Source organism: Pyrus communis, chromosome 6 (genome assembly GCF_963583255.1).
Source record: "Pyrus communis chromosome 6, drPyrComm1.1, whole genome shotgun sequence".
Taxonomy (NCBI): domain Eukaryota; kingdom Viridiplantae; phylum Streptophyta; class Magnoliopsida; order Rosales; family Rosaceae; genus Pyrus; species Pyrus communis.
In genome coordinates, this window is record NC_084808.1 from 24,874,027 (window position 1) to 25,013,078 (window position 139,052).

Genomic DNA, 139,052 nt, shown 5'->3' on the forward strand with positions numbered 1-139,052 from the left:
ACAGAATTCAGAATCACAGAAGCTGCAAAAAAGAACAGCAATAAGTTGAACTGATTTTTTAAGGTACGTACAAAATTCAAAAAGAAATACTACCAATTAAGTCTGGAAATAAATATTTTCGTCTTTTTTTAATCCAAAATATTCTAGTCTATGAGCAATGATTTTTTTTTTTATCTAATGTGCAATGAAATGAATTATATCAAACATTGAACGCCATGCCCGGATGTATGGAGTGGTGGCCAGCTCAGATGACCCACGATTAGGGCAGAATGTCAAAGTGATGGGGGATGTGGGGGCATGTCTTTTTTTCTTTTTTTGTATGGAAACGAAACTTATGTCCAACGAACCGTTGAGAGTGTAAATTCAATGTTTGAGATGCTAGAGATCTTGACATGTGTTTATATAGAGTTGCATTATTCTCGATATTAATAATTACATTCAAATTAAACATGATATTCTTTCTGAAAAACCGCTATCAATGACGTCTCATCCCACAAAAACCCTTCTCCTGTATTCGATTCCACGTACGGTCTGATGAAATGTATATAAAAGAAATTGAAATAAAAGGGAGAGAGAGAAAAGAGCTTTGCTTGCTTGCCTGCCCCCAAGTTTTGTGGAGGAGGAAGATTTTCTACCCTCTTAATCTCTCTACTATTCTATGTCTTCCTATTTGAACGTTACAGTTAAACCACATCAACATCTTATATTGATTTTTTTTATAGATATAATAAAATAAAAAATAATGTGTAAAAGGAGTGAATGGAAGAGGATGAGAATAGGAGTGTAGAGAATCATCCTCCAAAATTTGTATTGTGAAGGAGAAGGACCACTGCTGCAGAGTGATACCGAGGTGAAGAAGATGAGAGAGTGACAAGACATATTTTGCTTCAAAGCACCGTCGAAGGAACCAAAGCAAAGGGTTATTGATAGCTCTATTTTTATTTTTTTTTACCGGATTCTTGATAAACAAGTAGAAATGAAGTACAAGAAATGAGATTCCAGTTCAAAGAAATTTACTACTGAAATATCTTGGACTAGGATGCCTGATTATGTAACATGTCCAACCATCCAATATCAATACATGTTACCAACATATCATTTATATATACGATTACTCAGTGTAACAACACTTCAATTACATAAATTGTTAATATGCTTGTCATTTAAAGTCTTAAGTAGAATGTAAACGACCCAAAATCTATTGCTTCGTACAAGTATCATTTATCCCATAAAAGACATGAATGAATTTGAGTAAAGCTAGTGGTTAGGGCAGACTTTCGCCATCTTCTACCATCATTTGTATTATCTCTCTAATAAAGATAAAGTATTTTCTTAAAACCAATTTTTAGTTGAGTATTTTGGTAAATTTAACATTGGATAAAATGGTGTTTGAAATAAGAAAAATTGGTTGGTGACTTGGTGTCCATGGATAAAAAGTGTACAAAGACCCACTGTAATTACCAAAAAAAAACAAAGAAAAAAGACCCACTGTAAAGCTAATGTTTTGCATTGGATCACAAATATTTGGGCCAAGTGCAAGCCCACCTTGGATCAGGAGCCCACTAAAATATTAGGAGCAACGAAATTAACTAGGGCTTGTGTATCACAAAATCAGAACTCCAATCTGGGGAAAAATAAGGCATGGCCATGGATGGCGGCTTCACAGAGGAGTTGGCCATCGGGTGCTTGGTCTCCATCAAGACCACGCTAAGCGACGAGTTCCAAGGCCAAGTCATCACCTTCGATCGCCCCTCCAACATCGTCGTCATTCATATCCTTTCACCGTTCGCAATTTATTAATTCAGTCAGTAATTTCGTTTCAAATTTTTCTTAAAACCCTAGAAAAAATGTGATCTTTCTTGCAATTCTTCTTTAACTTTTGGGATCACAAGAGGGTTCGAAAGGCGGAGCGCGGCGGAACATACGGCTGCTGAAGGCCAACTATATAAAGGAGCTGTTGTACTTGGGTCAGGCGGAAGACCCACTTGATATCAAAAAGTGTTACCTTGATCTCAATAGTCTGCGAGCCAGGGAGGAACTGGCGATTAGGTAATTGATTTGATGATCCAATTGGGAAATGTCTTTGAGTGATGATTGCTGAAGTGTTGGGTTTTGTGTTGGGTTGCAGACAAGCGGAGGCAGAGTCGGAGAGGATAGGCGTTGGGGTCACTGGCCAGGCGCAGAACATTTTCGATGCCTTGTCTAAGACGTGAGTTGTTTTTACTCAGTTCTTGCTGATTTAAGTTGCAACTAAAATTATGAGGATTGCTGTTTCTGCATCATGATATCAGCAAAAACAACCCATTTTACTGTAAAGTGCAAATGTTGTTGCATGAAGCTGATTGTATTGGAGCTTCTAATAAGAATTGGACTTTTGTGTAGCTTAAAGATTAGGAATTTATGAGGTTTTCGGTCAGAACATCTGAGGAGAGACGATCATTTTTATGGCATTTTCATTTGTTTAGAGAACTTTTGAATGATTATGAGTCTTGCATGAGAACGGATGAAAAATATAATATTTTATAGCATTAGTTGCAATGTAAATCAGTCCTAGGTTTGGTAAGAAGTTTATATTTTAAAAGTTTGGAAATTTACATTTTGTGGACTGAGTGCCGTTGATGATGATGATGATCACTGGGTGCCATTGATGATGGTGATGATCAGGCTTCCAGTGCGCTGGGACAAGACTGTCATAGTTGTGATGAATGAGGTCCGTGTAAGCAGTCCATATACTCCCGAGTCTGTCAGTGGAGGAACTCCTGCTGCCAATGAGCGGGTGAAGAAAGTGGTAAGATACTTGAAAAATACCACTATATTTTAGATTTATTTTTCATAAGGGAAACATAGGCATGAGCACACTGTGTTCCTTTGCTAATATATTTTATTTTTGTTTTAGCTTGAGCTGGAGAGGAGGAGGTTGCAAACTCGTGGTGGTGGTCAATGATGGTTTCATGTTTGCACCTGATTGCCTGATAGGAAAAGACTTTTCCCTCGAGGGATAACTCATGATGGGTATGTTTGTATACTTGGCCTTCTCTTCGGGGAACTTGTTATTTGTTCTCTTGACACAGTCGAACGCATGAATCAAAGAATCAATCTAAATTCTTGCATATCATTAGATCTGTTGCTATTTTTTGGTCTTTCCAACAATAGGTTTGTCTTCTGTGTTTGCTAGTGCTGTTCATTTGACTTTGAGACAGTTTGTTGTGCTCACATTGAGTTATATACCAATATCGTTACACTTTTACCTATTGAATGTTTGGGGACATGCTATCTAATTGTGCATATCTCACAATTGTTAAAAATAGGAACAACCGAATAAATAATCTGATAGGACTTGGAAAACTAGAATGAGTTTGGATTATTTGGCTTTTATGTTCTGTTGAAATAAAGATAACCGCATGCCGCAGTCTAACCAGAATACCTTTCAACCTTATGGCTCTTCCACACACAACTTCAAGATTAGCAAAGTGCGGTATAAATTTAACTAGAGAAAATGGCAAAAACCCAACAAAAGTGATTTGAAAGGAAAGAAAGAAAGAAGTCAATTTAGTCTATTCCCGAAGGCAGGTTGAACTTCTTCTCTGTTCTAGATTGATGTAAAATTTGCATTTTGGTTTAGTGGTTCTGTTTGTTGGTTATATTCAATGTTTTAAAAGGCTTGCCTCAGGGGCGTGAGGGTTGCTGCCTCTGTTTTGAGGGAGTGGGCGGAAGGCGACAGAAGGCGTCGTTGGAGCCGCCTAGGCGGTGGAGGTGCGCCTCAGGACTTCGAGGCGTCTCTGTTTGGCTGCTTTTATTTTATTTTATTTTATTTTTTTATTTTTTTATTTTTTATTTTTTAACTCCCAAACCCAAATTTTGGGTAGGGTTTTAACTGCCACATATATCTTCCTTGCACTATTGTCTCTCTCCCCTTTTTTCTTTTCTTTTTTTATTTTTTTTTACTTTTTATTTTTTATTTTTTATAATGGATGTATGTGTTGTCTGCGTGCATTGTTGTATGTGTGTTCATTGTGCTTTTTATCCTCTATTTAATATATATATATATATAATAATATAATATATGTATATATATGTGATGATTATTGATGAATAATCTTCTTTTTTTAATATAATATATGTGTACGTTCAATGTGTATGTTAAAAAATTTAGGTCCTGTGAGGCGGCCTAGGTCGGGCTATCCCTCGGACGCCTCGCCCACGCCTCACGCTTTTAATACACTGGTTATATTCTCCTTTGGTGTTAGTCAAACAGCACTTTTGTTCAAATGGGGTTGAGGTGGTGAGAAGTGTACCAAAGTTGAATATGTAAAGGGTTTTATAGCTGGATGTCAACCGGCTTGTGGGATTTGATCGTTTAGTTGAGTCTAAAGAAAATTAGTGTTGCTACTTTTGAGGGTCGACCTTTTGGATATCTCGATTCGATTCGACGGAAGAATCCAACGTCGTGGATGCAACAAATTAACCAAATAAATACTCCATTCTTATTTTGGGCTTGAAATTGTGGTCACTCCATCCTATTTTGGGTTTCTTATGGACTAGGTAGACAAATGCGGTGATGGGTCATATTCCAACACAATGCAAAGAAATGACATGTAATTTGTCGACACAAACGAATATATTTTTACGTATGAAGAGCCAAGTTTTTTTTTTTTTAAAAAGAGAACGCGTTCCAATTGGTATTCCATATGAGACGGGACGAGGTATGGATGAGCTTGAACATGAAGGGGAGGGGCTATTAGGAAATGAGTTAATAGGAGCCGTTGAATTTTAATCGAGTGGTTCAAATTTTCAGGTGTGTCGACTTCGGAATGGAAATCCAGAGAAAATTTCAATTCCTTAGGAATGCTCTGATAGGTGTTTGTATGGAATTGATGTGCCTGCATCTCCGTAGTAAGATTGATTTACTATCTAAAATGCAAATTTGTGTGCCAAAGGTCAAAGCAGGAGGTGACCATTGTCAGAATTACGTGTTGCCGAAAGACAAGTGTAAAGTTTCCTTTAGGCTTTAGCAAAATATTGGAATTATGATGAACACTTAAACACGTGTCCATCTGTAATTGGAGGTAAGCAGAACCTAACATTTCAGCAGGGAAGTCTTATTCTATGATGAATTGTGCTTATGCAACTGTTTCTGACGGCCACCGCTCAGGCTACAGCTTTTAAGGACAAGGAGGTTTTCATTCATTCAATTATCTCCTAAGCAACGGAGAGTTAGGAGAAATTTAAGTGCAATCAGATTTATATATTTTTATCACTGAGAAGAGAAATATACATAAAAATATATACACACAATTACATTTATAATTTTAATTATAATTCGTAAAAAAATAAATTTTTAAGTGCGTCTGTTTAGACAATTTTATCATTTGACCGTACTCACAAACCGTCATATCCCATGTATTTTGGGCCACAACCCATCCTGTGGTCCCACTCAATTGTGTCTGGTGCCCTAAATATGTGATCGAACTTAAGAATGATTATAGGATTATGATGTTGATTTGAGACTTAAAATCTTTCCAGAGGAGATGATTACAGAATTATGGTGTGAATTTAACTAAGCAAATCTTAGCAATCAATCATTCTTCTTCAAACTATGACGAGTCAATTTTACTTGTTGGTGGAGTCATAGCAGATAGGACACTCAGTTACATGAGAATCAATTGCCATCCCTCACATTTTATATGGCTGATGAGCAAGCTTTTCTTGTTTATTACGGCTATTTCTCTTTTCTCTTTTATCTTTTCTTCTTTTGTAAAGTTGATTACTTAATCTATTTATATAATGTTTTTGGGGTTAGGGAAAAGAAGGTAAAGATGGGGCCTTTTGTGGGGGCTTTGGGAATAAAACTTTTTCCCATGTTGCTATGTTTTTAATGGCGTTTCGAAATATGAAAAATGCCAGGGGAATTCTTTCATAAGTTGTAAATTTATCAGTGTGTTGGAAATACAATTCGGTATATCAAGTGTAATAATATAATTGATTGAGATATTTTCTTTCAAGAGTCTTACTGATTATATTATTACACGTGGTATACCGAATCGTGTTCACGACACATTGAAAATCTCTCATCAGAAGTGGGACTCTCTATCCCCTCAATTTTTTTAACAATATTTTACAATGTTAACACGAAAATTAATATTAAACTATGAAGTAATAGAGTAATCATGAAAATTCTCACTTTTAGAGAAAATTCTTAGCATTTATCAAAATATAAAATACCTTGAATTTTTTAGCAGTTATATTTTAATTGTTATGTTTTTGACATAAAGTCTCACGGTTAAAATTTTAAAATATTCGATATTTCAAACGATGTCTTTGTGTTTTCCTTTATCTACTTGGAAAGAAGGTCAGAATCATGAAAAGTTGTAGCCGAGTGCCAATACTCCTCATCAATTCATGAATTGACACGAGCTAGATCCAAACTTAATAAAAAACAATTTCAATCTTTTTATCCAGTGGAAATTATGGGAAGCTTCACATCAAGAAATAATTTAATTATATCTAAGTGGAACTGTTCAATGGTTTGGAGTTCTGGATATATTCCCATGCAAACTCCACGAACAAAAGTTAGGGATAACTACGACATCCTATAGGCTTATTAGGGTCGCTAATGGAGCATTTTCTTTGGCATCTTGTTCTTAAAAACTTGGGCATCCTTCAACCCAACTATCACCAATCCGTGGCCCACTTGGTCCCAAAGTTGATACATTAAACACAGTTTCTCATCTGGTGAGGACTATGGAGAAAGAATCTGTCTTGCGGTTTTAGTTTCTTACTCATCACGTGATGAGAGATAAATACAACGAGATAGAATCAGGAATGCAAAAGTCTAAAATGTTCATCAGGTGAACCTAAGTCTAGTTAGAACTTGGATCCAATGTGAAATTAATTTGTACAAACTTGTGTACAAAAGTAGTTTCATTTACAAATTTGTATTTTTTATCAACGGAGAAGATCATCAAATTTACATTCGATCGAGATATCAAGTTATAGTATTTGATAAGTATTATGCATTTTCGTGTTTTCTGACTTTCTAACTTCTCGTAATTGGTTTGGATTAACAATTTTGGTGTTCAAATAATCGAATTACATGTAGATTCTTGTACACGCTATGATAAAAGATTTTGTGAAAGCAAATTTTGCGTTGGAGTTCATACGTGAGAGAAAAACAAGGTGGCAGTGTCTCTCTACGGACAGCTCAGAACTTGACTGTCCAAGTGTCATGTATGCCAAAGCCCTGAATCAAAAGTACACTCAGAGACAAATCGAAGGAGACTTCGATCTGTCTATGCAGTTTGACAAATACTTGAAGAAAAACAAAGGGACTGAAAGTTACTGATCATTCATCACTCTCAGAAGCTCCTGCAAAAACTAAGGTATGGAAAATAAAAAATTTGACCTCGCTTCTCTGCTCTGCAAATTGCAATATTGTAATCTGCATACTCTGCAAAAAAAGAAACTTCTTTTACCAACGAAATTAGAAAAGAAAAAAAAAAGAACAGGGAATTTCTTTTACTTCCCAAAGAGCTTTAATGGCAGTAAATAACGGTAAAGGTGACGGTGGAGAAGCTGCTTTTACACAAAGCTTCATTCTTACGTATTCGAGGAAAAAGAAAGACGACCGACGTTACAAAAGTTAAAGATTATGCATTTGAAGAGATTCGATTTGGGTCGGAGAAGTGTTTTTTTTTTTGAAGGGGGAAGGCTCTCAATTTCTCTCCTGCTTTTGCTTTTCTCCACTTCTTCACACTCACTTTAATGTTTTCTTGGAGTCCAAGTGGGACTCCTTTGGGTTGTAAATCTCTCTCCCTCTCTCATGCCACCTTTCATCAGTCTCTCTCTTCCTCGTTTAAGCTTGAGCAGCAGAATTTCTGAGACCAGAGTTTTGGAGTTCTTCTCAATACAAGAACTTGCCTTCTGAATTTTCGATTTAGTTCTTCAAAAAGTAATAATCTTTTTATTTTTTCTTCCTCTTGTAGAAATAATCATTGTTTTCTCTTTTTCTTTTTTTTTTTTAAATTTTCAGTCTTGGTGTTTATTTCAGTGGGATTCAAGTTGGTTTTTGGTGCTTTGAGAATTTGGTTTTTTTTTTTTTTTTTTTTCTTTTCCCCTCTGGAATTTTGGTTGGCATGCTGAGTGATAAACCGATAATTAACTGAACTTTTTGGATGTCTTGTAGAGAGGAGAAGGAAACAGGAGAGAAAAATGGCAGGAGGTGGACATGCACCGCCACCGAAACAGGAGGAGCTACAGCCTCATCTGGTCAAAGATCAGCTGCCTAACGTTTCCTACTGCATTACCAGTCCTCCTCCTTGGCGTGAGTGCCTAATTCTCTTTCCACATTGTTGACATTTTCTCTTTATAAGGATTTGCTCTGCCAATTTGGAGTCGTTTTATTTCGTTGATACTTTGTTATGTGGCGCTAATGGTGATGATCATTTTCGCGTCTAGTATTCCCTCGTTGAGTTTTATGAATCTCAGTTAGGTTTCTGCTTTTGTATGTATGCTTATGTTCTATTTGTTGGGAGTCTTGGGACACATTTGGAGTCTCAGTTAGGTTTCATCGGTTTTTATTTATTTATACTGTAACCAGCATTTGTATACCGATGTGATTATTGTGTGTGATTGTGGAATTATTTCTCAATGCAGCTGAAGCCATCCTACTTGGTTTCCAACATTACTTGGTGATGCTTGGCACAACGGTTCTGATTCCCACCTCTCTCGTTCCTCAGATGGGAGGAGGAAACGTAAGGCTTTTACAATGATAGTAGCAATCAACCATTTTCGATCATTCTTCTCTCTGACACGCTGATCTGTTCCTGGATCATGACTCTTAGGTGTCTAACTAATTTTTTCACCATCTTATAGGAGGAGAAAGCAAAAATGATTCAAACTATACTCTTTGTTGCTGGATTAAACACACTGCTTCAAACATTCTTTGGGACTCGTTTACCTGCAGTGATCGGAGCATCCTATACCTATGTGCCAACAACCATTTCGATTATCTTGGCTGGTCGGTATAATGACATTGTGAACCCCCAGGAGGTTGTTCCATTGGAATCTCACTAGTGCTTTTCAATTACTATTGTCCTTTATGACAGCATAACAGCGTCTGACATGTTCCATGATGGATATGCAGAAATTTGAGAAGATAATGCGTGGAACGCAGGGTGCACTTATTATTGCCTCAACTCTGCAGATTGTAGTTGGCTTCAGCGGTCTTTGGCGCAATGTGGCGAGGTTTGTTAAGACTCTGCCATATTATTAGTGTTAATAAATTCTTTTCAGTTGCGTTGTGGTATTTTGGCCAGGCTAATATTTACTTCAGGGTGTTTTTAATATGTTCATTAGTGAGCACCTATGTCGATTGCATCTCTTTCAATTTTTGCGTGTTCATTGCAAACACCAAGTTACTTTACAATTTAATGAAACATTCATGATGATATGGGTTGCGATTTAAATTTCATTTTTGTTTTATGATTCGCTAAGCCTCTTAAACATGTGTTGTCAATTAATTATCAATTCTTTCTACTTGTCCAGGTTCCTAAGTCCACTTTCTGCTGTTCCTTTGGTCGCTTTGTCAGGATTTGGGCTATACGAGTTTGGTTTTCCTGTGGTATGCGTTTACGTTTCCTTTGTTGGTTGCAAGATTACCTGTTAAAACGTTCATTTGTTTTCCCACCCTTCTTTTAAACTTTACTAGGTTATTAACTTTGGCTTTGGATGTGTAGTTTGCGAAGTGTGTGGAGATTGGGCTACCGCAATTGATCATGCTACTTATATTTTCACAGGTAAGCTTCGATCATTTGATATTTTTTTCCCTTCTTTCTTGGTAAACAACATCAACTGTGGATCACCTCAGTTGAAATATTCGTATGGAAGTGTATTGATCTAGTGAATTTTTCCAGTACATCCCTCATTTGTTGCGCAGTGAGACGCATGTCTTTGATCGCTTTGCTGTTCTATTTTCGGTGGCCATTGTGTGGATTTATGCTCATCTGCTTACTGTGGGTGGGGCCTATAAGAACACAGGACCCACAACTCAATTAACCTGTCGAACTGATCGTGCTGGTATCGTAGGTGCTGCTCCATGGTAATTCCCTTGTGGTGCTTCCTTCTCGTAACTTATGATGCTTTATACTACATCATTATGCATCTTTGATGCTGATTGTTCAACATTTTCTCAGGATAAGGATTCCATATCCCTTTCAATGGGGAGCTCCCACATTCGATGCTGGAGAAGCTTTTGCAATGATGGCTGTTTCATTTGTTGCTCTTGTAGAGGTTTGCATACCTGTATTCTTGTTCTCATTACTAAGATTTTTATAACTTCCCAGTAGTTATTGTCGATGTGTTAATATTTGGAAGATCGAATTGATGTATCATTCCTTTTTATTTGCTTATTGTAACGTAAGTTTTATGGTTGAACAGTCCACCGGTGCCTTTATTGCTGTGTCAAGGTATGCAAGTGCAACTCCGCTGCCACCTTCTGTTTTAAGCCGCGGTGTTGGTTGGCAGGTAATCACATATGATTTCATGTTTCATACTTAGAACTTCAAGATTAATCTTTATAAACTTAGCAAACATATTTATTCTTTATAACGTTATTTTGAGTTTAGGGAGTCGGAATTCTTTTCTGTGGTATATTTGGCACTGGGAATGGAGCTTCAGTATCTGTGTAAGCTTCTTTTGCACCCGTACATATCTAGAAATAACTTAAGAATAATTACCTGACTATCTTCCCAATTGTCCCGAAAACTGTTGTTGAATTTATCTCCAGTGAAAATGCCGGTTTGTTAGCATTGACACGGGTTGGTAGCCGAAGGGTGGTTCAAATTTCAGCCTGTTTCATGATCTTCTTTTCCATACTTGGTAAGTGACTTACGGTACAATTCCTGCGTTATATTTTAGCTTATATATGTGCTAAACAATCATTGGTTTTCAGGAAAATTTGGAGCTGTCTTTGCCTCAATTCCGGCACCCATCATTGCAGCATTGTATTGCTTTTTCTTCGCTTATGTCGGTATGCGTTGCCAACTGATGAATCCGCTTTTGATGGTAGACCTTGGTGGGAAGGTCACTTAATGTATTTCTCCATAATTGTGTATGAGCAGGTTCTGCAGGTCTTACCTTGCTTCAATTTTGCAACCTCAACAGTTTTCGGACGAAATTTATCTTAGGCTTCTCCATTTACATGGGCTTGTCGATTCCACAATATTTCAACGAATACACCCTTATTAGAGGCTACGGCCCCGTGCACACCGGAGCAAGATGGGTACGAAACAAAACCATTCCTGTCTTCTTCTAAACTCCTTAAAATTACTATCTTTTCTTGTTCGAGTCCCATACCTCATGCAAGAGATTGGTGACTCATTTTTCCCCATGTTTTTTTGCAGTTCAATGATATGATCAACGTTCCTTTCTCGTCCGAACCATTTGTGGCCGGTTTCTTGGCAGTATTCTTGGACATCACGCTACACCGCAAGGACAGCGCTACAAGGAAAGATCGCGGCATGCATTGGTGGGATAGATTCCGATCTTTCAAGACGGATACAAGAAGCGAGGAATTCTACTCCCTGCCTTTCAACCTCAACAAGTTTTTCCCCTCAGTGTGATGATATTCAAACCGTCTCAAATGCTCCGGCATGATCTCATTGTCTGTACCAAACTAGAACATGAATCTTGTTTTCCCTCCTTTTCTTCTATTTACCCTAAGGAAGGACACACCATATCACATATATGAAAATCTTTGTCCTACTCCTTCTAGCAGCCTCATCCAGACTGACTGAATTGTGTGGACGTAAAGAAGTAACATGGGCTTGCATTGGGCCTTAGGGTTTATAACGGCATAAGTCATTTAGTCAAAACAGTGTATTCAACTTTTGCATTTAGTTTGATTTCCTCTTTGTAAATTGAAATAGTTATGTATCTTCTTGTAAGAAAACATGAAAACAAAGACTCCTTTAAGGACTTGAATTTTTTTATCAGCTTTTAAATACTTAATTGAACAAAACAAAAACTCAAAAACTCAGGACGTACCCATATGGACATGGCAATGCCACATGGCTCCTACCACCACCAACAAGGACCTTACAGAAACTTTCATAAATTATAAACGACTTCTGAAATTTTAAGAGGGCGGTTTTATTTACACATATTTTTTTTACTTTTTATAAATTTCTTTTTAATTTTGGTTTTTTAATCTTCTTCGTTTCATTCAATTTGATGATCGTAGGAGGATGAAGGTAAAAAAAGATAAAGTGGATATTACCACCCTTTTAAAAGGGACAAGGAGTCCTGGATTTTAGTTCCATTCCACCATTATTTAGGGCAAATTAGGCAGAAAAATAAGGGACTGGGACACTACACACTCAATGGGGGCCTCCTGCATTGGTCATGCCGACAACCTCTCTTCGCAAACCTCTTTGGGTACTTCATGTCTCTAACAGCTCGGTCATGAGGCCTGGTAAGTGGGGGGAGATTCTTGGCCACCTCGCTCTTCCTATACATATTCTTGGCCGTCACACGATCACATATTTTCTTTTATATGTTAGAATGATAGAATATCTCATGAGTCACACATATTTTCGATTATATATTAGAATTTCTCTCGAGCCATACCTCTCGTCATACGACTACATATTTTCAATTATATGTTAGATCTAATCTTCCACGAGCTGAAATATAAACTGTAATAATCTTCGTCACATTCATGAAGTAAACTAAGAAATCCCAGTTGTATATTGCGCTTTGAGCTTACACTACCATGTACATACCTCTGTAGAATAAGCTTAGCAGGGTAGACAAACCCATTTTGTAAAAACCAGTTGTTCCTGTTAAGGGAAGGAATCAGCCTATTATGTTCATAATATGTCTCCAAAAACTAGGGCAGCCCCAGGTGTTGATGTGATTTAAGCAAAAGAATCACAAGGGTGACAAGCTGGCCACCACAAAATGGTTGTGTCAATTTCTAGTTTCTCAACACCATGGATGGTATCTTTCTGCCTAATCAAATAATTCAATTTGATCTCAACTGTTCTTTCCGACATGCAGATTTATACCAAGGAAAGGAACCATTTGCACTCATAAATCATAGAAAGAAAATAAGGAAAAAAGTATAAACATCAACAAAAGATGCATGCAGCAAGACTGTTTCTGATAAGTCTCAAGAGAACATAAATATGTTTATATCCATATTTATCCAATTATTCTTGGGAGTGTGACATAAAGAAGGAAAAAAAAGAAAGGTGGTCGAACATTGAGACCTCTTTCAGTAAGTAAAAACTGAATGTTGTTAAACTAACCGATCATGCGTGTTGATATAAAGTTTATTCTGCTAATTGGTGTATATTCTTGTAAGTGCATTTACAAATTAAAAACCTTCTTGAGCCGATCAACCATTGTTGACCAATTATGATTTTAGAATTAAAGTTGTCAAAATGACAATACTGATCTGATACATATCAAAATAAAAGCTTAGTGCTTAATTAACAATGTTGCTGCATCTTTAATAATTATTGGCTTGATATATATGGCCACCTTTGGAAGAAAAAAAATAATCTCATCTTCCGGTCCTCGTTGCTAATTAAGACCGAGTTAAAGTTATATCCACTAAGAAATTAAATAAGTTAAACTAGTAAATAAATGTAAGTTTAGGGGCTAGTTTAGAAGTACATGTAAAATGACTAAAAGAGATTTTAGAAAAAATGTTTATGGGTTCTAAAAACACTTAAAAGTGTTACCCAAGAAACACCACTTATACATTTTTTGTAAGAAGCACTTCAAATATTTTTCTAAAATTCACTTACATTTTTATTAAAGATTAGTTCAAAAAACATTTTAACAAAAAAACAATTTCTGCTATTTTAAAAGCAGTTCTAAATAACCCTTAGATCCGCTAGGTGGAGTGCAATGATGTTGCACTTACTCAATCTAGTTGAGAACCATTAGATGCTACACTACTAGATTAGACCATTAAAGGAGTGGAGAATATAGGATGATTGATTATTATAGGAGAACATTAGATGCTACACTACTAGCTAGGTTAGACCATTAAAGGAGTAGAGAATATAGGATGATTGATTATTATATCATATGCTTTTAATAATGTGTTCTTCAAGAGTCCTAGGAGAACATATGACAAACAAGCACTCAAGTTTGGATTATGTAGATAAAAGCATCTTATTCTAAGATTTTATTATAAAATTTGGTTACCACTTATAACGCCGTGAAAGTTGATATACTAAAGATACTCCGAAGCTTAAGTTAGTCAAATATAATTAGAAAAATTTATGTGTTTGGCTAAGTAAGATGAGATTACATTGTTAAGGCAATAGTGGAATGTTGTGATGTCGATGTGTGTCTTTGAACGTCAATAGGATGCAATTAGGGAAAGAATAAGCGTTGTATTTCTTATCTGGAGGGCAAATGTACGTCAACCCGTGGAGTAGCTCTTCACTTCATGGTGATTGGTAGGGTTGATCGTTGAACGATCGATGTTGATTTGGTGATCTTTTTGCTCATACGTCCATGCTATAAGGTCCCTTAACGATCGATCGCCAGAAACAGGTTGCTATGTTTCCATTTTTGTATATCAAGGGGACTTGGGCGGATCGACAAGGCGAAATGGCTGCCCACTCAAAGTGGTTTAATTCCTCCAACTTAATATTACTTGTATGAAAGTATTAAAACCCCCCAAGAAAATTGAGCGGGTTGACTATCGGTCAAGCAAGCGTGCCACCAACAACATGCAAGTGAATAACTAGCCCTCAATGTTGACCTTTGAACTCAAGGGCACCCAGGAAGAAAAGACCTTTCACATGGTCCTAAGTAGCATTGACATGCTTCCCTACGTGATCGTCAATGAACAATGTGCCGTACAATGCTTCTTCCACGAAATTCCCAAGTTTTTTTTTTTTTTTTTTCAAACTAGATAACTTTCATTAATTAAAATAGCTAGTACAAGATATGGAAAATCCAAAAGGCAATCTAAATACAAGCATATTTTGAAAAGAAAATACAATAAACATGCTCAAAAAGAGCAAACCACAAAAAGCCCCAGATCTGAAAGACTGCTGCCTCCACCACACCTGTTGCGTCACCATCGCAAATCCTCCACCACGACCAAGAAGAACCCACAAACAAAAAATATTAACAAAAAATGGGGATGAGCGAGTCACCCACGCAATAACCGCTTTATCATCTTACCAAACAATGCTAATATCATTTTAACCGTAGAGAATGAATCTCACATTGATGAGAGGAGAGACCTTTCATGGGCTTATAAGTAAGTTGGGCTACTTCCTATATTCCCAATTGGTTTTATGGTGAAATCTCAACTTTCTTCATGGTATTAGAGCAGTTTGTCTATGTGTGAAGCCAAACGGCACACGCACTCCACACCACCCATTGTGTTGTTCACGTGTTAGGCTTGAAAATTTCACCATACGTGAGGGGGCGTGTTGAGAATGAATCACACATTGATGAAAGGAGAGACCTTACATGGGCTTATAAGTAAGTTTGGCTAGTCTCTCCATATTACCAATTGGTTTTATGGTGGAATCTCAACTCTCTCCATTAACAACCACCCAACACTAAAGTGTGACGAGGAAGAGAAGCACCTGATAATTGACGACGTGAAGAACATCAGAGAAAGAGAAGAGCATAAAAACCTAGATCTAAAACAAGCTCAGAAAAGTTGAGACAAAAACTCAAACAACACTAGAAATTGTAAGGGCCAAAATGAAATAGAAATGGCAAATGAGATGAGAAAGAAGTGGTTGCGATTGGCAAGTAAGGGGAGTTGCCACTGACCCCATCCCAAAGTAGGAGCCAGGGGCAAGGGCCTTTTTTCTTTTTTTTTTTTGGTTTTTTTAGCTATATCGGCGCGAAATAGAAGCCATAGAGGATTAGGCTCGTTAGAGAGAAATATTTCAGTACGTTACGAAAACGATTCAATATACCAAGTGTCGTAATACAATTCACTTGTATTATGACACTTGGTGTACCAAACCGTGTTTCTAACATACTGAAAAATCTATGCGTCAAAGAGGGGGGGTTAGGGCCTTTTTTTTTTCGCTATCCGAAATAGAAGCCGTAGAGGATTAGGCTCGTTAGAGAGAAATGTTTCAGTATGTTAAGAAAATGATTCAGTATACTAAGTGTCGTAGTACAATTCACTTGTATTACGACACTTGGTGTACTAAACCATGTTTTTGGCATACTGAAAAATCTATGTGTCAAAGAGGGTGCACTTTCAATCACAAGCTCTTCCTAATTAAAATACAATTAATTATAGTTCCTCCGTAAAAATTGTACCGACTCCGTATTCGATCGAAGATGATCCTGATGCATGAACAAAAACGGAAACCAAGTGACATCAGTTACAGTTCCTCTTCTTTACTTAATTGTCCTTTTTTGTTACCCTAATGTCGTCGGGATCTTCGACACTTCGATTCGATCCATTGTTTAAAGAAAATAAATTAAAAAAATTAGTTAGAATGGATAGTTTGTGTTTAGTATTATGGTGGGGGGAAGAATGTGGTAAAACACACATTGAAACCCATTTGTCCATAACAAGAAGAAAAGAACAAGACGAACAAACCCTACACCAATTAAACAAGACCCTGTCAGAGTCCACTGGTTGTTGGCAAAGATTTAAACTTTAATTAGATTTCAAGAATGTATTATTTAATACAACGATATATATTTACAGTAAGCGGTGAGAGATATGGATTAGACCGCAAAATGAACAGTCTATAATAATTTAGTATCGAACTCGTCATTAACATAAATCAAATTTAAAACCTTCCACTTATACTAAAAAATAAAAAATAAAAATACTAGACGACATTTTTAAGTTCGTGATTTCAAGAACGTTTAAAGGCCAACGAAAGGAGGAACAGACATTCAGGACCTAATCTTTGCCTTGCCGCCCCCACAAGCTGCAATCTATGAACATCAATATTATTAATTATTATTGAAAATTTTGAAACCCATCCACTTCTTATATTTAAAGCTGTCCAAGATTATAAAAAGTGAAGGGATTTATAATTTAATAAAAACCAATTATTAAAAATTAATGACTGTCACACCCAACGCCATAAGAAGTTAAGGCCATTTTGCATTTAAAATTATTGGGGTGTCAACTCCTACATTGAACAAGAAATAGTCCATTTTTCATTTAATATTTGAGCAAAAAAAAAAAATCTCCCAACACCTCGCATGGCATATTACACACACTGACATTAGCCAAAAGGGATGTCTATTAATCTCATGTTTATATAGCTTAATTAAACCAGATTCACATTAATCGTCAAAGACTGTCAGAAAGATTACCACTTGTCTCTTAACTTGGTTAGGATTTTTGCTCACTATCCAAGGATAAATATTTTTAATATACAGACCAAAAAATTGTACAATTTTCGTTCTTCATTTGGTCAAATTTTACGTTTGGCTTGTGTAGCTGATTTAGGGTTCCAAATCGACTATGTGACAACAATTCTAAATTTGTTATGTCTTGTGTCAGAATTTGCTCCCAAAAATTTAAACATGATTTGATGTGGCAGTCGACTTCAGTAATCATCTTTTCTTGTGGGTAAGATGTGATATTTTCATCTTAATCCTTAATACAAAGAATTATAAATTTATTAGGGGATTGAAACGATTGTTTTTGTTGTACATGCATGTCGATGACCTAAGTTCTCATTCTTTGGAATAGTAACAATGACTAAACCATTAGAAGTCAAATTAGAAAATGGGTTACATATTTTGAATTATAAACGAAAACTTACAACTCATTTTTATGTTTAAGTAGTGAAAATATTTAGTACGACAGTTTGAACAGTCAATTACAATATTGAAAGATGTATTTGTATGGTGTCTATTATTACATGAATACAACCGAATTTATTTCTTTGTGAAAATGTTTGATCATTCGACTAATGAGGCTACTTTACCCAAATTTTTATTTTTAGATATCATCATCATGCAACGTGATATGAAAATAATCATCTAGATTTTCGTAATTCTAATTGTGAGAATATAATTTTTGAAATAGAACAAAAATTAAAGATGAGCAGGTAGATAATTTGATAAATAAAATGAAAGGTGCAAGTATGAACCCTCAAATCTCTGTTAAGTATTTTTAGATGTCACTGGTCCAATCCTACTCAAAATTGCGTTGGACACTGAAGCTTGTACGAAAAGTTGTGCATAGTGCTTAATAATATTTCCCGCACTAAACACACATTAGTGGGTTGCTTTATGCGCAGAACAGCTCCCATGTTGAATGAGTACTACTCTCCTCATACAGATTTTCAAAAATTAATTACACAAAATAAATCATGCATGATTGGCAGTGGACGCAACGTGTATAAAGAGCTCCGATCGCTCTGAATTTTTCACATTCCGGAATCCATCTTTCCTCCCATTTTCTTGGCAACCAAACACAAAGTTAGAACCTCACCAAGATATTGTGTGATGGGATGTCGTAGTCGACTGTCCATACTCAAAGCAAAAGAATCTTAGCACACGCACGCACTGCCCCATCTGCCGCCTTGGTCACATAATATTTTTCCTACATTATCTGTAGCTTCGGTTTTTCCTAAGTCCCTAAACCTTGACCCCGTCGATACCGCGGAGCGTGTTCTTCCAAACCACTACCATCTAACATCTCTCCACGTGGCAGTAAACTCGCTTCGTAATCACCAAGCCGGTGCCCCCTTACTCGTTGCTTAACTGAGCTCATAATCACTATTAGTACTAATTAAAATAATCGGCATTGTTGCTTGGGAGATATTTTTTATTGTGACGGGAATATAAGCAGTACACTATTTGTTTTTATGTAAGTGATGAAAAATTTTATATTTTAAGTTATTAACTTTTTAACATACATATCTCATTATTTATATAATAAAGTGTACCATCTTATGTGCTGATTACACTAAAAAATCTCTCATTGCGTGGACATGTTTCAGTGTTAATTAGGTTTTAAACTAAAGCACGCAGCATGAGTTAATTGGGGAAGTGAGAGGGAGAGGGAGAGGGAGAGTGAGGGAAACATGGTAAACCTTCGCTTATATCTTTGGGTTTGCGGGTTGTGAACTTATGGGAGGAGAGCTGTACAGAAAGTGACTTCTTTCTTCTTCCTCTTCTATTTCTTCTCTTCCTCTTCTATTTCTTCTTCTTCCTCCTTATCTCTCTATCTTCGTCGTCGTCGTCTTCTTTCGTAAGTTTCTAGAGAGAGAGAGATGGGGAACTGTCAAGCCATTGATGCAGCAGCTCTGGTGATACAGCATCCGAGTGGGAAGCTAGAGAGGATGTATTGGCCTATAAGTGCGAGTGAGGTGATGAGGTTGAACCCCGGTCACTACGTTTCCCTTATCATTCCATTGCCGGTTTCCGAACAAGATCACGAACAAGTAGCAGAGAATAACGAGGAGGAGCACGGCAAAGCGGTGCGCTTCACTCGCGTCAAGCTTCTTCGGCCAAACGAAACTCTCGCTCTCGGCCATGCCTACCGGCTGGTCACCACTCAAGGTATGGTCTTTGTGTTCATGTTTTTTGAGGTTGTTGTCGGGTTTTGAAAGTTTCTGTGTGTTGATGTTTGTGTTTTTTTGGGATGGTATTTGTAGAGGTTAAGAAGGTTTTGAAGGCGAAAAAGAAGAAACAGCAGCTCGAATTGCTCGAGAAGTTGCGAACGGGGCAAGGGAAGGAGAATTCGGGTTGCTCGGGTTGCGAAGAGGCAGCAGAAGTGAAATCTAATGACAAGGAGAATATCAAGCATGTATGTAGAATTTGAACAACCCTTCTAATCTTTTTGTATCGACAAACTTGTGTCATCGGTCGGTAATACTAATGCTTTAGCTGTGTCGTAATTCAGGCTTCAAAACGCGAAAGGCACCGATCAAGGACATCATCAGCGAATGCTGCTGCTGCTGCTGCAGCCGCACTGAGGTCCAAGTCTTGGCGCCCCTCGTTGCAGAGCATCTCCGAGGGCGTAAACTGATCAGCGGTTTCCAAACTTCAAACTTCGATAGCGAACAAATTGCAGAGTAGACAATAGAGTGCAAAAATGGATCGAAACCCCGAAATTAATGGAGTCGGGAAGGAGTTTTCTAATCCAATGTCAATCACATCCCCCCCCACCCCACCACAAAATTCATCCCATGTTGAAAGCAATAATCCATCTGTATAGCAACACACAGAAAAAAAGCACTGAATCTGACATTGTATTAGAAGTGTGAGTTTCCTGGTAGCCAATGGGTCCCTTCCCCATTTTTTTGTGTTTGAAATATAAATGATCTGGAGAAATACAAAACCAAAATATAAATTTGTGTGGATTACAAAAATGATACATCATTTCGGTGTTTTCGAGTTCCAAATTTCCCAGTCTCGATCGAGGTAGCTTTGAGCCCATAACAGAGATGTTCTTGCAGCCAAAGGTGCTCCAGGTAATTCCTTTTCTTTCAGAGCAACCAACATATCAGTGAAAGGCTCTACCAACAATGTCCCGGGTCCTCCATACTCCCTGTGCAAGAATTCACTGAATATCTGGTTTGAAACAATAGGTTAAATTAGTTAATTGAATTCTGAGTTATTCAAATAGTATGCAACTCCAACTTTGCAGATATGAGCGTAGCCAAATTGGCTATAACGAATATGTTCTACCCTATGCACCCGAGTTTTAATGCACCACATATTGATATTGTGGGTAGGAATAAGACAACATTTGCCAGAAGGTAAACGTGCAAAGATGGTATGAACTATTTGATGTAAGCTATCTGGAAAATAGTACAGGGGAGTGAGGTCAGATTTTTGTCCAAAAGGCTCAATTATTGTACTGTTTTACAGGTCAGGCAAAACTCATAGCCTCACAGGCTCACTCACGCACCATAGAAATTAGAAAAGAAAGGAAACATCTGATTCACATAAAGGGTTGGCTTGCACCAAAAAAGTTACAACTCTTTAGGCCCCCAGTATTAATCTTTATCATACAATTGGGTAAAAAAAATTAAAATTTGAAAAGGAATCCCTCAATCCTTTCCCCCTCCAGCCGGCCATGGCTTGAATTTGAAATTAAAACGGGGAGAGGGATTCCAGATCAACATTTTCTATGCCAATAGATCCATCATTCCCAAAGCCATCACAGCTTCAAAACTAGGGCTCGTCTGATAACCATCTCATACTTTGTCCATTACATTGTTGCCATACCTCTTCGAGGGAAACATTTTCCCCCACCACATTGATTGCCGGTAAATCACACTAACGACAATCAATACGCTGGTTATGCGGTGACCGAAAAAATGCACTCCTCTTAGAATGAAGGGTCAGTTTCAGATTACAGGTCCTTGTACATAGTTGTATATAATTATACACATTACTTGTGTAATCAAAGTAGACAGTTCTTCCAATCTTCACAAATCACATTGTCCCAGGGTTGGAAAAATTAGGTGACTAGACCTAGCCATAAGTGAGTCAGAAATCAAATCCAACACGCATATCACAGACCACAGATGCAATGAAGGCTAGGACCACATGTCAAATAGGTAATCAAAATCTATGTCTCCACCGGCCACCAGGAAGTCCAGAATAATAAATGTAAACCAAACATGAAGAAAAGAACCCACTTGCAATCGATCAGGTCTCTATGATGCAGAATCCGAATGTTCTCATTACCATATCATAATTATATTCTCTCATTAACTTCTCACTGGAATAGGCCGGAATCTGAAGTCCAAGCCCAGTAATTTTGCCCTAGAGAGTTTTGAATGCACCAGAAGTTCACAACCAAGGCCTATTTCTAGCACGAGATGGGCCAGCTACTGCTCATAGACTCATGTACATATTCACTGTTCATCAACCTTTTTATTATACAAGCAAAATTGGGTAAGGGATCCAAAATTTCGAACTCAGGTCTTTAGTTGCAGGTTGAATACTCTTATCCACTTGAACTACGAGAGAGCGGGTGCATCAATCATTTGCAACTCCAAATTGGTGAAACAATGGCATTCTATTAGCTACCCTCAAATTCATAAATACGAGCTAAATCATATTCTTCCTCGAAGCTAACGTGGCGGCATATGGTTTTGTTACGTTAGGACACAACTCCCTCAAATTACACAACTAAAGTTATCATTTTTATCAATCAACTGTTCAACACAGAAAACGGGAAAAGAAAACCCATTAGAGATATGAGTAACATGCCTCTGCACAGACGTCTACCACACTATGGAGGTCATGCCCAAAAGCCTCCTTCTCCTTAAGTAACCTCCTGGAAAGCTCTGCCCTGAACTTCTGAGTCTCCTGCAACAAACAAGTCGAGCTAATAACACAGCATAAACATGCATTCAGATCAACTCCACAAAAAAGGCATAAATTCTCAAGCATACTTACAGATTCTGCGAACTGGGGAATTGGGTCAGGATAAACAAACTTGTGGGGCGTCGCCGCCGTGGCTCTTGGCTGCTTTACGGCGGAGTTTCTGAATATGGGTTTTAGCGGCGGACGAAGAATATGAATAACGGTGGACATTGGGGTTTTGGAGGGAGGAGTGAGTGCTGGGCTCGAAACGAGAGGGCCACAGCCACAGGGTTTGTGGAGCGCCATTGTTAAGGAGTACACCACGACATTCAGAATGGCGGATATGATTCTAACGAAATCAAAACCACAGCAACATTCTTTGAATTGGGCCGGTTGGCTTTGTCGTAGAATTCTAATGGGCCAGCATTTTAAGATCGCTGGCTTACCCTTGGGTTTCAGATCTTATGGGTTTCTACGTAAGTTGAGTTATTCTTCATATTGCTAATTAGTTTTATGATAGAATCTCAGTATTATAACGGGTTGTCTCACGTGCGAAGCTCGATGATCTCACGCACTCCATGCCATCTCATTTGTGTTGCTCAAGTGTTTGAGATGAAAATTCGTGTGGGGCCACACATGAGGGGCGTGTTGAGAATGAATCCTAAATTAATGAGAGGATGGATCTTGCATGAATTTATAAGTAAGTTAAACTACTCCCTACATTACCAATTCATTTTATAGTAAACCTCAACTTTCTTCGTATTGAGAATAAGCCCCACTTTAATATTCCCTGCTTTTTTTAGAATTACTCTATCAATGACGTAGCCGGGGCCAACTACACAAGTTTTTCTACATGATAGCATAAAAGAAAATTTTTTAGGGAAATAAAACCAAAGAAAAGATGTGGTATTGTGCGTGCAAAATAAGTGGTAAAGTGAGTTTCCCAAAAATAAAAAAAAAGTGGTAAAGTGAGAGAAGTTTTGGATACAAATGGAAACTCAAAAAACTTAAAATAAAATGAAAATAACAAAGTTTTTTACCTTTAAAATAATAAAGTTTTGGATCCTACACGTTATTGTACTTTGCTTAAACCACAAAAGTTCTAAATTACTAGTTTACTACCACGTTGGGAGGAGACAGTCAAATGGGAAAAGGCAATTAACATAGAGAGAAGTGCTTCGTATTAATCCCTAATGCTAATTAAAAAGTGTGTCTACAAATTAAACATGTTCATCCTCAAACAATGTGAACTTTCTTTTCTACTTAATTGCATTAATAAATCAAACATTATGGAGGAAGCTTTCTGCTAAACAAAAGCATCCACCCCAATTAGCGATTGTTGGCCTATGGATAAGTTCACATCCAATTCCAAACCCTACATTATGTTTTCTTTTTCCCTCATTTTTTTTTATGATTCTTTTCGAAAATTAATATTTTGATACGGAATAGTTGAATACAAAATTTCAAGTGAATTCTTAATTGGTTGAGATACAAATATTCTGTCATACTCGACGTTTCGCTTTAAAGATTTTTTTGTTTCTTCTTTCCGTATGGGTTAATGAAGTGGAATGCACTAGAATCAATTGTTTATATGCATTCGCCCTTTATCTTTTTCTTTCTGTAACATATTCCCACATGCAAAGACAGAGAGGAGAACTGATATGGCACTTAAGAAGTAGCTAGAATATGTTCATGAGGATAAAGAAACTAATACGAAATTAAAACAGGAAATATTTGAATTATCATTTGAATTGTCATTAACCAAGAGGGGCATATATTTCAATTTGCACCCAAGATAAAAGGGATCTATGCCTTTACCCCTAAAAAATTTCAACGACCACAACCTTTCACAGTTGGTGTTCTACACCTAAACATAATTAGGCAATTTTCTAATCTTGTCTTTGTCCTGGTTATTCTTTTAATGCAGTCTGAGTAGAAGCTTTCGGCTAACGTCCTTTTCGGCTAAGGCACACGACTTACTAAACTCAAGTCACATTTTCCATTCGTACTTGGTTATGTATTCTTTATGCAAGTTATTTGTCTAGTGATTTATTAATTAGTCTCATATGTATGACAAGTTTCTTTTGTCACATTATATATGACAAGTGAAATTGTTAGATTGTTTACATGCATTGTTGATTAGGGTTTTGAGACAATCATGGCTCAATGTATTTTTATGCAATCTACTTTGTCTAGTGATTTGTTAATTAGCCTCACATGTATGATAAGTTCATTTTGACACACAATGTATATGACATGTTAGAATGTTAACATGCATCGTTGATTAGGGTTTTGAGACGACCATGGCTCAACAAATTTTTTGTGCAAAATCTACTTGTCTAGTGAGTTGTTTAGCCTCATATGTGCGATAACTTTATTTTATCACTTAGTACGACACATTAAATTGTCATATTGTTAACATGCATTGTTGATAAGGTTTTGAGACAATCATGCCTCAGTACATGCTCCTTAATTTCAACTATAGCAAAAGACATTTTGTTTGCTTTTGATCAAATTATGACAAGAAAACAAAAATGTGTTGTGTTATGTGTACATATATAATTAATAAGATGCATATGCATGATATGATCTAAACGAAGAGATGGTAGCTGTTTAATGTATATTGATGATTAAACGGACGACCCTTTTGTCTCCACTCTTGAAAATGGAGGTCCAGCTCCAGGCACTATCAAAAAAGCAAAAGAAAGAAGAAAAAAATATCAGACATACACGCTCCCTCGATAATAGCCAACCGGCCTTCGTACATCGGCTCCTACCCCCTTTCAACTTCTTTTCGTGGCATCCAAAGAGTCCTCTCCAATTTTGATTTGATCAAGTTGTAAAAATAAAGCCAAACACATGCACTAGGCCTCCCCATACAGATACCACTTTTACACATATCTGCATGTCGTCATCTGTTCGATTGAGCTGGAAGATCATTTTGAAGAGACAACATGAATTTTACAGGCGTTGGAGGGGTATTCGATCAAATTTTGTGGAAAAATTAGCTTAAATGACCAAAATCAAATTTCAATTCTGACCATTAACTTATTGATGACTTATCAATTTATATCGATAACATATTGATATACTGAAAAACTGATCATTTCAGTAATTTTGTCCGATTTCCCAATTTTCTGTTTTAATTTGAACATCCTTTCTTTTAATTGATTTAATTCTTTTACATGGGGGATGGTGACAATGAGTATTTCAAGGACTTGAGAATGGTGGTGTCTTGCATTCAGCATAAAATCAAAACCCATATCTGATATCCGAAATATTCAGCATCATTCTAGCTTTTGAACCCTTTAGTCTAAGGGGCCTATGGACTTTTGCAGAAACCCCACGAGCATATGGTTTTTACAACGAAAGATGACCTTTAAAGGATGAATATTTAGGGTCCTCTATCTTTGTCATTGGCCTCAAAAAGTTCAAAATTCCGCAAGAAAAAGAGTAGGTAAAGAGCTAGATTCTGCTCCCTACACCTCCAAACCTCTTACTTTTGAGCACTAAGAGAGAAAAAGAAATTTTGGCTTTAGGGTTTATACTTAGGATTCCTCACTTTAGAACCCCATTTTGTTTAGAGAAAAAGAAGCATGCGGACAAGTTTTCACCACTGAAAAATAAGAGGGTTGGGCCCTTGCAATTCCATTCCCTCGTATATAATTTAAGAGAAACAAATTACATGGCTATATATTGATATAATCGCTTATAGTTTAAGTGACAGATCATGTATTTTCATTCTTAAAATGAGTGATCGATCGAGTTTAATAGCATGAATCTTAAACTTGATTTGTACTGGGAAAAAGTAATAATCATTTGCCACTAGTTACTCTAATTATTTGAGTTATACCCATGTGATCTCTACCTCATTGATCTATGATCTACAGTAATCTCAAGTTTCTCAAAAATTCATCAGTTGATGCATGATTGTCAATTACCACATCTAATATTTCAACATATGCATGGTATATAATAGGTGAATGATAGCAACATGTTAATCATCCCCACACTTTACTGCTTGGCCTTGATCATGATGGGAGGGATAAATAATGTTGGAAAGAAATTCCCTACAAAATCCAAATTCACAGATGCACCACACCACACCACCACCTTCCTATTTCTATTAGAAAAAACAAAGTGTATACAGAAAAAAAAAAACAAAACAAAACGTTTTCACCTTTTTATATCCAATGAGAAGGCGTCGTGTCACCATCATGTGTTCGATATACTGCCATCGAATTATACTCAAGGGACCCTGAAAAACCCTACTGCTCAATGCTCATGTGAGTTAGGGCACTATAAAAAGAATATAATATCAGCACTGCATTTGTATCTACTGGTGTAAACAGCACCATCTATGGCTGCGGCTGTGGAAAAATAAAAATATATGATCTTGGATAAAGATGAATCATCTGTATTTATTTTGTGTGATTAAAATTGTTTGATGGCAATGTCATTGCGCTCCTCGGTTTGTCCTATTTCCCGTCAGATTTATGTTTTAATTAAAGTTAAGCTTTTTTGTCACATATCATCCATAGGGCTAGGAGGTGGGCTAATTGTGATTAAATTACACCAAACCTGCGGACCTGCATTTTGTCTAATGGGTGACCTTTTTAGTGGGGGAAGAAGAAGAATATGGTGGATCCGAATTGGCATTTGGTAACGGATCCGTGTGGTCCAAATTAATCTTCATGGCTCCCACCAAAAAAAGAAAAACCCTAGCTAGCTGGCCCTAATGAGGCAATTCCATGTTCCATGAATTGATTAATTAGCAAGTTCCATTCATAATTAACTAAATTACTAAGTGGATTCCGACAGCATGGATCGATCAAGGGATCCACATTGTCGAATCAAACTTAATTAAATCCTTTTGTAAAGCAGCAAGGAATTACCTAGCTAAGCTTCATCAATGTGAATAAATTATCTAAACCTATGTTTTTCTTAACTCAGAATTTACTTAATTTATTTGTTCAACACTTGTTCATCAAATTTATACATTCAACTTTCTCAAACATAGTAAAACCTAAATACACTGTAGAAACCCTAAAATTTAATAATTAATATGGTAGCATGGATGCTTTTTCGCAATGTCCTCGATGGATGATGGCATTATTATACCCTAAAAGCGCAACCATCCAAGAGGAATTGGAGAAAGTGTACTTTCTTTCCAACCATTATCACTACGTTGGTTGTGTTATTTCATGGTGGTCCATTTAAACAGCCATATTGACATAATTTAGATGTGTGTGTGCAAGGGTGAAGCTAGAAATAATGTTTATGCGAGCACAACTAAGCAATGACAGATACAAGTCTTCGTGGAATTTCAAAAATAGTGCAGTGGCATTTTTTTTAAATTTTAAGTGAGGCATTTTGTCGAGTTCTTGTCCAATTCATACCCATTGTGTGCTTAGCCATTTTAAGTGTATTTTAGGGTCAATATTGTTAGAATGAACAAATAGATAAGTTATATACGTATAGGGCTAGGAGGTCAAATTTATTAGACGTATGGGAGATAATTCTTCTTCTTTAGCTACTAGAATCAACTATACAACTAACAATATATGTGTTGGAAAGGGATCCTCTTCAGATCCCTTCCTCCTAATCCACCAAGTGGAGATCCGGACCATTAAAATTTGATTCAACGGCTAAAGTTATTATAACTTTTATAGTGGACCTCTATTTGTAGTCATTTGATCAAATTTCAATAGTCCGAATCCCCGAACTTGGTGGATTAGGAAGAATGGATCTGGAAATGATCCCTTTTCATATGTGTTAAACCCGCCTCTTCGTAATTCAGCATGAGGAGCAAGAGATAAAGTTAATAATGGTGGTGAGTTGATTATTATTCATTATAATTTGATCCAATGTCGCATTGACAGAAAATGATTGCGATTTAAACGGAGCCTTCGTACTTGCTCAGACCACTTTTTTAACTGGCCAAAAGCTGGGGGGCCTTAGTAAGTTTTGGCTCTTGTGTGTGTGAGTAAAACTAAGAAAAATAAAAGTGACGTAGGAAGATTTGAGAGATGATGGATACTCGATCGATTTGCATATTGCCACCTGGAAAATTAATCGAGAAGTTGACGATAAGATTGCATGACTATGCATGCAGTTGCTTTAAATGCATGGTCACCTTTTAAAAGCCAAATGTACATAAAGGGCCATAATGTATGATGCTACTACATGCAAAAATAATATACCCCATGTCGGGGATCTGTGACTAAATGACATGCTCTTAGTTGGCCTTTTTCTATTTGTAGTGAGAAGCTGTAAGGGCTTAATTAAAAGCACCTTTTCAAGGCCTTGGCTTTTTCCCACCATATCATCTCATCTCATCTCAGCCTAGCGCCCACCACAGCACACACCCCCACCTTGTTATCTTTCATATTAACGAACTGAAACCCTACTCGTTTAGCTGATCATCAATAAAATACAATTGTGAAGGTGAAATATCACTGCATATCAGGCAGGGTTGTCTGATATCTGGTAGAGATATTAGAACAGCCACGGGCCGATCATGAAATAACTTCCCTTGATACCAGAGATATACATATGTCTGTGTGTATAATTATATATATGCTTGTGCGTACAACTAAAGATATCTCCACTAAACATCTATCACATGACTTACTCAAAGTGACGCAACAAATTTTTTTCATCCGTTTAAGTGAACAACATCTATCACGTGACTTGTTCACAATAACTCATTAAATTTTCTAATCGTTGGTCACGAGAGGTGTTCATATGTGTGAGGATGTGAAATCAAATTGTCTATTAATATGAACAGTCACGCTCAATGAATGAACGGTCTTTATTGATCGCGGGACCAAATGTGGTCTTCACTTTGCAGGAGCTAAAATCACTCACAAACTTCCACACAGTAAATAAACATAAAGCACCAAGCTACAAATTATGTATTGTCAATGATGTGCCAGAGAGATAGCTGGAGAGAGATGAAAGAAATCTTGATGATATTTTATTGATGATGAATCAAATACAACACACATGAAAAGGCCCCAAAGACCTTTGTATTTTTTTAGGACAATATTAAGGAGGTTTCTTCTCCTCGTGACCTTTTTTTCCTTCAAATAAAAAAAATCAAATCAATGAAGAGAAATAAAAACGGTGTAGACACGAGTGACCATGCACCACCCGTGTGAACACCAGAGTTCATCAGTATGGTTATAGGCCCACCTCAAGGCTAATAAAAGAGGCAATTTCCCGCCAAAAATGCACACATACAAAGGTGTGCGCCACGCACTCTGCCACCAAAGCAGTGTGAGAGAGCACACACACCACTCAAAAGTCTAAAATGGGTGAAGCCACCGATCGTATTCAGTCTTCACCTCCACCGTTCATTTGGTCTTCCCGTCAAAAAAACGCACGCGGTTGAGGAGTCAGAAGCAATAATCAGCCTAGATGAGGAGAAAAACTTGGGCAACGGTACACGAATCATATTATCTTTGTTCCCAAACTGCATCGTAGCGCTTACAAAAGCATAAAATTCTTGTATTTCAATTTCATTTGACTCTATATTGGTCTCATTCAGCAAAAACTGCTCAAACTTCAAAGCTCGATCCCTAATTTTGCCAACCCTTTCTTTTCTTTCCTTGTTTTCATGTCCCACCAAGTTCAATGAGGCCTTTCAATTCAATCCCACTACATTCACGCTTCCATGACTCCACTATTTTTATATATCATATCTCTTTACTAAAACAAATCCCCCTCCCTTGGGAATCGGCAAAGCCATTATATAATGAATAATGGCAATGCCCACCAACAAAAACAACAAATAAAATAATAAAAGATCTCCAAAACTCACCAAACTCTCATACATACAGACATTATATATACTATAATCTACACAAAACCCCACGACCAGGTCAATTTTTAATGCCAAAACCCCGCCTAAAAATATGAGGTTTCTAGACAACTTTTGGACCACCATTTTCATTTCCCTTTTATTTATAATTCCCATATCGCCTTACTCGGAGTTTCCTTTGTCATCATCTACCCACAAGCAGTTATTTAGTTTCCTCCTTTTATATGATATTGGTGACGATGACGATGGCGAAGATAATGAGATCGATGACGAGGACGATGAGTCCGAACTCGACCTCATTCTACCCCGAACCGTAACTCGGAGTTGGAGTGGTAGCACATTGGGTGATGACTTTTTATTCCGACTATTTCCAACCACTAGATCTTGCATTAATCGATAGCATCGGATTATTTTCTCCTGCAAATTAATTAGAAAAATGGATATATTTCGGAATTTGCAAATTAAAGTAAACATGTAGATTAGAATAATTTAAAATATAATGTTGCAAAGCAATCATAATCTGTGCTTACTTTGCTTAGTCCATCACACCATGATTCGGCATGTTCAGGGTTTTCAAGTGACAGATTCGGGATTTCATCGGCTGCAGAGAGTATTGCTGCCGCAGCAATGCATGATGGCCAATATTCAAGAAAGCTAGATTCTGCGGATCGACATAATTATGAATTAAATAACAACAAAAGTCAAGAATAACAGCTAATTAATTACAAGATCACAATGCATATACGTACATACACCTACACAACTGTATTACGTATATATATACAAATCTGCATGTAAATATTACGTACAGTACGTACCCTGGATATTGGATAAGATGATATCCATGGCGCGTGAAATGAGAAAGCCAATGAAAGTTGCCGTTGGATCGAGCTTGCATGCAAAGAAAGCGATGAAGCTGAAGGGTGTTATGGATCGTAGCCTCCAATCCAAAACGCTCAGCACCAGAAGCTCCATCCTGCGGACTGTTCTGGGTTCAAATATAAACTTGGCACCTTCCACCTATGACACGTGTACATCTTACATTATAGTGACATGCTAGCTGTTTTATAATATTATTGCCATAACTAAACATTAAAATCAATATTCCAACCAAAAAAACACATTAAAATCAATAAGTCTAGATTAAGAAAAAATTAGGATTGATTACGTATAATAATTAATACCTGAAGATCCAACAGCGAAGGAACCAGAGGTTCCTCCATCTTAGCAGCTAAGGACAAGCAAGCAACGCTTAAAAGTTGCATCGGCCACCCATTTGCTTGCTGATCAAACAATAAACATACAAAACGCGTATTATTACAAAAAGTATTATCGTCATCATATGGACTTAATTAATTAAGATTCCTGTGCAATTTGTTGGTTTGCACTCGATACACAATGCTAGAAGTATTAGCACGTGTCAGAGAAAAAATAACAAAGTTAATATTAAAAAGACATGTAATAATTAGTATCATTGTACTTTAATACTGTGGTAATTATACACTATAAAGTCAGATTAACCTAATAAAAAATTTGGAGTTTACTTTAGAGGATCGTAATCGTAATTGTAATGGAACAGTACGTACAACGAATCACCTACTGTCCAGATTGTACAGTGGACTTTTTGTTCTGTTCGATTAATTTCACGTACGTTTGAAAAGTCTATACGTACTTCGAATAGTCAATAAAGTAACTACGTCTTTCACCAATAATTAAGATATAATCTTAAATATTATTCAGCTTAATTAAATTTACCGGCAGGCGGCGGGAGTATAAGAACCGATCCAAGTAGTTAACGGAGAGATACGCCGTCAGTGGTTGAAACCCATAGTACCTTTGGACCTGCATACAGAACGTAATATTGATTAACTGATATTACAAGGGAAGTAATCCAATTGAGCCGCCAGTATTCGTCCGAAACTGAAAAGCAATTTACAGATAGATCCGGCGGCTGATAAACAGCGTCTTCGCCTGACGCTAGCAATGCAAGAGACACTAAAGATAATAGATCTAAAGTTCTCACGCGCATGCGTTTCAAGAGAACTGATTTTTACACTATTCATTTGACCTGAATCGAATTTGATTAATTTAATTCCATGTAAACGGAGGAGAAAAGGATGTGCGACGATCAGTTCGTTCGCAATGGTCTACATTAATTATATTAAAGTTAGCCGCCGATTTACCTTGAGAATCCATGCAACGGAGTCGGCTCTGGCGGTGACGTCGAGCGACTGAGAGTGGAAGCGAGACAAGTAATCGAAACCGGGGACGAAGTGGCGCTCCCCTTCGATGAATCCGGCGATGCATTCTTCGCTACACGCCGGAGATTCCACGTCCGACGAGCATTCCGGCGACTCTCCGGACAGTATTCCGGAGTCTTCCGCGCACAATAGGTCCGAAAAACAGTCCGAGCTCCATACAGTCGACATGATGATGATGATCGCCGTCGTCTCTGATCGCTTGAGTCATTGGTTACCCATCGCTTATCGTCGTCGGAGATTGATCCGAGAAATCGCCGGAATGCTTGTCTCTGTGGAGAGATTATGTGTGTGTGTGTGTGTGTGAGAGAGAGAGAGAGAGAGAGAGAGAGAGAGAGAGAGTGTGTGGGAGCGAGGAAGATGAGTAAACTTGAGATTTTGATTTGGAGACTATCAGTTTCGTTGGATATAAATATGAAGTTTTTGTATTTATTTTTATTTCTTTATTTTTCGTTTTCGTTGGAGGTGAAATTTCGAGAGTAGGAAAAAGGAAAAAGAAATAGTGATGTGATTTTCCCGGGAAATATATGTAGTTCTGTTTATGGAGGAAAATATTATAATTACGTAAAGAGTGCGTGACGGCAACTGGAGTTTCATCACGTCATCCATGGGAAATCCTTGTTATAATTCACGGATTTGGATCCTCTCCTGATCATAGGGTCCGAATCCTGCTGATCAAGAAACATGGACTGTTGGATCAAAATTCAACGACTACAAAAAGAATGACTCTTTAAAAGTTATAATAATTATAACCATTAGATTAAATCCAACGGTCCGTGTTTCTTGATCAGCAGGATTCGGACCCTCTGCTCAGGAGAGGATCCAAATCCATAATTCACAAGTATATTGTGATGATGCCATGTGGCCCGTTTGATTTATTGATAAAATCCAAAATATTTTATTTTTTGTCAAAAAATTAATTTTGTTTTGGGGAGGGATTTTTCAAGTATCAAGATATTGATGTCAAATTGTTACAAAATGTTAGGTACAAAATATTGAAAATATTACAAAGACATGGGAGATATATTATAAGTTCATATTCGAAAAGGGTCGTTATCTCTCTTATATATACACCTTTATAATATCTAATATAATATTTTATAATCTCTTTTTAATTGGGCATCAATCCCCCAAAATTTGGAAATTTCTCAGCCAAACGTAGCCAATTAAGTTTTTGGTATCCTCCCATTTCGTTATTGCTTATGGCTATATGTCACATCCCGCCTTGGGGGGACCACTTCCGGGGTCCGCTCCACCACCATAGCACGATATTGTCCGCTTTGAGCCCCTACTACGTCCTCACGATTTTGTTTCTAGGAACTCACACGAGAATTTTCCGGTGGGTCACCCACCATGAGAATGCTCTCACGCGCTACTAGCTTAACTTCGGAGTTCCCATGGAATCAGAAGCCAGTGAGCTCTCAAAAGGTCTTGTGCAAGGTAAGGATGGGAATATGCATATAAAAATCAGTCCCCTGGACAATGTGGAATGTCACACTATATATTCCGGATAATTAAATACTCCGTCACTTAGAGTATGTAGATTTAATTCAATTGTAGTCCAATTTTCTTTAGTAGCTATACTTTAGATTGAATCTAAAGACTTTATGTGGAGAAATATTCATTACTCAAAGTATTGTAGATTTTCTCGTTTGCAATTTTTCATTTCAAAATCAATATTTTGTAGTTCTTTTGATGACGGTAATGGAGTAAGCAAGAAGTTTGTTGGAAGTGTGAAACCAATTTTAGATCAACACTTTGCTAATTCTGGTCTATTCTCTAGCATTAATTTTTTTTTTCTCTTAACAAAATGATATGTATTCTAAACTACTTTAACTCACATGTAAACAAAAAAATAATTGGATTGAAGAAGGCAGACATTCTGCCCTAATCAAATGCTTTTTATTATTTAAAAATAAAATAAAATTCTAATTTTTAGCTTAAAAATGTGTTTACAGTTTACAACGTTGGTTTCCAGATGAAACAAAGTAGTCATTAGAAAATCACAAACTGGTTGGTTCTTCCGCATAGTCTGCCAAAATTATTCATTTGTATATATGCCTTGGTAATGGAACTAATTCTTACTATCTTTTTCTTTTCTTTTTTTTTTTTTTTGTCTTCAAATTGTTTTATCCCCTCCCTTTAAATCTTCAACAATTGCATATATTAGTTATATAGTGTGCCCTAGAACGTGTAGCTAGGAACCTATGGAGGAGGATCAGGATTGACAGGACATAGAATTATATTGGTGGACCTTGTGGTAAGGTACTGTAATTATATATTAAAATTTTTACAGTATCTAATATTGGCCTAACTTTTCCATTGAATCTAATTAAATAATTAAAGGAGATAATTTGGATAAAAGAAAAAGAAGCATAACTGCCCCAGTGAAAGAGAATGGGTCTGATGGTACTGTGGCAATAAGAAAAAGTAAAAGGAGAAGACTGCGCACCAGTTAGACTTGGGATACAAGAAACCAAAGGATCTCAATGCTTAAACTCCTTGTTAATAGTGTTTGTCCCTTGTATTTAAGTTCAAATATACCCTTTTCAATAAATTATATACAGTAAGTAATTATTGTATGTAACAAATAAAAGGGGGGCAATTCCTTGAAGCAATCAGGTTGTTATTGGTTGGCAGCAAATTAATACATTTTTTTTCCCTTCTATCAACACCCGCATCCGTTGGAGGATTAACTTGGGATTTTTTTTTCAACTTTGGGAAGAGAAACACCATTAAAATCAGAACCAGGTGATAAGAGGATAATTTGATTTGTATGATAACAAGAGAAGAATTATTGTATGTACCGATTATATATGTATAATATATTCTTAGTTATGTACATGTAAAGTTTATTATTAAACACTGAATACGCCCAAAGTTTAATTGTAACTTTAAGTGGAGCATAAGAGAATGCGCAAAGTTTAACTGTAACTTTAAGTGGAGCATAAGAGAATGCAAGATGTAACATATGAAAAATTGTGGATTTCTTTGGTTTTGTTTTTTATTTTTATTTTTATAGGAAAGGTGGATTTCTTTGTTTTGATAGGTCACAAAAAGAAGAGAAAAAAAAAAGTAAAAACGAAACTCTCTCTTTCTCTGTGACATCATGATTTAACTTTTTGAACTTGTAAAAGGTTGCAATACTATAGGATATTATAGGTGGCTTTTTTTTTGGTAGGTTACTTGAACCTCAACTTAATCTCACTTTTTCTTTGAAAAAAAAAAATATAGTCATTTTGCTCTCAGAAACTTGATTTTTGCTCAACTTTGCCGAGATTTTGACTATTCTTTCAAAATGCGACTGATGTGTTGATGTGACATAAATATTGCTTATGTGGTGTCTATTCAAGCATATAAGATAATGGTGTTTTGGTAAAATTATCATGTCTTGTTCCTTCTATTCGAGTTACTTCCATTACCAGTCAAATTAAACGATGATTCAATCTCAAATTCATGAATGATGATGCTCGCGACTTCATACTGCATGTCGAAATTCGTTGTTAAGTCTTCTTCCTTCTCTTCGATTTTCTTCCATTGGCAGTCAAATTTCAACAAATACTAAATTACTCTAAAATGTCAATACATTCTGTCACATTTTGACAGAATCTCAATAAAATGTTGTGAAATTGCATTTCGGCGTGTAAATTGCCGATATTTTTGTTTAAGGAAAAATGGTGAGATTAAGTTGGAGTTTAATGGCATAACAAAAAATAAGCCTATATAGATTATAAAACGTCAATAATTAAAGTAGCCATTCTCGGATAGCCATGATATAATGGGAATGATTTTCCAATTAGATGTGGAATTATTAAATTAACTTTTTCATGTTGATGATGACAACCCCGTCCCATTCACGAATTCACAATTTCAAATTCGTGTGAAGGTGAATAATTCTAGTGGCTTAATTCACAAAATGTCTAGATCAAGAGAGGCTGCTGCTTCGAGAAGATATTGTCAAACGAGAAATGCTTAAGAGACTCTTAAAAGGTAAATTATTTATGAATTATTTATTACTTTATATTTTTGACACAAAATTTAACAATGTGGCATAAAAATTAACGTTAAAATATAAAGTAACATAAATTTATAAAAAAAATTACACTTTAAAGGACTCGCTTTAACTTTTCTCTTGTCAAACACTATAAAATGTACGTTAACTCGCAACAATAATAAAGGTGTTTAATATTTATATTTATAATGTCCGCTCGTATTTGTCTCCGGTCTGATCTCTGAAAGTCACTTGCCATTTGAGAACAACCAGGCAATGAAATTGTTGGGCCGGGTCCCAGCTAAACCAATTAAATATGATCTCATGTCAGCCCAGCTCTGTGGTTATGGACTAGTCAACAAGTCAAGGTGGGAACTGGGAAGTACTGACGGTCAAAATATTTAAGATCCAGAAACCCTACCGCCAGTTGCAAACCAACAAGAAGTAGCCTAACGTTAGCCCTGCGGGTTAACGTGAAGGGTTGAGATAAAACGTCTGACATTTGATACAGGTTTATGGACCATATTTGAATTTTAAGAACGTTAGGGTTCATCGTACACAAGCGCATACAAATCGTTTATATTTGCGTGGGATGATTTAAATTTTTTTTTTTTTAATAAACGATATTATTTGCGCTAAAGAATGAAAATGCGGGTTTAGTCTGATAATAAGTTAGTAATAATGTAGTTCAATTCGGTTTTAACGATAATCAAACTTAAGACCTTTCATTTACAAGTAAAGAAGAATTCTACTAAATTATAGCACTATGTGATAAATGATTCAGGGTCATGATTCAACACTATTAAGTAAGCAACTGATCATGGCATTGTTCTGTACTCTGTTGAAAATGGCATTAAGTCGCATCAGGTTGTTGGACTGTATTGTGTTTTCCTCAATTACACATAATGAGTAAGTTGACTCACTGCAAATCCAATACGGTGGTAGCTTTGGCCATTTAATTGAGTCATATGACACCGATATGTGCGTGGAAACACATACTGACACACACACATGTGTATATACATTGGCTAGTACTTAAGAGACAAGGATAAACGTTATATATTTTCACATTCATTTTTTTTGAGCCAACTTCTTAATGTATTTTAATAATTCGATTATATTTTAGTCAATTTTTTTTTTTTGCCAAAAAAATTAGATAAATTTAAAATCATTAAAATATTTATTTTGTTATGAAGAAAATAGACGAATATAGTTCTACAAAAAAATATTAAATTTAATCTCACGATCATATGATTCTAGATTGTAGTGATTTTGGGCTCGTTGGGGAAGTGCTTTTAAATGATTGAAAGCGTTTCTAGAAAAAAAATGTTTTTGAGTTTCAAAAGCGCTTGAAGACTTCCTGAAAGAAGCACTTGTTATGTGCTTCTTGCAGAAAATACTTAAGTGTTTTTTCCATAATTAAATTTCATTTTTACTAAGGATTTTAAAAAATATTTTATCTAAAAACACTTTCAGTCATTAAAAAAACACTTTCCAAATGAGCCATTTAATTTGTAAATATGATCTTTAAGAAAAGACCTAAAAGATAGACAGTTTGGATCATTAAAGTACAATTTAGAATGAATCCTACAAAAAAACGTGTGTCCAAACTGTGTGTATTCAGAACCTAACCATATACACACACAACTATGTTTCGACATCATGCTTTGGAATGGAGGCAATGGCACTTAAAGTTGGCTTTTGATGGTACATGTCGTGTGGAGGGGATTGAATAAACGATCTACAGCTGTATATATAGGTGTTTCGATTAAAAGAGATTGTAATGAATCTCTGTCATTATTTATTGATAACGAAGATTCAATGGATATTAAAGACTAAACAACGTTTGAATGAATTGTAAATCTAGAAAGGTTCATTGATCATTTTACAAGTTGTAAGAGCAACTCCAACATTGCAAAGGTCCCTAGGACAACTTACTATTGGATCCCCTCATTGAACAGTAACTGCCTTTAATGAATAGTAACTGCCTTTTGCATCTCCACATCTAAACTGAATAACCATGGCAATAGGTAATAAAATATTAGTGTTTTATTGATAACGAAGATTCAATGGATATGAAAGACTAAATAATGAATCTCTGTCATTATTTATTGATAACGAAGATTCAATGGATATTAAAGACTAAACAACGTTTGAATGAATTGTAAATCTAGAAAGGTTCATTGATCATTTTACAAGTTGTAAGAGCAACTCCAACATTGCAAAGGCCCCTAGGACAACTCACTATTGGATCCCCTTAGTGAACAGTAACTGCCTTTAATGAACAGTAACTGGCTTTTGCATCTCCATCTCCAAACTAAATAGCCATGGCAATAGGTAACAAAATATTAGTATTTTTTATTTTATAAAATAATAAAAAATAATTTTATTTCAAAGTTTGGATATGATTTTTAATCGATTTCGTTGTACCACGTTTCATTAAATAAGAAATTACAACCCAATGTATTTGAGAAAATATAAAATTGTGGTGTAAGGCGGAAGATAATGATAAGATATTTATAGAAAAATTAAATCTTTTTTTTTATTTTAAATTTTTTAAATTTATTTTTTACATTTTTTTAATTAATTTTATAATGTGGCTGACGTCAACCTTGTATCATGTGGCCTCAGGCTCTCGAGCCACCAATTGGAGCCGGGCCTCTCACTCGGGCCTCCCCCGAGCCCCATTGCCTGCATGGGCTGGAGCAGATTGCTGGGGCTATCGGGTCATTTTTGTCGCCGGTCCATCGAGCTTCAGCTCCCGCTAGAGTTGCTCTAAGGCCGATTCATAGAACCAGAATTTGTCTTCTTTCCTCTTTGATGTACAACAACTTTCGGAGCTTGTTGCTCGAAAGAATAGGTTAATTACAAAAAAAAAAAGGCTTGTGGATTGGCTGTCATCAGTGTCACGGATGTGTACTGCACTTGCACTAGCAATGTCGCGCCATCGACTTTTTCCAATGTCAATGCTAACATTATCCCCCCTACTATGCATCACCATAGTCACGAACCCCATCATTACCACCGTCGTCATGACGTACCACCGTCGTTTAAATTCTCACGTTAATTTCCTTATAGATATATATATATATATATATATATATATATATTATGTATATAATATGTATGTATATGTGTATATATATAGGAAAAAAGGAATTGAGCAAGTAGCTGGTTGTAAAATGGTAACTGTGTGTGACCGGAATGTTAGGTGGCCATTTGAAGTTTTTTAGACTTTTGTGAACTCGCTGCTGTGCATGCATGCCCCATATATGCAGCAGGTTGATGTATATATCTAGTTCACAGCCCTACTTTCCATGGCCCAACCCTCCCTGAAAATTCAGCTCAATTCATCTGTCTCTTGTCCAAAATAATTGAACCCCTGTTTTCTTCCTTTTATTACTTTTCTAACGTACAGCTTAACAGTTATACAAATTTATTGTATGATCCAAAATGTCAGAAGACTTCACTATGAAAGCAAAACTATGAGTTCCTATTACGCTTGTTACATGCATTACGTAACGAGTGTTAAAGAAGAAGATACATCACCATGTTTGCGATGAGAAAAAAAAAAAATCTGATGAGTTCTCTACGTGTACCTTATTTCTTCTATGCACTTGGTCAAAGGTTACAGCCTCATAGGTACCACTGCTAGTCTGCTAGCTCTGTGTGTATGTCCAACTCTGCTGCCCCATGACATGTCCTAAAATTGTTAATTAAACACAAAGTGGGTTCAGCACTGTTTTTTTGCTTTTGATTTTTTCTCCTTTTTATCCGCTTCGGCCTTGTATTATCTACCACTCTCAGACAAAGATTATTGGAGAGAGGGCATTATTTTTCCTTTTTTTTTTTTTTTTGTTAGAATGATTGAAGAATAAGCTAGATTTGGGATGAATAGACTCCATTGATGCTGAAATTAATTAATTAATTAATCAAATCAAATAAAAATCAAAAGAGTATGTTTTAGTGCCTTTCAATTCTGGTATCAGTTCCTTTCTTAGCCGTGCTTTTAGTTTTAGACTCAAACACAGGACCCATAATACACTTCCTTTAGAAGTTTTGGTCTTTTTTTTTTTTTCACCAAATGATATTCTATTCTAAATTTGAAAAATGAACCTCGAACTTGGATACAAAAGAAAGCACACAATATTTTAACCAATTGACTTAACAGACTTACGTACGTAAAACTATATGTTTTGGAATATTAGCTAGGTTTGTAAGAATTTTGATCATTGCTTAATTCTAAACTCTAGTGCAACTAATCATGATTTTGGGGAATATGTATCAATAAGTAAATGATTCCATAAGGACTCTCAAAATTAACAACATGATTAACAATCTGTCTTCTTTGTGAATTGGCTAGAACTAGGTAGTAGATTAATTATGTTACCTTGATTTATTTTAATTTATATTTGAGTTGATGGGATCAAAAGCCCCCATACGCCAAAATAATGGATTCAGAAGTTGCATCTTTGTCATGCAACTGACAAAACCGGCTTGTCCTTGATTACAACTCTTCTCATGTTTGATAGAAGACAATTAAATAATGAAAATTGCTAGTAGTGTTATAATAACTAATTAGTTGTTAACTTGCTTGCTGGATATTGGATAAGAAAGCTCAAAACCAGCTTCATTTGAAACGATTAGTTTTCAGTATATCATTCATATGTGAATGTTATTTTCATTAATATTTCACCGATATGTCATTCATATTCGACCAATATGTAGTCTATATTTGATTATGATTAGGTCAACAATAGAAATTTGATTTCTCATCGTTTTTAACCGATTTTAGATAAAAACTAATAGAGCTAGTAGTGCTTCATTTGAAACAATTAGTTTTCAGTATATCATTGATATGTGATGGTTATGTCATCAGCATTTCACTGCTATGCCATTCATATCCGACCAATATGTCATTTATATTTGATTTTGATCAGTTCAACAACAAATTTGATTTCAAATCATTTTAACCGATTTCTCAAATAAAAAACTAATAATTTGGTATATAGAAAAGAACAAAAATACTAGACCTCTAATTATGATTTATCAGTATTTAGTATATGGATGATCAATCATATTCATACGTTTCAACTAAAATGTCAAACAAGTGATAATTAAAGATTGGAGAGCGATGGAAAGCTGTCACTCACCTAATCCTAATGCCAACAAGTAAACATGGTTGGAAATGGAAGGTGGAACCATGACCCTCAGCACCGGGGGAGCGTCTTGCTCTATTTTTTATATTGCCAAGTCCATGCTTGATGCTGACTTCTGTGTTGTTTGAGTAAATTGTAGCAATAGTCCTTTAATTTTTACTCAATTGGAGCAATGGTCCATCAACTAAAAATTCATTACCATTGGTTCCTCAACTCATCAAAACGTGCAGTTATGGTCCATTAACTAAAAATTCATTACCATTAGTCCTTTAACTTTAATCTAACTGGAGAAATGGTCCCTCAAATTTAACCTAATTGGAACAATGATCCCTCAACTTTAATCCAATTGTAGCAATGATCCTTCCAACATAACTTATTTTGACAAAATTCTAACGAAGTTGACAAAAATGATCATAGCTGCATATTTTGATGAGTTGAGGGACCAATCATAATGGATTTTTAGTTAAGGGAGCATTGTTCCAATTTGATTAAAGTTAAGGGAACATTGCTACAATTTACTTGTGTTGTTTCTACTAAACAGTGTTTGAAATATCATGGATATGTTCGATATTTCCACAGAAATATCTAAAAATTCAGGGAACGATATGACAAGAGGGGTGGAAGTCTAAACTTCACCTCATATCCAGGATATTTTAGGAAATCAGTCAATTTCCTCGATATTTTTTATATTTCCAGAGAATATCTAGTGTTTGCAGACAATTTGCAAAAAGTTTGCAGGAAATATCCATGAGCCTATGCATTCTTTATTTTTTTAATTTCTTTCTTTATGGTATTAGCTTACTTCAATAAAACTTGTGCTGCTTTCATAACGAAAATTTTAATGAAGTTATGTATAATTTATTCTTTATAGTGAAATGCTTTATTTTATTACTTGTCGTCATAAGGAAGTTTTTATTCTCACATATCACATAATTATTGTTTACACATTATCTAATCATTAATTCTTGATTCATACGTGTGTTGTGACTTCATATGACATTCTCTAAAAAATAATTATAAATTTCCATGTTTTTGAGAAAATTTTCATCATTTCCATCAAAGACAATTGATATCGATATACGATATATCCATTGATATTTCCACAAATTTACCTATCAATATTTCTACCAATACCGATATTTTAAACAATACTACTAAATAATGCCTTCTGATTCTCTGATGAGTCGACTTATTTTCATATCAAAAAAATAAATTTGAGAATAGAAAATATTGCCAAACAAGGCAGAGACTGTGCGGCCTAAAGGGTAGAAAATAATATTTTCCTTAACGTCTTAGACATTAACAAGCTTGCAGATGATGTTTTATCACAGTGCAAGAAAGTAATGATGCATATGTACTTTGGTGCAGGTTCGATCTTTACTAATTCTCCTTCCTTCTATCAACTAACAATTTAATCTATAGACAATGTCGTTTGTCGAAAATAAAATAAAATAACAAACCTTGAAAAATTGGTTGGGTACCGTATGAAAGAGCAACCAAACCCAATAAATAATTCGTTTGCTCTAAACCCAGCCCAACTGAAGAAAGCCTCAAAAGAGTCCAACTCAAAAAATTTGATTTACTTTCAAAATTCATGGCTTCGCCCGGGTTCGAACCGGAGACCTTCAGTGTGTTAGACTGACGTGATAACCAACTACACCACGAAACCTTGATGCAATTATTTCTCAATTTTACTATTAAATTATATATGAGGCTAATACCAAAGCGGTTGATGAACTAATCCACTTCCTCAGTAGCAGGGTGAGCAAAGAGAAACAGGAAGAGGGGACTGAGCGGTAAAGATGATAAGCACCGGCAGGTTTCCACCTCCGTGCACTTCCAAATCCCTTCTCGCTGCCGCCCTCTCATTCCCACCACACAAATCCCAATTGGGTTTCGTCTTCCCGCACCCATCTTCTTCAACTGCCTCCCTCCACACCGCCATTTTCAAAACCAGCTTCTTTCGACAAACCCACCACGCGCTTATCGGTTTTCTTGCTGTCCACGCCTGGAGAAGTAGCGGGTCGGGAGTCTCCGGTTTGGTTAGCATAAACCGTGGGGTCTCCGGAAACAAAACTAAGGACCCCATTTGTTGGGGTTCATTTCAAGACGGAGAAGGATGCAACTAGGTATGTGTGGGTTTAGGGTTTATGAAATGGAATTCTAATTTGAGAATGCAACCATTGAATTGTACCCGAGTTTAAATCCCTTTAATGTAGATATAGAGTTCGAATCCCGTCATTGTGGATACAGTAGTTTAGAATATCGTCTCTTTAAAAAAAGAAACATGAAGAAAGGTAGTGACTGACAAGAAGGGTGCGGAAGTTTTCGGGCTATGTGGATATGTGTGGTTGTGAAATACCTGATAGCGCACCGTTTTAAGTATGAATGTTGACAGTTGAGAATACTATCAAGCATATGGATACCAGCATTATGCATTGTGGTCTAAATTTTATTACAATGCCGGTTTTCTGTTACATACGAGTTGATTGGTTTTTCTATCATGGCAGTTTCGTTGAGATGTTTTCTTCGCAGAGTGTTACATTTGGTAAGATTCAAAAGCAGATAAAATGTGAGCTTAGATACGCCACCGCTGAATTTGGATAAAATACAATCAACGAATAACCGTAGTGCTCTTCCACTAATTGTTTCTGGATTGGAAGAAGATCATAAAGCTGATTTTGACTCGGACAATTGTTCCATGGACACATCGGAGGAGTCTATCCTTGATGAATATGAGGGCTCTGATGTTGAGATTGATGGACCAGAACTGGAAGACGCCATAAAACAATCATCGGATAACGATAATGCCCGTCAACTAACTGTTTCTGAATTGGAAGAAGATCAGAAAGCTGATTCTGACTTGGATGATTCTTCCCTGGACACATGGGAGGAGAGCATAGTTGATGAATACGACGGCTCTGATTTTGAACTCGATGAACCAGAACTGGAAGATTCCATAGAGAATCTGGAATCTATCAGTGGCTCAGACCTAGATGGTCGAGACAGAGATAGCATGGAATCATGGACGGAATCCGAGTCTTTATCAGCAGATTCATCCTCCTCTAACCAGCTACTTGTTAAAGCTAAAGAAGAGAAGCTTCCCCGCCAAAAGCCAGTAGTGAAAGGGAAAGTAGAAAGCTCCCCTAAGAAGAAGAAGCAGCTTACTGGCGGATCCCCCAGGAGGTAATCAGCTTCAGCTGCATATTTACTGAGAGTTTTCAGTCTGGTTTGTTTTTAAGGGACAAAATTAGTAAATTACATCAAGATTGTTTCTTGTGCTGTAGGCTAAGGTGAAGGAGAAGGCTGTGCTCGGTGACGTGTTCGCAAAATATGGGTCCAGAGAAGCTGCTTTGGCTTCAAAGGGAGATAGCTAACCAGTAACCGAAGTTGACTTTAGAACATCTCTGATCGATGGTTGGGCAGATGGCTTGTTTTAATCATCTGGTCTTCTAAGATATTAATATTTTAATGAACAGTACATGACCATATTTGCCTTCGTTTCCAACCGAGGGCCAAATGGCTCGTTTTAGCCTTGTCACAAAAAACAGTCTCTAACCGAGGGTCAAATGGTCATAGGGCCAAACATAATTTATTATTTAAATTTAAAAACTACAACTTAAATTTAAAAACTACAAAGGTAACTAGCCCAAACAACCAAACAAATTATACTTAAATTTAATGAATGATTTAAGTATTTATAGGGAAAAAAATTCGAATTTTTAAGAATTTTTTTTTTTTTACAAAAAAAATTGACCCCAAAAAAAGATAATGAATGCAACGGCTAGTCAACTAGCCGTTGGATTCAATATTTTGTTTAAACTATAACCGACATGATTTTTTGAATTTTTGGCTAGCCCTTTCAGATTCCATAGGGCTCACGAGTCCTCTGGCCTAGCCTTCGGTTGGAGACGGTTTTCAGACTATTTTTAGCCCTCTGGCCCTCTGAACTTTTCAGTTGGAGATGGTTTTCGCAAATAAAATGGTGAAAATTGTTTTAAAGGTCGGACTATTTGGTAGATTGGACTACTGAAGACAAAACCCAAATTACTGAGGCAAAAAGTCTATACTACATAAATTTTTGAGGATAATTCAAGTGGTGAGGGTGGGTGGGTGGACAAATGGTTTAAAATTAAGTGAGTTTTCTTCCATTATAACCAAAAGAAAGAAGGCATGCACAACATTTTGGTTTATACATGAAAAATGAAAATGGCAAAAAATTTCTGTGCAGGATGTTCCAACGCGTCATCGTTTTTGCTAATAATGACAAACCCAAACATTAAAATTGGGTTAGATTGTGTCTGCCATCCAATTTGTCCAACCCGTTCGAATTGCACTCAAATTGAACCAAGTAATTTTTTATTTTGTGGCTAAATTGGATTAATGGTTTTTGGGATGAAAGGGTAATCGGAAGATAGTCCTCGTAGTGAAAAAATTCGGATTTAAATCCTTATGGTGTACTCCGTTAGGATTTAAGCCAAAATTAACATTTATGTGAACTCTCCGTTAACCCAAAATTAACAATCACACCCTTCCCCCAAAGATTTCATTGGATTTTAAATTTTCTGGTCCAAAGCAGTGTCACTTTTTGTGTTGTCTGGGTTAATTCAACCCGAGCGAGTTTTTAAATTTCAGCTCTTTCTCTAAGTAGAATACCCAGAAGAAAAAAAAGGAGCTTTCTTTACGATAAAACCAGAAAAAGGAGCTTGCTTTCATGCTCAGGGTGGCATCTGCGGCTGAGATTTGATATGGGTTGTGAAGTTTTAAGCTTTTGGCTCCAATCCCTTGTAATTTATTAACCTTTAGATTTTGTAAAGTTTGAGTAAGTTTATATTTACCACCCAAATTGCGGTTCGTTCTTATTTTTACAAATCCTGAAGCTTCTTTTACTGCAGAGAGGCTCCAACCACACCATCCTCAATCTGTAGGTCAGTTTTCACAACCCAATATTTCATTTTTCAGTATTTGAATGGAATTGAAGCATGGATCAACGAATTCATAACCTTGGATGAATGAGTTTTTTTCTCTTTTGGTTATAAAGGTTGAATGGGTTAACAGACAGACGAGAAAGATGTTAATTTTGGGCTTAAATCCTAACGGAATTCACTACGAGGGTTTAAATCCGAATTTTTTCACCATAACGGCTATCTTCCGATTACCCTCTCACCACGGGGGTCATTAATCTGATTTAGCCTTATTTTATTTATAGAAGCGATTTTTTTTAAACACAATGTATTCACATTTAAAAAATGGGAAATAAATTAATTTTAAACAATTATTCATCATCACGAGATTCAAACTTAAGATTTTTTACATACGTAAGAGTGAATATATATGTGGAGTGTAAAATTAAACTAATAATCTGATCTAACCAGTGTAGCTACGATTAAATGTGTGAAACAAACAAATTAATTGAGTCAAAATGTTCAGCCCAAAACTTGGAAACCAAGCAAACGGATGGCCCTAGAATGAGAGAAAATTTTCCTTATGACGGGAATACGGATGTGGTATATCTGTTTTATGTAAGTGGTGGAAAATTTTATTTTTAAAATTATTAACATTTTAACACATAAATCCCACTATTTGTATAATAATACGTAGTATATCACTTCTTGTACCGAACACATTGAAAAATCTCTTCCTAGAATGATCTGATCCCATTTTCTTTCTGTGGGAATACAAACTTTGAACGACAGTCGGGGCCGCCGCTAAAAGCCCTAAAAAACCAGAGCCAAAGATGACGGCGGCAAGGCTGATCAGATTGCCGCCGAAACTTACAAAAGTAAGAGCTTCACTTTCTTCTCCATCTCCTTCGTTCAAATGTCTATTTTCTTCCAACTCACCGTCTCCCCGCGACGTCGTTTCGAGCACTGCCGCCAACGTCGTTGATCTGGGCGAAGAAGAAGATGATGACGTGCCCGTCTACTGTAACCCGACTGCTTCCGCGGCGGCGAAGATCGTGCAACCCACTCTCCTTCAGCCAGGCGTCGTGGTGTACGATGGGGTCTGCCATCTCTGCCATGGAGGTATTTCAGAAACCCCATTTCCCCTTTCTCTTTTCTTGTGCGTTTTGAGGGATATGAATTTCTAGGGTTTTCAATTTGATCGGAAATGGGAAATTGGGGTTTGGTCTGAAATGTTGTTGAAAACAGGGGTGAAGTGGGTGATCAAAGCGGACAAGTACAGGAAGATCAAATTCTGTTGCGTTCAATCGGAGACTGCTGAGCCTTACCTGAGATTATGTGGTCTGGATCGAGAGGACGTTCTTCGTCGATTCTTGTTTGTCGAAGGCCCCGGGCTTTACCACCAAGGCTCTACTGGTTAGAATCGTTCGGCTTTCTTGAACTTTGTAATTGTTAATGTGCTTTAGAATTCATATAATCGCATTGCGTGTTACAAATAGTTAGCAATTTTCCATTTTGGTTCTGGGTTTGAAAAAATAGTTCATTGTTCCGTTTACCAACTCGGAGTTTATAAAGTAACAAACTAAAATTGGGTAATGCAAAGTGATAGGAAGCAAATAGGGCTTGGTTTTCTTTTTTGTTTATACATACACGTTATATTCGTGGAGGGGGATTTGAACAGAGGACCTCGAGTGCAGGGGTATGCGCTCCTAACTAATTGAGCTACAAACCCTTTTGCGAATGCTTGGTTTTCTTAATATGGTGCGGTGAGGAATAATGCAAAGTGATTATGAAGTATCTTCATAAACAACCCGTACTAGACATCCATATTCTTTGAGTGTTGTTTCTGGATTGTACATGGGGAATCCATTAGATTGGTTTTTTAAGCAACTCTGTTTTAATGTCGTGTCATAATTTGTTGACGCTGTTTGGTAAATAAACTCGATTAAGGAAATTATGATGAAAGAATGTATATCATATGAGAAGATAGACACAAGATTGGAAGCATGCTGCCTAAGGTCATTTAAGTAACTTAGGTTTGTACTAATGAATTTACAGTTTATAAACTTTGGATTTGTACGGAGTTCCTTTGGCTTGGACCGGTGTATGGATCATGGGTTATCTATTTGGTAGATTTATTCTGTACAGCTATGTTTAAAACAGAATGAACAATTTCTCTTCCCAGATATTAGGAGTTAGCTAGAAAACTTTGGTTTCTTGCTATTCTTCTATAAACACAAATGTGATGTTAAACTGTCCATCTTGTATGTTATTCTTTTCCTTTTTGTATTAGTAACAGAAAATCCAGTCGTATCGGAACCTTGCCATAGTCCATTTTCTCAAATCCAGGGATCTATTAATAGCATTAAGACTCCCTTGGGATGATGTCTTTAATCTTCAAGGAATTCTTCTGTTGTTTTTTTTCTTTTTCTGATTGTAAATAGTAGCAACAAACTTATTGGATTTTCGAACTTTTGTTGATCGAGAATACTAGTCCTATGTCTCCACAGAATACTAGTTCTAAGCCTTGTTGATTTGGACGAATTTTCTTCTCTCAGCTTTCAAGGAACAAGACTTTAAACATGGGAAGATTTTATGCATACATATTATACATTTATGTGAATGTCAATCATGTCAATTGCGATTGCTTTTCCTGTTGGCCTGCATCTTATATTTTCCCCTTGTAATTAGCTTCTTAAAATATAGTCTTAAGTTTTCAGTTTATTTATACAGTTGAATTCCAAAATTTCATTTGCAGCTGCACTGAAAGTTTTGTCGTACTTGCCTCTCCCTTACTCTGCTTTGAGTGCTTTCATGGTGATCCCAACTCCTCTGAGAGAGATGGTTTATGATTATGTTGCCAAGCGGCGCTACGACATCTTTGGCAAGTCTGAAGATTGCTTAGTTTTGCGAGAAAAAGAGTTGTTAGAGCGTTTCATTGATAGGGAAGAGATTATGGATCGATCTCCACCAGATTTGTAATTAGCTCCCCGAGAGCTAATCATCATCCACGTATGTTTTGCTTACGAGTTGGATGGAACGAAATGAAATATGACTTTGTGTGTACAGCCTCATGAATTACAGCACTATCCTGTTACATGGATCAAAACTTTTCATATTACCACGTTGTGATGCAACAGTTTAGTCCTTCGTTGCAGCTTAGCTTCGGGGTACGCATTTCTACATTCTGCTTTCTTTTTATTTCCCTTTTACTAAAGGCTGCTGTTTTCGAAGCGGCAGGCTTCTATGTACCTTCTGGCGTATAATCCTTTGACGGGACAAAATGTTGCATCGGTAAAAGCATTGGTCCTCGGCTATTCGGCATCATCAACAGTTATGGCTGTTCGCGGCATCCCAAGAAGAAAGATGGGCAGCTGCGAAGGCGCGGATATTCTCCGGTTATAGCCGCATATCCTTCCACATTGCACTTGTCACATTTTACTATCAAATATTAGACTTAAATTTGTAGGGCACTTCAATATAGAAATACCCTTAAAAAAAAAAATAGGCGTATGCCATTATTGGCGGTGTGCACACGGTATTCTTTAGTAAAAGGCGAAAGAATAGTTCGCTTTGTGCTCACCGTACAGCTCTGTGAGTAAACAGTTGGCTGGAGAAGCACCATGTCGTGGCTCTCCTGTGGTTTGTGCGCTTCTCCTAAGCGATGTGGGACATCGTGGCAAATTATTCCTCAACACTTATACTCTGTCTTCGTCTATGTTCACCGAAAATCACATAGGCAGTATGAGACATTTATTAATATTTTGGTGGTTTTCGAAAGGGGAACTGTTATTAGCAGTTCTAAAATCTTATTTGGCACTCCTCACAACTGTACATTTTCTTCTAAATATAGAAAGTTTGGAGTGCAAAATGAGACTTCTGAAGTGCCAATAACAATTCCCTTCTAAAGTGAACTTGTTTATTTCACAAATATACATCCATTAAGTAGCTTTTAAGCTTAACAACTGTCTATTTAGACCCTTTACCGTGAGTCCGTCCAAGAGAAAAGATGAACTATCAGTCTTTCATCGGTTGACAAAGATAAATATGATTGTATACAATTGGTGATTAAAAAAAAATCTACTCGCGACTAATGCCCTTGCACGACATTAAGTGAGAGCGGCTCAAGAATCAACCCGAAAGCTAGGCCTCTGGTGCTAAGTTGAGGTTGCCCAAGATATGCCGAAGTTTCACTGTAAGAACACAGAAGATGTCCTGCCTCACTACACTACTACGTAAAACTACACCCATGCTCACAGAGCAAAACAAATCAGCGAGTGAATTCATTTGCGGCGAACGATGATTTCGATTAAACTGGATTAAGCCTTGTACTTACGAAAAATCATTCGAAACAAAATGCGAAAACAAACTCGAAAATTTCAACACCGAATAACAAGTAGAAGATGATCACGGGATCATAAGGCCGAAGGAAAAGCTCTTCATTGATAGACCTCAGGAATACATTTTCACAGCATAATGTTACAACAAAAGCAAACTAACACACGTTCAAATTTCCCTTGCCATCAAGTTTTACAAGCACAACAGATATCAAAACTGCTTGACCAACTCTATAACCTATCCTTCAACTAGCAAACTACAACGAAACAACCTCGCATAACATGAGCTTGAGCTTCCTGTTAACTTTCATCACCGCCAGTCCATTCGTTCCAGTCCTTGTCGACATGATTTGTGCCGATTTGATTGCCGCACGAGCTGCTTGGGGGCCTCCAGGTAATCCCCATTCATTTAGTGTATCGGCCATGTCAATGAACGGAACTACCAGGAGTGTCCCCGGACCACCATACTCGGTGTGCAAGAAAGTACTTAATATCTGTTCAAAGAACGATTCATGATAGGGAAAAACAGTATAGTGCCCTTGTATTCTACGAATCAACAAGGTTCTTCCCTAGATATGATATCGAAAACAAAGTATATAAGTACATACACAACAAAGGTGGCTTCGAAAATCCAAGCTCCTTAACGACAAAAGTTCAGTGCAAGAACATTTCTATAAGCAACCTAAGAACTCGGTCACAAAGTGGTTCTGTTATCCAGAAACTGTAACGTGCAAATCCTGCATTTTGCTTTGGATGAACATTTCTTAAACCCACCTAGCAGCTATGCAACTGCAAAAACGTGCTTGGGGGGGTGGGGATTTGGTCCGTTGTTGCGCATTTCAATAAGTTCATCAAACAGCGGCCAGAACATTAGTCTAATTTAATCGAAATAGTCCGGTCCAGGGCGAGCCACCCAACGAGGCAATGATGTAATGTACATATATTAAGCAAATTAAACAGCCTAAAAAGATAATTAAGTCAAGTTTAAATCCAAAAGTGGTTCAAGTACCTCAGTGCAGATCCCTACGATTTCTTCAACCGAGTCTTCATACGTTTCTTTCTTGGAGAGCTTGTTCAAGAGATGGGTCCTCAACTTTTCTGTCTCCTGCACCCGAAGAATCGACAAATAGAATAAAAAATCAAATCTTTTGGGAAAACTAACGAGTAAATTACACAAAAACTTACGGAATCAGCGAACTCGGGAATTGGGTCGGGAAATTTGTATTCGCCCGCTGCTCTGCATATCTGCTGCTTTCTTAACGACAAAAATGGCGAAGTAGAAGAGAAGTGTATGCCACTGGTTGTTAAAACCCGAACGATTGGAATCGAAGACGTCGACGAAGAAGGAGAGAGGAAGGAGGAGGAAGGGTGGAGCTTTGGAGGAGGCAGTGATAGAAGCGGAGTTACAGTAGCCCAGCTCATCTGTTTTCTCCTCTTATCTAAAACGTCCTCTAAATCCTGGTGTCGTATATACTCGTCGATTTCTCCTGAGGGCCTTTGACTGTTCGGAATTTACAGTTGAACCCCATGACCGAAGGGGTCAGTGTGATAGAAAGACATCATAAGACATGTGCTTATCTCACGTCATTAATTTATCACGTGTGAATCATTTACTTAATATATAGTACAAGTGGCAAACATTACCGAAAGTTGATGTTACTAAGGCTAAACTTTTGATGGGTGGCAACCAAGTGAATCTACACTACGTTGAACGTTCTATGTAAATAAAACAAAGGCACATGAATAAAAACATACATATGTACTTTTATTGAAAAGGATATCACGTAGTGATATTGGTGCTATATAAGTTATCCTTGAGGGTCTGAGTTTAAATCGAGAAAAACATGAGTAGGGTTTTTCGAATCTGGATTAACTTTGTGAGGATTTCAAAGATTCATAAATTATATATGTTTATTATACATCGTGCGTTCATATATTATTTTAAATATTTTTATTTAAAAATAAACATAAACAGTACTTGACAAAAACTGATCGTACAATGTACGATAAACAGACACAATTCACAAATCTTCAGAATCCCCACCAACAGGATCCTTTGCAGGTTTTTCGGCCTTAGAGGGACGAAAACCATGATTTTTTTTGTTTTTGTTTATGAATAGGGAAACCATGATTTTCGTGTTGCAAATTCGTTCGCTTGAGTAATGTTCTAAACTACTCGCATGATTAGCAAATGATCCAACGGACCAAAATGCGTCAGTCACGAAACACGCTCGCTTGGTGCTGTCACCGTATTCCCTTCCTAATCTTCTCCCTCCATCTCCAAACCCAATCTTCACACAGCAACAAGGGTTTATCCACATTCCATAAACCCTAATCCCAAAAACCCAGCGCTCCGCCACAAAAATGCTTCCGTTCTACAAACTCTCCTCATCTCCGCCCCGGTTCCTCTCCCAGTTCCGGCACTCCTTCTCTCTTCTCTCCAATTCTTCGTCTCCGTTTCGGATCAGCTTGCTCTGGCTCAGCCACCCTCGCCGTTTCGGAACCGCCACCACCGCCGCGTACCGGAAGGAAGGCGGAGATACGTTTTTCACTGAAGAAAGCGTTTCGTGGACGTCCCTCGGCGTATCCGATAACGTTTCTCAAGCTCTTTACAATGCCGGCCTCGGCCAACCGTCTCTGGTTCAGGTGACAAGTTCAGTCCTAAGACTTCCAACCCTAATTAATTCTTTCATTTCTCAATTTTCTCCATTCGGGCAGTGAAAACTCGAACTGGGTTTTCAGATTATTGATCCCAATTTGTGAAATCGCTTCGAAGTTTGAATTTTTATTGATACATTTTTGTTGTATTGGGATTTTAGGCTGCTAGCATACCATCTATACTTTCAGGGAAGGATGTTGTTGTGGCAGCTGAAACTGGTAGTGGTAAAACGCACAGCTTTCTTGTCCCTTTAATTGATAAGCTGTGCAATGAGCACGACGAGTCTGCGAATGTTGCTTCTTCTGATCAAGGAGTGTCCCAACCCCGAAAGATTTCTCTTGTTCTTTGTCCAAATGTGACACTTGCAGACCAAGCGGTTCGGATGGCCAACGGTCTTCGTGGCGAAAATGGCGAACCACTTCTGAGTGTTGTATCTCTTTGTGGGAGACAGGTATTGATGTTATTGTTATTCGGTTTTGGATATAGAATGATGCAATTGTATGGTGTTACTTGTATTACTAGATGGATGTGGTTCACCTTCTCTTTTCGCTGTGCCTATCAAATGTTTGTGATACTGTTCTCTCACAAAAAAACAAACTTTGATTGCAGGGATGGCCAGTTAATGAACCTGATATTATTGTTTCGACACCAGCTGCTCTTCTGAATAATATTGACCCAAAAAATTTCCGTCGTACGGATTTTATAAGGAGTGTAAAATATGTGGTATGTTTATTTCTCCATTCAAAATCACATATCTATAATTGCATGCATATAGAAAAAGGAATCACATGATTTATGGCCAATTTGGCATTGGCAGGTATTTGATGAAGCAGATATGCTTCTCTCTGGGGGCTACCAGAATAAGGTTATCCGTCTCATACACATGCTCCGGTTTGATGAAAAGCTATTGTCACGGTCAAGTGAGGAGAATCCATCAGAACCCACTTCCTCACATTTCAGTTCAGAAGATGAAGACGATCTTCAGACTGAAGACGTATTTGAAGAAGAGGGAGATTCTGAGAAAGATGGTGACGTACATGAGGAGGAGGTTGAGGTTGGGCACGTAAAAAGTTTAGACTGGAGGAGAGTGAGAAAAGTTTACAAGCGCAGTAAACAGTACGTTTTTGTTGCAGCTACTCTTCCAGCGAATGGAAAGAGAACTGCCGGGGCAGTGTTGAAGAAGATGTTTCCGGAGGCCGATTGGGTTAGTGGAAACTACCTCCATTGCCACAACCCCAGGTGGGACACCTTTTTTTTATCTACCAGTTACTGTTTATATTCTCCTTTGCTCCCTAGATAACTGCTGTAGTGCTTTATTGTGCTCATTTTGCTGCATTTATGGGGATTTGTTTGGAGTCAATTCTGTTAATAGTAGATGTTTTAACATTGATGTGTTTGTAAGTGTTGTTAATTTGTTGCTTCTGTTATATTTCAGATTGAAGCAAAGGTGGATTGAAGTTACTTTTGATACTCAGGTGGATGAACTTATAAAGGCTGTGAAACATGGAATTGAGACGAGATCTGCTTCTGGTCAGTGCCGAACTATGGTGTTTGCAAATACTGTTGAGGCTGTGGAATCGGTGGCAAAGATATTGATGAGAGCTGGGATTGAATGTTACCAATACCATAAAGAGTGCTCCTTGGAAGACCGTGCAAAGACATTGGTTGATTTCCAAGAGAAAGGTGGCATTCTCGTGTGCACTGATTCTGCCGCACGTGGCGTTGACATTCCAAATGTATCACATGTTATCCAGGTGTGTCTAAGGTTTTTATACTGTTTCAAGTATTCATCGGGTATTTATTAGTATGAACAGAGCTAACTCTTGGCGTCAATTACTCATTTCAGGCAGATTTTGCTACTTCTGCTGTGGACTTTATACACAGGGTTGGTCGCACAGCCAGAGCTGGTCAATATGGACTTGTGACTAGCATGTATACAGAATCTGACCGTGACCTGGTTGCTGCTGTTCGTAGAGCAGGAGAACTTGATCTGCCTGTGGTAAGTATAAAAACATACGATTCGAAACAAGATATTCTTAATTATCATTCAGCCGTTTTGCTTCCACCTAATCCTCAGTTTTAGACAATGGATTGCATTTTGCTGTGTTTTTACTGCTCTGATTGAAGATGGAGTCTTTTTGGTGCATCTTGGTAATTATTAGTTTGCTTTCTTATTATAGGAGACGGCATTTAGCAGGAAAAGAAGCTTTCGAAATAAGCTTAAGAAAAAAGGTAAAAGTTCAGATCTTCAACTGTCCAAAACTCAGGAATACAAAGTTGAGATAAAAATCAAGTGTACATGCTCAAAAAACTGTAGTGCATTAGAAGTTCATTAGAAATTTGGTTAACTTATTCGATGAATTATTATGGTTGGAAACAGATTGGTTATGATATATGGGGCCTGATTCTATCATTTTTGTTCTTATAGCTGCTTTGCGGAGGATCAAGGATTCATCATCGAATGAGGAGAGCGTTCTAGCATAAGACTGGCTAGGTTAGTAGAATAGAACTTGACATCTTGAATAATTTCGTTATGATTTGAGTACATATTGGTTATGATATAAGGGACGGTACTGATTATGATGTTTATACTTTTAGCAGGTCTGCCGAAAAATCACTCTCACAGATGTTGATGAGGATGTTGTAGCTTAAGAAAGCTAGGCTGCGAGGAAACTGATGTAAAAAGAAGCACAGTCGATTCATATTTATAGATATTTAACGTTTTCCGACTATGCCATGGTGCTTCGGTAAGATTAACTTGTCAATTTTATTGACAACATCTCTCTCCGCTTCTCCTGTGGTGATCGATAAGAAATAAGCTCGTAAGAGGCATAATCTAGTTCAATCTGTGCCGTTCATAAACTCCTTTGCTTCTCCTTTCTTATTAGCAAGCCTCACGTGCTCTACAAAATCACCAATGCTCTTGATAGAGCTCCCCCCTTCACTTAATTCCTTCTTAGCCATCTCCCCCCATTTACTCGAATTCTTGTTAATGTCTTTGCTTCTCCCTTCCTCCATTACTTCCTTCAAGCACCCAACAAATGCTTCTTTCCTTATCACTCCCTCCTCGTCTTCCTTAGCTTTCACGCCAACCTCCCGTATCTCCTCCCCAAACAGCTGATCAGCCCACTGAGGCACAGCCGCCATCGGCACCCCAAGGCTATCGAATTCCCCCCGCAATGAGTCACAAAGCACCCAACTGCTCCATGTGCCAGTGCTGGGTTGCACCATGTCGCAAGCCAACCCTTTTCTTTCGCCGAGTAGATGATTTCACCGGGCAGCTTAATGCGTTCCGATTCTCTTACCATCCACGGGAAATGCACTCCACTTTCTCAATCCCAATGCCAACTACTCCATCTGCTTCGGAGTCAAAGAAACCATGCTTCCAAAGGAAACATACACGACGGATTTGGGTAGCTTTGCTTCTAACCATCTGGTGCATTCTTCGCTGAGAGGCTTGCATGCCTCTCAGCATTGGCTCGCTCCATATTATAGTGAAATCTGACTAAACTAATCTGATAAAATTTGTTTCCCCCAACATGCATTAAAAAATTTACAAACTTAAGTTGTTAAGAGCATTTAAATCATGCTTCGTGTTTTGAAGTTACTCCAAATGAAATTGCATAACGAAATAACGTGTATTAACAATTTTCGGCACATTGAAAACTCACTCTTGCAGTATCAATACACTTTTACTAAATTAAAGTACATTCACATAATTAACATCGACAGAAAATACAAATAACGAAATACATATACAAAAACATCATACAGCATATAAGTTTTCTGAAATTTATTTATTCCCGATTAATTAAGGCGGTAATTGATAACTAGTGGTAATTAAGGGCACTTGATGTGGTGGTGGTGAGTAGTCATATCAGTGTAGCAGGTCCCGCAGGCTTCCCTGTTGCCGGCGGTGCCGGGAGGAACACACTTGCACCTCATGCAACAGGTCCCACATGCCCTCTTGCACACGTTTGGCCTCGAGTGCTTACTGCACCTCTGATTGCACAACCCTTCACAATCTGCAAATTAAAACAAACACACATGCGAACCCTATTCATTAACACTAATTAACAATTGATCACTATGTACTAAATCAATTGAATAAGTCACGCACAAATATATCCATGCACATTGTTTAGTGCTGATATGCTTCTCGATTCGAATACTCCTTCTCACACCATTTAGATCAATTTATAGTAAATAAAATAATTTACATACACTATTTTTCTCTAAGCGTTCAGAAATCATTTCCTAAGTAAAATATTGATTATAAAAAAGAAAAAGCTAAGTCATTGATTTTTAAGTTAATTAACTACACGCAGCAATAGAAAGATTTAAATTTTGAAAGCAAATGAAAATTAAGGCCATGCATGCATACTCAGGAATGGTAAAAGCCTTCTGTTAGCTCCTTTCACTACCGCCTACAAGAAACACATAAGTAATTAATAACTGGTAAGAAATAGTTACAGAAATTCCAGAAACAGAACCCAAAGAGAAAAAACGAAAGCAGTCATGCATGACCAGTGGCTGGTGAGTGGTGACTAATTAGTTAACCTGCGTTTCATGGTCTTCAATGGTAGAATGTTCAGACGGAACCACCGCCATGCAGCCGAAGAGCAAAACCGCCACAACGAGAAGCAAGCGTGACGACATTTTTTTTGTGACAGTATATATATTTACTCTCTCTGTTTAGCTTACTCACAGGCTCACAGCAGTCGAAACTAGTGTTTCTGAAAACTTAAGTCTTGAAGTACATAGAGAAAGAGTTGTCCCCTTTTGTTTATATAGTCGTTCTCGTCTTGGTAGAGTTACGTCATTGCCCATGTCTCTTGCACCGTATTTGCATGCCCCCATGCCCTGCTGTTCGGCATGTCTTGAACTAATACGACGCCATATCGGTGTCTGAACCATGACGGACCACGCACTTTGGTGAAATAAAATATTTGTCGATATTTCCAAAAAAAAAAAAACAAAACTCGATTTTAATTTCCACTTCAGTTCTTTGGTGTACGTGGCACCCAGCTAGGTTCTTGCTTGATAAATCATTCATGAATATCGCATGCAGGTAGGATGCGGCTACTTCTTTCGATTAACTCATGGCTTAGCCTTGGCGGATATCCACATATGACCCTGTTGGTGCTGGACCCTTTTAGTCGGGAAAAGCGTTTGTGAAGGTCTTTTAGGACCTTTATTCAATGAGTGTTTCATGGAATGTCTTTTCAAGAATATTTTAATAACATTTAACAGGATATGTACCATATTCAACAGATTGCTTTAGCATTTGTCGACATCAGTGAAGATGAACATATGCCTATTAATTAAATGCTGGATCTTCCGGAACTAGTATGCATGGCATGCACACGGGCATTACACTTTTCTTGATTCTGCTTAAATATATTTTTTGTCTCTTTATTCTGTGTATCGGTTTTTTCACTCCAAATACATGAAATAAGTGCAGAAGTCAGTATCGATAAAACCAAGGGCAAAAAGAAGAAAGGGCCATTACATTTCCATGAGCACCAACACGCATGGGTCGTGGGATAAGGAAGGACATGGATTGTTCATGGCCAATGAGGGGGATTGAGATTCTATGAATGCATGCATGCATGAATGAATGAACGAGTCGGTTGGAAAGCAGTACTGAAGCCCAGCTGGATGGAACTACTGATCAATAATAATTATAATCTGATTTCGTATTCAGCAGAGGACAGCTCAAGTCCAGTTGGATGGATTGATATCAAAAGAATGGGAAGTCACTCTCTTTGTACTATAACGTGTACGAGAAAAATTGATACACGAGGATGAAATTATGTCGATATTTCAAGTCAATTTATATTTTGTACATCAAATTTTTTCATATAGTAATGCATCATTGATTTGAAGTACCGTAAGGGTATAACAGCTCTTGACACACTGCAATATTAATCTCATGTTGAGCTGGAGGAAGCCTTCACCTTCTTCTTACTAAACGGACGCCCAAAAAATTCCTGCATTTCTGTTCAGGACATTTTTTCAAGGGTGTTATTCACTTTTTTCGTACTCTTTTTGGAAAATAATTTGCATGAAACATGTTTTTCATTATGTAAATTTAATTTAATAATATAATGTTATGCGTTGAAAAATTTATTATGACGAGATGCTATGGTAATAATAAACGGTTATATGTAAATTTTTTTTTTCTTGAAAATAAAAAAATTGTGGGTCAGGGGTAGGCACGGGAACTGAAACAGTGCGTCGTCCAAGGACAGCCACGAAGTACCAGTCCGACAGCCATGACATGAGTGTTGTTTCCAAGGACAGCCACGAACTCTGTTCACCGCTTCCACGTCATAAAATAGACAATATGGACAGTGGGAGACAACTTTCATGGCCTCATACACCGCCACCATGTCACCGGAATTTTCACGTCATGAAAGTTCTCGGATAGTGGCACCTTCAAATCGGTTCAAATATAATTTAAGCATTATTTGGTTCCTTAGTTGTACACAAAATAAGACATTGAAAACACGAAAATATTATGTGCACGTGTTAAACTAAAATTTACGATAAATGAATCAATGCTACGAGGAACCAAGTATTTTGCTGGAGAACTGCTAAGGAAACTCTCACAGTAGGACTCTTCATAAACTCTGTCACCTCATAGTTTAACATTAAATCTCATACAAATATAAAATATTGTGCCAAAAACATGAGACAGTAGATAGTTCCACTCTTTAGACTCTCCTTAGTCCTTCCCATTTCTCATTTTCCTACAAGACACTAGTCATCTTTAACACAAAAATCTTTACAAAACTTGTACGAGTATTTATCAGTTCATTTGACAGATGCAAAGCTTGTAGAATTATTTTTAACTCGAGTGATGAACACCACCTCCCACTCCCACCCCGACCTCCAAATTCAAAAAAATAAAAATTGACAACCTTTTAAGAACAAACAATGCCTACCACCGAAGAGCTAACTATGATCTCTCAACGTCAAAATTTCCAATTGTCAATTGTTCCTGGTAAGTTGAAGTTGATAAGAACTCAAAAACTTCAACCAAGTGCCTGGACTTTCGAGTTCCTGCCGATGCTTCCGAGGGAAAGAATGAACCGCGAGAACGGTGTTGTTTCGAGTTTCTGCATCCACATTTCTGGTCTAAAAAGTAAGCCTGCTAATAAAAAATGTTGATTTCCTTTTCACTCATCTCGTACACATGGTCTCTTGCGTCCGTCAAAGCACTCTGCAGCATGAACCAGAACACCGTTGTATACCGAAAACAAAATGGCAAACATAAATGGTGAAACTCGAAGATCCTTGACGCCGAAAGGGATACCTGACCGAATTTGGTGAGGAAGTTGCTGGCTACGTTCAGAGATGTAACCGTCACGTCTTCATTAGCCTTGAGTGCTTGAGCGATTGCAAAAGCCCCGTCGTCCTGAATACAAAACCAATGTCAGATGGTGTGCAAAAGACCACTAACATGTGAAGGGGTAAACGGAAAACACAACGCCAATACGTACCCTAATTTCGTTGAACCCTAGATCCAATGAAGTTAAAGCTTCATTAACCACTTTTAAGCTACGAGCCAGGCACGATGCACCCTGCATTTTTAACGTATAAAATAACATAAGATTGAGTGATCATAAAGGGTTAAATGGAGTATGAAGACATTTTTTATCTACATTAACGCACTTCATTTCGAAGTCCATTCGCCCGCAAGTCCAGAACACGGATGGTGGTATTATATTTTAACATATCTGCGATGAACTCTGCACCTTTTGCACCAATCTGCAAAACAAAGTTTACAATACACGTTAAAAGCTCAGATCCAAGATTATAAATAGATAAGCGCATATGCAAAACTATAGATTACCTGGCACCAGCCAAGCTTAAGGGTTTCTATGTTTCCATTAAATTTGAGAACTTCGGATAAAGCCTTCACCCCATCAGGTCCCATGGGATTGTAACCGAGTTCCAACTGAGCGAGGAAAGAAGTGTATGCCATTACATTCATGAATAAAAACGGAAAGATGGAAGAAAAGGTAGTTGACAAAGATTAAGGACTTACAAATGTAATGACGGAGTTATCTTTCAATGCTTCAGCTATTGCAGTGACTCCCTCGGCATGGATGTTGTTTCCCCCCTGTAAGAACGATCCCCATGTTTACTAAACTAGCACGTTAAGGACACCGTTTTTCACAGATACATTGAAAAAAAAATGCTGCTAACAAAGACGCATGCTCTTCTCACCATGTCCATGGTTGTTATCGTCCGGTTTTGCTTCAAAGCATCTGCAATTTTTTCAGCTCCCTAGATATGAACAGGATTTATACATCAGCAAGGAACTTGACATGGTTTTTGTAGTTATAAAACTCTAAACATGTCAATGAAGTACTGTTTAGTTACTTGGTATGTTTTATAGCACAAACAATGTACCAAATTCCAGAATGGAAATACTAAAACTATGTTCAAACTTCTTTTTTCTGTTTTTTTTTCGGTCGGTCAAATTCTCTGTTCTGTCTTAAGACTGTCAAATGCCAGAAAATCCAAACAGTGATAGCTGTAGCAGTAGATAGTTCAATGCAAACTGATAACCTTGAAATGAAAAACATATGCTTAATGACTTCATTCATCATAATCGACATTTTTTTGGGGCACACCATCATAATCTACTTTGTACACAAAATTCCCAAATATTCTAGATTGGCTATTGAGTAATTTTCACAATTGAAAAGGAAACCAGACATTGTGAGTTCAGATAATTGTGTAGCAGAAGTGATCAACAACTTGAAAATACTATACCTCGTCGCCTATATCATTCATGTAAAGGTTCAACCATAACAAGTTCTTGGTCTTTTTGATATATCCACCAACATGGAAGGCACCTTTTGCAGTAAAAGAGTTGTTGCCAATGTCCAGAAGTGTAAGTTTACCTAAGAAAATATGCATATGAGATAAACTGCAGGAAAACGAAGAAGTCTGACCAAAAATTGGCAATTAATATAGTGAAACACAAACCTTTATGTAATGATAAACCTGACATCAAAGCATTCACTCCTTCATCTCCAATAGAATTTCCATGCAAATGAAGTTCCTGCATATATATCATAGCTATTAATACCAGAGCCCTCTCAAAAACTTAACCAAATCTGTTGCAAGCTCATATATTTTTATGCAGCAACATTGTGGCAGCTAAAAAGAAGAATAATAAGCGGTGTTTCTTGGAAACAATAAACAGAGTTCCGTCAATCTTTAAAATTGCTTAAGAATAGATTTTTGTGGATTACTGTCACTGAATGTCTTCCTCAGGCTTATTATCGTATGAAAATTCACTTATCTAACTTATCGTATTTCCAGTTAACAAAGATGTAAAATACCTTGAAAATTTATGCAACATTCAGAGTCATCATCATCAACATAGAGCAGTAATTTAATTTTATCGCATTGCAAAACAGAAAGATGAGTGGTAGTGAAGAGACAGGTACCCTTAAAGATTTGTTCCCCTCAAGTCCTTTAGCTAAAGCATTCGCCCCCAGGGCGCCACCATAATTGCCACTTCAATCAAATAAAAGATTGTCAGAAGAATTTCTTTAAAAGAAGCCAAAGCCATAGCCAGGCAATACGCACGAACAAGCGTTACATAAGATGATAAAAACCAGAAAGGTTGTGTTATATGAGAAAAAAAGGGGAACTTGACTAACTTCAGATGTATATTCCGTAGTGTGTTATTCTCAGCAAGAGCTCCAGCAAGACTTGTAAATCCCTACCTCCATTTTTGTAAATTATAAATAGAATCAGTTAGTGAACTATGACTGAACTCATCGAAGATTATTATCTTAGAATATCTGGAAGCCATTCCTTACAGAGTAGTCGATCATATTGTTGTTAAGTTCGAGAACACGTAAGGTTGAATTTTTCTTCAACATTTCGGCAATAGCCTTTGCACCCTGCACAGTGAAATGAGCAGCATGCATCTTAAGTGTACCATTCATGAACAAGCCTTTCCTCTTCCATCTTTTGAAATCACATGAATGTAGTCATTAGGACACCAGCTTGGATAGAAGAAATAATCTAACCTCATCCCCTATGTCAGTACTGTTTAGCTGGAGCTTTTCAATACCATCATTATTCACCAATACATCGCATAGGCACTGTGAACAATAGTACACCACACAAACAATCAGCTCTCTAATTTAAGAAAGCACAACAATGTACAATTGTAAGTTGTGACTGAGGTGGAGCGAAAAATGTTAGTGGGAGGAATTTGTACTGACCTTAGCTCCCTCATCTCCAATAGGGTTTCCAGAAAGATTAAGAGTTTTTAACATGACGTTAGATTGAAGAACACCATCAAAGGCTTTCATTCCAGTTCCAGTTATTCCATTTGCAGCAAAACTTACTTCTTCAGCAGTCTGAAACACAATAAAGCACGCAATAATAGTCCACAGTTACAGTTTCTTAGTAAACTAAAAAGATAAACAAGAATATATATATATATATATAACAAAAACAGAGAGCTTTAGTGTTTGACCGATGAACTCAAACCTGATTGTAACCCAAGCTCTCTGCAAGGAAAAACAATCCTTCATCTCCAAAGTTACGACCTGTCAAAACAAAGTGTTGCCAGAACATGCATGAGTTATTACATTTAGTTAGTAGATATGTTAGAACCTTCAAATGACAATGACTGGCATACTAAACCCGGTTTAACTCCAACAAAAAGGAAGGTACAATCAATGAGGAAGTTAACAAACAATAATAAACCTCTAATAAAAAAAAAATCATACAACATATGATTTCAAATATCAATTGTTCCAGAAATTAGTGTGATTCCAGTTGGTATTCGGATAAAAACTGGTATAAATAAGGAAAAAAACAAAAATAAAGCAGAATATGATTTTTTTTTTTTTTTTTTTAGCTGGCTAGTGTTCTCCAAAAGGCTGGCAAAGATAGAGAAACTACGTTCATGAGTACTACAGCATCTACCTGACAGGTCAACACTTCTGAATGACTTAAGTTCCTTGGCAAAGTCATTGAGCTTCAGCTTGGACTCTCTTTCTATCTTTGCACCCAGACCCGATAATAAATTCGTACCAGCGGCAAAAGACCATTTCATTCCTTGTGCGGGCGTACTGCTCTCTACCGATGAAGTCCTCTGCCGCTTTGGAACAAGGATTTTCTCCACCAATTTCCACAAAACTGTCAGCTGAAGACATAAATTAGTGCACCAATTTGAGCGACAAGGCAAATATAATGACGAAACAACAATGCCGGACCACAAATGACTCTGATAACACAAGCATAAAAGGTATCTATTGATTATAACAAAAATTTAAAGCAAATGCAATTTTCCAGTAGAAATTTGCTAATAATTAAAAATAAATGCATCCTCTATTCGACATTTCAAATTTTCAACCAAGTTAAAGTTTTCAAATTTCTATCCAACATTTAACCAAATTAAAGTTTTCCAATTTCTACCCCACATTTTAACCAAGTTAAAGTTTTCTAATTTCTATCCAACATTCAACCAAGTCAATTTTTTTGCTGAATAGACAGTAGAAAAGGCAGTTGAAAGCAAAAGCAGTACCAAAAGTGACGGCGAAGAAGGAGGCGACGGGAACGACGAAGGAAGCGAGCTGCTTGACGGGAGCAACAGACAATGAGCTCCCACTCTGTAATTCTCTGTACACTCTTCGAGCACCGGATGGCCTAGAAGCAGCTTTTACCGCCAAGCATCTCCTCGGTCGCGGAAGGATAGGAGGTAAAAACACGCCCTGCGCACGATACCCAAGCCAAGCACTTCCCGGACCTTGGGATTCGAATTGAGATTGCAACCTCTGCGGCCGCAGTAGTATCTGCAAACCCAACACGAATTTCAGCACTCAAGTAAGAGAGAGAGAGAGAGAGAGAGAGAGAGAGAGAGAGAACCTTGGGACGAGAGCAGAGAAAGATGGCGGAAGTGGAGCCCATAGGGTGAGAGTGAGTGGGAAGTTAGAAGGGCATAGAGATATATGTACGGATACGGCTATGGAGGTTCTGTTGTTGTTGCAGAGAGCGAAAGCTGCGGCGGGGACTCTGAAGATTGTTATCGAACAAACGAGCGAGCAGACGATCACTCTATCAACTACCAATACACCTTTCCATAACTTTTGCTTCCGCTTCTTGAAATTTGTTGGGCGTTTTGCCTTTACGGCCCAAAACGAACAGTCTCAATTTGGGCCCTTTGCGATTTCTCTAACACTGGTTACATGTACACCCAAGTTTCGTTTATAGACACCCTGTTTTTCCGGACACCCAAATTATTCCCACATATATTTTTAGGCACCCAAAATGATTTACTAAAATTTCAAAAATACCCTTCTTTTCCTTTTTTTCATAAATATATTTTTCTCTAAACACCTCTTTTGGCCAATCAACAACGATTTGAATAATAACTACTTAGTTTGAGCCTACGAAAGGAAATTCCATTAGAACATATAACAGAAGCGTGAATGGGGGAATACGATACCATAAGAAGGAATAGAACTTCATATTCTACTACCTGAAAGAGGAGGTATATGACAAATAGCCAAGTTTACGATAAAAGAATAGGACAAAAGTATGTATTAGAAGTCTAAAGTCGCTAAGTCTTTTATAGTAATTTTATATGTAGGCACAAGAGTTTCTTTTAAATAAAATTAATAGGTGTCTAGAGATGAAATTTGAGCGTATAAAGAACCATTCTTTCTCTAATTTTTTTACTAGTCAGGTCCAATTGATAATTCATCTATAATGTGTACATTGTATTTGCTACTATAATACCGAAACACTATCAATGACATATTGACAATCAGCTTTGAACCAAGATATTTCTGTTTGGATTATTTCATTTAGGCCTCTCATCACTAGCTTAACTTAACCAAATCAATCCATCCATTCAATGGTCTTATTGTAGGTTTGAGATTGTTTTAAAATATCTAAAGACAGTTCTCAGATGGTGAACTGCTTGTGATAGTGATTATCAAAACAAACAAAAAACTTAAAAAATGCTTTTGGGTCACTTCCAAATGAATTTCGAAAAGCACTTCGGAATTCACTAAAAAATTCACCGTTTTTCTAGGAAAAAACATAATACTTGTAAGTAGGAGTAATTCCAAAGAAACTCTTTAAACAAAAGAAATAATTAAGCAATTATTCCCAACTCAACATGTTACTGTCACGCTTAAAATTTCCTAGATAAAATTGACAAACCAGCAAGCAACTACTGCAGGCAGAAATAAATTTGACAAAACCATAAACCTAGATGTGTACAGAAGGTGACAGCTTCTAGCCTTGTACATTTCTCCCTAACAATTAACGAGTTCCTAGAAACGACCGGCCAATCTAACCCCTTCATCTTTTATATATAGTCTCAGTCCCTGTATTGTTGTAAGCCATAAACCAAATAGTCAACTGCAAGTCTGCAAGTCATCATTCCATATATCAGTCATGGCCTCAAGGGCAACGTATGCTCTGTGCTTTGCCCTACTAGTTGTGATTGCTACTGCAGCTGACATGCCGGGTATGCCCGGTATGGCGGCCCCCCCAGCAGCACCACCCTCTGGCAGCAGCTTCACATATCCATCCATGGTTGTTGGATTCCTAGCTTTCGTTGCCGCCGCGGTTCTTGTCTAGAGGGAGGGAGGAAGGTTCTGATCGGCTCTACTATTCTTAGTCTTTTGTTATCTGTATTATTATGTAATTTGGGGGAATTTCACATGTCGTAGTTTATGTTTTGCTTTTGTAATTTTGGTTGACATGTTGGTGTAATAATGTATGCTCTCTAAACTTGTTCAAGCATTGATCATTGAATCCTTCTACCGTAAAATAAAGGTCTAAAATAATAAAATCTGGAATGTGTTAACTTGCCGTGATGAAAAAGTAAAAATAAAAGGAAAATTTTCATTTACCATCCGACTGATGTGATTAGACTTAACAACTTGTCGTGTTTTACTATATTCATGTAACGCGGTGTTAATTACAGTTTGAAATTTTGCCAAACCCAATACCAACTCTTTAACTTATCGTGTGCAAACATATAAATTAGAATCATGTACATATCAATGGAATCGCATTGTGTTGACCCGAACAACTGCAAATTTAATTGCCAATTTTGCAAACTTGGTTATCAAGCAAGTAAATCCAAATGAAGTCAGTCATTGATCCTTTAAATCATAAATCACAAGATCCTATACACCATTTCAAGACAATCTGGATGCATCGATCTTTTTAGTAACTTTTAAGGATGACACAAAATGAACATATAATAAGAAGATGGACTTTCGGAAATTATTGCAACTTTGCAGTTGAATCTGATAGGAAAGAATGGGCAAAAGCTGCATGTATGGCAGCCCCAATGGGAAACACATCCTCATCGATGATGTAGTTAGGACTATGTGGTGCATGTACGGCTCCTATCTTCTCATTTCTTGTGCCTAAAAACAGCATGAATCCAGGCACCTTGTCTAAGTAAAAAGCAAAATCCTCACTCCCCATGGAGGTATGAGCTAATTGTATGTTTTCTTCTCCTACTATTTCGCTCGAGATTCCCCTTACTTGTTCATAAATTCTCTCGTCGTTTACTGTAGGAGGGATGGTAGGATGTTCCTTCCCTAAAAACTCGACCTCAGCGGAGCACCGGTGCACGGCTGCCTGCCCTTTTACAACCTGTCAGCAAGAATGAATTTCAGTTGTCTGTTTACGCTTAGTTGGACGCGGTTACAATTTGCTAAACAAACAATAACTCGTACATAATAAATCGGGTTAGCGTTTCTTTGTTTCTGTTTAGTTCATATGCAATTTTGAATTTTGATAAAAAGTTTGCAACCGGTTCTATATGTGCCTACCTCTTCGATTCTACTCATGAGTCCTTTGAAGTTCTTCTTGCTAAAAGCTCTAAAAGTACCAGAAATTGTAGCAGATTCCGGGATGACATTAAAGGAAGACCCCGCTTTAATCACAGCAACAGAAACCACCTGCATTAATGTTCAAGCAAAATCCTGCATTTTCTTCAAAATAATCACAGACGAAATTACACAAAAAAAAATGAAAAAAAAAGAAAGAAACAGTATACATACCTGGGAATCTAGAGGGTCCGTTTCTCTCGAGACGATGCTCTGCAAACTGATTACAGATGTTGATGCTGCCAAAATCGGATCAATGGATTGCTGAGGAATTGCTGCATGACCCCCTTTCCCGTGAATTTTCGCTTTGAAGCTCCCACAACCGGCTAGAAATTCTCCAGGCCTCAATCCAACAACGCCAGTCGGATAATCAAGCACTATGTGCATCCCAAAAACTGCCTCCACATTATCAAGCACCCCTTCTTCAATCATGTCCTTTGCGCCGACACCGCGTTCCTCAGCCGGTTGAAATATAAGTACAACAGTTCCCTGCACTAATCTGACAGATTTAAAATATGACATACGTGCGGATAAAATGAGTGGTTAGCGTCGCATTAATTAGTTAGCTTTCAGCGTTCGAGCGCTTGTATATATCGGCAAATGAGTTTTTATTAATTAACTTAATATTTCACTTCACCTGCAATGTGTCTTGCAGTTGTTTTAGTATTTTTGCAGCGCCAAGAAGCATGGCGACGTGGCCGTCGTGGCCGCAAGCATGCATTTTTCCCTCCACTTTGCTCTTGTTCTCCCAGTCCACCATTTCCTATACTCATATGCAGAAAAGTGCTGTCAACATGACAGTGCTTTTTTAAAAAGCATCAATTTTTTTTTCAACATTCCACTTTTAATACCTTGTTACAAACACTTTGATTAAAAGCCAGTGAAAAGGAATAAAGTAGCAACAGAATATATATCAATCAATCTGATCAAAACCCAACATTAAATTGCCTTTGAGAAAAGAAGGTTAAACAAAAAAAACAATTAAATTAAATATAGTGAGAAATAATTAATTAACCTCAATAGGCAAAGCATCCATATCAGCTCTCAGAGCAACAAAGGGAGGAGAGCCAGAGCCAATCGTGGCTACAACGCCAGTTTTAGCCACGGGCCATTTATAAGCAACACCGAGTTTTTCGAGCTCGCGGCGAATGAGTGCACTTGTTTCGAATTCTTCATATGAAAGTTCTGGGTTCTCATGCATTTCCCTCCTCACATTTTTCATCCAATTCACTGTGCTGGGTTCATTGGCCAGCCTAACTATCTGATCTTTCACTGAAGAAGTCTGATATGCGGAGGAAAGTTTGAGATGATCGGTTGGGTTACTTTGGAGTTTCAGAGAAAAGCACAAGGGCATGGCGATGGAGATTATTAGGAACAAAAGTTGCAGAAGAAGAAAGTCCATGTTGCACAAATTGCAGATGGAATAATGAGCAAGTAGCTTTGCCAGGTATGGTCAAATATATACATCTATATATATACACACACACACACACACAAATTAAAATTAAAATGATACAGTGATTTGCAAGACTTTTCAGCTTTGAAATGAATGAAAATGACACCAGCACCGAAAAAAAAAGGAGAAAAAGAAATGCTCTTTCGTTGAGGAAAATCAAATCTCAGGCTTTTTTCACAATCACTTTTGTACTTTATTCTTCTTCACCTCCAAGAATTTATAGTAAAGTAAAAGAACAATCGTAAAAATAAATTCAAACGATAATCTAGAATCTAAGTGGAATTAATATTAAGAAATAAATCTAATCCACACAACAAAAAAATCTGAACTTCAAAAGAAAATATAGAAAACAAAACAAAATTCTCAATTTTATTCGAACTTAAAAGGAACCAGAACCCCTTCGGATCAAAGGAACTAAGCTTACTAATCAATGCATCCGAAACATTGAAATTTGATCTAACAGTTATAAACAGATGATCCCTCTAAATTTTACAATAATTGTAATTGTTAGATCAAATTTCAATGATCCCAATTTATTGATTAGTGTGCTCAGTTCTCTTATCTTATATCCGAAAAAGATCCGGTACCAACTTAAAATATCAGAGATGATGTAAGCATCGATTCTACTTAGTAATGGTAATACGGTTTCTTTTTCTTGTTTCTCTGACTTTATCCACCACCATAGGTCGGCTGAGGAATTGAATGATGGCTGTGGTGGATTGGACCTGACCGCATTATGTGGAGCAGATTGGAACAGCAGGGAGATGCATGCAACTGTACTGATTAGTGACTACCTACCTAAGAGGGGAAAATAGGTCACGTGTTGAAATTTCGATTAGTGGACTTCTCAAATGTAAGAGAATTTTCGTGTTGAAATTGAGGGACAACGATTGTCTGCCTCTCTATTTTCGTTGTCATTTCGTGTCCTTCTATTTTGTGTAATCATGATTAAATCATATTAATATTTTATATTATTTTTTATAAAAATAATAAGATAAAAATAAATAGTAATATAAAATGTTGACGTGATTTAATCGTGACCACGCAAACAGAAGGATACAGAAGGGCACATGAAGTGAGAAGGTAGACAATCCTCGATCGAAATTGAGACATCAATCGGCCGTGTTACTATTTTATTTAAAGGGAATAGATCTATGACATATATTTTTTACATAATTTTGTACATACATTTTTGTTGAGCTTATTTTGTACCGTATTTTATCGATTTGAACACTTTATTTTTTAGTTCTTTTTTTAAAGATTATGTCTATTAAAAATCACTCATATCTAAAATTATATGACTATTGGATTAAGGGTTTAGGGAATCCTTGTAGAATCGTATTCTTCTATTTTTTTACTACAAATGAATGTCTCGATAATTTTTTATTTGTCTAATTTTTTGCAAGAAAAATTCATGAATGATGTTTTAAAATATAGACGTTCGGGTTGTTAAAATACATTAGGAAGTGGGTCTCACAAAAAACATGTGTAAAAAAAATTATCTAAAAAAACGATGCCATGAATCCGCCCCTTACTTAAATTATAATGTACGCATGTATTTTACTTTTAAATACATGGATTATATTATAGATAAAGTAATGTTATATTTACTACCTATTTGTATTATCATTGTACCATCTTTTTAATAGAGGTTGAGTCTGCCAACGCATGTAGGTTTCATTTCTATTGGAAAGATAATATAATTGATAGTATAAATATGTGATAAGAGTATCATTTTTGTTAGACATAACATGTGGAATATTGATATGCAATGTAACGAGTGTTCCCTAAAAATATAATTAAGAAACGTGTATTACATGGATTGGAAAAATCGCACGGAATTTACCTGGAAGAACATATGTAATTTAGCCTAACTAATCCAATACGCAAGCAAGATGATGTGTTAATTTGTAGCGTTTTCAATCTCTTGTTTCTCTTAATTTCAGTCATAAAAAACGTGCGATATTTTCCAGTGCATCCATCATCCGATGAGTTAATTGTCAAACTTAAGTTGGACCTTTTTTCAATTTGCACGTGAAGAAAATGATTCACCTGCGCATTTTGTAAGAGAAAATCGTCTGCACCAAGTCAATTTCAACTAAAAGCTCAGGTATCACGGCGAAAGAAAAAACCACGGGTTGCATATTTAACAACAATGAATCGTGCACCATTTTCTGAGATTTTTCATCTTCTATATAAGGTTCAAAATATACTCAAAACCAAAACTTATCATCACAATTGTATTTAGTTTCAGTAATTTTCAAATTCTATCACAAAAATACATGTATTGTGATTGTATATCTGCTAGAATCATCGTACAGTTCCAACTTATTTTAAGGAACTTTAATCAACGTATATGTTTGAGTACTATATATTATAGGAAGTCTTAATGAAACACTTTTTATAATGTTCACTTCTAACGTTAATGACATTTTTACTCTAAAAAGTCACTTATGGTACCATTCGCTTACAACACATTTTTATCCTTTTTGTTAAATCTTGAAGTTGTCAAACCCCTTTCATTAGTTTTTCTAAAATTATATCATCTATCTCAATGTGTGGTGTCTCATTTTCTTAAATAGAGGTAAGATGCACATAACTTCATATGTCAAATATCCACACGTAATTGGGTCTTATATTTAGTGGAGAGATAATGGAATGCATCTTTTAAGGGCATTCATTTTGGCAAAGAGTTGGAATTTGAATGTATTATAATGAGCGCATGAGTTAATACTCTTAACCACTTATGCAATACGTCATTCTTTCACTTCTACTCAATTTTTCTTCAACTTTTGATTCCTTATTGACATCACTGATTCTTTGAAGGTGTAATATAATCACCTAAAGCTTAGGTTTCTAGTCTAGGATTTCTTAATGGCCTCGTAATTTAAAAGTTTTTATAAGATGTCTTGCCTTTCTTAAAAACATGACATTATCTTGTACAAAGAATTTCTGTTGCAAATCAACATTGATATAATCATTTAGTTAAGATGGTATAAATACAACATGTAAATCTCACATTCGTTTTATCAAAGAGTTGAAAAGTAAACGTGGTCCAATAATAATTCCGCTTTGTCAAACAAATTCTTGGGCCTATAGAACTATAATCATGGTCCTATAGACCTATAATCATGGTGCACTAAAAATGGGGACTTACTGCGAAAATAGAGGGAGTAGAAAATCATGCCCCCTCGCAAGTCCAACCCAAATCCATGCACATAGAACAGAGTCGACCGCATGCATGCACAGCCCTCCCTTCCCCTGTAATTCCTCTCTTCCACAGAAAACAATTCGCAACACTCTCTCATACCTTCTTCTCCCCACCCTCCATTCCCCACCCCGCACAAACACAAGAAGGAAACCCAACATACATTCCCCCCATTGATTCCTGCACTTCTCCATCTCCAACATCCCTCTCACTAACTAACCATGGCATTCCATTCCCATTCCCTTTTCTCCCTTCTCACCCTAGTATTTCTCATTCCCACCCTAACAGCGACCCATGCCCAACTCTCCGAAAACTATTACGAGCAAACATGCCCCAAATTCCACGAAACCGTCCACCATGTCGTCATCGAAAAGCAAATGGCCACCCCCACTACTGCCGCTGCCGTCCTTCGCCTCTTCTTCCACGACTGCGTCCTTGAAGGCTGCGATGCCTCCCTCCTGATCGCCTCCAACTCCTTCAACAAGGCGGAGAAGGACGCCGAGATCAACGCCGCCATCCCCGGCGACGGCTTTGACATGATCACCCGTATCAAGACCGCCCTGGAGCTCCAGTGCCCCGGCATCGTCTCCTGCTCCGACATCCTCGCCGCCGCCACCCGCAACCTTATCAACATGGTCGGGGGACCCCACTACACCCTCCTATTCGGCCGCAAGGACGGTCTCATCTCCCGGGCCGATCGCACGGAGGGCCACTACGCCAAGGCCAGCATGACCATCTCCGAGCTCATCAACCTCTTCGCCTCCATCAACCTCTCTGTCCAGGACCTCGTCGCCCTAAGCGGGGCCCACACCATCGGCTTCTCCCACTGCAGCGAGTTCGCCAACCGCATCTTCAAATTCAGTCCGACGTCGGAGATTGACCCCGCCCTCAACCGCAACTACGCGGAGGGGCTGAGGAAGCTATGCGCCAATCACACGACCAACCCCGGGATGTCGGCGTTCAACGACGTCATGACCCCGGGGAAGTTCGACAACTTGTATTTCCAAAACTTGCAAAGGGGGCTAGGGTTACTGGCGACAGACCATGCCCTGGGGACGGATCCTCGTACGAAGCCGTTCGTGGATCTCTATGCCACCAACCAGGCAAAGTTTTTCGAGGATTTCGTCCAGGCAATACAGAGGGTCAGCTTGATGAACGTGAAAACTGGGAACCAGGGCGAGGTCCGCCGCCGATGCGACGCCTTCAACAACCTCAAGACTTGAACAAGAAGAAAAGAAAACCTTCAGCTTAATTTGAGCTCACCTATTGCTGTTGTTAACCAATGTAATTTTTTTTTTTTTTTTTTTTGGGTAGAGTTGACAAATACGAAAATGTTGTGTCTCCCAGGCATGTACCTGCAAATTTTGCAAGCAATTAAGCGTATCTTATGAAATTACAAGCTTACAAATTCATAAACAAAAAGAAAACTACTTCTAATGTAATGTCTGTTTCGTGTGGCGAAATCGCGGGTACAACAAAATAAACTTAGCAAAGAACAGTTGGGAGCTTGTGCAGAAGCAAATACAATCCTGCCATACTTTTTCATTCCTTAATCCAAAATGACTAGTACCCACGCAACGAGTTCATCGAACAAATTGTGCCAATTTACATGTGTGATTTGATGACAATGCCGACGCAAAAGGAACAGGATAAATAACTAGCGCATTAATAAATAAATAAAAATTAAAGAATTTTACATTAACAATGAGCTGCCGTCATCATGCCATGCTTGACTAATGGAGCCAAATCATAAGCTTACGCGGTTGTTTAACGCAACTCTGGTCACCTTGTACTTTGCTTAAATGGATGCCAAAACCACCAGAACCAAGAACTGGAAAGAGACTGCCTGATTGATTCCCTGCAGCATTAGCATACATAGCGCCTCTTAAAGTAAAATCAAGGTATCATCGATGTGGAAGGCTGCAAAGCTAATAAAAGAAATTATGACACTCACCCCGGTCAGCAAGGTTTTCTTTTGTCAACCTTTAAGTGAAGGTTGAACCATTTGCTCTTCTTAGATCGATCTCTAAACGAAGGTTTCTTATCTCTCACTTGACCATCTTCTTTGACCTCCTTAGGCTGACCCTTATTTCTACTCCTACTTGAACTCCGCTTCATTGGAGGAGCAAGAGTATAAGAGGCATGAATTTCATTCCTCTGCCTGAGAAGCTCGTCAATCTGGGAAACCCAACGTAAAGAGGGGGAAAAGGAAACAAAATGAAAACAATGGAAACTGAGTGTTGTTCAATATTACCAATATGCTTGAACATTGACATCCAAATGGAGTTCACATAAAATAGGATAAAGAGTGTCACCTCTTGCATTTCTTGTGTGTATCTGGAGGTCATCTCTGTAAATTGTGCTAGAACCTGTCAACAAAGCCATGCGAAAATTAAGGTGAAGGTATTTAAAATTTACAAAGGGTATATGCAGTGTCATGTACAGACCTCTCTGTACTCGGTTTCAAATTTGGACAACTCCACTCTTTTTGAAAGTATTTGAGCTTCCACCGCCCTTAAACTTTCCTTTTCTTCTGCAAAAGGTCCACAAGAAAGAACTTCTATCGTGTAGCTTGCACTTTTAAAAAAATTGTCACCTACAATCAAATTTGCGATGAAACCGAGGTGGTAGTGAGCTTTAGCAGAGTACGGTATAACTAATAAACATAATAACCTGGACATACAAGTCGTTAAACAGAAGTAACAAACCATAAACAGCAAACACATGGGTGCCTGCTTTCAGTTCGGTTAATTCACATGGCTGAAACCCATCCAGCTTTTTGAAGAATGCAGCATCAGGATCCTTTGCACTAGCCATCTAGAGCCAAAAGATTTCCAGAAATCATAATAAGAACAATTAGGATAACAAACCTGAAACCATATGAACAAAAACTAGAAACATGGAATTCAAAGGTAGAATTAATAATTACGACTCCAACAGCTCACCGAGTTGGATGTTTGATCCAATCGATATACAGGGAAACCAAGAAAATACATCCCAGCAGATGTGACCTTCCCTGTTTTTGCACTATCCTCCTGCACCAGAAGTAAATACAAATGAGCAACTTAGACTAACATGATAAAACAGGCGTATGCCCCAGCCAACATTATAGACATGAGAAGTTGGTAGTTAGGACAGTATTGTCTAGAATGAAACTAACAGTGGCCATAACAATTATTCATAAGAAGCATTGTGGAAAGTTCCCAATGTAATATTGCAGCTGATATGCAACTGTAATTCTTACGCATATATTAGTCAGTAATTGAAAATAATAGCACTGTAGCCCCACTTTCATTCTCCCTTCCACGCCTCCAACTCCAAAGAAAGATCAATTAGGAAAGAAGATGATATTAACATGGAAACCCTTGATTTTACATGACTTTATCTAAAAGAAAGACCATGTTCTTTTAAGATAAGAAACCATCCCGCTCTTCAATTCGTCCTATCTGCCACCTAGCTCTATATCTAAATTCTATAGTTCAGTCATAGGAAGAAGCTTATTGTGGTGCCTGGCTACACTAATGATTCATAACCCAAACAAAATTAAAGGTGAAAAGTCTTGGTACCTGTAGGCAAAGGCTCAATCCACCCGTCTCTTCCTGATCAAAATATAATAGCTACAAAAAGACAATTTCGTCCACAAAACTTGATGAGTTAAAAGAGCAGAACATAAATGAATAGTTACTTTCCAGGTAAACCATGTGTGAAGAGATCTAAGATTTAACCTTGAACTTGCTTTTGTCCGACGATTGCACTTGGCACACAAATCCAGCTCTTGCTTCTGCTTCCGTTATTGTAACAGAATAGAAGTGAGCACATTGCTTTTCAACCTGTTAAAAGACAGAAATATAAATGAATAAATAGAAAACTATAATTAAAATAATAAACCAGGCCAAAAAAGGATAGCTTACCTTTTTCGTTATAGAGTGCCCCAATGGAAGTGGACGGGCAGTGACCATGCCATTTAGTGCCTCCTCCAAGACAGTAGCTGATACGGTGGTCTTTATTGGCACTCCTAGTTTACTGATGCGTAAAACATTGTTACATCATCAGGAATTCTTTCATAAGTTCAGAGAAGAGAAGAAAATTCTGAAGAACAAAAAGAGCAGAATAAACCAACCAAACCTAAAAAGGGCAGCAAAAATGGTATTTACAGCACCCAAACTTGAAAGATCTAGCTCCAAGTCGTGGCTTTCTGTTTCAACAGCCTAGACAACCAACAAAGAAATCATGTCCAGCAAAAAATATTCAAGTTAACCAAAAGATAAAATGCATCGACATAATCCCATAGTTCACAACAGGCCAAATTGTGGGATGAATAATTTGACTCCGATTAAAGCAAAGGGGAATGAATCTTCAATAGTGCACAACAATAAGCACCCCAAAAATTCTCACCTGAAAGCCGGCTGTGTCATACTGACGCCGTTTGTCTGGATCAGACAACATATTATAAGAAAACGTGACCTCCTTGAAGATATCAGCTGCTTTAGGGTCATTAGCATTTTTGTCAGGATGGTACCTGAATGATACATTGTAACATTTATCAATAATTTTTCTCTCTTTTACTCTGTTAGATTTGAACCCACTCAAGCCACCAAACTACAACATGGAATCACGGACCAAGGCCCAGCTCATTTTCAAAATCCTTTACATTATACAAGATTGTCGAGGAAAAACATATACGAAACTGCTATCTGATGCCTTAAACTAACCCATCACATAAATTGAACATTCAATTTAAAACCATATTTTGGATACCAAGCTCATTGACCTCACGCAACAACGTACCTAGGAAACTTCTATCTTTCTACTGTAAATCCAACACCTAAACATCTGAAACTCATGCCTTTGTCTTTGTTTGCATCTAAGTTGCATTTGACTTTGGAATACGCAAATTACCAGCATTTATTACAATCCAATTAACAACAAGAATCTGTGCGGCCAATTTCACACTCTGGTATTCTCAATTACATAAGCTACAGCTCAAATTTAGGAAATTAAATACAAATTAGCTTCAAAAATTACTGCAGCCATAAGCTCGAACTCATCGAAAAATAAATAAACAAAGTCTAACAAAGTACCTCAGAACTCAAAAGCTGATAAAAAAAAAATCGACAAATAGGAATAAAATGGAAGAAGAACATACTTGAGAGCCATTTTTCGGTAAGCACCTTTGATTTCCTGGTCGGTGGAATTCCTATTGAGGCCGAGGACCTCATAAGGGTCTCGCCGGAGCTGCTTCTCAGCTTCCTGTTTCTCCGACTTCGATCCGCTGCCCGGCATTTTCGAAATTAACGGCCGATTTCTTCACAAAACCCTAGAAATTTCCTCTCGATTACCTCCGAAACACCGAATTCACGACTCCGGGTTGAAAATTTCCCTCATTTCAAAGAAGTGGCGGAGGCAAATCAACTGTCGCACAGCACCGGCGCATCAGAAAAACCTAGAAAACCAGGAGGCAGAGAGACTCCATGCACATCCAAGCTGGAGCCTTGCGGGATAGAGCAGAGAGAAAGAGACGAGAGATGGAGGGAGGAATTAGGTGTCATATGGTTTTTATTGTTATAAAGAAATGTGAACTCCTGACAAATTTGAAAAGCAGGGGTTTGCTGATAATGTACGCCGGGGTGCGTAATACGCACCGGCAAAAGTTTACGTCCTTTCCTTTGCACGGTAGCGTTCGCACGCGATCGGCGTGTGTGGTGTACAAATCCCGCATGTTTTATGTTCCTTTTCAAGATTTAATTTTCTCAATGCGACTACTAAATTTTTTGAAAGCGATCACAAATTCACAATCACAATTAGGTGTGTTGAATGTGAAATATCCGTGATGTCATTTTGATAATATTTTAAGTAAATAACGCATAGTTGAAAAACAATTAAAGTGCATAATAATTTTTAATTGACTTTGATACCTTAACAATATAATCCCGTTTTGTAAGTAGATTTTTCGCATCAAAGGAAGACAATCATTACTAAACAAAAGACTAATCGATATTGGTATAAATTCTTGATGTTCGTTCATTTGTATTATGATATTTTTCATCTGATACAGATGATAGTAGAGGATAGAGATTTGAACTTAGAATCTAGCGTACCAGGGTGCATACTCTGCATAATAAATTAAGTCACCCAAAACTTTGTGCCTTTTTAAGAGGGACCTGGATTGTCTGCCCTCCCCATCCTATACTTTTTTCATCCTCTTCTATTTCTGTTGTCACGGTTAAGTAACCTCAATATTTTATATTCTCATTGCTTTTTGTCTTATTATTTATATAAAAAAATTTAATATAAAATATTTACGTAGTCTAACCGTAATCATAAAAATATGAGAGGATGGAAAAGGTATAAGATGGGAAGATGTCATTTTAAGAGTGCGCGCTGCGCACCAAGTGCAAGATAGACACACCTATTCTGGAGGCTCATAGTGATAGGGAGCTGGGTTGGATCATTGCCTCATAGGCATAATCAAAGCTAAAAAGGCTATTAAGGGATTCAAATCGCAATCAGTGGGGTGGGATTGAGTTAGAAACTTGACCTCACACTTTTATAGATTATTTATTAATTATAATTAAAAATTTATCGTTTAAAGTTGATAAAATATTTATTCTTCCTCTCTCTGGGGAAATTTTAAATTATTAGTATGATTTATGGACCCTTCAAACTTAAGCATATAATATCATCATATGATCCGCTTGCTTCATACATTGAAATATAATAATATATAATCTATCATCACCCTTTTTGTTGAAAAAAAATTTGAGAGCGGAACATTTTCCTTTTATTTTCGTTTTATTTATTTATTTTATTATTTATTTCTGGAATTAGAAATACCGATATGATTAAACATAAATATGACAGGCTTGAAATTTCTTGTTGTCTGCATATTACTGATTGGTGTGAAACTACAATTTTGTTGTTTATTCGATTAATATTTTATAATTTATTTTGTTTTAAAAAATATAAGTACAACAGTTTTAAAATTTCTTGCACGACCTGTTAACTTGATATGAAAATAATAAGTTTCGGGTACTCTTTAACGAGTCTGGTCATTATCGATTCACACGTTAATGATACATTAACAAATCAGGTTGTTATCGTTTTACTGGTCAAGAACCAGTTAAGATAATGAGTGTGACATGAATGCAACATGTTTGTAAGGTTTAGACATTAGTCATGTCAATTTCTTGTTTGACTCATTAACTTGACACAAACCAACACAACTCATTAAGAAGTCAGGTCGTTATTAGATTACTTGTTGAGAACACGTAACATAACGAGTTTGACACAACAAAATCTATTAAAATAAAGAATATGACGACAAACACGATCTGTTCGTTAGGCCTACGTAAAACAAAGCAATAGGTATGAATGTGTGAGATATATTTGGGCAAAGTATGGGGGTGGCACCAATAAAAGGTGTTAGGATGCAAGAAAAAGTTTGATGAGGGTGGATGGCTTGCATAATATAAGCCACATGCAATGCCCTGCAAATTTTAATTATCTGAGCATAAATCTATGGTAAAAAAAATCATTAATTTATAATTACAACTGAATTCTATATGTAGCTCAGAGAACAATGGAGAGATATAATATGAAAGTTTACTGTCATGACAGAGAATAAAAGGTTAAGTAACAATAGCCATTATCGGCCAGCTTCATGAGGGATGTGTATTTACCTACTAAGACGTATGCTTTGCTGGACTTCTCATATAATGATAGATACTTTTAATTATTTAAGTTACAAGTTGCGGCATTTTTTATATTATACGTGTGTTTAGCTATTTTTTAATTATTTATGTGCTTGGGTGGTTTAGTTAGAATTTTGTGGGTTTAGTTAACAAAGAAAAAGACTAGCAGATGAATATGAGTTGAAAGAAACATAAATTGTGTTCTCAAATTTTGTATGGTTTTGTTATATTTATATATATATATATATATATATATTATATACATGTATATATATATATTTTTTTTTGTGAGCTTTGGCATGAAGGTTTCTTTCTTGTATGGAGAAGTCAGACCGTTAAGAGGGCGACCCACTGCCTAATCAAGCACTAAGGAATCAACTACTGTCACTAAATAATTAAGCAATCAATTTTGTCTTATTAGAATTAATCTAATGTGTTAGTGTGAGAGCGAAAATGAGAGATGTAATGTAACACCTTCTCATCCTTATCCACGTCACATTGATCCATTATTTTGACAACTTCAGAAAAATATATCATATAAAACGGAGTATTTATCCATACATTTATGTCATATGTTCAGTTCTTTATCTTTTTATTCAGAAGATAAAAAATATATATAAAGACATCTTTTTAGCTTTTGACACACTCACGTTTAATCTCGGATGTTATTTCTGCTTGACTTATTCAATATCAAAAATCAAAAGTCAAATACTGTGAAAATCATCTTCTGAAAATAAAAACTCATGAGACTAGTTCGTTTAAGTTGTCCAGGCCCATATTGTAGAAAAAGGTTTGTGAGGCCCAACTGAATTTTGATACCAGTTTAAAGATTTAAGGCCCATTAGTCTATCATTCCAAGTTTTTGTATTTGTTGGGGTCTGGATTTCATTCAAAGTTGAGCGTTAACTTTATATGGGCCATGAAGACCACATTCAAGTTGAATATTATTTGTGTCAATGAACTAACTGGATATTTTGGTCATTTCAACATTGTCAGCTGAACTAAAACTCCAACGTCGACACCTCTTCTTTATGCCCAAGCCGCACTCATGACTTAAATTGTAAATTTCCTTCAAAAGGATAGTACTAATTTGTTAGATTCTAAAAAGATAACAGGAGCTAATTGGGCAGCGAGCAGGGCCTAACGCTTAAGTAGTTTTTTTAATTTTAATTAAATTTATTATATAACATATATATATATATATATAAGTTTACTTATACTAAAAAATATATAATTGTATTGAGAGTATAAATTGCAAAACAGAATGACGTATAGATTATAAGGTAATAACTTATGAAAAAACATGGGAAACAAATATATAACGTGTGTTCATTAAAGTATTCAACAAATCTCTTATAAATTGAAAAAAAAAATGAAAGATGAAAGTTATTTACTTTTTGTTGAAGAATTCATCCAAGTATTCAACAAGCCTCTTAATTTCAAACATCTAGAAATTAATCGGACATTTTTAGAACAATGATTTTCCTTTGTGCATGGTACTCTTTTTCCTTCGAAAATATTAAGAGTCTCAACAAGATTTTAGTGAGGTCATGTTGGTGCTTCGTATCTTCTTATGTATTTTTTAATAAAAAATAAAATAAACACAGAATACGGGATCAAAACTGATAAAATTGAAACCACGCCACGCCACTGAATTTGATATTTGTGACCAAACATATGTACCATAAATAACACAAATGCTTATTTATTTATTTAATTAACAACTTGTACATGCTTATTAAGATATAAAATTGCATTCGTTAATACTTAATAAATATTAGAAGAAAAGAAAAGGAAAAGGATTCGTACGTCACGTGGGTGTTTTTATATGCAATGTGCATGGAACGCGTACCAGGCTTAGTTTCTCATCGTTTAAATACATACTTGCATTACTTAAGATTAAGAAGGCAATTAAGTCAATCTATAGATAATTAATAATTTAATAGATATGCTGCTTTAAGTACTAGTGTGAGCATATCTGCAATTAAAAAATCAATTAGGTGAGGAGGGTTATTGGACCGATCGACTACCACCACTACCAGTTTTAAATTTTATTAATTAAAAGCATGATTAATTTTGGGATTTAGTTTTGATTAATTTACAACCATATGAACTATATGATATGATCAGACGGAAGGAAAGCTTCATCGTAACCGTGAATCCAACTCCATCTTTTTATATTAGCAATGACAAAATGTGAAAGAAAAGCCATCGAATCAAAGCCTTTTATTTGCCACTAGAAAAAGCCATCAGCTTTATTTCAGTGACAAGAATAATTCAAACAAGTTGTTTATAATTAATTACAAATTAAGGTTGTTCAAACTAACACTTATGTTAAGAATTAATTAAGACATACCTAAGTGTTTTTAATTACTTAATTAGTAGACGACTAAGCAGTGTTCTTTGTTTATTATAATATCCATATATTCCATGATCTGAATTCAAGATCCTTTCTAGAGTATTATGAGTATACTGGAATGGGTCAAAACCAATAAATTAGAAGAAAAAAATTACAAATTATCATACATTAACCTAGTTGTTTAGAATTTTTTTTGGTGTAATAAACAAACATGCGATGTCACTAGTCCACACGCTATAATATTGTACATAGACGGCAATTGATATACTTCATAGGGCTGTTAGAGAAATAGACGTTTTGTAAAATGAGAGAATTGCGAAAACACCAAAAAATCGCGCTAAATTTTTTTTTTGTTATGCTATTCGAAATATTTCACTTCGAAGTTTTTTATTTTTGTTGAAAGAAATTACTGTGGGGCTCACGATTTTTGTTTGTTTGTTTTTGCTGTGTTATCATTAACGGAGATGAAGAACTTCTAGCGATGGAAAAGAAGTATTATTAGATTAAGACCTAGTTCATCACACTTGAATATAAAAGAAAATAATTCTTGTAATTAGTTGACTCCTCGAGTCATATAAAGAAAATTGAGTCGGATATAAAGTGACTACAATCAACTTTCACTTTTACACAAATTAGGGTTTTTTTTTTGAAAAATTAGATCTGTTTTAGGGATGCTAATCTGGATTTCAGAAAGAAAAAGAAAACATATATATAGCACGCACATAACAAATAAAGAACATATAATTTTCTCCATATCAACATATCAAATTTAAACGATAAGAAAAAAGTCATTTAACATTAGAACTTGAGAACAGAATGAAGTGTAAATCCGGTTATATATCCACGTACACAAGAAATCTGAATTTAAATTTTGAGTTAGTATTCAACTGCTAATACAGTACAAAACAATTGTCAGCAAACTATATATATAATGCAATCCATATATTTTTTTCTTTGTTTCAAGTTGGAAGATGTTAAAGTAAAAATAAAAAAATCTCAAACTACTGGAGAAGAAATGGCAGCGTTTGTAATGAACAACCATGCTAAACCTCACTTCTAGACGATCTCTGAATCTTCGCCGGCGAGCCGAGCCCTAACTGAAGATCCAACGGCTTACAGCTCTGATTAGTCGAAGCAGACAAAGGGGAAGGCGTGAAGACGACAGGCCTGCTTTCTCCCGACCTGTCCGTTTGCGTCAACGTAAACTTATTAGGGTTTGTAAGATGATCTTGTTCTCCTGTCTGGGAAGGAGGAAACTGCTGCTGAGGTGGCATGGAATACCAATTGGAAACCTTGGAGTGGGACCCGCTCGACGACCCATAATTTTGATCGAACGGGATGAAACTGATCTGGGACTCTTCGTTAAGGGTGAATGGATGGTCAGAACTGAGATACGAGGAAGGGTCGTAGAACCACGACGGTGCCGCTGTAGAACCCTGGTGGTGGAAGGTTTGGAAAGGCTGGAGGTAACAGTTGATGCTGGCTTTTCTGGCTTGAAGCTGGAGCCTTTTCTTCTTCATTCTCTCCTTTTTGTGTGCATTTTGATGTCCACCGAGTGCTTGTGAATTTGCAAACTCCTTGAAGCAATATTGGCACTCGAATTTCTTGTCATCTGGTTCACTTGTTGAGCTCTTCTCATTCTCTCTAGATCGTTCCAATTTTATCGGATGTGAGACAGAGTTTGATGAATTTACACTTTCATCCCCACCACCTTCTGCTGATGACCCTCCTCCTTTGATGGAGGTTTCTTCATTCCTAAGTGGATTCAGTTCAAACCCGAAAAGCCTGAGCTTCTTCTCAACACAAGATCCTGCGGAATAGGTTTCCGATTGCATTTCTAATTTTGTAATGTGGGGGAGGAAAAATATAGGAAGAAGATATTTTGAGTGGTTGTTTTGTAGGGATTAGTTGTTTGGGTTCTCTTCCTTTTATAGTAAACTCTATGGGTTCCAACGATGCACTGCATCTCAAATTATATTGATTTTTTTAATGTTCATGATGGTATTAAGAAATGCACACCAGGCGCCAATAAAAAAGACAGAAAAAAGAAAAGTCAGATCGGAGAAGCCGTCTCATGCAAATATCAGTTTTTTAATCCCTTTCAAATTAAGTTAGATGTAGAACAGTAGAAGTAGATGCACACTTGAAAAAGTATGGAACTTTTCTCCAATATCATCATCAAAGGATTCATACTGTACGTTTGCATTGTTAAGCAAGAAAGAAGTCTATTTGTTTGGTTCTGACTAATTTATGTGCGGTTTCATTGTTAAGATGAAATAATCTATTTATTTATTTATTCGAGAAATTTTTTAATTGAATTTTTGAACATTGGGGAGAGCGATTTTAAAATTTTGGCATATAAGAAAGATATATTGCGTAATCAATTGAGCTATGTTCAAGTGTTTATTCATTAAACCATAATTAATGTGATATAATTATAGCACTTAGAATATATAAAACATGCCATCATAAACCCCCACTTGGTTTACTAAAAAAATAAAAAAATAAAAACCCCACCTGAGGCGTTTTAAAAATGTTTTGTTTTAGCCAAAATGGTCCAAAGATTGACATAACTTCTCACTTTGGTCCTTGACATTAAAACCGATAGAAGTGATCCTTAAGTTTGTCCACCGTCAATCATTTGGTTTTTCTATGAAAAATCTCTATTAAATTGAGGGTACTTTTTGTCCAATCAACCCCTTCACTTGTTTTTCTATTTGAATGAGATTTTTCATAGAAATACTAAAATGATTGACGGTGAACAAACACAAAACTATGAAGCAAGGGTTAATTGCACGTGATTCGTTGAAATGGCAAATCTTTTCGAGAATGAATAACTTATATCGATTTTTAATATCAGATATCAAAGTAAAGAATTATATGAATTTCAAATACCACTTTAGCTAAAAAGTCCTTTAAAAACCTTTATTCCATGCTTAAAGTTACTGAGAACATAATTAACTGCATCTAATTAACAAAAGTCAAAGAAAGATGGGAATTTTTAAAAGAAACAGGAGGTTAACTTTGCAACAACCAACAAAATCTTTTTCACTGTACTCAAATGCATATCTTAGATTATGTTACAACGACTTAATGAGTCATGAGTGGATTCATGTATTGTCATCTACCAAAGAACCCAAATCATAATATTTAAAAATAAAAAAAAAAAGAGCATTAAAATATAGTTTATTTTACAGGTGTTGGTGCCCAGTCCCATCCACCCCAGGAAACCAATAATGTAATTAATATACAATTTTGGGATCTGTAGCTTTGTGATTAATCAGCACTAAAATGAAGCTTCTTGGTAATTAGAATGATTATCCTGAACCAACAAACACAATTAAAATATGTGTATTTTGACCATGTTTCTGAATTAATATATACTTAATAGGAACATAGCAAGGCAGATTAGTTGCTAAACAAAGGGAATATTTAAGAAGTGGGCAATGAGGTCAGCATATATACTAATTAGGGTCTTGGATGAGATCTGGGCATATCTTGTTAGAGCAGGCAAAACCCTAATTTTTCATACCCAAAAAGCGTATGTGGTGAAGCAAGTCATCATCTAAATATTATTTTTATGAATTAAGAGAAGCATTTGGGGTGGACAGGTGTTCTGTTTGGACCCCAGATTTTGTAGCTTTGGGTTACACAGATTTTATAAACTTATATTGTGTTGTTATTCCGTTGTATTTACTTGAGATCTTGTTCATGGTGGACTTCTTCCACCAAATGATATTTTTCTCATGCTCATCAAATTCTCACTCCTTCTATTTCTTTCCACACTCTCTCTCTCTCTCTCTCTCTCTAAAATCGTGTTCTCTTGTTACTTAGTATTACAGTTTGGGGTATTCCTTCCTACTTGTAAGTGAGATATCTTAGGTTTGAATTCGTAGATGACGATTCGATACTAAATTATGTTGTACATTATGTAGTTTAACCGAACTTTCTCTCCTCTTAATCTAAAATATATCGGTGTACTTAATCAAAAGAGCCATATTCTCTTTCTCTAAATTTCAAATCTTTTTTCCTGCTTTTGGGAGAAGAATTCACAATTCCAACCAGACATGCTGTCATCAAATCATTTTCAATCGTTTGAGGAATAAAAATCAGACCATATAGAGATGGTGGGTTGGTTTTGAATGGTTGATTTCATATAATTCCATTTGATTTGTCCATAATTCGATTCATATTTTTAAACTTGATATATGATCACAAATGGTGGCCCCTAAACCACCCTATTAAAAAAAAACCTATTTCCATCCACTACCCTATATTGCTTTGCTTCCCCTTCTGGACTATTTCCCAAACTAATATTCTCTCTTATCTTATTAATCTACAAAGAAAACCAAAATTGACTGAGGCCAAGTAGTTCGTCATGAGAAATAATATATGGATTACCTGTTTAATTAAAGATCAGAACTACTAAAGTTAAATGAGAGAGTGACAGTTTATATATGTAGTTAATTGGATTGGATGTTTGTCCCTTGAGGAGAAATTTTTCCATAGACTCAGGATGTCATGCTGACGGAAATACACTAATTAAAGGTATTTACACATTGTTATATGAAAAAGTTAATAATAGCATATGATTCGTACCAACTGATGTTTCAGTTGCATAAAAGTTCTTCTCATCTTTTTAACTCTGTTAATAAGAAAGATTTGTGCCATCCAATGTATACACATGATTACGTACAAGACTTTCTATAGCTGGTACAACTGAATTTGAATCCAAAAGCCTCCGGAGTACAAAGGAAGTTGCGTGGCTATCTGCTGCATAAACAAATTAACCAATGCATTAGAGATTAAGTGCCTTTTGGTTAGAAATTTGTCACCCATATTTTCATGTAATAATTAATTCAACCATTACTTGGACATAGTTCATGAAAGTAATGGGCAATTGGGAAGCAACAAGCATGTGTCCAAACTGATGCCGCCTTAGTCATTTCAAGGAAAGAGCCAGGTGTGGGGAAACTTATCTTCATATAAGTGGACCACAACAGTATAAACACGTGCCTTTATCATTTTAAACTATTAATTGTATTCCTAGTTAATTTTGCATTAGGGTTCGAAGAAAAACCAGTACTGATAGTGATAGAAGAAACTTCATATGATTTGAACTTTCATCAAAATAATGAGCAGTAGAATATGCACTAGCAGAAATAGGTATTATTTTTTGTTTTGGTACATTCCTTTATAAATATGTATTTTAAATATGCTTTTAGAGTAGTCATGTTGAGAGTGAATCTCACATCAGAGAAACAATCAATGTTGTAGGTGCTTATAAGATATTGGGCTACTCCCACCTAACTTTTTTTATGGTATCATAACAGGTTGTCTCATGTGCGACACCCAACGACTATTTATAGACTTGAAAATTCGTTACATATGAGAATGCGTGTAGAGAGTGAATTCCATATCGGAGGAAGAATAGACCTTGTATGTGCTTATAAGAGATTTGGTCGGCTACTCTATAATAACAACTAACATTATGGTAAAACTCCAACTTTCATCAAGTAAAAGGTTGACTTCTGGCCTTTTTTCAGCCGCAGGTTATCCAAGTCCAAATATTAATCTGAAAGAGTAGGTTTAGGCACAGAGCTGGGTACTGCCGACATCCTATGTATGTGTATATAATATGCAATAATTCGTCTTTACATAACGCGTGCAACTTCCAGGTGCTTGGCATGTATATGATTAGGATAGACGGAAGCCAAAACTAAATTACTTGGGGCATTTGAATATCTAACTTGGAGTTTCTTATTTTAAAGTCTCTCACAGCTTCTGATACTCTGCACCTTGAACTGCAACAGCATTCTAATTGCTTTGGGTATGTCACTACTTTGGAAACGTTGAAATTGCATTTTGACAATCAAAATCGCTTCTAACAATGTATAGTACGCAAAAATTAAATGTGCATGCAGATCATAAAAACGCTCCTAGGAGAAGCAATTTGAAGTTTTTCTTTCTTTTTTTTTTCTTTCCAAAAAGCAATTGAATTTTAATAAAAATTTCCACGTATTTATAGTAAAACGAACTTATGAGCGAAAGTATAAAACAACAACCACATTTTGAAAGATCATTTACATAAAATTCCAGAAATTTAAGCAGACAAGTTGTTGGTGAAAACTTTAAAGCAATCGAATTTTCCAATTAAAAGGGGAAAAGGAGCAAGGGACAAATCATTCTACATCTCAAAAATTTTCTGGTACCATCTATTACTATATAAACCAACAACGATCTCTAATCCAAAAATGTGGCAACTGGTTGAAGGGCCAGTTTATAACACCCCGATTGTGAGCAAGTACATTATGATCATTTCATAAAGAAAGGAGCTCTCTAATATGCGCTTTCAATCACCTAACAGTAACTGATGGCCCCAAAATATCTTGGTTTTCAACGTATATTTGTAGTTGATGGCCGCTTGGAACGAGGCAGGAGGGCAAGAATAAGCTTCTTCCTAGGTCCCTGCAACAAAATCGATCTTCATAAGAACCATCAATGCATTATATTTCGAGCAGGTTACCTCTGTATTCTAAAACGAGAACCTCTAATACATTCACAACCCACATGCAAAGGTCACAAGGCAAAACACAGACATGCACCCAGACTGCTGACAAGGTGCCAGGTTGATCCACATAAAAGTGGGGATTTGAACAAGTACCACAATAAGACACTTTCCTAGATAGTACAATGCATGCAACACAATGCTACTCGGAAAACTAATAAAGTAGGATTAAACAAAACCCATAAAACACCTGAATTGGACATCATTTAAAAGTAAACTAACAAGAAAAGTGAAAAAAAAAATAATAAAATACTGGGGAATGGCAAGTACCATAGGTATTCCCAGCTCTTTGAGGTCATATTCTCCCATCTGCTTCAATGCAGTCATATCAATCTGTGTAAGATCAGATATATCAATTATAAGTTGAATCCGAGAGAAGCTATTAACTTATTTATGTCCACAGCTAGCACCCAAACTCCAAAAGTTAGCTATCTGGGCAAGTCTTATAAAGGTTAAAACACTTCCAAACATTTTTTTAGAAGCACGTGCTGTTTCACTCATATGGTTTAGAAACAATGCTTATAAAACGAGCGGCGCTATGCATAAAAAGTGTGATGCCGAAGAAACAAAAAAGGGTTTCACTGAATGCAAAACAATCTATAAACTTAGGAACGGAAAAAAATGCATTAGATAAATTATAAAACTACAGGCCAAATGCTCATGAATTTTGGGTTAATGTAACCAAAGAAATAATTAGAAAACAACGATATGAAGCAACATACTTCCTCAGCCTTAAAAATAATGGCATATTTTCCCAACCCCAGCGCATGTAGCAAGCCATCTACAGTCTGTTGTTCATCACTCTGCAAACACCAAACACCCAGAAAGTTCCTAAGTCCATAAACTGACGTGGATATCAATCCAAATTTGAAACATACAGACTGAAGAATATGTAGTTTAATACATAGCCAACGTTTAGGTAATTATAGTTACAGAGCATAAAAACATTCAAATACAGCCATAGAAAAGTACTTAATTTCCTACTGCTTCCAGGAACCAAGGTTAAAAAATAGCTGCCATAGGCACAGGTGAGACACAAGCATGGTGCAATTTCTCATGTCGTTAAGAATTTTAACCTTACAACTACTAGTGAATATTTTGGTGGTTTTCAAAAACATACCACAAACTCTTTAAACTGGTATCTGCTTCGAATTTATGGCCTGACTGGACCTCTACATCTAAAACCACGTACAATGATTACTCATCCTCCAAATGCATGGCAACATAAGGGCGTGGACTAACAAATTCCATTTTGTTCTCTTGGTAGTTTTGTCAGTATTTCAGACTGTAAACTAACAAATAGCTTTTATGGTGATGGACCAATTTTCTAGAAAACAACACCAACTTTTAATAGGTTTTTGTATTTTAAACAAACTTACCTCTCCAAATTCAATGATCTAATTTCAGCAAGAAATTGAGTCACTTAATCTATCTAATCTTGACAAACTGCCTAACCACTGTTTTCTTTATCATGCAGGCAGAGCAAGTTTTTGCATCATGAAAGATAGAAAAGGTTCTAATTTTGTGTGAGTGTGTTTTGGGGGGAGGGGGAGGGGGAGGGAGGGAGCTTTGATACAGGCATGAAAATGATGATGATAAGATCAGCATTGCTGAAAACACAATTTGGCCCTATAAGCATAGACAAGTTTAAAGAGTTTATTCTTAGACATTCAATTCAGTTACTATTACATACAGCTACAAATGCAGAGCATATTTGGAATTGGATATACAATTGAAGAAAATAGCGAAAGGCAAGTAGCATGTACCACATATGAACTTTTCTGTACAATGCTGCTCAGAGGAGGAATTTGGCTCAAATGAGGTGGGGGTGGGGCCACAGGCTTCGCAGATACAGGAGGCAATGGAGAACTGGACATGAAAGGAGTTGTACTCGCAGGCCTTGTAGCATTTAGAACATCTTTGCTCATATATGGAACCGATCTGACATCATCAAATGCCCTACTTACTGGCCTTCTCTGCAATTCTTTGGGATTCCTCGGAGGGGAGAGACCCCTCGAAGTGACTACAACTCTATCTGGGGATCTTCGTCTTATATGGTCCAGTGTCCAAGGGGAATAAGAATTTCTTAATGAATCCACACGAGGTAAATCATCTGCCCTTGAAGAAGGAATTCGGCCCATAAAGCTAGTCTCTTTTATTTCGGAATGGAGCTGACGTGGGTCATGGCCAGTAACAGGGCGCTGAACTGCCTTTGACAGCTTTTCACGGAGGTCCCCGTGCCTATGATCATCATCACTCTGAGCTCGTCTAAACGCATTTTTTTGCATGAGTTTAATTCGAAGATCACCTTTACCAATGTGTGCATCTTGGAGATTTAAAGCAAAGGTTAGAAAAAGGAAATTAATTCAGAAATACAGTACTGCAGCAATTTTTCAATTGCTCCGGAGTAAGCTTATTACCATCATAACCATTGGAACTCATACTTGACCTACCATTGTCTCCTCGCTGGCTGCAAAAAAGGTATGATGATAAATTATTTTGAAAATTTGACTTGTTCAGGGAATTTCTGACACATTGGATGTAAGAACTAAACATATGAAATCCCTTTAGCTCTGTTTCCAACTCATACACAAATTTTGCAACTTATACCAACATTTCAATTTAACTCGATAGGCATGTTATTCAATTTCATATCAGTAGTATAATCTATAGGAACACAACCACTGAGTCAGACATGACAATATTCCAAAGCAACGGTAGATTTCAGCAGCAGATAAAATTTAACTTTATAAGTAACAAGGGTCACACCGTTTATTGCTGTGTAGGCTTCCGTGTGACAAAGCACCGTCTACATTACCTCCTAACCTATCTCTAACAGAACGCTTGGCCCCAGCCGCAGGTATATGATCAGCTAATGAAGACCCCGAAACAGACCTCTTCACCACCTGTCAAATGGTGATACAAGTCATTACACTTTCAAGAACAAGAAAACCAGGAAGAAAAAAACTTCAAACTCTAATCAATTGTTGATATATAATCAAGTAAACGCATAAAATTTAATTACTTTACTTCATGTTTCTATACTTTCTCTTCACTAACTCAAAAAGTGTGCTTATTTAGTTCTATAAATCCCCCAATATACATATTCATACATATATACACACATAGACACAAACATACACATGTACAGGTCTCACTTTTGTACAGGAGAAAATGAGAAACTGGATACCTGACCACCGCGCCCAAGCGTTATGGTGACTCGGCCCCTCGAATTCCCTGACATAGTTTCAAATCAGAAACCCTAGGTAATCAATCGGCTAATCAAGCTTTTACTACAAGGCATCACCGCCGCAGAAACCCTAATCCGATAGCCGATGCCAGGCAAAGCGAAGCTCGGGGAGATTGATTGATAAGCGCCTGGTTGTCTGCGACGTCTGGGGAGCAATTAGGGTTAGAGAGAGAGAGAGAGAGAGAGAGATTGGTGTTTTTTGGGTCGAAAAATTCGAAATGAATCGAAAACGATGACGCAGCGTTGCAGAGGAATATCAAAAGGCCGGAGTCGCGAAAATCAGAGAGAGATGGGTGTTGTTATTGATCGGCCAATACGAGCCGTCTGATTACTGGCGCACTCTAAGTCTCAAGCTTTTTTCCTTCCACAAATCAAAACCACCTTTTTCAGTGTTTTGACCCCTTTTCAAATGAAAGGCTTAAAATTAAAAATTGAAAATGTCCTTTTTAGCGAAAAAAATCTTTAGATTGGCATAATAAAAATAGTTTTAAGTTTGTTTATCATCAATTATTTTGATTTAAATTTTTTTTTTAAATAAGAGTCAAATGATTTGATAAAAATTAAGGTATTTTTATCATTTTATTATTCAATGAAGATTTTCAAGAAATGATCAAAATGATTGACGGTGAACAAACACAAATACCACTTCTATTGATTTCAAATCTCAGTGACTAAAGTGAACAGTTATGCAAAACTTAAGAACCATTTAACATTTTGACTAAAAAGTCCTAAAAAAAATATTTATACGCGCACAAATTATAAGAAATGCAAGGAAAGTAGAGGACCGTGTTTTCTTTGGTAAATAGCCTTTTTTTTTTTGTCATACTTTGGTAAATAGTTAAATAATTATCTTATTTTTTGTAATTAAGTTGCAAATTTGCAAGAGACATAATTATACTTACAACATGATTTTTTTTTAATCCCTAAAAATAAAACCACAAATCAAGCCACTTATTACTACGATCTTTATTTGTAAGTGAGAGGTCTTCGATTCAAATATCGTGGATTGCGAATTTAATATCAAATTAGGTTGTCTATTATATGGCTTAACCAAACTCCTATTTTTCTTAGTGTAAAAATATAAGGTTGTACTAAAAAAAAAAATCAAAACCAGAAATTACATATAAATTTGTTGCATTAAGGGCCGGTAGTCTCATCGGGCTTCATGAATATAAAAGCCCACCATAAACATACAAAGCCCAACTCAACGTCAAAACACAACTCAATTATCAGGAGAAACTTCAATGTTAGAGTACGCAAAGAAGAGTTTTCATGCAACGAGAATTTTTACTGTGAAAGTATGTCTCTCTGTTCTATCGCTTTCTAGCATTTTAATTGGTACTCGAATATTGTTCGTTCATTTAACCTTAGTTAAATCACTTAATTGCAAGTTTACGAGACTGTCTTCTTAATTATGAAAAAGTGCACATCAAATCATTGGTAACGTATAAAACAATCATTTAGAGTTCGATTGTGTATGCTTTCAGCTACTGGACTCTCCCCATATAGGGTGCAACACTCCACCGCTTCGCCTAGCAGCACAACACTTGTATTGTAATGAGCTCCCTCTAATGTGTGACTTCCAGTCACACAAAATATGAGAATATATAAAGAGACGGAGTCGAATAAGATTTAACTTAAACTTTTTACATCACATTACACAATACTATAAGACCTTGTTTGGCACGATGTTTGAGACACTCTCATATTAAATAGTCACCGACAAATAACATTTTTGTATACATGGTAGGTAAATTATTTTTCGTGTATTATTACATATATTAGCCTATTAGGGACCTTTTTTGGTAAAAATATATAAAGTAATATGTACATGATTGTTTGTAGGTAAAAGATAAAATCAAAAGCATGATCCAATTCCTAAGTTTATAAAATATTTTGTTGTTGGTATACAATATTTCGCATAATTGGAAATGAACATTTCAAATGGTAGGTAGGTAAATTAATTAATTTGGTCTAATATATAAATACACACACACACACACACACATATTTATACACATTTTGAATCAAATAACATTTTTGTACATGGTAGGTAAATTACTTTTTTTTTTTTTATGTATTATTGCATATATTAGTTTTTTTTTTTGTATATATATATATATATATATATAAACTCATAATGCCAGATACATAGAATTAAGCCAACAATTCTCATATTTGATATTAATATGCAATGAATATTTTAACATTAATGTCTTATTTTTCTTTTTGCAAAATCATTAACTCTCTTCTTACAATCTGCATAGAATTAATTATGCACATCAAATATGCAATAGGGGCATTTTAGGCATCTAAAAATGTAAAATATGTAAAGTAATATGTAATTAATGAATTCACTTAGGTGGGTCCTAGTCACTAGGTTTTTTTTTTTTCAGTAAAAAAATATGTCGAATTTTATATGAAAAATTTTGAATTTGAGAGATTAAAGTCATATTTTCAGTTTTTATAACTCTATTAGAGTTCTCCCGTTTCCACTCTTCGGACTCATTAACGCAACAGGATGACCGTATGTAATAAAATGATTCCAATTAACTAGTTAGCAAAACTATTTGGCTCACACTAATTGATGATCATATCATGACGCAGTTATATGATCATCACCGGAAAGCAACAACCATGAGGAAAGGAATCATGACATCATGCATGCAGTCATCGATCGGCTTGTAGAACTTAACTAGATATATATAAGCTAGCGTTAGATGCATGTGCATGGAGTCACATCATCATCATCATCACCATCATGCTGTACTATATGGAGAAAATGTAAGCTAGAAATAGAAGGCATATGGTCAGTCCTTCAAAAAATGTCATGATTAAGAATCCTAATTAATGATTAATACTTCCTTAAGTATAAATGTAAACTGTGCTAGGATCTATATTGAGATTTAGAGGTCTAAAATGTGGAAATCAAGTGAGCCATTCATGATTCTCCTTTTCTCTGTAAATATGTAGAGATGGAAATTCGATGAATCAAAATTAATAAGGATCGACTAATTAAGCCAATCAAACCATTCATGGTTTCCAGTCCAAGTATTAGGTCAGAAAACAAATTTGATTAATATACTTTGAGGCCCCTAAACGAAGAACAAGTAACAAACCCTAATGTAATCAATATATTGCAGATCGAGCTTATATGATCACTCGATGGATGTGCAGGCATACGATACAGCTCTCTCGAAAATTGAATCCACTAGCATCCACAGGTGACAAATAACAACCATAGATTCATAGAATCACAATATTCATTTGTAGGAAGAGATCGATCGAGAGAGAAATTGAGAGAGAACGTACATAATATTCTTTTACAGCATAAGCAGCACACAACACAACATATGGTATATTAGTTATTCAATCAACCAAACTTTAAAGCTCAAAACATACATACATACATACATACATATATATATATATATATGACTAACCCTTACAAATCCAATTAAGAGACCAACAAATTAAAAGCAATCCATCGTTCATATAGAGAAAACTTTCAACCTTGCGTAGAGATTTGCTTGATCTAGCAAACAATCGGACCACAACGCTTCAATTCCCCAAGAGATCTCAAAAGAAGAAAGAAACTAACATCAAAATCTGCTGCTAGTCTATATCGATCCAAGAAGAAGATCAGGGGAGAGAGCACCCTAGGGTTTCTTCTTCTTGAGTGAACCGATATCTTCTCAATCTAGTAGTCGTCTGATCTCTCTCTGGCTTTCTTCTTTCGCTTTCTTTGAGTGGAGTTGGAGGTGGAGAGCGGTCTTGGTGGGTGGTTTAAGGAGGAGCACTGGTGATGATGATAAGAGTGAGGAGGGGTTAATGATGAGAGGAAGAGGGGAGAAGAAGACATGATGATTATTGCTGAGCTTGTTGTGGTTATTGTGTTTTATTTATTTATTTTTGCGTTGAAGGGAGTGAAGAGATTTAAAGAGAAAATTTGATGGCTAATATTACTTGTTGTTCCACATGGATAGGTAATTATCACAATGCTATACCATCACACTGTCGACTTTCTCTCTCCGAAACTCCAGAAAGTTTTTGATCTAATAACCCTTTGTTGTATTGTACTTCGACCACCTAAAAGGCTAAAAGAGAGGCGGTGTTTTTTACTGTACAGATAAGAGAGAGAGGGAGAGTTGGGCACCAGAGAAATATGCTTGTGTTTTTACCTTTACAATCTTTTGCCTCTTTTTCTGTTAATTATTATTATTATTTTTTTAAGATGGAAACATTACTTAATTAATTGGACATTGGTAGCCTTGTGCTTGTGAAGTAATTTTTTTTATATTGTTCCTTAATTTTTTTTTATTTTATTTTTTTTTTGTTGGTAGATATTTTCCCTTTCAAAAGTAATTTGTTAACGCGGGTTTTTGGAATGACTCGGCTCCACTCTTGCCATGTCATCATTATGAGGGAAGACTCTTTGACTTAGGACCAGGTCAATGTTGTTGGATGGAGGAGACTCTTTGACACATGATAGACCATCTCTTCCAAATGATTAGCTCTCTAATGGCCTACTCTCTAGTGGTCGGTGTTGTACCATACAAGGGTGCTCCACTGAGACCACCAGACCAGGATGCTCTACTGAGACCACTAGACCAAGGTGTGCTACCAAGACCACCAGACAAGGGTGCTCTACTGAGACCACAACATCGCCTCTCCTGAACGCTCTATTGAATGAATATCCGTTAACCCAGACTACATATTTGTTGGTCTAGATATTTATTGGGTGGATATGAAGAGGCTGCATCTTGCCCGACGAATATTTGTATCTGTCGGCAAACATATCTTAGGACAGCTTTTGCGCGACCAAGTTTACCCGACGGAAGTCAGTCGCCTTAATTGCTTCGCAACGAACGTTGTCCTTAAGACATGAATTCTTTTTGTCTCCTAAGTCGTTTCTTTTTGTAGTGAAAGCGCACAAAAATAAAAAACTGAAAAAGAAAAAGAAAATGGTTATTCAACCAGCCTTTAATTACTTAATTTTCTATATATTTGCCTTTTATTAGATATCTGCTACAAATTATTACATTCCAATTCGATTCAATATATCTACGTTGTATAAGTTCTATTACATATTGGGCATAATTTGCTCCTATATGATTATGATCCGTATACGGTTAGAAAACAAAGTTTCATATGTACAATGAAGGTAGAGTTACAGAAATGAGAAGGACTGGTTAAAAGGCAGATAAAATGACTGAATCACTGGATTTTATCTAATATATATTAATTGTCGTTTTTTCCCTAATCATGAAATGTTGATTGCGATGAGAATAATTACAAAACTGAATGATTATGGTTAGGACCATAGGAAGCTGAAGATAATTAAGCAATTGAAAGGAGCTGGATGAAACAGATCGAGATTAATAGCTCAAGGTGATGATTTCAGCTCCTGATTGAGGCCAGTTCTTCTGTCATCTCATTGATAAAAAGTGACCAGATACTTAAGTACCTTTTGTTTCCTTTTCTTTCTGCTTGCTAGCTACGAACTTCTACAAAGTTGAAGGGGGAAACTTAATTAAGCAAAACATTTGGTGTAAGGGTTAATTAGGTTCTACAATGCAATTAACCACGTTTTATTAAATTACAGAGATTTAAGACGAACTTCACAAAAATGATTGAAGAGCAAGAATGTACAAGAATTTTGGCTAAGCCATATATAGAAGGGGAAGCATCAGCATGTGAGGCTCATTAATCGACTGTTCATATAAGCTACATAAATTTTTGCTGAATTTAAAATCTTCCAGAGCTACAAGAAGAAGGTGATCATCATGTCCATACATTTAGTTACTTTGCCACGGCTATGATTATGATTCCATTTCCTGGGCCAACCCAAAAAGTCATACTCTTTGGAATCAAATTTAATCCTTTTCATAAATTTGGGGGAGCCATGGAGTAGAATACTGCATAAAGGTTAGAGAAATGTTATGGGGCTCTCTCAGACGTGAGATTTTTTATGGACTCTCTGATGCTTCACAGTTTAATATCAATTCTTGTTCCAACATATAAAACATTGTGGCAAAAACATGAAATGACAAAGAGTCATAAAGAGTCTCATCTTACAAAGAGTCCCCCTAGCATTTCTCAAAAAGTAAAGACCCGGCAGCCACCATGTCGGGCTCCACAACAAATTTACTCCAGCCCTAGGTAATTCTTTCTTTTTTTTGTTAAACTTCAAAACCAGTTAAACCAAAGGACTATAGTTTTGATTAAAAATAGAGCTTTGAACCATGCATTTCTGGTTTATTCTTACCCGTTATTATATTCACCCTCATCAACGGACTAAATAGAATAATTTCTACAAGGGAGGAAAAACGGAAGTTATAAAATGGACTATTTCATAAAATGGACAGAGATTTATGACTGTTATGATTACTTAGCCAAAAATTCAATTATTAAGGGGCCAACGATCATATGCTCCGGTCCATATTATGAGTTATCCCACACTAGTCAAATTTCTCTCACGAGTATAATCTCTTATGTAAGATTGCACCAGCACAGAGGTATTCATCTTTTTTGTCTCTTTACTTCATTTTTCTTTGCTTATGAGGAAATTTTTCTTGGTAGATTTGGAGGTGGGGACTAACTAGTTTCATTCCTCATCTCTATCTTTAGGACAGAAGAGAGGAATTTGCGGTGCAATGAGAATGTGGGTTAAAGTTGGACATGATTGTTGTGTGGTAGAGATGATAACGTAGAGTGTGACTAGAAAGCAACTAGGAACCGAAACGAAAAGGAATAAAAAGTCAAACCACTTGTTGACTTCACACCATACTTCGTTTTTACTTCTTTGTCGGCTGACTCGAAACGTCTTCTCAAACAGGTCCGAAACCATAGCCAAATAGCCCAAAATTTGGGATCATGGGACGAGACATGCAGCAATGAGCTCAGCCCAAAATATTTCCAGTAGGGAATGATTTCCATTCCGGTTTTCTCCTTCTCACATTAAATAAACAAAAAAGAAGATTTGAAAAAGGAAATCAGAGTGCGACAATAACACACAAATAAAACTCAGCAATAATTGAGCCACTAGGTTTAATTAATGTTTGTCCTCATAAACATAAAATATATGGCACCAAACTGCAGTTACTTAAATTTGATATTCATAGGATTAATCTCTAATAAGTTAAGAAGTAGGTTAATGTCAAGGTTTAAGGAACTTTGTTATGAACAGGCACGTAAGCATTACTTGCATAATTAATATTATTAATCTTTTCTACTATTATATGATATTGTGTTGGGTTAAATGGTTTCTCCGTCCATTCTCAAACAACTAATCGAATATTATTTTTCAACACGCACGTACTCATGATTTGACAAATTGTGGACTTCTTCATTTGCAAAATATATTTCAAATATTTAAACCTACGTTAGGTAGGTTGAACCGAAGGTTAGGTTGAATTTTGAAAGTGGTGATTTTACTTTATCAAATATAGAAGTATTTAAAAACGCTTAATTAGCTTTCTTCATGTAATTAAAAGCTTTGAGTAGAAGACATTGTATATGGGTGCAGTAGTATGCTAGTGTTTCAACGTGCATGACAGCTGATGAGGGTGTTTCAAGAAAATGGGGCAATGGATGTTTGGCATGTTTTCTAAAAATCAAGTAAATATGTTAGGTAGACTAATTTTTTAGACCGAATTTACAGATTATGGGATGTTTCATTAATAAGAAATAAACATGTTAATCAACACTTAAATAATAATCAAATTATTAACAACTATGTCATATAATTTACAAAATTTGATTTAAATAGTTGATTTCCTTAGCATCGTCCAAAAGTTCATGAGTAAAATAAGTTATCTTTAAGAGGAATATTATCAATTGATTAGATGGGGTTATCATATTGTCTCCCAAAATTCCATCTCCAGAATCTTCACATGTAACAACAAAGAAAAGGAAAACTGTACCACTTATTCAAAAATTAGGTTCAATGGATTCTAACCTAATTTCAAGTAATTCATCACTTGCTTAAAAAAGTAATCAGTAATGTGATGAGTAAGTTTGATTAAAATAGCAGCATTATGTATATGTTAATGGCAAACGCAAACTTTGTAGTACTAGTTTTATTTTCTCGATGGTTTTGTACAGCTTTGGAGAGCTATATACATGAGGATTTTTTCTCACTCTAATAATATGTAGAACCAAAATAAATAAAAAATTGTTTAAAGTCCAGAAAAAAATATTGTAGAACCTAAATAAATACAAATTATGAAAAGGGGACCCGTATTTGCCAGACCTTAATATAACAATCCAAGCTGCCACTATAAACAAAATAAGAATCACCAGAATAATCAGAATCAGTATTATCGACAGCTGCAGTCAAACACTTCACCGGCCGCCTGTGACCTTCCAACACAGCCAAACAGCAATAACTCCTGTTACGATAATCGCCAACTAGCCCTGACGATAATCTCCTCCAAACCCTAACACTATAATCTGCCGACCCACTACACACCAAATCTGCCACCACCGACAAACACAATACCGCCTTTGTGTGTCCCCTCAACGCACCCACCACCACCATGTCCCCCCCACCGCCGTCCGCACCACCATCTCTTTCCCAAACCAAAATCGACCGGTCGCAGGCACCGGAGTACAGCACGGACCCGTCGGTGTTAAAAGCCAAGGCATTCACAGCTGACTTGTGCTTCTCTAGAATTCCAACAAACCTTACTGACATTGACTTGTCTTTCTTCCACGTCCACACCTTTATTTTCTTATCCGCGGAGCCCGTGTATACAAACGTTCCATCACGTGATAAAGTTACGGCGTTGATGGCGTCGTCGTGGGCGTTGCTCACCGACTCCAAGCATTTAAAATCGGAAGTCCGCCATATTTTGAGTGTCCGGTCCCATGAAACGGAGTAGAGAAACGACCCGTCGTTGGATATGGCTAGAGCGGAGACGGTGTCGACGTGGTGCACCCAGGTGTACTTCTTGTGGCGCCGGATTTGCACGTAGTTCTTGGGGAAAAAGAATCTTGTGGCACGGTCATTTAGAGTTGGGAGTGTGGCTATACATTTTAGTTTTTCATGCGTGTCGGTCGTGTTGATTTTCCAGACTCGGATTTTATGGTCTTGGTGAGCACTGAATAAGAGCTTGTTGCGGTCGTCCCCACTCCCAACAACCACCAGAGACTTTACAGTGCTGGGAGTGGCTACCACCTTGTTGTACTGTGGATTTGAAGGATGTGATAGGATACTACTCCACGCTGTAATCCGGCCGTCGGATGAGCCACTGTATAAGAAGTTTCCAGAAAGGGCTAAGGTACAGATGTATGACTGGGATTGGAGGGTGGCTATGCAGTGGTGGTGGACACTTGGGGATCGCAGTACTTCTAATTGGTTGGATTTTGATGGAGTAAGAGAAGGAACAGAAGGGAGACTTGGCTGGGACGATAGGGAGGAGGAGGTTGATGACACAGAGTGAAGACCGGATGTCGTGGAGCTAGAGGTTAAGGATTCTTCAGTAGATTCTTTTGTGTGACAGGGCAAGGGGAAAGGAACAAGTCCCATAATATTGAAAAGGAAAATAGAGAAAACGCAGCTATAACTATATGATGGAGTTTACATTCTTATACAGAGATCGAAATGACCTGAAACGTAGAGAAGCTTAATTTGTCGATCGAGTCTCGAAATGTGCAAGTACCTTCTTTTGAGACGCTAGGTTATTATATATATAATATAGAATTTCAAGAGAAAGCCAGATTTTTCCACCAAAAGTAGGTACTGGTGTAGGATGGCAGCGAGGGGGGCAGATTCTCTGCTCTCTACTTTTTGTGTCTTTTTGTTTGTGCGATTAGGATTAAATCATGTTAAAATTTTATATTACTATTTCTTTTTATCTTATTATTATTATAAAAAAATAATATAAAATGTTGATATGATTTAATCGTGACCACACAAAATAGAAGAGCAAGGAAAGTGGAAGGGCAGAGAATCTGCCTCGGCAGTGAGATGTCCTATCGTATCAATCGGCCGTGCCTAATAATTAGTTAAGGATTTATGGGTTCACGTACGATTTGATGAACACCAGTGGCTCTGTATGCTGATGCTAAGAGTTGGTTTGGTATTGCTGTGTTTTGAAAAAAAAACTGATTATGCTGTACTGTGAGAATAAGCAGCTGTGAAATAAAGCAGCAGAGTGTTTGGTAAACTTTTTTGTAAAAGTGCTTTTGAAAAAAAAAAGCAGTATTATAGTGTTTAGTAAACTTTTATGTAAAACAGATGTGAAAAAAAACCAGTTTTTCAAAGCTGGGTTTTGCAACTTCTTGTTTTTGGCTGTTTTTCATCCAAAACTGTGAAAAAAAACTGAAGCTGAATGTTTACCAAACACAAAAATAGCTCTTAGCTTTTTTTTATACCAATTTTTTTTCAGAATCACCTCAATACCAAACCAGGCTTAATAAAGCTGAAGTAGCAATATTATATTATTATGGGGTCTGTGTAGTCCGTAGCTGATTAGGTTGAAGCGCTTAGAAGTTGGGACATATATACATCCCATGTGAAATTGATCCTTTGAAGATGGGCTGTATTCTATACTTTAACATGTAGCGTGCTTTGGATTGTTTCTTAAGAAACACTAAAATCAACTCATGAAGGTGTGAGCTGACCTTTATAAAGGTATTCTTCACTGAAAAAACAAAAAAAGATTATTAGATTAGTTTGCACTGATGCACGATTGATCTATATATGTTCTCGTCTAAAACTGAAAAGGTTGAATAATCTGGGGGACGTGGGTCCAGTGCTTTTCTTCTTTCAAACTCTTGAACTTGTCGACCAAGTAACATAATCAATATCATTTCACACTGTTTTTTGTAAGATTCCGCTGGTATATATTTTCTTTACCGGCTGCCAAACTTTGGCTCATTGAGGACGACCAGTTGTACCTAAATGCAAAAGAAATTAGTTACCCTTAATTTCGTCAAAATTGAAGAAGAAATAAAGGATAAGTTAAGATCGAAGGTTCCTATAAGATCAGCTGCGGGGATGCCCAGGAGTCATATATTACATGTAACCAGGATTAGGGATCATTCATTGTAATTAATATTATTTTGGGAAAATTAGAATACCTTACAATTTTTTGTATATATCATTTAGATTAAACATGTGTGTCTTTTTTAAATTTGATTAAAGTGCCTTGACCAATAGTCATCTCTATTTTTTTAAATTAAAATAATTTCTGAATTTATCCTTTTATCTGCATGATGCACTTTTCCTTATTTAGTGGAGATATTAGTAATTAAACTATATCTTCTCTTCTTCCAAATATATTTTTTCGATCACAGTTTTTTTTTTTTTTTTTGGTTATGCAAACATTTAATATTATTTTTTTTCCAAATGGTTTTTTCTTTTTCAAATAGTTGGTGATCAACATAAAAGTTTTGTGTAGTTTTTTCAATTTTTTTGTGAAATTATATATATTTTTGCTGTTTTTTTAATTATAGTTGTTGATGAATTGTTAATAGGTACAATACATTACATATATATTATATGCAGTTATGTTTGAATTTACAAAAATTATTAATTGGTACGTTTATTTGCAATTTTGGTACGTTTGATTTAATAGATATTGTTAATATTGGTACATTATGTGACATCCCGTCCCGAGATTATTAAAACGTACTTGCGAAATGACCTTTTTGCCCCTAGTTTGTTTTTGTTATGTTGTTTGGTTGTTTTGTGTGTTGTGGCATGTGCTGGGCCACACACACACACACATTCACACTCACTGTCTCTCTCTGCCCTTCTCTGTCTCTGTCCCGTGTCTCTCTCTCTCCCTTCCCATTCACCATAAACGTACGGACAAACACACACTCACTCGAACGTTCACAGATCGAGGAAACCAAGGACACAGTTGAGCTCGTGAGGTCGAGGGGAGCACAGCCATACCATTTTCAGGTAAGAAATTCGTCGTTTTCACGTCGATTCGACGATGTCCGTTTTGAGCACTGTTCATGCAAACATTGATCTAGCTCGTTTCTGGGAATTTGAAGCTCTTAGATGTCTTAGTGAGGTCCTAAGGAGCATCGGAGTAGCTCGTTGGACGAAATTGGACGTCGGAATCGTGGGTTTCAAAGTTGGCCGGTTTTTGAGTTTTGAGACAAGTATGATCTCGTGAATTTTAGGCTTTAAAAGTAGTCTATCGTGATTCTACAAGTCCTAAGCTTCATTTTGGTTCAAGAATCATGAAAAATGGTTGAGAAACGAGTGAGAAAACACGATTTGAAATTTTTCTAGTTTTCCGGCGCCGGCGACGTCGCTGGAGAAGGTGACGGAATATTCCGTCAAATCTGACGGAATATTCCTGACGCCGTTGACGGAATCCGTTAGAGATAACGGAATATTCCTCTCGGCGTCAGTTGACGCCGTCCGTGTGCGCCGCACGTGCTTGCGCGTGGTCGGCGCGTGTGGCGGAGGAAAATTTTTCTAAAAATATGGTTGTGATCCTGAGGTTGTGTAGAGCACGTTGGTATATTCATTTGACCATTTTGAGCAATGTATGAGAAGTTATTACGAGAAGTTGGTTATGTGCTTTAAAGTTAACGTTTTTATAGTTATTTCGCATATAGGTGACACGTACCCCGAGGACGAGCGTTCGCACTCGAGGCAGGGGGGCTACGACCCTTCCACTTATCAGTGAGTGGGCTTTTGTTTTCCGTATATACCTATATACATTTATATTCCCAGAAATTGATTAAAAAGGGTTATTTACGTTATGCCATGCACCATATTATTATTGTTTATGAATCATCACATGCATTAGTAGTGGCATACATTTATATATACGTTTTGGGTGCCATGGACGCACAGGTAAGTGCCAGGTAAGTGGTATGCATGTTTATATTCAGTAGTAGTTTGAGATGCTTAGAGAGCTCATAACCTGCACCCCCGGTGTTAATGCTCCCGCCCAGAGTAGGGCACAGTCCTTCACGTGATGTTCACCTCCTGCACCACACGCTCAGCTTGGATCCAAGTTAGGTGCACAGTCCTGTCGTACAGACCACTTTAGGTGGTTCCGACTCGTAGGTGACCCGTGATTATTCGCACAGCCTTCACGTGATCGTAGCACTAGAGCGTACATATATATTACACCCAGGCCTGTCGTACATACCACTTTAGGTGGTTCCGACTCGTGGGTAGGTTCAGTTATTGAGTTTGAGATTTGAGCTCTATATGCAGCCGTACAGGTCACGTTAGGTGACTCCGGCTGCCAGATGTTATGCTTTTGATGTGATTTATACATGAGCACTTGCATTTCATTATGAGGTTCTGACATGGCATATTCTTGAGCATGATTGGCATACCCTTGAGCATGTTTGGCATATTTATACATCCGTATATATGTTTATTTTCTGGGAAGTATACAGGTTTTACGGTGAGGGGTTAGAATGTATTTTGCTAAATGGTTTTCAAAGAGCTTTGTTTTTGCCCACTCACGCTTTTGTTTTGCGCCCCTCCAGGTTCTAGTTGATTAGCAGTCTCGGTGGTTTCCCATAGGGCTTGTTCGGCATTTCTGACAGATACTCACCAGCGTAGGGTCACATTCGGGTGTACTTATGTCACAATTTTTCTTTTGGACTGCTATAGTCTTGCTCTGAATTTGTATCTCACTTATGCTAGCACTTGTCTTAGTACTTTGTATGCTAGTTTTTAATTATTCGTACTTTTATATTACTACTCTATTAGCTTCCGCACGTGCACATGGTTACGTCACCTTCGTGTGATGGCCAGCACGCCCTGATCTTGGTCGGGGTGTGTCACATTATTTTTATTTGTACACATTGTGTATTGGTACGTTTATATTATTCTCAATCCTATTTTTTCTTAAAGTACTAAAAGAAAATTTTCTTTCGGTACGTTTGATTTTGGGGGATTTAAAAATATTTTAAATTATTTTGGAAAGAAAATATCTTAAATCGTAGATAATTATTGCTAATGTCACATCCCTGCCCGAGCCCCCACCACATCCCGGGCTCGACTCCACCGTAGCACGATATTGTCTGCTTTGGGCCCCTACCACGCCCTCACGGTTTTGTTTCTGGGAACTCACACGAGAACTTCCCAGTGGGTCACCCATCCTGGGATTGACCTCGCACGAACTCGCTTAACTTTTGAGTTCCTACGGAATCCGAAGCCAGTGAGCTCCCAAAAGGCCTCGTGCTAGGTACAGATGGGAATATACATATAAGGCTTACAAGATCCACACCTCTGGGCTATGTGGGATCTTATAGGTAAATTGTAGCATTATTGTGAAAATAATTTTGAATCAAACCAACTTTTTTTTTTAAATTTTTTTTAAATTTTTTTTTTTTTACAATTATCTCTAATAGAGGAGAGTGTAATCAAAATGCTAGATTATAGGAATTTTGTTACAATATAATGTGCATATAGAACCAAAATTATGACAAAAAAAACTGTTTAATCAAATCACTAAAATGCATGAATGTTTGATCTAGAAAATGCAAAATTGAGGCGCCTATATCAAAAGATCTCTATTATTTTTTCAAAAAAGGGCTGATTAAATCAACGTTATGTTGTGTTAGCTTTCATTTAAACAAAAATTTAAGAATAGTGTTAAAGAAAAAGTAGAATATATAATAGCACAAAAATCAGATTGTTTAAATATCTATATGAATTAAAGAAATTAACAGTTATGATCATAAGTAATATTTTTATGATTAACGGATCAATTTTTTTCTAATTCATTCGAACGCTTAAAAGTTACTACGTAAAAAGAACAAATGACTTCAATCATAACATTTGTAGGGCTAAATGATGTAATATTATCAAAGAAAAACATTTTTCCTTGTTACTGAAAATGAGAGGACCAATTATTGGCTCGGTGGACAAGTCACGAACAAGCAAACATTGTAAGGATATTGGTGGAAGAAAATAAAAATATAATTTTCTTTATAAAAAAATGAAAAAACTGTATATTCAACTATACTGCTGACAGTATCTGTTCGTCCTAACTGTATTCAACTGTATCTGTGTACGGTGCCAAATCCAAACCAAAAAATGTAATAAATAATCGGTAAATCTAATCCTAACCAGAAATTAAAGAGAAAAACTAAAACAATAGTAACAGGAATCCAACTGCCAACACGACACTGGGGCCCCACAAACGCGGAGTGGAACCCAGGTGGTCCCCTGCAGCAGACGTGTCCCTCGCCTGGTTGGAGTCGTTGGACGGCGTAGACGAACTAGTCGTACCGTCGTAACTGGGATTGGCGCCGTACAGGGACTGGATTCCCAAGACGTCGTCGTTTGCTAGCTCAACCTTCTTCGTCCGCGACGCGATCGTCGGGTACATAATCGCCCCCTCCACCGACGAGTGCCCCAACCCCAACAGATGTCCGATCTCGTGCACCGCGACGGACTCCAGATCAACGGCCGACGTCACGGAGGATTTGCTGATGTCACCGGTGATGACCCAGTTCTCGTCGCCGTCCAAGTGGAACCTCCCGCTCGGGGGCGAGAACGCGTGCGCAAGAGTCCCCAAAACCCCGTCGAACGGCTCGCCGTCGCCGTGGTCGCCCTTAAAGAATCCTATCTTGATGTCCGCCGAGTCGAAAGTGGTAGTTTCTGTAAAAGTCAACGTCGTCGCCTCCGACCACCGTTGGAAGGCGCTGGCGAACACGGATTTTACCGGCTCGGAGAGCTCATTCTCTGGCACGAAAGCGTAAGTGAGGTCGCGGCGGTTCTGCGGCCAGACGGGCGTGCCGGGGAAGAAACTGTAGTGAGAGACGGTATGGAACTTGGTGGCGTTGTACGACGCTGGTTTTCCGGAGTTCATGGTGGTGGTGCCGTTGACTATGTCGGGGTTGCCGCATCGGGGTTTGACGAGGTGTTCGACGGTGGGGCCGTCGAGCTCACCGGTGACATTGAGGTTGAAGTTCGTTTGGTAGGTTTTAAGGGCGGCTTCGAGGTCGTCGTCGAAGTCGTCGGTGAGGTTGGCTGTTGGTAAATTTGGAAGGTAGCCAAAGCGGTTGAAGTACTTTTTGAGCTTACCGAGGCCGTCGACTTTTTCGCCGGCGTGGCAGTTGCCGAAGTTTTTGAAGGCGTCCCAAGCACCAGGAATGGTGGCATTTGGGACGAGGTAGGATGGCATGGAGATGGAGGAGATGTTGGGGAAGAAGCGAGCCGAGGTTTGCGAAAGTGATGAGAGGCATAGGGCAATGGCGAAAAGGTGGAGTGGAAATTGGAGATTCGTCATGATTAACTTTAGGTTTTTTGTTTTGTTTGGATTTTTGGTGGTTGTGAGGTTTTTGAAGATTGATTTTAAGAGGGAAGTTTGGAGTTTGAGAAAGTAAGAGTGGAGATGGAGGTATTAACAAGAAAAGTTAGGGGCGGCGAAGACTTTGTGTAGGGTTCAATATTTGTCCAACTTGGTGAATATGTCTTTAGAAGTCTTTGTCAATCAAAATTAGTAAATTGAATTGCGTGTTTGATTTTTATTTTCTTTTAGGTGTGGGTTTCAAACGGAGCTTCGAATGCTTGCGTGATAGAAGCTTCTTTGTAGATTCTTATATGATTTTTTAGCATGCTATAATGTATTTTGCATTCGAATGCTCATGGTTACATCATTTGTTAAGAATACAACGAACATGATTTGACGATAAAAAAACTCTATACACTGGAATTTGATAAAATACTCAACATTATTTTTAAGAAAGTTAAGTATGCACAACTTTGAATAATTTGGTCTTATACGATACTACACTGATTTTAACCAATACCAACATGACCCTAATTAAGTGACGCTATCCGAATTAATTTTTATCTAATTCTACGTATTTGTATTGATGAGAATTAAAATGATGGATACAGTATATGTGTGAAAACAAAAAGAAATAGAAAGAAAAAGGAAAATGAATGGAAGATGGATATATGTTTTGACTTGGATCGTTTAATTTAGTGATGATATGCGAATTGAAAGCGAAAAACGGTCAAAGTTGGGGGTTGAACTGCTTTTGTACTCCTGATCACGTAACGATCGATCCCCAGGAGGAGTTGTGGATGTTGTTGAGCTTATAAACGTCGACGTGGAACAAAATAACTGATTAAGAAATGTACATCTGGTTGGCCCTATCCCCGAAGATTCATCTTTCTATATCAATCATATTATCAGTTGGTCGCGCACACAGCCAATCATGTTATGGGGTCTTTATGTAGGTTAACTTGTTCAACTAGTATTTGGTACGTATTTGTATATTTTATAAAGCGATTTCAATTACAGTAGCACGTTCATATATTACTAACAGTCGTTCATGCAACAGTCTCTTTGTTTATTTTGATTAGTTTATCGTCTGCTGCACTTTTGGGATATATGTGTCCCAATCAGCACAGTTTGGTTCTCTCCATTTGCATGTTGGACATTATTAAGGAGTTTGTTTATCTGCACACCAAAACTGATCATTTGTTTTTCCCCTTTTCAATTTCTTCCGTTCATTGCGAAAAAACCACCGAGTAATTGCATTCTCCCCATTCGTGCATGATAAAACAAAAAAAGATCTTTTGTATGCGAGAAAACATATGCGGAAAAGGCTAGTTTCTAAAGTTATCATTTTTTATGATATTTGTTTGCAAGGAAGGCCGCACCCCACCACCAAGATGTATCTTACTAAAGACTTGTCCTAGGTCAGTTTCCTGTTTCTTGTGCTGTCTTGGGGGACAAGTACATGTATATTTCTAAATTCCTTCTTCTTTTTTTCTTTTTTGCTGAACAAATATATAGTTAGGACATGTACCAAAGTGAGAAAGCAGCCATTTGCATTTGGCTAGTTCAACCACATATATAATTGGGGGGCCATTCGACGTTGTGTGTATATACATCTATATCCTTAAATCCTTGTCATTTAGGGACTGACGCCGTATCAAAAGGCATAATACTACTTTCACGAGAGATTTTTCAGTGTGATATGTGTGCACTACATTTTATTATACAAATTGTGGGATATGTGTGCTAAAAAGTTAATAACTTAAAAAATAAAATTTCCCACCACTCCTATTAAAACACATGGTGTACCACTTGTATTTCCGTCATAACTAAAAATTTCTCCTACTTTCACATTGAACCAATCAAGCTAGACCGCATGAGAGAATAAGAATATACTTTGGAGTGCGTAATGACTTTTTTATAGTATCAATAACAACTTATTAAGTAAAAAAATAACGGTAATGTCAGCTAGACTAAAACTTTAAAATCCGAATCCTTGCCGGATTCTCTTTGTGAAGATTATTGGGATTTGTAAATCATGTTTGTTCATCGTACATTGTACGGTCAAAAATCATTTTAATTTTTTTTATTTAAAATTAAACACAAATAGTACCTAGCAAAAATTGACCATATGATGTACGATAAACGAACACGATTCACAGATCCTTAAGATCCTCTCACAAAGAGGATCCTATGCAAATCACATGATGTGTCACTAATAAAAAATAAGCACGTTAATCAACATTTAAGTAATAATCCAATCATCAATAACCACATTATTTAGTTTCAAATTTTGGTTTTCCTAGCATCACCCCAAAAAATAAATATATATAATCTAATCTAGATTAGTAGGCGGTATCTTCGTCTTCAACCCAATTGTTTTTCAATTTTAAACTCTCCTCCTCCCCTTGGTCTAGTTTAGACTTGTAGTATTGCTTTTAAAATAAAAAATTAGCCAAAATTAATTATTGAAAAATTAACAAATGTTTTTATTTTTTTGACGAAGGGTAAATTACATTACAACAAAGAACAAGTACAACAGAGACCCAAATACAATTTAAGCACAAAGAAAAGATGGCCGACAAAAACACAGAGGACAAAGCCTAAAGCCAGCCTTTGAGCCCAACCTGCACAATAAAAACAACACATAAATAACCCTAAATTAGGGCTTCAAGCTCTTGAAGCTGCAGCCGCCGTCTCCAGAACACGCAACGATCAATACGAACCATCACCTCCCACTAGCACCTGAGATCACACCAGCAAGAACCCCATTACTAAAAAAGAAAAAAGCCGCATCATCCTCCAAGTACCAACAAATCAATTGCCACCACAAAACCGACGAAGCACGTAGGAAGAGAGGTCAATTGTCGAATCAAATTAAGTGCTTATTGCAGCCTATGATTGAAGATGATTGTAGTATATATGTAATGTTCTTTATGTGTCATTAAACAAACATGAAATCTTTAAAGGGATAGATCCTTATTTTTGTTATAAAAAATGAGGATTAGTTGTATAGTTCACACCACATCGAACTTTAACGATCCAGATCATCTATATTTTAAGTTGCCCCTCATAGACTATCCTTGCAAAATATTAGCTAAATCGGAGATGTTTAAGACATCTAATTGAGTTCAAAGAAATTAACGAATACTTTGTTATATAAGAAACAATGAAATTTTATCTTGATAATTAAATAGGTAAATGGTTTCAGATTGAATTGAATTTTTGCAAGAATGATCTATAAATCGAGACTTACAAGATAAACGGTTCGAATCATTAAAGTTCGATGTGAAATAGATTCCACACCTAATCCTCATTTAAAAAAAAAAAAAAAAAATCCTTTTGCATAAAGTGCCTGAACAAACATATATGCCAATATGAACACAAACAAGCCAAAGAATTATAAGAAAGGTCAAAAGTCTTGGTTTCCATCATAATTCATTACTTTATTACAACCGTTTGTACATTCAGTTAAACATCATCCATTGCGTTATATACATACATGTAGAAAATGGAACCTTCGACAGCAGTAGTCCATATTTGACAACTTCCACGGTTCCTAATCAAATTATTTCTTTTTTCTTAATCCCCAGAAGGTTCCAAAACCTCACTTATTTAAATTTAATTAATTGTTTTCCTGTAATTAGAAGAAACCCTATCTTGTAATCAAGCGAGTCGTCGTCACATGAACAACGTGTTCGCCTTTGAAAATACATGGAAAGACCGCGTTTTCAATTCAGGCTGCCACACAAACCGTATAATATGTGGTTATATATAGACCTAAATCCCTCCCAAACCAAAACCATCATTATTTTTACTTACTAAATTGGAAACAATTACTCAGCGAGCAATGGCAAGCATCCCGAACCACGAAAACTCATGGGCCGATCAGTGGGACTACAACCCCGACCCTCTTCCTGCTTCCTACACCAAGAGCTCCGGGGGCGGTGCAAAGGCGAAATATGGTAAAAAAGTGGAGGAAGGGTTTGGGAAGACGAAGGCAGTTGCAGCAAACGGCATGAACAAAGTGAAGGTCGGGACTCAATTTGGGTTCCACTGGATCAAGGACAAGTGCCACAAGACTACCGGAAAACAGTAGGGCTAAGTACATAGCTACACAGCTTGATCGTTCTTTGATTTTAGTGACCTTCTGTTTGTTGTTTTTGTTGTATATTTTGTACACGGATTTGATTGTTTATACTCTGGTTAATAAATGATTTTTTGATTTGTATCCGAATAGGAGTAAGAATTTATGGTTTTTTTATACAACTTTTTACTCAGTTTATGATTCGAATTCTTTTTCTTATATATTACTACTGAATTTAAACTAGTCGAGGCCAAACAGAGCTTTGTTTCTTGGTCACTAATCAACTTAATTAGTTGATTCATGAAACCTAACAATCTCCGGTACTGTGGATCAAATCACAATTTATCCTTCCACGACGAATCGTTTGAACTATCCGTTGTTTCTAAGCGCCATCATTCAATTAGTTGGAAAATCTCATATACGATTCCACCCATCGGACCCATCCGTTGTTTAACAAGGTGGTTAAATTGAGGACGATATAAACACTATACCGGATTTTATACTGATTTCACCTCGCTCTGATGCACAGAAACAAAGACATTATAGAAAACTTAATTGAGGAGTTAACCTACACAGTATTAATCTATGCGTATTGCTGAAGCTCTCCGTACTTGCACGCTTCTGCAACAAGAAATATAATATAAACAGCCTACGCAATTATGAAAACCGATTTGCTTATTTAACAAGAAAACATAATTTCAAAATAAACTATATAATCTGTTAGTAATTAAGTTGGGCATGTTCTTGTTGACATATCGTTAAAAATTGAACTGTCTTTGACCCCCCAAAAAATATGGAACCTTCCACAAGGCCAAAGGTGACAACTGCCACGGTTTCCTTAACAGAGCTTTATTTCCTTCCAAGAAGGTTCAACGTCGTCAGTTATTTAAGAGGTGTTTGTTGATTTATCCTTTGAACTTGTATGCAACTGCTAATTTCTTCCATGAACTTTAATTTTAGCCGATTACCCACTTGAACCTTTTCAATTAGCCAAATTCCCCTTTGAACTTGAACTTTAGCCAATTATCTCATGAACTTTTTATAAATATCCAATTCCCCCCTCGCCTTAGATTTTAAAAACTTTCATTCAATTTTTCATCATTTTTGCTCTCATACAGTTGTCATGTATTGTTTCCGTGATCAAGATGGATGGAAAATTGGATGAACATTTTTAAAATCTAACACAAGGGAAGAAATTGGCTATTTATAAAAGTTCAGGGGTAATCGGCTAAAATTATAGTTTAAGGGGGAAATTGGCTAATTATAAAAGTTCAAGAGGGTAATCAACTAAAATTAAAGTTCAAGGGAAAAATTAGCAGCTCCATACAAGTTTAGGGGACAAATCGACAAATATGCCGTTATTTAATTGTGTGTGAGAAGAGAGAAGGTTCTTCTGTTCCTTTGGGACACTTTCTGTTTTCTGTTACGTCACAAAAATAACCGCAAATTCAGGCTGCCATATGCATATATAAGAACCAACCCCCTCACAACAAAACGGATTACTTGGAATACAAGCAAATCTACTCACTCCCAAGAAAACTCTTATTCTGCATTTCAACTGAGTGTGGATGGAATCGACTGGCCCGAATCGGACGCCACGGCCAGATCAAGGGGACAGCAGCAACCAAGACTCGGCTCCTGTTTCCGAGACCAAGACAAGCTCCGGTGACGGCGCCAAGGTTAGCCATACTAAAAAAGTGGAAGAAGGGCTTGAAAGAATAAAAACTGCGGCATCAAATGGTATGAATAGGGTTAAAATAGCAGCTCATGTGGGCATAAATTAGATCAAGGGCAGGTACAAGTCGAGCCGAAAGCAGTAGCAGCAAGCAACCATTGAAAGAAGAAGTCACCCACAATTCTTCGATATTCTCCTTTTTAATTAGGTTGGTTGTATATTTCGTAGGGATTTGACCTGTAACAGTTGGTTGATTTCTTTGTTTCCAAGTCACGCTTTGATTTATTTTGCTGTTGAAACTTGTTTTTCTTGGGCATAAACGGAAGCGTGTGAGGAATGTATGCCCGGTTGCATGATAGAATCTCTTCGACTACACGTCTTAACTCAAAATAAATAAATATCTTGCATAACCAAGTCAGACACAGTACGTGCGAAAAAAGCAAACTATACAATTACAACCATTTTGATATAACAAAGTTTGTAAACATATTTCCTTCCTTGATCCACAAATTATATACATTTATTTAGCTAAAGAGAAACAAAGAAAGAAAATGCCCGGCTCCTTACTCATACGTCTTTTGAATTTTTTCTCAAGACACCAGCAACTTGATAAATTATGTCATACATGCCAACGAGGGACGTATAAATCTTGGGGGAATTCAGATTTAGCATCGGGTGGGTCTGTCGTAAGTAGGAGGCAGGGAAGGGCAGTGCTCGTTCATGTTAGCGTATGGCTCTAGGGTGTTATATAGAGGTAGTTCCATCCGGTATTCACCAAGGATCTGGCAGAATAGGAGCTTTTCATCCTTACCGTTGCACCAACTTGGCAAGCGGGTTTGGTTATCCTCAAAAATCTTAAGCATGTATGCATCACGAATCTGCGAGCAAGTGCAATAATATGACTTAGAGAGTGAACTTATGAAGTAATATTGGCATGGTGCATTTATGAAAGCGAATGAAAACAAATTAAGTGCAAAATGACTTACAGTGAACTCAGTAACTTGTATAGAGTTGGAAATAGGACCGAAAATCCCAGCTTCTTTATACATTGCAAGAATAAAAGCAACACATGTGGTCGATTTTCCATCACTATATACCCATTCATCTTGTTCAGGAATTGTAAGCAAGTGATCAAAGGCCATTTCGCGGCTTTCAACCTCAGCTAGAATCTCATACAGGTCCAAACCCTACGAGGGAAAACACAAGTGAAAATTGAGAAACAATTCAATATGAAGCAAGCAGATAAAATACTTGAATAAACATAAAAGATAATTAGAATTCCTAAGCAGACCTCTTATCATTCATTTCTAAAAAATAAAACAAAAAAGAAGTAAACAGACTGGTGTACGATGTGAAATAACATGATATATAGTAACCTCAAGTGAAGCACAGTTACCTCTGTACCAAGCCGCTTGTTGAGAGCCTCATTCCACATATTTGCAGCATATGCAGGCTGCATTCTGGTCCACATAGACATGACAGAAACAACCTGAAAACAGGAGCTTCCATTTAGGATAAAAACTTAATAAAACCAAACATGCTACATCCAAAAAACCATACATACCTACGTAGTACAAGTGTGGATACTAATCATAATACGCATTATGAAGCTTGTGTGCACATGTGCGATAACAATATAAAATAAACTGACAACCAACACAATGAGACTGCACTTCATTTACAAACAATTTCTATAATGCTTATTGTACTAGAGCATATAAATTTTCAAAGAAGTAAATGCCATACCAAGTGAGTATCAAGAGGAGGAGGAAAGTTGTCGGCCATGGTGTCAATCCAGCTAAATATCATGTTGTGATAACCATATGGCTTCCCTGACATGCTCCGAGCATATTCCCATGCTGCAGTAGAATTGAATTTTGCACGCAACTCTGGATGCAAGGGAAGCAAGGCTATTTGGGGATTAGAACTATCCTTGAGTGCCAACTCCCACCACTCATCCCATGGAACCACTGCTATAATCTCTTCACCCTGCAATATTAATAAATGTAAATTACAAAAAGAAAAAAAACTAAGCACAATAACTCTACAAAAAGAAACGAACTGAGCAAAGTTGAAGATAATTAAGAATCTGTGCTAGGTTGTCATCTATTTAATTTTGTCCCTAAGCAAACGCTCATCATATGCTTATCACTATGATCCTAATTCAACTATCACCACTCTTAGCAATAACCAAAACATTTAGCTTAATTTCTATTCCAAATAAATCCAAAACCCATGAAATCAGTTGCTTCCATAAGCTTCAACTCAATGTACAATTGGTCCTGAAACCGTAACTTGTAGAAAACTAGGGCAATACCAATTGATAATAAGGGATAAAAGGCAACAAAGAAACCTACACGACAAAATCCAGACCCAACAAGCAAAAAAAAACATGAAATGTACATGGTGATCTTTATTTACTAAAGCTATGTACCATAGGGTGGACTTGTGCCACCCTATCGTCAACATTTTTTCCTTTATGAGCTACAGTACGTCCTTAACCCAATTCAAATTCATAACACTGTTTGAACACAAGGACAGTGCAACCATTAGTACTATAATATACTGAAAAAAATTGTGACATACTACTCTTTATATTTAACCACTATGTAAGGTCCTCGATGTGATACCTTTTCATTCTCATGTCCAGATTCACCAACCCATAGATTGCCCATCTCATCCTTCAAGCACACTGATGTATGGCCAGCAAATGCTCCCGTTACCCATTTTTCCAATGTCTCAAATCCACCCCATCTACCACGGATCTTTGAAACTGCTAGAAAATCACCAGAATGAACATCTGCGGGATTTATGGTTGTTTGCCACGGCTGAGAACGTTTTTCAAATGTTGCACCCATGTGCTTCTTCAAAAAATCCAAGTTTGCATTTTGACCCCATGCAGTGTTAGAAAACAGAGGCAAAACATCTATCAAAGAAAGCATTGTCCCCAGCATCCCTGATGGCATGAGAAACACAGAGACCCCGTGCTGCTTTACCTGCTCAACAGTCATCACAGTGTGTCAACTCGAATCAAATAAGTTTTCCTAGCTTATCGAAACAGATTACAGATGAATTTCATACATATTCCAACTCTGCAGATTCTTCCCACGAGTCGAACTTCAAAGTATGTTCTCGAGCAGAGAAGTAATAATCCCATGTAATACGATACGGTGTTGCAAAAACATAAAGATCCATACAGGCCCAGCTGTGTGCCTCAGAAGTCTGCAGATTAAAATTTGATAAACCATCCCCATCAACAATAAATTCTACAACTTAAAGTCCAAACCATGAATACCATAAACTGATTTCAGCTTGCCATTTACTCAGTTGAAAACAAAACCAATGAAAATTGTCGGAAATGCATTCAATTACCCAAACACTACCAAATTTCAAAATTTATAGAACAAAAGCAAAAGATCGAACCTTTAGATAGAGAACGCCACCTCCCAAATCGGATTTACCCCGATCGCCTTCGGTGAACTCGAGCCGGGCCTGGTTACCGGAAAAGCAAGCCCCTTCCCATTGAATCGAACTGTTATCAGGAGTCACCGCCCCAATAAAAGAAGGCAACAAATCCACAGCACTATGGAAATTGTTGAGCACCGGCCACGATATCTGCCTCGGCAGAACCGGAAGCACGTCCTTGATCCTAAGGGGCACCTTCAGAGCGTCCCCAAAGCCTAACCCTAACCCTAGTAAGCATAACAGAACTAATAGCAGCCGTGGAATGGGGGAAAATAGAGACATTGATTGGTGGTTGGATGGATGGGATTTTCCGGTAGAGAGAGCCCTAACCCTAACCCTAACCCTATCCCTAACCCTAGAATCTGGGGACGTGAAGCGAAGACGTCGGTCAACAATGGAGTTGAAAGAGGTGGTGATTATCCATGTTGGTTCTTGCTGGAGTTTTTTAGAAATTATTTTTGGAATTTTGGGTTTATTTTTGGATTTTCATTGACCGACTTTGATTTTGTTTTGGGTAGTTCGGACGTTCCCACGGGAATGCTGGCTACGTTCTGTTAGGTCCGTTGGATGATCAGTGTGAAACGACACCGTTTCTCCATAAGTATTCTGAAGTCCTTAATCGTGAAAATCAAGAATGACTTCATCTTTAAAAATGCGTTGTTTGAAAAACTTTTACGTAGAATAATTATAAAAAACAACGCGCACACATTTTTAATCGAAAAAAAGCTAAAAGAGAAACACATTAAGTTTCGAGTTTAGTCTATATGGTGAACTAAGTAGAGAAATGAATTAGAATTACGTGAGGCAAACTGAGTTAGTTAATTTTGACAGGAATGTACTACATCAGCCAAGCTCTAACTGCATACAATAGATATATACATCATGAACTGAACGTATACAATTGATGTCATACAAACTGACCACCATTCGAAGAGAACATCGTTGCGAAACGGGTCTCATCTACCTTGATACCTTGCCCTCCTTTTCGTCAAGAGACGCGGCGATCTTTAAAACAATGCATATGATTTTAGGCCGACCAATTTGACATCCCATAGAGGAATCAATTTGAGTAGCAAGGAAGAACAAGAACACTGTCTTCCACCGCCATCGGTTGCCTGAATGGATTTAACTGAATCTACAAGGCAGAGGCATGAATTTTGGTATGATCAGATTAAGCAGTTACGGTTTAATGCAATACTATAATAACAGTTGAGTAAGGTTGACGCACAGGGATATCGAGGGGATGGCCAGTTACGCTGCTTACGCAACGAGCTCCAAGATGACAAGCTTCTTTGCAGTAATCGGAAAATACCGCTGGGATGTTCATATTCTTTATTAACTCCTGAAACACACAGCCATGCAACCAACTAAATTAAGAGAAAAGGATTAAAATAACGGAACCAAAACAAGAGATGATTAGGTATCAAAAACTGACAATAGTCGGTGACCAGCTTGAATAGGCAGCATTTTCTGCATTTGGAGCAAGGACTAAGTGAGGGGATAAATCCTACACACATTTAAGAAGTCATGAGAAACTGCAAAATGGAAAACCGATAAGGCTAAAGAGAAAACACATGATTCTTAGCATGAATTTATGTCCATTGAAAGAGACAAGAATACAACCTTAGTTATATCCATGTAACGGTCATGATAAAAGCCGCTTCTAAGCTGCAATGTAACTGCTGAAGGTTCACTAGTATGTACATCCCCGCTGACAGTCTCACTTGAGGATTTACAAATGCAATCTCTATCAAGGCCAAGTGCATAATTGGATAACGCGACCATCTCGCCATCCCTATCCATCTCAAAGAGTACAGGGAGAATCAAATATGAACGAGAGATCATTTCTCCACAAGATTGCAAACACAATTAAGCAATCCTTGTTTTATCTTCATGAATGCAGTTCAATAAAAAAGGAATGTACATGAATACCAAGCAAAAGATCATATCAAACTGTAGAACCAACCTATGCTGTGGAATCGAAGGCCCAACAAGCTCTATATGCATGTTCATGTTAGGGAAAAGTGCACGCAACTCTGAGAAGACAGAAAGCTGAAGAAGCTCTTTCTCAGGGCCTGACAAGTTCAGTTCATGTATTGAAATTTCAATGTAACAATTATAGTAAATCATAGATATCAAACCCGACAACTTCCAGGATGACAGTTAAAAATTTGTAATAAGTTAGAAATTTGAAGGAAACACATACCAAGATAGTGTATGTACAAGTTGTTGCTTATTCCAGAAGTCCAGCTTCCCAAACCAGCCACTTGAGTGGCATAGTAAATTGTACGAGGCTGAAATGAAAAGCCGGATGTTAATAATTTTAACAAATATCCACACATCCCAAAACGAGCAGGTCTACAGCATTTAAATTGGACTCATGAATTTGGATGGGAGCAAAACTTAAATTAGACTCCCATGTACTCAAGCCAACTAGGTATCTTTCCTTAATATGCATACTCCCAACTGGTTACAAATTGTTCGGTTTGATTTTATACACAAATTCTAACACTCAACTAAAACACCTATCATACCCAATGGAGAAGCAACGCAACAGGTGAATGCAGCGGGATGGACCTCCACTCACAGTTCTGCTTCCAACTGGTTAAACACTCAGATATCGTAACAGAAGGATCTGCATGTTGATATTATAAATCGAGGATCTGCAAATGTAAGTCATAAATCTATAAACATCAACTTCTCTTAAATTATCTTATAAGATGAACAAGACGATACCAGTACAAGGGCAAAATATATTCGAGAGATCCCAAGAATTATTTAACCTGCAAATGGTAAGATATAACGGACCGGAATTAGAATCAATGTGGAAAACAATAGAATACAGAGAAATTCAGATGTACCAGGTAGAAAGAACCTTAAACAATCAAATGAAATAACTGAATCCCCACAACCACATTCCCATTTGATGGACCCCTATTTTTTCCAAGACTGAACACCTCCTCTCCTGCTTTACACACACCTAACAAGATCACACCAAAAGAGATATTATCAACGACGCCACTCAGATAACAGAAACGGCACTACTCAATGCTCTCCGTCTTACATAGAAATTGTTGATTACCTGAACAGTAGCCTGTTGAGTAAAAGTGAAAGGAAACTCTTTCAAGATATCCATATGCTTCATATGTTGCTCTAGCCTTCCACACTCTTCTTTATGATCAGGCCAATACGCAATCTAGGAGAAAGATTTATATGGTCGAAGAAAATCATGTCAAGCATGTGAATTTTAAGCCATTGAAAGTCAGAGGTAAACGAAGCCTCACCAAGTGAACAGCGTTCAACACCAATGAATTACAATACGCTGTAAGGCCCGTTAGTTAGAACAGTGTGCCCGACCCTTTGTACCCAAGTTCAAAACCTCCCCTTTGTAGATTAAAATAGTTTAGAATATCATATTGTTGAAATAAAAAAAAAAAACTTTTAACGAAAAATTCTCAAAACTGTTTACTTTAACGAAAAACTATATTTTTACACTAAAAAATCAATCATAATATTATTCATTTTACCCTTTATTTTGTCTTTATACTTAAAACTCAAAATTTTCAAGCACTTTTCATTAATTTTCCGAAAAAGAAAAAAAATAATGAAAAAAGAGAAGTAAGGAATGAGCAGTCCTACTAGCTCAGCTGCAATACAATTTTGTTGAGAGCTGCATTACCAAATCAACACCCTAAGCGTAACTCAACAAATAATTTAAATCCATTTATCCTTTCCACACAGACCATTTCTGCAGAAATTAAGATTAACCCAATTGCTATTATCTTAAATTAAATCTAAAACCATGATTACGATTGCATGATTTACTTAAAGCAAAAAAAATCGAAGAGAGAGAAGTACCTGGTGAGATACGGAGCAGAAAGCGACGGCTCCACAGCGAACACATTGTCTGGTGGGTGGGCCCGTGCACCGAGTTCCCAGTCACTTGCCGGCACGCTCCATCGTTTTCGCAGGAACTCTGCTCTTCCTCCGTTTGAACTTGGATACATTTATACGGTGCGGAGTCCGGCCCAAGGACTTCGTATTGGACAATCCTGGGCCTTTTGGAGGCTACCCGTATTTTTAATGAAGTTTAAAGCCCATTAATGTTTTGTTTGAAAATGTTTCTTTACTGATTTTTTTTTTCTTCGTACGAAAGCGTTTTTACTAAAAGTATTATATTTAGTAGCAGGATTTTTTTTTTATTAAACTTCAAAAGCTTCCTAGAGCAAGTGTTTCTTAAAATAAAAAAAAACACTTTCAAATGCTTGGTAAAACTCAGGAAAATAACCTTTTGTATAGAAAGTACTTCAGGAAGTTATACAGGAGCATTCCGTGTTACTAAATAGGGCGTCTATTCTGTGTAAATTAGGAAGATGAGTCAATAAGCAAAATATATATCCCACCTTTTAAGGAGTCGATTTTAGTGGCTGTTACAAGATTCTTTTAAGCTTTCGGTCATTTTCCTAATAATCAAACCCAACTGCTGATTTGAGTGATTAATTAGTTTAGTAGTTTAAGCATGCACAAACAACACACTAACTTTTCCCACCAAAAAAATAAACATTTTTGTATTTAAATCAAATGAAAATATATCCAATTACGAACATTATAGTAACAACTTCTTAGTTCTCACAAGTGCCTTCATGTTTGGTACAGATATTATAGCGTGCGTCCGCTGTATTGTGCTGAGATTGTATGTTTAGAGAATTAGGTAATTGATAGTGTTTATTCTTTTTCGTAGACAATTGATATTTACTTTACACTAATCCAACTTACAGAAAAAAGAGTTTGAACTCAAAGTTATAAAAATAGCACATCCACTCTAACCAATGTTTGCTTGGTGTGCATTGTTTAAAAAAAAAAATAGTGATCCCAAGTTAACAAGGTTCCCCGCTTTGCAAGGATCAAAGAGAAACTCCTATTGTACGCAGCTTTATCTTTACTTTACAAAAAAACTGTTTCCACAACTGAAACCGTAACCTTATTGTATGCATTGTTTATCTAAAGAAAATTGCTAGCCTACGGCCTACCACATGATGTTTTCACCCTTAATTATTCAGCAGCACCATCCCTAAACGCCATTAGAGTGATCAGATTCCATTTTCCTAATCTTATTGAATAATAATATTTTATATTCACATAGTATCCCATTCCTCAGTTCAGTCAATTGTTCCCCTCTCAAAAACTTTCATTGTGGTTGAAAAATAGCAAAGGTGTCCTCATTGCCTGTTTGGCATACCAAGACAAAAATGCCCCAAATCACACTTCCATCCACATTTAATATTACCGCCTAGTGATATTTTTCTTAACTTATAAATGAGAAGTATTCGGATCGATTCTCACCAAAGACAAATTCGAACTAAATTATTATGGCTAATACATTACAAGTCTTAGCCACTTCCCAACCCCTCAATGTAGATAATACGAGTATTAAAAAAATCACACTCCTGTTGCAAAAAAGTGAGATGCCATATCTTTAAAGAAAAAGAAGGATCATTCACAGCGTGATTCTATCTCTTTTTACTACCAAAAGACACGTATAATATTAATTTCTATTCTTGCATCTCTTTTTAGTATTGTGAGTAAGATCCATAAAATAAAAACACTTCTCATTAGGGCAGATATTTTACGATGGAGGTGTAACATACATCATATATGATACTTTTTTTTTTTTTTTTTGATGAAATATATGACACATTTTGATAGATTGCAAAGAAATGTATTTACCATATGGTTACTAACGCTAATATATGACATTATTTTAAGGCTTAAATGTGAAAATGGTTCCTATGTTTTAGTCATTAGATCAATTCAGTTCTTGTGTTTTCAATTTGGTCAATTTGATCTTTGTGTTTATCTCTGTTAGCAAATTAAGGACATTTCCATCTAATTTATGTAATTTTTTTATTTATAAATTATTATAAACTTATTTATGAAATTATAATTTATTTGATTTAAAATATTTAAAATGAAATAAAATTAAAAATTAAAAAAAAAAGTATTCTCCTCCCAACTCTCCGACCTCCTGTCTAACATTACCCCATATCTTTTCTGTGTCAAAATCTTAATCATTTTTCAGATTGGAAGTTTTATTTCTTGTAAGTGTTATTTCTCATTGATTTGCATTTTTATGTAAAGACAAAAGGTAATAATTTCTCATACGATTTTTCCTATAAGTTTTTTTAAAACAGATTGAATGAAATGTCCTTAATTGGCTAACAAAGACAAACACAAGGATTAAATTAGCCAAATCAAAAACACAGGGACTAAATTGGCCATATGACTATAACACAATGACCATTTGACATTTAAGCCTTATTTTAATGTCATTTAAGGGTAATTTTAGTCTTTCCAAACTAATGTGAAACGAAACAAAAGTTATAAAAGATAGTGCTATTTATCTTCCACACACTCTTGTTACTTTTTGGTCATTGATCTTCTTGAATTCATTCGATTTGACGGTCGAAAATTGAGAGGGTTGTATGAAAAGTAAAAATAGATGTATGGATAACACTATCTATTCTAAAATGGGCTCATTGCATGGACGATGGTCGTAGGATCTAATAATTAAAAATTCAACGATTATGGATCATAGTCTGTGGTATGTGTCGATCCATAATAAAGAAACTTAATCAAACAATTATAAGTAAGAGTTTTGAGTTCAATTGTAATTCGTTTTCAACCTTAATTGCATGACCGAATATGCTCCACTTCATACATCTAGTTATGGTGAACTGGCATATAGGCTATCCGTTACCTTCCATATTCTAACCCGTATCGACCCAGCTTGACCCGATGAATGTATTTGGGACAATGCCGAGTTACGACCCCACATTATCAACGGTCTTTTGATAATCATGTAAGAGGAATGGTGACAGATTCTTTTAAAAGTGAGATTGTTTAATAACTTGGTACTATGGTCTAATGGTATTCTTATTCACATGTAAGTAAGAGATTTTAGGTTCAATTCTCATCAAATACGAATTTGAACCGCATTATTGCTAACCCATTGTAAGGGTAAACCCACCGAGTGGCGGATCCAAGAAATAATATTATGGGGGTCAGTAAGAATAGAACGTGTAAATTTTTTTTTACTAAAAATAGCATGCATGTTGTCATTTCATCGAATCTTGGTAGGCCTGAAGTCATTTGGAAAGGCATATGCACACCTGTTAATGTATGCAAGGGGCAGCACCTAAGGTATCCATGAACATTCACTGAGTCTTGGTAGGCCTGAAGTCAGTTGGAGGGCATGTATGAAGCCAACTCTAATCTTCAAAAGGTCAGCACCCAAGGTATCTATAGACATTCACCAAAATTCAGAGGGTCAGCACCCAAGGTATCCATAAACATTCACCAAAGTTCGAAAGGTCAGCTGACCCCCCCTAGGGGCCCTCAATGCATCCTCCACTGAGCCCACACTCCCCTTTCGCATTGAAAAAAAGTGAGAATTTTTATAGACTTTCTGACACCACACAACTTAATGTCAAATTTTTTATACCAATATCATAAAACATTGTATCAAAAGCATGAAGTGACATAGAATCAATAGAGAGTCTAGCATTTGTCATCATGGAAAGGTGTAAGGGCAATATAATTTTGTGGGACCCAATTGATTCCCTAAAGTTGAGTTTAAGTTTGACTAATATGAAATATAGTGTTATTTTATAGGGTCTAATTGTACAAAAGGGATCAGGATCCTCAGATTCCTTTTGTAGGAATCCCAAGGATCCAATAATTATATCAGTTTATTGTATATAGTGTGGTAAAAAATTATTTAAAATTTAAAACTGAATATAAACAGTACCTAACGAAAGCTGAACGCAAAATATACGATGAACGGACATGATTGCTTGATCTCCGAGATCCCCACAAAAGGAATCCGGTGAGAATCCTGATCCGTAAAAAAAAGCTTGTCTAATGGAATGCTTTTCATGTTTACAAAGTCAACCAATTCTTATTAATAATACGTGGCAAGGGGAATATTAGAAACCTTTGTTTATGTTTCTAGTTGCTTTAGAATATTTCAAGCCATAATTTTTTATTTTTTGGGTCAAATTCAAGCTATAATTCAAGACACCATAACAATACGGTTGGTGTAAATGCATGCATCCACCTCGTAGTAGTTGTTGGAATGCATGCGTCCTCAACAATTTTAAATGAGTACAATGTAGGTTTTATTCATGAAAGGAACTAAGAAGAAGGTTTATGGTTTATGAACTGTGAAGACTTGTTAACTGTGTTAACACATGATCCTTTTTTACTTTCAAAATAGTACAAGCCAGACAAAAAACCTAGAAAGGCCTAATAAAAGACAAGGCCCAAAGAAGAAAAGGAAATCCAAGGCCCAATGGAATTGGAAAGAGGCATTTATGAGCGCTGTAGTAGACCGCTCATCAGTCTGGTTAGACCAAGTAACATAAAACACCTTTCCAACCGACAAGAACACGTGAGAAGACTGACAACGTTATGGCACAAGGCTCTAGGAACAGGCCTACTCAAACACCAATCAGGCCATGTGTTGGCCACCAATCAAATGTAGAAGTTTAGGACATGGCATAAGGTGGTCAGGCCACTACTCGGAAAAGACATTATTGACTACTCATGGCCTAGCAAGTCGTTTGGCATGTATTGACCTAGAAGAGTGTGCGATCCCGACTGAACGATTGTCACTTCATCGCTGAATATTTGTTGATGGGTGAAAAGGTTGCCAGCACACCAGTCTACATAGCCAGCATATTAAATGCTAGAAAAGTAAATGTAGTGAGCCCAAGGATTTTTGGGTTCAGTGAGGGCCTATATAAAAAGGTGAGAACCTCTTGTAATAGGGTCGGACGATTGAGAAGAGAGGGAATACTAGTCTTTAGTCGAGCATTACTTGTAACCTTCAAATCAATATAATACGAATAACACAATGGATGTAGTCCAGTTTTGAGGGGCGAACCATTAAATTTTGAGTCTATTTATTTCATAACTTTGATCCAAGCCCACCAAGGGCTAATTGTTCTAGTTTGTTTGTTTTTTTTTTTTTTTTTTTTTTGTTAAGGGACAACTGGTGGCATGCCATGGTTATCCATCCATTTCGGGGGCCGAGAAGACTCACATAAGCATTTTAGCCTCCTCCTGACAACAATAACATGGATTGAGGTTGGTTCAATAATAAAGGACATACCGTTTATGTTATATATAATATGTCTATATCACTGCAACGTTTTCTCTTGTTATTACCCAATACTGATACCAATTTGTCCTCTAATAAGCGACAGACAATTGAAATAAGAACTTTTGCAAGTGTACAGACTAACAATAGTAACTTAAGATTTTATTGTCTCTCAATGACTATTGATCAATGATGCAAAAGATCTTACCATACATCGATGACCGATCCACAAGAAGCATGTTGAAGAGCAACTCTGACCAGGGGCGGACCGATTGAGGGGCAAGGGGGGTCGACTAATCCTCCGAACTTTGGTGAATCTTCACGGATGACTTGGGTGCTGCCTCTTTGAAGGTTAGAGTTGCCCTTCATATGTGGCCTCCAACTGCTTGATAAAATGCGTTAGAGAGGTGCTGCCCTTTACAATCTAGTCTTAATATAATTTATCTTTGGCTTATTTGTTGCTTATGATTACAATTGTAAGAAGAAGAAAAAAGAACCAAGTAAAAGACTATCCAAAAATGCAAAATAAATGAAATGGTAATTTTAGAGAATGAACAAAGCATCATCATTCTTGGACAAACATATTAATGGGGTGCAATGATATTAATCAATTTGTTAGTGTGTTCAAAATGATCTTTTGTTACGCATTTATATGGGAGCAGCGTTGAAATATATTAGTTACCTACACAAATGAGACATTAACAGGTGTGTAATATGCCTTTGCAAATGACTTTAGGCTTACCAAGACTTGATGAAATGACGATATACATGATATTTTTGTTTAAAAAAATTTGCGCGCTGCACGTGCTATTCTTACTGACCCCCTAATAATATTTCCTAAATCCGCCACTAACTGTGACTAGCACAACTCAAATTGATTTATATTATGATTAAACAATTTAGTTTGGGGTAAAGTAATGAACAAGTGTGTACCAAACGTTGGGGGTGAAATTATGTCACACGTTGAACCAAAATCGGATGAGACATGGTGAGGTGATCAAATTGCTTGTAAGAATACAATTACCCAATAATCCGCCCTATTTAGCGGTAATAATAAAATAAATAAATATATACATATGTGTGTGTGTGTGTGTGTGTGTGTGTGTGTGTGTGACTACAAGAGAGATGGAAAATCAATCTTGGAAGCGATGGTGATATCCCAAAAGATTTGATATTATACAGTATCTGAAAAGAAAATAATTTTTAGAATTTTGGTAGCAAAACTCAGGAAAAAAAGCCTATTGTATGGAAAATAGTTCAAGAACTTATGTAAGAGCATCCCGTGTTATTAAATAATGCGTCTAATCTGAATAGATTAGGCATACAAAGTGTTCCAACTCATTTTAGTAGAAGAAGCACTTTTTTACATCTGAAAAAGCTTTTAGCAATTCTAAAGGTCCAATAGTAGTCATTTTCATGCCCTTTTATGAGGAAGATGAGTCAGTAAGCAAAATATATATCCCACCTTTTAAGGGGGTCGATTTTAGTGGCTGTTACAAGATTCTGTGCTTTTCTTCTAAGCTTTCGGTCATTTTCCTAATAATCAAAACCCAACTGCTGATTTGAGTGATTAATTAGTTTAGTAGTTTAAGCATGCACAAACAACACACTAACTTTTCCCACCAAAAAATAAACATTTTGTATTAAAATCAAATGAAAATATATCCAATTATGATCATTATAGTAACAACTTCTTAGTTCTCACAAGTGCCTTCATGTTTGGTACAAAAATTCTAGCGTGCGTCTGCTGTATTGTGCAGATTAAATGTTTAGAGAATCAGGTAGCTGATAGTGTTTATTATTTTTCAGAGACAATTGATATTCACTTTACACTAATCTAACTTACAGAAAAAAGAGTTTGAACTCAAAGTTATAAGAAGAGCACATCCATCATAACCAATGTTTGCTTGGTGTGCATTGTTTTAAGAAAAATAGCGAACCCAAGTTAACAAGGTTCTCCGCTTTGCGAGGGTTGAGAAAAAATGTTTATCGTACGCAGCTTTACCTTTACTTTACAAAAAGCTATTTTCACGACTAATGATTGGAACTCGTAACATTTTGGTGTGCATTGTTTATCTAAAGAAATTGCTAGCCTACGGCCTACCACATGATGTTTTCACTCTTAATTGTTCAATAAGAGAGATTTTTCAATGTGACGGGAACATAGGGTAGTACATCATGTGTTACTATACAAATTATGGGATATGTGTGTTAAAAAGTTAATAACTTAAAAAATAAAAATTTCCACCATTTATATGAAAGCACGTAATGTACCATTCATATTTCGATCACAATAAAACTTTCTTTGTGGTTGAAAAAAAGAGAAGGTGTTCTCGTTGCCTGTTTGGTAAAGAGATATCCATTACTCGTACAAATCAAGACAAAAATGCCCCAAATCACACTTCCATCCACACTTAATATTATTGTTTAGTAATATTTTTCATCATTTATAAACGAGAAGTCTTAAAGTCAATTATCGTCAAAGATAAATTCGAACTAAATTATTATAACTAATATATTACGAGTCTTAGCCACTTTTCAATCTCGTAATGTAGATAATATAAGTATTAAAAAAATCACACTCCTAGTACAAAAAAGTGAGATGCCATATCTTTAAAGAAAAAGAAGGATCATCCACAGCTTGATTCTCTCTCTTTTTCGTACCAAAAGACACGTATAAAAGTATTTTCCATTCTTGCATCTCTTTTTAGTATTGTGAATAAGATCCGTTTTATTCTCATTACGGCAGATATTTAACGATGGTGGTGTAACATACATCATATATGATACATTTTTCTTTTTGATGAAATATATGATACATTTTGATAGATTGCAAAGAAATGTATTTACTAAATGGTTACTAACGCTAATCTATGACATTATTTTAAAGCTTAAATGTTAAAATTGTCACTGTGTTTTAGTTATTGGATCAATCCAATTCTTGTAACGTTCCAAAAATTTTACTTCAGAAGCCAATTACTAAGATAGGCCCAAATAATTCATGGTTAATAAATCTACTCTTAACCACCATAAATTAAATTCAATCCTATTTTGGCTACATCTAACCATCTTGTTAAACTACCTAGGTACCCTACGAAGGGATCAAGTCATTCGTAGTTCACATTTAAATTTCAAATCATTTCCAAATATATTCAATTAACGGAAGTGTTCCACATTAGTGTTAAGTTATCAAAGCACTTCAATTTTATTTCAAATACGTAAATTAGAATAATGAAATATGCATCAAATGGAGGTGTCGGCCCCCTGGCCACGAGCCGCCGCGGGTGGTGGTTGGTCGTCCCGACACGTCGAAAAATATCAACTATTTCTAAAAATTCTCAAATTTCACAGAAATAAAGATCTCAACAAGTAGAGCATGTTTTATACATGTGACCAAGTCCAATTTAGTTGGGAAAAGCCCCAATTTCACTTAAACCCGCCGGACCCTAGAGTTTGGGTGGCCTCGATCGTCAACCTCCGGTGTTCCGCCACACCAACCAATATTTGGGCTTTGTTCCTGGCCCCTAGAGAAGTGTTTTGATGGTGCTAATTGCAGGAACTAGCTTCAGGATATGAGGATTTATCACACGAACCCGTCGCACCCACCGACGGTTCATCACCAAATTTTCTTCTAAATTTGGTTGGAAATGGAAGAGAGAAGGGTTAGATGATGATTGCAGGTGTTGGAGAGTTATGGTTCGCCGGAAATAATGGTGAATATCACCAGAAATGGCTCGGGGAGGTCCGGGCTCTCCTCGGGTCGAACGGGTCACAGGGATGAAGGGCACGGGTTTGGTGTTTCTCACTTTCCTCATTTCCCTCCCTGATCTCCCTTCCTGATTGGTTTCTCCCCATTTTCCCCTTCTTTTCCCCCCTTTTCTTATCTTCCCTAATTGGTCCCCCTTCCTTCTCCACCAGTCCCTGTGGCTTCCCCTTCTCTTCCCGTGTCATATTTCCACTAAAACAAAATCTGGAGCCTTCCAGATTCACGGCAAATGATTATTTTGCCCTTACTTTCGTTCGTTTCCATTTCATTCGTTATGATTCCGTTTCACGAACGATTTTCACCCACATGCTCGTAGGATCGAACTTTATCCGAATGTGTCAAGAAATTCGATAAAATATACGAAGATAAAATACGTCCTCGTAAAATTACGTTTAGCCCCCTAGGGCATTTTCGTCATTTCCACTTATCGATAAAAATTTCCACATAATCATATATATTTTAAATTTTCTAGGGTATTACAGTTCTTGTGTTTTCAATTTGGCCAATTTGGCCATTGTGTTTATCTCTGTTAGCAAATTGAGGACATTTCCATCTAATTGGTGTAATTTTTTTTTATAAATTATTATAAAGTTATTCATGAAATTATAATTTATTTGATTTAAAATATTTAAAATGAAATAAAATTAAAAATTAAAAGAAAATTTATTCTCCTCCCAACTCTCCGACCTCCTGTCTAACATTACTCCATATATTTTCTATGTCACAATCTAATCATTTTTCAAATTGGAAATTTTATTTCTTATAAGTGTTATTTCTCATTAATTTGCATTTTTCTTTAAAGACAAAAGGTAATTATTTCTCATATGATTTTTCTTATCAATTTTTTGAAATAGATTGAATGAAATGTCCTTAATTAGCTAACAAAGACAAACATGAGGATTAAATTAGCCAAATTGAAAACACATGGACTAAATTGGCCATATGGCTACAACACAAAGACCATTTTGACATTTAAGCCTTATTTTAATGTCATTTAAAGGTAATTTTAGTCTTTCCAAACTAATGTGAAACAAAACGAAAATTATAAAAGATAGTGTTATTTATACATTTATTTTTATCTTTCATACGCACTTGTTACTCTTTGGTCATTGATCTTCTTGAATTCATTCGATTGTACGGTTGAAAATTGAGAGGGTTATATGAGAAGTAAAAACAGGTGTGTGGATATCACTATCTATTCTAAAATGGGCTCATTGCATGGACAATGATCGTAGGATCTAATGATTAAAATTCAACGATCATGGATCATAGTCAATGGTATGTGTCGATCCATGATAAAGAAACTTAAACAAACAATTATAGGTAAGAGCTTTGAGTTCAATTGTGATTCGTTTTCAAACTTAATTGCATGACCGAATATGCTCCACTTCGTACATCTAGTTATGGTGAACTGACATATAGGCTATCCATTACCTTCCATATTCTAGCCCGTATCGACCCAACCCGACCCGATAAATGTATTTAGGACAATGCCGAGTTGCGACCCTACATTATCAACGGTCTTTTGATAATCATGTAAGAGGAATGGTAACGGACTCTTTTAAAAATGAGATTGTTAGTGGTATTTCTATTCATATATATAAGTGAGAGATTTTAGATTTGATTATTGCAAAAGGCGAATTTGAATTACATTATTGCTAACCTATTGTAAGACTAAGCCCACACCACTCCCGTTTAGTATCGAAAAAAAAATGAAACTTTTTATAAACTCTTTGGCACTACACAGTTTAACGTTAATTTTTATACTAATATCATAAAATATTATATCAAAAACATAAAGTAACAAAAAGTCTAACATTTTTCATCATGTAAAGGTGTCGGGGCAATATAATTTTGCGGGACCTAATTGATTCCCTAAAGTTGAGATTAAGTTTGACTAAAATGAAATGTAGTGTTATTTTATTGGATCTAATTGTAAAAAAAGAGCTTGTTTAATGGAATGCTTCTCATGATTACAAAGTCAACCAATTATTTTTAATAATACTTGGCAAGGGGAATATTAGGAACCTTTGTATATGTTTCTAGTAGCTTTAGAAGATTTCAAGCCATAATTTTTTATTTTTTGGGTCAAATTCAAGCTATAATTTAAGACACCATAACAGCAAGGTTGGTGTAAATGCATTCATCCACCTTGTAGTCGTTGTTGGAATGCATGCGTCCTCAACAATTTTAAATGAGTACAATGTAGGTTTTATTCATAAAAGGAACTAAGAAGAAGGTTTATGGTTTAATGAACTGTGATGACTTGTTAACTGTGTTAACACAGAATTCTTTTCGACTCTCAAAATAGTACAAGCCAGACCAAAAACCTAAAAAGGCCCAATAAAAGACAAGGCCCAAATAAGAAAAGGAAATCCAAGGCCCATTGGAATGAGGAAGAGGCATTTCCGAGTGCTGTAGCTGACCGCTCATCAGTCTGGTTAGACCAAGTAACATAAAACACTTTTCCGACCAACAAGAACACATGAGAAGACTGATAACGTTATGGCATAAGGCTCTAGGAACATGCATACTCAAACACCAATTAGGCCATGTGTTAGCCACCAATCAAAGGTAGAAGTCTAGGACATGACATAAAGGTGGTCGAGCCATTGCTTGGAAAAGAAATTATTGACTACTCATGGCCTAGCAAGTCGCTTGGCATGTATCAACCTAGAAGAGTGTGCAATTCCGATTGAACAATTGTCACTTCACTGCTGAATATCTGTTGATTGGCGAAAAGGTTGTTAGCACACCAGTCTCTATAGCTAGCATATTAAATGCCAGAAAGTAAATGTAGTGAGCCCAAGGATTTTTGGGTTCAGTGAGGACCTATATAAAGGGGTGAGAACCTTTGGTAATGGAGTCAGACGATTGAGAAGAGAAAGAATGCTAGCCTTTAGTCGAGTGTTACTTGTAACCTTCAAATCAATATAATACGAATAACACAATGGATGTAGTTTAGTTTTGAGAGGTGAACCACTTAAATCTTGAGTCTATTTATTTCATAGCTTTGATCCAACCCCACCAAAGGCTAATTGTTCTAGTTTATTAACCTGCAAATTTTGAACATTAACAAACTATCAATTTGTGTATCGACAATTTATACCTTTAACTTTCGTATCATAAGTTTATGAAAACATTACATACAAGCTTTTCTTGTCGTAAGTGTATGGAAACATAATACGTATTGAGGTTGGTTCTGTAATGAAGAACATACCGTTTAGGTTATATATATATATAATGTGCCTATATCACGACAACATTTTCTCTTGTTATTACCCAATACTGATACCATTTTGTCCTCTAATAAGTGGCAGATAATCTGAATTAGAACTTTTGCAAGTGTACAGACTAACATTAGTAAATTAAGATTTTAATGTCTCTAAACGACTATCAATCGTTAATGCAAGAAATCTTACCATGCATCACAACTCAAATTGAATATATTCTGATTAAACAATTCAGTTTGGGGTAAACTAATGAACAAGTGTGTACCAAAAGTTGGGGGTGAAATTATGTCACACGTTGAACCAGAATCGGACGGGATCCAGCGAGGTGATCAAATTACTTGTAAGAATACAATTACCCAATAATCCGCCCTATTTAGCGGTAATAATAAAATAAATAAATATATACATATATGTGTGTGTGTGTGTGACTACGAGAGAGATGGAAAATCAATCTTGGAAGCGATGGTGATATACCAAAAGATTTGATATTATGCAGTGTTTGAAAAGAAAATAATTTTTAGAATTTTGGTAGCAAAAGTCCAAGCATTAGGAAGGGTAATGTCGGTCCCACCTCAGATTATTTTCGGACTTGCAAATCTCCTCAATTCTATCTATTGTCTCTTGTTTGTATTATTTTATTCAGTGTATCAAGTTGTATTTTTGTTATATTAAAAAATTTATCGTTCCATCAAAAAAACTTTGGCAAAAAGTCATTTCGATTAAACAATATTTCCTACTTCCATGCTTCATGGCCATAGTGTTGTACGATGGTATATAATAATTAAGGGTCGTTTAATAATAATTTTATTTTGAATATATTATTTTATCGCTCTATTATAATATTAGATAACTTTGATTTAATATATTCATTACGTAAATTTTGAAATTTAAATTTATTCAATAATAATTAAGAATGATGAGCAAAAATATTTTCTTTCAATTTTAATAGTTAGTTTTTGTTAATTCGTTCGGTAACAATTTTAAAGATAGTAAGACCTGAAAAATAAAATATTAAGACCATCTCCATAGAGATGTTAAATTCCATTTTTATAGCTGATGTGACAAAATAACATTTTATAAAGATTATCATACGGATCCTTAATAATTTAGTATTACGTTCGAGTGATATTCTTTTTCATTTGTATAGAAGATGTTTTAGGTCCAATTCTCGCCAGAGACGAATTTAAACCACATTATTCCTGCTAGCCCATTATGAGGCTTAGAACTCACACACACTCGTAGTGTAGATAACACCTTAATCACGATGAATTGTTTAATGTGCTAGGAACACAACTCGGTAAATCAAGTGTCATAAAATAATTGATTAATTTTTTTTTTTTTTTTTTAAGTTTCAAACCAATTGTATTATTACACTTAGTGTATTAAACGTGTTCTGAACATACTGAAAAAATATCTCCCTAACCACAACAGTAAATTAACAACAACAATTACCAATAAAAAGTAGTAAAAAAAAAACCAATATTAATACAAAGTTGAGAAAAAATGGAAAGCACTTACGGAGCACGAGGTAGCACGTGGAAAGAAAGGCGGTGGGGCAATCCAAAGATTCGCGAGGAGATATTGCCTGCCAAGTCTTTTAATTACAACAAAATAAGACGCAGGAACCACTCGGGGAAGCTCACAGGGTCACTCTGTACAACCCTCACCTGTCAATGCCACCGGCGGAATCCGGTCCCCCTTATTTTACCCGTTTTCGCGCGCCGGTCCAAATTTGCCAAATTCCGCCCCTCGCCCCAAGGTTTTGACGGCGCGGTCCACCGCTGACCGCCGGTCAACGAAAAATAGGATTATATGTAATAAATTCATCAAAATTAAGAAGAAAAAGAGAAATAAAAATCAAAGTATAATTAATATGTGATGTAAGTAAATGTATGATCACATGGACATTGAGCCGAACGGATTAAAATTAGTTTGTAATCTTACACAAGATTGTAGTATAAAAGTGATCATTTTTAAGGACTAAATTAAAATTTTATATGAATTAAAAATTAACAACCTAGCAATACGATACATTTAACGTATCGATACAAGATTGGTCGAAAATAAATATCAATTGTTAAACTGTTACAGAATCAAGAACGTATCGATACATATAACGACTCAAAAGTAAAGACAATAAGTTTGACAACTTTAAATTGATTCGTGCATATGTTTTGCCGTCGATAGTTTTTAAGATTTTAGTATAACTATCCTATCATCTGTTAATAAAAAGTTGACAACATAACAATTTGATGTCGATGACATATTATAAAACTGATTGTTTTAAGAATTGAGAATCGGAAACTGATGGTTTTGACCGTGTATTATTTTTTAAATGGTTTTGATTGGGGAAGATGGCACCAAAGTGGATTTGAGAATCTCACCGTTTAATAAATTAAAATTAAACAAATATAATAAAGTAGATTTTGAGATTTGTTAGAGAGAAAGATTTGATTTGGCGAAAGAGACCAATACTATATTAAGAGAGAGAAACCCCCCACACTCTTGTGTCTGCGACGCTGACAGACAACTTCCACCTTCGCCATTTCTCTCCTCCATTTTCTACTGTATAAAACACCGCCCGCAGAAAGCACAGCAACCCTCGTTTCGTTTGTCTGATTCCAATCCGTACGATGGCGAGGAACGGCGTCGTTTCATGGCGGAGGATGTCGGAGAAGCTCGACCTCTCGCCGCCGTTGATTTCGGAAGAAGCTCACGTGCTCGCCGTCGACGACAGCCTCGTCGATCGCAAGGTCATCGAGCGGTTGCTCAAAATCTCCTCCTGCAAAGGTAGAATCTGAAAACAGAGTTACATTTCTGGAAACGTCGTCGTTTTTTGTTTTCTGTGTTTTTGAACTCGATCTTTTTTGGTACAGTGACGGCTGTTGACAGCGGAAGAAGAGCTCTGCAGTTCCTCGGCCTGGACGAGGAGAAGAGCTCCACCGTCGGATTCGACGTAAGTTCGATCAACGACTCCTAGTTTCCATCGGTAAAATTTCAATATTTTCGAATAAAATTTTTGATTCTCTGTAATTATGTCCAGGGGTTGAAGGTGGATCTGATCATCACGGATTACTGTATGCCCGGAATGACCGGCTACGAATTGCTCAAGAAAATCAAAGAATCTTCCACATTCAAAGAGATTCCCGTCGTGATTATGTCATCCGAGAACGTTTTGGCGCGCATAGACAGGTAATTTATTTTCCCCCCAAAATTAATGTTTAATTGATTAATTATCCATTTTTTTTCGAGGTTAATTGGTTCTTGCAATTAATTTCGATTTTAAATTTAAATTTTGGGTTATTTTTGTGTTCGCCAGGTGTTTGGAAGAAGGCGCGGAGGACTTCATAGTGAAACCGGTGAAGTTAGCTGACGTCAAGAGGCTGAAGGATTACATGACGACCGCGAGGGATGTCGGAGTGGAGGAGAGCGGCGGAGGAATGAACAAGAGAAAGCTACGGGAGCCGTGTGATCTGATGATGCCCACATCACCGCCTTCCATTTTACCATCGTCTCCTTCGTCGTCCTTATCGTCGCCGTCTAAATCTCCGTCGCCTCCTATGTCATCGTCGTTCTCGGCTCCATCGTCGCCCACGTCGCTTGATTCTCCGATCCGACGGTTCAAAATGACCAACGCTGATTAGATCAATCGTACCCGATTGTACCGTAATCGCGCTTTTTTTTTTCGGGGCCGAACTGCAATTACCCGTTTAAACGGTTTTTGATGAATTACTTTCCTTTTTTGTTTTCAATTTTTTTCTTTGGCTATGATTTATTTTGTTTGTTTATATGACTATTAGTAACAATATTAATACTAATGATTAACTAATTACATTTCTGGTCTTCAATTCAAAATTTAACTCCGTCTATTTTCCCCTTGAATGTATTGTGTAGGATGGATACTGATTATTTTTTTTAAATGTCTACTTATTTATGTTAATTTCGTATGTGTTACTAAACGAATAAAAATATACGAATTGTATGTGTTAGTAAAAAAATACGAAAAGTCAACAAAGGGAATAGTTCGGTGCTTTTGAATCTTAACCTCTCGTGGTTATTCGAGGAAGTATACCCCTTTTAGTACACAACGTAATACAAAATGTTCTTGTATCACGATTTTGGCAAAGATAAATGTTCTGATGCGAAATTGCTTTTACGATACATACATGTTTTGGATTAGAGTAACTTTGAATATCGCTTTTGTTAACCGTGATAAATAGCAAGCAAACATTAGAGAACGTTAGGTTTGCTTCAAAATTCAAACAAATAAAATTAAGAAAAAAAGAATAAAGGAAGAGAAGAAGAAGAGGGAAGTGGATGTGCATTTGTAGAGAGTGGGGTAAATCGGCGGGGATTGGAAATTAAAAAGATATAGAGATTTGGTATGGATTTGGTTGAGTTGGAGAGATGAGCCTGCAAGATCTTGTCTGGTAGAGAGAATATATTGGAATGGGATTGTGAATTGGACGTGTTTGAAATGCCCCTGAGCTCAACTCCCCTGTTTTGTCTCTTTGTCCCTCTGGAAGTGGGCATGCTTACCGATTTTTTT

General features: G+C 36.6%; 20 protein-coding genes, 2 non-coding genes and 2 pseudogenes across 25 annotated transcripts; 8 read left to right on the forward strand and 16 right to left on the reverse strand.

Moving 5' to 3' along the window:
• The first annotated feature begins 1,612 nt into the window (after positions 1-1,612).
• On the forward strand, positions 1,613-3,823 carry LOC137737664 (uncharacterized). 2 transcript variants are annotated; one of them, XR_011068834.1, is made up of 6 exons: positions 1,613-1,770; positions 1,889-2,049; positions 2,129-2,209; positions 2,665-2,788; positions 2,897-3,012; positions 3,671-3,823. XR_011068834.1 is itself a non-coding variant. In XM_068477207.1 (5 exons), the coding sequence occupies exons 1-5, from the start codon at positions 1,642-1,644 to the stop codon at positions 2,942-2,944; spliced, it is 543 nt and encodes a 180-aa protein (XP_068333308.1). In that variant the 5' UTR covers positions 1,613-1,641; the 3' UTR covers positions 2,945-3,249. The 2 variants fall into 2 exon arrangements, 1 of the variants encoding a protein (XP_068333308.1); XM_068477207.1 differs by lacking the exon at positions 3,671-3,823 and having other exon boundaries at positions 2,897-3,249.
• Positions 3,824-7,745: 3,922 nt separating this feature from the next.
• Positions 7,746-11,951, forward strand: LOC137737491 (nucleobase-ascorbate transporter 6-like). Its single transcript, XM_068476986.1, has 15 exons — positions 7,746-7,948; positions 8,183-8,320; positions 8,653-8,750; positions 8,872-9,048; positions 9,143-9,243; positions 9,544-9,619; positions 9,735-9,794; positions 9,912-10,096; positions 10,191-10,287; positions 10,435-10,521; positions 10,623-10,681; positions 10,784-10,875; positions 10,949-11,026; positions 11,118-11,278; positions 11,400-11,951. The coding sequence occupies exons 2-15, from the start codon at positions 8,209-8,211 to the stop codon at positions 11,616-11,618; spliced, it is 1,602 nt and encodes a 533-aa protein (XP_068333087.1). The 5' UTR covers positions 7,746-7,948; positions 8,183-8,208; the 3' UTR covers positions 11,619-11,951.
• Positions 11,952-19,117: 7,166 nt separating this feature from the next.
• LOC137738174 (uncharacterized) lies at positions 19,118-20,355 on the forward strand. The gene is made up of 3 exons (XM_068477799.1): positions 19,118-19,542; positions 19,638-19,789; positions 19,886-20,355. Exons 1-3 carry the CDS (start codon positions 19,254-19,256, stop codon positions 20,009-20,011), a joined length of 567 nt encoding a protein of 188 aa, XP_068333900.1. The 5' UTR covers positions 19,118-19,253; the 3' UTR covers positions 20,012-20,355.
• On the reverse strand, positions 20,235-22,711 carry LOC137738175 (protein PLASTID REDOX INSENSITIVE 2, chloroplastic-like). Its single transcript, XM_068477800.1, has 3 exons — positions 22,399-22,711; positions 22,210-22,308; positions 20,235-20,556 (listed from the first exon to the last, which is right to left on the reverse strand). Exons 1-3 carry the CDS (start codon positions 22,609-22,611, stop codon positions 20,362-20,364), a joined length of 507 nt encoding a protein of 168 aa, XP_068333901.1. The 5' UTR covers positions 22,612-22,711; the 3' UTR covers positions 20,235-20,361.
• A 6,559-nt stretch (positions 22,712-29,270) lies between these two features.
• On the reverse strand, positions 29,271-32,720 carry LOC137737818 (cyclin-D1-1-like). The gene is made up of 6 exons (XM_068477385.1): positions 32,314-32,720; positions 31,886-31,972; positions 31,315-31,413; positions 30,949-31,150; positions 30,661-30,791; positions 29,271-30,547 (listed from the first exon to the last, which is right to left on the reverse strand). Exons 1-6 carry the CDS (start codon positions 32,557-32,559, stop codon positions 30,293-30,295), a joined length of 1,020 nt encoding a protein of 339 aa, XP_068333486.1. The 5' UTR covers positions 32,560-32,720; the 3' UTR covers positions 29,271-30,292.
• Positions 32,721-43,133: 10,413 nt separating this feature from the next.
• On the reverse strand, positions 43,134-43,207 carry TRNAV-AAC (transfer RNA valine (anticodon AAC)). Its single transcript has one exon. It is a non-coding gene; the product is annotated as a tRNA-Val (tRNA).
• Positions 43,208-43,998: 791 nt separating this feature from the next.
• LOC137736300 (uncharacterized) lies at positions 43,999-44,915 on the forward strand. The gene is made up of 3 exons (XM_068475591.1): positions 43,999-44,086; positions 44,202-44,671; positions 44,826-44,915. Exons 1-3 carry the CDS (start codon positions 43,999-44,001, stop codon positions 44,913-44,915), a joined length of 648 nt encoding a protein of 215 aa, XP_068331692.1.
• A 2,285-nt stretch (positions 44,916-47,200) lies between these two features.
• On the forward strand, positions 47,201-49,558 carry LOC137737400 (uncharacterized). The gene is made up of 3 exons (XM_068476859.1): positions 47,201-47,564; positions 47,691-47,858; positions 49,201-49,558. Exons 1-3 carry the CDS (start codon positions 47,276-47,278, stop codon positions 49,422-49,424), a joined length of 681 nt encoding a protein of 226 aa, XP_068332960.1. The 5' UTR covers positions 47,201-47,275; the 3' UTR covers positions 49,425-49,558.
• Positions 49,559-49,919: 361 nt separating this feature from the next.
• LOC137738508 (U5 spliceosomal RNA) lies at positions 49,920-50,034 on the reverse strand. Its single transcript, XR_011068954.1, has one exon. It is a non-coding gene; the product is annotated as a U5 spliceosomal RNA (small nuclear RNA).
• Positions 50,035-50,860: 826 nt separating this feature from the next.
• Positions 50,861-52,226, reverse strand: LOC137737401 (protein PLASTID REDOX INSENSITIVE 2, chloroplastic-like; annotated as a pseudogene).
• An 809-nt stretch (positions 52,227-53,035) lies between these two features.
• On the forward strand, positions 53,036-56,215 carry LOC137737402 (DEAD-box ATP-dependent RNA helicase 22). 2 transcript variants are annotated; one of them, XM_068476860.1, is made up of 9 exons: positions 53,036-53,425; positions 53,599-53,889; positions 54,048-54,161; positions 54,256-54,677; positions 54,874-55,192; positions 55,285-55,437; positions 55,619-55,670; positions 55,867-55,932; positions 56,037-56,215. In XM_068476860.1, the coding sequence occupies exons 1-8, from the start codon at positions 53,144-53,146 to the stop codon at positions 55,920-55,922; spliced, it is 1,689 nt and encodes a 562-aa protein (XP_068332961.1). In that variant the 5' UTR covers positions 53,036-53,143; the 3' UTR covers positions 55,923-55,932; positions 56,037-56,215. The 2 variants fall into 2 exon arrangements, with proteins under 2 accessions (XP_068332961.1, XP_068332962.1); XM_068476861.1 differs by having other exon boundaries at positions 56,040-56,215.
• A 64-nt stretch (positions 56,216-56,279) lies between these two features.
• Positions 56,280-56,669, reverse strand: LOC137736301 (UDP-glycosyltransferase 74E1-like). The gene has a single exon (XM_068475592.1). It carries the CDS (start codon positions 56,667-56,669, stop codon positions 56,280-56,282), a length of 390 nt encoding a protein of 129 aa, XP_068331693.1.
• A 609-nt stretch (positions 56,670-57,278) lies between these two features.
• On the reverse strand, positions 57,279-58,171 carry LOC137737403 (cypmaclein-like). The gene is made up of 3 exons (XM_068476862.1): positions 57,999-58,171; positions 57,823-57,865; positions 57,279-57,463 (listed from the first exon to the last, which is right to left on the reverse strand). Exons 1-3 carry the CDS (start codon positions 58,095-58,097, stop codon positions 57,279-57,281), a joined length of 327 nt encoding a protein of 108 aa, XP_068332963.1. The 5' UTR covers positions 58,098-58,171.
• A 1,891-nt stretch (positions 58,172-60,062) lies between these two features.
• Positions 60,063-65,555, reverse strand: LOC137737405 (uncharacterized). The gene is made up of 18 exons (XM_068476863.1): positions 65,355-65,555; positions 65,014-65,281; positions 64,413-64,625; positions 63,972-64,030; positions 63,701-63,838; positions 63,503-63,577; positions 63,290-63,373; positions 63,128-63,189; positions 62,912-62,981; positions 62,445-62,520; positions 62,229-62,359; positions 61,677-61,736; positions 61,495-61,569; positions 61,300-61,404; positions 61,119-61,214; positions 60,947-61,027; positions 60,760-60,861; positions 60,063-60,666 (listed from the first exon to the last, which is right to left on the reverse strand). The coding sequence occupies exons 1-18, from the start codon at positions 65,394-65,396 to the stop codon at positions 60,598-60,600; spliced, it is 1,806 nt and encodes a 601-aa protein (XP_068332964.1). The 5' UTR covers positions 65,397-65,555; the 3' UTR covers positions 60,063-60,597.
• Positions 65,556-67,581: 2,026 nt separating this feature from the next.
• LOC137737406 (IAA-amino acid hydrolase ILR1-like 4) lies at positions 67,582-69,803 on the reverse strand. Its single transcript, XM_068476864.1, has 5 exons — positions 69,363-69,803; positions 68,985-69,110; positions 68,522-68,836; positions 68,291-68,419; positions 67,582-68,111 (listed from the first exon to the last, which is right to left on the reverse strand). Exons 1-5 carry the CDS (start codon positions 69,747-69,749, stop codon positions 67,734-67,736), a joined length of 1,335 nt encoding a protein of 444 aa, XP_068332965.1. The 5' UTR covers positions 69,750-69,803; the 3' UTR covers positions 67,582-67,733.
• Positions 69,804-73,146: 3,343 nt separating this feature from the next.
• On the forward strand, positions 73,147-74,363 carry LOC137737408 (peroxidase 65-like). Its single transcript, XM_068476867.1, has one exon. It carries the CDS (start codon positions 73,233-73,235, stop codon positions 74,232-74,234), a length of 1,002 nt encoding a protein of 333 aa, XP_068332968.1. The 5' UTR covers positions 73,147-73,232; the 3' UTR covers positions 74,235-74,363.
• Positions 74,364-74,525: 162 nt separating this feature from the next.
• LOC137737407 (chaperone protein dnaJ 16-like) lies at positions 74,526-78,659 on the reverse strand. Its single transcript, XM_068476865.1, has 12 exons — positions 78,158-78,659; positions 77,407-77,530; positions 77,137-77,219; positions 76,923-77,034; positions 76,737-76,841; positions 76,578-76,628; positions 75,957-76,046; positions 75,720-75,828; positions 75,459-75,607; positions 75,327-75,380; positions 74,966-75,189; positions 74,526-74,869 (listed from the first exon to the last, which is right to left on the reverse strand). The coding sequence occupies exons 1-11, from the start codon at positions 78,292-78,294 to the stop codon at positions 74,971-74,973; spliced, it is 1,233 nt and encodes a 410-aa protein (XP_068332966.1). The 5' UTR covers positions 78,295-78,659; the 3' UTR covers positions 74,526-74,869; positions 74,966-74,970.
• A 5,445-nt stretch (positions 78,660-84,104) lies between these two features.
• LOC137736543 (zinc finger protein 5-like) lies at positions 84,105-84,932 on the reverse strand. The gene has a single exon (XM_068475794.1). The coding sequence runs from the start codon at positions 84,894-84,896 to the stop codon at positions 84,105-84,107; it is 792 nt and encodes a 263-aa protein (XP_068331895.1). The 5' UTR covers positions 84,897-84,932.
• A 4,240-nt stretch (positions 84,933-89,172) lies between these two features.
• LOC137737251 (uncharacterized) lies at positions 89,173-93,250 on the reverse strand. Of its 2 annotated transcripts, none has more exons than XM_068476681.1 (7): positions 92,820-93,250; positions 92,399-92,535; positions 92,083-92,099; positions 91,396-91,955; positions 90,352-90,432; positions 89,900-89,962; positions 89,173-89,529 (listed from the first exon to the last, which is right to left on the reverse strand). In XM_068476681.1, the coding sequence occupies exons 1-7, from the start codon at positions 92,871-92,873 to the stop codon at positions 89,458-89,460; spliced, it is 984 nt and encodes a 327-aa protein (XP_068332782.1). In that variant the 5' UTR covers positions 92,874-93,250; the 3' UTR covers positions 89,173-89,457. The 2 variants fall into 2 exon arrangements, with proteins under 2 accessions (XP_068332782.1, XP_068332781.1); XM_068476680.1 differs by having other exon boundaries at positions 89,174-89,529; positions 92,050-92,099; positions 92,820-93,249.
• A 7,683-nt stretch (positions 93,251-100,933) lies between these two features.
• LOC137738307 (protein JINGUBANG-like) lies at positions 100,934-102,685 on the reverse strand. Its single transcript, XM_068477945.1, has one exon. It carries the CDS (start codon positions 102,409-102,411, stop codon positions 101,104-101,106), a length of 1,308 nt encoding a protein of 435 aa, XP_068334046.1. The 5' UTR covers positions 102,412-102,685; the 3' UTR covers positions 100,934-101,103.
• Positions 102,686-107,952: 5,267 nt separating this feature from the next.
• On the reverse strand, positions 107,953-109,263 carry LOC137738187 (metalloendoproteinase 2-MMP-like). The gene has a single exon (XM_068477816.1). It carries the CDS (start codon positions 109,112-109,114, stop codon positions 107,969-107,971), a length of 1,146 nt encoding a protein of 381 aa, XP_068333917.1. The 5' UTR covers positions 109,115-109,263; the 3' UTR covers positions 107,953-107,968.
• Positions 109,264-115,249: 5,986 nt separating this feature from the next.
• Positions 115,250-118,859, reverse strand: LOC137737012 (uncharacterized). The gene is made up of 7 exons (XM_068476354.1): positions 118,303-118,859; positions 117,961-118,101; positions 117,510-117,875; positions 116,626-116,868; positions 116,276-116,368; positions 115,866-116,066; positions 115,250-115,757 (listed from the first exon to the last, which is right to left on the reverse strand). Exons 1-7 carry the CDS (start codon positions 118,624-118,626, stop codon positions 115,545-115,547), a joined length of 1,581 nt encoding a protein of 526 aa, XP_068332455.1. The 5' UTR covers positions 118,627-118,859; the 3' UTR covers positions 115,250-115,544.
• Positions 118,860-119,371: 512 nt separating this feature from the next.
• LOC137736302 (uncharacterized) lies at positions 119,372-121,024 on the reverse strand (annotated as a pseudogene).
• A 15,981-nt stretch (positions 121,025-137,005) lies between these two features.
• Positions 137,006-138,355, forward strand: LOC137737681 (two-component response regulator ARR5-like). Its single transcript, XM_068477224.1, has 4 exons — positions 137,006-137,293; positions 137,380-137,459; positions 137,547-137,695; positions 137,823-138,355. Exons 1-4 carry the CDS (start codon positions 137,137-137,139, stop codon positions 138,145-138,147), a joined length of 711 nt encoding a protein of 236 aa, XP_068333325.1. The 5' UTR covers positions 137,006-137,136; the 3' UTR covers positions 138,148-138,355.
• Positions 138,356-139,052: the final 697 nt, after the last annotated feature.

Coding starts and splice junctions, on each gene's coding strand:
- LOC137737664 (XM_068477207.1), top strand. CDS start 1,642: ATGGCCATGGATGGCGGCTTCACAGAGGAGTTGGCCATCGGGTGCTTG. Junction 1,771..1,888: donor CCTCCAACATCGTCGTCATT/CATATCCTTTCA, acceptor CTTTTGGGATCA/CAAGAGGGTTCGAAAGGCGG. Junction 2,789..2,896: donor ATGAGCGGGTGAAGAAAGTG/GTAAGATACTTG, acceptor TTTTTGTTTTAG/CTTGAGCTGGAGAGGAGGAG.
- LOC137737491 (XM_068476986.1), top strand. CDS start 8,209: ATGGCAGGAGGTGGACATGCACCGCCACCGAAACAGGAGGAGCTACAG. Junction 10,288..10,434: donor CATTTGTTGCTCTTGTAGAG/GTTTGCATACCT, acceptor ATGGTTGAACAG/TCCACCGGTGCCTTTATTGC. Junction 10,522..10,622: donor GCCGCGGTGTTGGTTGGCAG/GTAATCACATAT, acceptor TTTTGAGTTTAG/GGAGTCGGAATTCTTTTCTG.
- LOC137738174 (XM_068477799.1), top strand. CDS start 19,254: ATGGGGAACTGTCAAGCCATTGATGCAGCAGCTCTGGTGATACAGCAT. Junction 19,543..19,637: donor CCGGCTGGTCACCACTCAAG/GTATGGTCTTTG, acceptor TGGTATTTGTAG/AGGTTAAGAAGGTTTTGAAG. Junction 19,790..19,885: donor ACAAGGAGAATATCAAGCAT/GTATGTAGAATT, acceptor GTCGTAATTCAG/GCTTCAAAACGCGAAAGGCA.
- LOC137738175 (XM_068477800.1), bottom strand. CDS start 22,611: ATGGCGCTCCACAAACCCTGTGGCTGTGGCCCTCTCGTTTCGAGCCCA. Junction 22,309..22,398: donor TTCCCCAGTTCGCAGAATCT/GTAAGTATGCTT, acceptor TGTTTGTTGCAG/GAGACTCAGAAGTTCAGGGC. Junction 20,557..22,209: donor TGGTAGACGTCTGTGCAGAG/GCATGTTACTCA, acceptor GTTTCAAACCAG/ATATTCAGTGAATTCTTGCA.
- LOC137737818 (XM_068477385.1), bottom strand. CDS start 32,559: ATGTCGACTGTATGGAGCTCGGACTGTTTTTCGGACCTATTGTGCGCG. Junction 31,414..31,885: donor TATACTCCCGCCGCCTGCCG/GTAAATTTAATT, acceptor TTGTTTGATCAG/CAAGCAAATGGGTGGCCGAT. Junction 30,548..30,660: donor GGTGTGATGGACTAAGCAAA/GTAAGCACAGAT, acceptor ATTAATTTGCAG/GAGAAAATAATCCGATGCTA.
- LOC137736300 (XM_068475591.1), top strand. CDS start 43,999: ATGCCGGTTTTCTGTTACATACGAGTTGATTGGTTTTTCTATCATGGC. Junction 44,087..44,201: donor TTCGCAGAGTGTTACATTTG/GTAAGATTCAAA, acceptor CTGGATTGGAAG/AAGATCATAAAGCTGATTTT. Junction 44,672..44,825: donor AGCCAGTAGTGAAAGGGAAA/GTAGAAAGCTCC, acceptor CTTGTGCTGTAG/GCTAAGGTGAAGGAGAAGGC.
- LOC137737400 (XM_068476859.1), top strand. CDS start 47,276: ATGACGGCGGCAAGGCTGATCAGATTGCCGCCGAAACTTACAAAAGTA. Junction 47,565..47,690: donor CTGCCATCTCTGCCATGGAG/GTATTTCAGAAA, acceptor TGTTGAAAACAG/GGGTGAAGTGGGTGATCAAA. Junction 47,859..49,200: donor TTACCACCAAGGCTCTACTG/GTTAGAATCGTT, acceptor TTTCATTTGCAG/CTGCACTGAAAGTTTTGTCG.
- LOC137737402 (XM_068476860.1), top strand. CDS start 53,144: ATGCTTCCGTTCTACAAACTCTCCTCATCTCCGCCCCGGTTCCTCTCC. Junction 54,678..54,873: donor CTCCATTGCCACAACCCCAG/GTGGGACACCTT, acceptor GTTATATTTCAG/ATTGAAGCAAAGGTGGATTG. Junction 55,193..55,284: donor ATGTATCACATGTTATCCAG/GTGTGTCTAAGG, acceptor TACTCATTTCAG/GCAGATTTTGCTACTTCTGC.
- LOC137736301 (XM_068475592.1), bottom strand. CDS start 56,669: ATGGTGCAACCCAGCACTGGCACATGGAGCAGTTGGGTGCTTTGTGAC.
- LOC137737403 (XM_068476862.1), bottom strand. CDS start 58,097: ATGTCGTCACGCTTGCTTCTCGTTGTGGCGGTTTTGCTCTTCGGCTGC. Junction 57,866..57,998: donor TTGAAGACCATGAAACGCAG/GTTAACTAATTA, acceptor TGTTTCTTGTAG/GCGGTAGTGAAAGGAGCTAA. Junction 57,464..57,822: donor AAGGCTTTTACCATTCCTGA/GTATGCATGCAT, acceptor TTTAATTTGCAG/ATTGTGAAGGGTTGTGCAAT.
- LOC137737405 (XM_068476863.1), bottom strand. CDS start 65,396: ATGGGCTCCACTTCCGCCATCTTTCTCTGCTCTCGTCCCAAG. Junction 64,626..65,013: donor CTTCTTCGCCGTCACTTTTG/GTACTGCTTTTG, acceptor TTCAGCTGACAG/TTTTGTGGAAATTGGTGGAG. Junction 61,405..61,494: donor ATAACTCCGTCATTACATTT/GTAAGTCCTTAA, acceptor TTCCTCGCTCAG/TTGGAACTCGGTTACAATCC.
- LOC137737406 (XM_068476864.1), bottom strand. CDS start 69,749: ATGGACTTTCTTCTTCTGCAACTTTTGTTCCTAATAATCTCCATCGCC. Junction 68,837..68,984: donor AACTGCAAGACACATTGCAG/GTGAAGTGAAAT, acceptor AGATTAGTGCAG/GGAACTGTTGTACTTATATT. Junction 68,112..68,290: donor TCATGAGTAGAATCGAAGAG/GTAGGCACATAT, acceptor TCTTGCTGACAG/GTTGTAAAAGGGCAGGCAGC.
- LOC137737408 (XM_068476867.1), top strand. CDS start 73,233: ATGGCATTCCATTCCCATTCCCTTTTCTCCCTTCTCACCCTAGTATTT.
- LOC137737407 (XM_068476865.1), bottom strand. CDS start 78,294: ATGCCGGGCAGCGGATCGAAGTCGGAGAAACAGGAAGCTGAGAAGCAG. Junction 77,531..78,157: donor TACCGAAAAATGGCTCTCAA/GTATGTTCTTCT, acceptor TGTATCATTCAG/GTACCATCCTGACAAAAATG. Junction 76,047..76,577: donor GATTGAGCCTTTGCCTACAG/GTACCAAGACTT, acceptor CTTCTGGTGCAG/GAGGATAGTGCAAAAACAGG.
- LOC137736543 (XM_068475794.1), bottom strand. CDS start 84,896: ATGCAATCGGAAACCTATTCCGCAGGATCTTGTGTTGAGAAGAAGCTC.
- LOC137737251 (XM_068476680.1), bottom strand. CDS start 92,873: ATGTCAGGGAATTCGAGGGGCCGAGTCACCATAACGCTTGGGCGCGGT. Junction 91,956..92,049: donor GAGTTCCAATGGTTATGATG/GTAATAAGCTTA, acceptor TAAATCTCCAAG/ATGCACACATTGGTAAAGGT. Junction 89,530..89,899: donor AAGAGCTGGGAATACCTATG/GTACTTGCCATT, acceptor ATTTTGTTGCAG/GGACCTAGGAAGAAGCTTAT.
- LOC137738307 (XM_068477945.1), bottom strand. CDS start 102,411: ATGGGACTTGTTCCTTTCCCCTTGCCCTGTCACACAAAAGAATCTACT.
- LOC137738187 (XM_068477816.1), bottom strand. CDS start 109,114: ATGACGAATCTCCAATTTCCACTCCACCTTTTCGCCATTGCCCTATGC.
- LOC137737012 (XM_068476354.1), bottom strand. CDS start 118,626: ATGTCTCTATTTTCCCCCATTCCACGGCTGCTATTAGTTCTGTTATGC. Junction 116,067..116,275: donor ACAAGCGGCTTGGTACAGAG/GTAACTGTGCTT, acceptor TTTCCCTCGTAG/GGTTTGGACCTGTATGAGAT. Junction 115,758..115,865: donor TACAAGTTACTGAGTTCACT/GTAAGTCATTTT, acceptor ACTTGCTCGCAG/ATTCGTGATGCATACATGCT.
- LOC137737681 (XM_068477224.1), top strand. CDS start 137,137: ATGGCGAGGAACGGCGTCGTTTCATGGCGGAGGATGTCGGAGAAGCTC. Junction 137,294..137,379: donor CAAAATCTCCTCCTGCAAAG/GTAGAATCTGAA, acceptor TTTTTGGTACAG/TGACGGCTGTTGACAGCGGA. Junction 137,696..137,822: donor GTTTTGGCGCGCATAGACAG/GTAATTTATTTT, acceptor TGTGTTCGCCAG/GTGTTTGGAAGAAGGCGCGG.